The sequence below is a fragment of the Rattus rattus genome, chromosome 9, assembly GCF_011064425.1.
Source record: "Rattus rattus isolate New Zealand chromosome 9, Rrattus_CSIRO_v1, whole genome shotgun sequence".
Lineage (NCBI taxonomy): Eukaryota > Metazoa > Chordata > Mammalia > Rodentia > Muridae > Rattus > Rattus rattus.
In genome coordinates, this window is record NC_046162.1 from 68,565,657 (window position 1) to 68,701,996 (window position 136,340).

General features: G+C 49.5%; 9 protein-coding genes, 3 non-coding genes and 1 pseudogene across 20 annotated transcripts in view; 6 read left to right on the forward strand and 7 right to left on the reverse strand.

The window, feature by feature from the left end:
- Window positions 1-4,651, forward strand: part of Sumo2 (small ubiquitin like modifier 2) — a 12,543-nt gene extending 7,892 nt beyond the window's left edge. Inside the window, exon 4 of the mRNA XM_032912869.1 lies at window positions 3,988-4,651. Within this exon, the coding sequence (XP_032768760.1) occupies window positions 3,988-4,050 (63 nt within the window). The 3' untranslated portion in view covers window positions 4,051-4,651. The remainder of the gene's footprint in view (window positions 1-3,987) is intronic.
- Window positions 4,652-5,752: 1,101 nt separating this feature from the next.
- LOC116910685 lies at window positions 5,753-5,913 on the forward strand (annotated as a pseudogene).
- Window positions 5,914-13,585: 7,672 nt separating this feature from the next.
- Jpt1 (Jupiter microtubule associated homolog 1) lies at window positions 13,586-31,443 on the forward strand. Its single transcript, XM_032912798.1, has 5 exons — window positions 13,586-13,770; window positions 24,833-24,975; window positions 25,738-25,820; window positions 27,167-27,185; window positions 30,531-31,443. The coding sequence occupies exons 1-5, from the start codon at window positions 13,715-13,717 to the stop codon at window positions 30,677-30,679; spliced, it is 450 nt and encodes a 149-aa protein (XP_032768689.1). The 5' UTR covers window positions 13,586-13,714; the 3' UTR covers window positions 30,680-31,443.
- A 2,088-nt stretch (window positions 31,444-33,531) lies between these two features.
- Nt5c (5', 3'-nucleotidase, cytosolic) lies at window positions 33,532-35,546 on the forward strand. Its single transcript, XM_032913294.1, has 5 exons — window positions 33,532-34,003; window positions 34,557-34,657; window positions 34,731-34,791; window positions 34,973-35,087; window positions 35,197-35,546. The coding sequence occupies exons 1-5, from the start codon at window positions 33,683-33,685 to the stop codon at window positions 35,340-35,342; spliced, it is 744 nt and encodes a 247-aa protein (XP_032769185.1). The 5' UTR covers window positions 33,532-33,682; the 3' UTR covers window positions 35,343-35,546.
- Window positions 35,547-36,309: 763 nt separating this feature from the next.
- Window positions 36,310-49,890, reverse strand: Armc7 (armadillo repeat containing 7). Of its 4 annotated transcripts, none has more exons than XM_032913290.1 (3): window positions 49,515-49,890; window positions 49,280-49,423; window positions 36,310-37,268 (listed from the first exon to the last, which is right to left on the reverse strand). In XM_032913290.1, the coding sequence occupies exons 1-3, from the start codon at window positions 49,603-49,605 to the stop codon at window positions 36,907-36,909; spliced, it is 597 nt and encodes a 198-aa protein (XP_032769181.1). In that variant the 5' UTR covers window positions 49,606-49,890; the 3' UTR covers window positions 36,310-36,906. The 4 variants fall into 4 exon arrangements, with proteins under 4 accessions (XP_032769181.1, XP_032769184.1, XP_032769182.1 ...); XM_032913293.1 differs by having other exon boundaries at window positions 37,128-37,268; window positions 49,344-49,423; XM_032913291.1 differs by lacking the exon at window positions 36,310-37,268 and adding an exon at window positions 39,879-40,171.
- Window positions 49,891-52,788: 2,898 nt separating this feature from the next.
- Window positions 52,789-64,383, reverse strand: Slc16a5 (solute carrier family 16 member 5). 5 transcript variants are annotated; one of them, XM_032913692.1, is made up of 5 exons: window positions 64,000-64,091; window positions 63,712-63,906; window positions 61,303-61,446; window positions 55,095-55,904; window positions 52,789-53,389 (listed from the first exon to the last, which is right to left on the reverse strand). In XM_032913692.1, exons 3-5 carry the CDS (start codon window positions 61,397-61,399, stop codon window positions 53,139-53,141), a joined length of 1,158 nt encoding a protein of 385 aa, XP_032769583.1. In that variant the 5' UTR covers window positions 61,400-61,446; window positions 63,712-63,906; window positions 64,000-64,091; the 3' UTR covers window positions 52,789-53,138. The 5 variants fall into 5 exon arrangements, with proteins under 5 accessions (XP_032769583.1, XP_032769582.1, XP_032769581.1 ...); XM_032913691.1 differs by having other exon boundaries at window positions 63,712-63,901; window positions 64,000-64,088; XM_032913690.1 differs by lacking the exon at window positions 63,712-63,906 and having other exon boundaries at window positions 64,000-64,378.
- Window positions 64,384-80,805: 16,422 nt separating this feature from the next.
- LOC116910227 (E3 ubiquitin/ISG15 ligase TRIM25-like) lies at window positions 80,806-88,903 on the reverse strand. The gene is made up of 8 exons (XM_032914118.1): window positions 88,851-88,903; window positions 88,705-88,748; window positions 87,751-88,415; window positions 83,813-83,908; window positions 83,386-83,619; window positions 82,501-82,663; window positions 82,258-82,320; window positions 80,806-81,359 (listed from the first exon to the last, which is right to left on the reverse strand). Exons 1-8 carry the CDS (start codon window positions 88,901-88,903, stop codon window positions 80,806-80,808), a joined length of 1,872 nt encoding a protein of 623 aa, XP_032770009.1.
- A 14,216-nt stretch (window positions 88,904-103,119) lies between these two features.
- Kctd2 (potassium channel tetramerization domain containing 2) lies at window positions 103,120-114,638 on the reverse strand. Its single transcript, XM_032912275.1, has 6 exons — window positions 114,250-114,638; window positions 112,309-112,417; window positions 110,152-110,243; window positions 106,930-107,025; window positions 105,019-105,144; window positions 103,120-104,093 (listed from the first exon to the last, which is right to left on the reverse strand). Exons 1-6 carry the CDS (start codon window positions 114,586-114,588, stop codon window positions 104,064-104,066), a joined length of 792 nt encoding a protein of 263 aa, XP_032768166.1. The 5' UTR covers window positions 114,589-114,638; the 3' UTR covers window positions 103,120-104,063.
- A 1,890-nt stretch (window positions 114,639-116,528) lies between these two features.
- Atp5pd (ATP synthase peripheral stalk subunit d) lies at window positions 116,529-119,763 on the forward strand. Of its 2 annotated transcripts, XM_032912276.1 has the most exons (5): window positions 116,529-116,687; window positions 117,155-117,251; window positions 118,214-118,285; window positions 119,369-119,431; window positions 119,562-119,763. In XM_032912276.1, the coding sequence occupies exons 1-5, from the start codon at window positions 116,566-116,568 to the stop codon at window positions 119,691-119,693; spliced, it is 486 nt and encodes a 161-aa protein (XP_032768167.1). In that variant the 5' UTR covers window positions 116,529-116,565; the 3' UTR covers window positions 119,694-119,763. The 2 variants fall into 2 exon arrangements, with proteins under 2 accessions (XP_032768167.1, XP_032768168.1); XM_032912277.1 differs by lacking the exon at window positions 118,214-118,285 and having other exon boundaries at window positions 116,551-116,687; window positions 119,562-119,762.
- Window positions 119,764-121,589: 1,826 nt separating this feature from the next.
- On the reverse strand, window positions 121,590-121,662 carry Trnar-ucg. Its single transcript has one exon. It is a non-coding gene; the product is annotated as a tRNA-Arg (tRNA).
- Window positions 121,663-122,060: 398 nt separating this feature from the next.
- On the forward strand, window positions 122,061-122,133 carry Trnar-ccu. Its single transcript has one exon. It is a non-coding gene; the product is annotated as a tRNA-Arg (tRNA).
- Window positions 122,134-122,411: 278 nt separating this feature from the next.
- Window positions 122,412-122,484, reverse strand: Trnar-ccu. Its single transcript has one exon. It is a non-coding gene; the product is annotated as a tRNA-Arg (tRNA).
- A 1,989-nt stretch (window positions 122,485-124,473) lies between these two features.
- Window positions 124,474-130,630, reverse strand: Mrpl58 (mitochondrial ribosomal protein L58). The gene is made up of 6 exons (XM_032913387.1): window positions 130,403-130,630; window positions 128,398-128,434; window positions 125,864-125,923; window positions 125,257-125,339; window positions 125,000-125,169; window positions 124,474-124,760 (listed from the first exon to the last, which is right to left on the reverse strand). Exons 1-6 carry the CDS (start codon window positions 130,586-130,588, stop codon window positions 124,676-124,678), a joined length of 621 nt encoding a protein of 206 aa, XP_032769278.1. The 5' UTR covers window positions 130,589-130,630; the 3' UTR covers window positions 124,474-124,675.
- Between the last annotated feature and the right edge of the window lie 5,710 nt (window positions 130,631-136,340).

Consider the following 136,340-nt stretch of genomic DNA (forward strand, 5'->3'; position numbering starts at 1 on the left):
GCTCCAAAAAAAAAGAAGGAAAAAAAAAAGAAAGAAAGAAACGTTGATCTTTTGGGGCTTTTCACTTTTAATTTTTTTGTTTGGTTTTTGGGGTTCTGTAAAGGTGGTGCCTTGCCCTCCTGGAATTTACAGGAGCGAGCATACAACCAAGCTTCACCTTTCTTTTGAGACATAAATCTATGCCATCTCCTAAGCTGGTATTGAAGGACACTGAGCAGATCTCCAAGGATCACAAAGTGTGATCCAGTGCTTGATTTGAATTCCATCTTTAATTCTCCAATTAAAAGTTGGAGGGAGGGGTTGGGGATTTAGCTCAGTGGTAGAGCGCTTGCCTAGTAAGCGGAAGGCCCTGGGTTCGGTCCCCAGCTCTGAAAAAAAGAAAAAGTTGGAGGGAAGGGGGCTAGAGAGATGGCTCAGTGGTTAAGAGCACTGACTGCTCTTCCAGAGAACCTGAGTTCAATTCCCAGCAACCACGTGGTGGCTCACAACCATCTGTAATGGGATCTGATGCCTTTTCTGGTGAGTCTGAGGACAGCTACAGTGTATGCATACACATAAGAAAATAAATAAATCTTTTTTAAAAAAGTTGGAGGGGAGCTGGTCTGGAATAGCCAGAGCTAGACATAGCCCTGCTTCTCGCGCGCGCACGCGCGCGCGCACACACACACACACACACACACCAACTAGAGGGGAGCCGGCTAAAGCTGTGGCGCGCGCGCACACACACACACACACACACACACACACACACACACACACCAACTAGAGGGGAGCCGGCTAAAGCTGTGGCCCAGCAGTTGCTGATTTTGCACAGGAGACCGGGGATTGCTTTCCAGCACCTACAGGCTCACAATCTTTTGTATTTCCAGTATGTGTAATCTAATGCTCTCCTCTGTCTACAGCAGACACCAGGTTCACCTGTAGTACATATACACACATAGGCAAAACTCATGCATTCTTTTCTTTAAAAGGGAGGGGGGTTCAGAAAGATGGCTCAGAGGTTAAGCACAGTGTTTGCTCTTCCAGAGAACCTGGGTTCAATTCCCAGCACCCACATGGCAGCTTACAACTCTTAACTCTAGTTAGAGGGAATCCAACACATGTGCAAAAATAAATAAACTAAAACCATTGCACATAAAATAAAAATAAATCATTGGTAAATTAAAGATGGAGCGTTGGTACTAACTGCTCTTCCAGAGGTCCCTGGTTCCATTCCCATCAATCACAGGATGGCTCACAACCATCTGTAACGGGATCTGATGCCCTCTTCTGGCATGCACCATACATAGAACACTCACACGTAAATAAATTTTTAAAAAGGTAGGTAAATCATAGCAGTTAAGGGCCATGGCTGTTGTTCAAGAGGACCCAGGTTTCTTTCTCAGCACCCACAGGATGGCTCACATGCATCTGTACTTGAGTAGTGATGTGTATACATGCATGCTGACAAAAGGTTGATTCTTAGCTGGCCATGGTGGTATACACCTGTCCTAGCACTTTAGGAGTGGAGATAGGCAAATCTCAGTTTGAGACGAACCTGATAAACAGAGGGAGTTCCAGGATGGCCAGAGCCACACAGAAGAAGCCCTGTTTCAAATACCCCCTCCCCAAATTAGACACACAAAGCTTTTTTAAATGAAAGTAGTGGAGAGGGCTACATATGTTAGTTGTTGAGGTGTGGTTTTACAGGTAGACTTCCAAGACCCGCCATATCCAAGTTGTAGTCAGGAGAATGCTGAAGCAGCTCTCACCAGTGGCGGTCTCCAGTTAATGTGTTTTAACTGTAAGGAGATGCTGTTTGCTTGTAAATGAAGGCAAAACTCATCTATTACCCTGGAACTTTGTGAAATTTTCAAGTTGAATTTGAAATTCAAGGTAGGATTGTTTTCTTCTGCTGTCATCATAGTAAGATTTTAGAAACTTCTTTTACATTTTTTGTGTGTGTTCCCAGAATGCAAAGCTTTTGCAGGGCAGTGGTGGCTCACACCTTTAATCCCAGCACTTGTGAGGCAAAGGCAGGTCAACCTGAATTCAAGGAAAGCCAGAGCTACACAGAGAAACCCTGTTTCAAAAAAGTAAACAAACAGGGGCTGGAGAGATGGCTCAGCGGTTAAGAGCACCCGACTACTCTCCAGAGGTCCTGAGTTCAATTCCCAGCAACCACATGGTAGCTCACAACCATCTGTAATGGGATATGATGCCTGCTTCTGGTGTGTCTGAAGACAGCTACAGTGTACTTACATATAATAAATGAGTAAATCTTTAAAAAAAAAAAAAAAGTAAACAAAGAACCAAAAAACTTGTAGCCCTGTAGTGGTGGTCCATGCTTTCAATCCCAGGCTGGGGCAGAGGAGCTCTAAGTTCAAAGCCAGCCTGGTCTACCGAGCATTTGTGTTCCCAGAATGAGTTTGGGGGCTTACTCAACTCAGGTTCTCAGATTTAACAAGCACCTCTACTCACTCAGCCATCTTACCAGCCCATCATTTTGAGATAGGGTCTACTTGTATAGCTTGTCTTCCTCTCATTACATCCTCCAGTCTAAGCCTGCCCTCCTCCTCCAGCCTTCTGGGTATTCAGGTTACAGGTATACAACCTGGCTCCACTGGTACAGCCACAGCTGTGGTCAGTCAGTATCTTAGCAGCTGCTGTTTGGTTTGGTTTGGTTTTGTTTTCTTTTTTAAGAATGTTTAGCCAGGTATCGTGGAGATAATGAAGTTTCTTATAGACTATTAAATATAGTGCCTAAGTACCTTTTTTTTTTTTTTTTTTTTTAATTTTTTTTTTTTCTTTTTCTTTTTTTCAGAGCTGGGGACCAACCAGGGCCTTGTGCTTGCTGGCAAGCGCTCTACCACTGAGCTAAATCCCCAACCTAAGTACCCTTTTTATACGTGTCCAAAGGATGTGATTTTTATCTCTTTTATAAGTTTTAGGACATAACATTTTCCATGTACCCTCCCCCAAAACACCCCCCTAGAGCAGCTCATGTGGCCCAGACTGGTACAGACATGTCTTGTTGAGGATGATCTTAAGTTTTTTTGTTTTTTTGTTTGTTTTTTTTTTTTAAGCATGTGTGTGGCAGGGGGTTGTGGGGAGAAAGTCAGGATAATTTCAGGCTTCGATTCTCTTTACACTGTTCTGGAAAGTTAAACTCATAGTCAGGATAGGGTAGTTGGACTTGCAGGGCAAGCACTGCTGCCCACTGAGCCGCCTGGCTTGCCGTAAGACAATTCACTTTCTACAGCGTTGCCAGTGTGTTAAGGCCTTACTCTGGATGCAGAGGCAGCTGGATCGTGTGAGTTTGAGACCAGCCTGGTCTCTAAAGTGAGTTCCAAGACACATACAGATGCAAGAATACAATTTATTACTGTAGTTTGGGGCGTTTGCTCTTTGAGATGGTCTCACTGTATTCCTGGCTAGCTTGGAATGTTGACCAGGCTAGTCTCAATCCCAGAGATGAGCCACTATGCTTGGCTACTGCATAATTTCAAAATTTTGATTTTGGTCTAATACTTTTTTTTGAGGGTATTTAACATATATGTTATTTCCTGAGAATATTGTATGTGTTTATGACATTTAACTTATTAATCTTTAAAAGATTATTTTGAAGACTGGGTATCACATATGTTGTATTCTAGGCTGGTGTAGAGTCTAGAGTCTCAGTCCCCTGGAGTGCTGATACTACAAGTGTGTGTGGCCATGCGCAGTCATGATGATGACTGGCCTGGTCAAAACTCTGTTTCAGTTGCAGTACTTGGCAGACTGAAGGTTGGTTTGTAAGCCTTTGAGACCAGCCTGTGGCTGGCACTGCAGTCATTTCCCTTTCTTGACCTCCATGGTACTGGGGTTTGAGGCAGATGAGACTGATATCTATAATAACAGTGACACCTGGGTGGTGTGGGACATGTGCTTTCTGTAAATTTAATATGAAAACTAGACATTTGTAATTTGTCCTTAATGGTCTTAAATTTGTTTTCTTTTCTGTGCTAGTTGGAAATGGAGGATGAAGATACGATTGATGTGTTCCAGCAGCAGACAGGTGGTGTCTACTAAAAAGGGAACCTGCTACTTTACTCCAGAATTTTGTTATAGACCAAGAATACATTCTCAATTAGAAAGCCGCAATTTGGTCCCGCCACATCCTGACTACTGCAGTATAGTTTCTCTCCTCTTTCATTTCCCTGTCCCCATTTCATTATTGTACATAAGTAACTGGTGTGTGTGCACAAGCATATTGCTCTTTTTTTCTTTTCCTTTTTTAAACTAAATGGCCGATGTTCTGTTTTGGTTACATCAGATGGAGACAGTCTGGGGACAGTTCTGGTTCTGTGACAATATCCCCCTTCTCCACTAGTGGCATGCTCAGTCAGCTCCTATCTCTCTATCCAGTAAGTTATTTTGCTCTCATTGTTTTAACAAAAGAATCCCACAACACAAAATCCTCGCATACCTTGTTCGATTGGAGAATTTTAATGTTTTTCATTTATCATTGTAAAACCAAGGACAATTTTATAACTTTTTTGTACGTAGCTGTTACATGTAGGGCAATCTGTCTTTAAGTAGGGATAAATTACTCTTGAACAAAATGATCCTAGATAGTTTTCCCTTCAAGTCAAGCGTCTTGTTGTTTAAATAAACTTCTTGTTTAAAATGAGCTGTTCTCTTTATTCTGAAGAATATTAAATGGAAATGTTGTTTTAAGTTCAGGTGTATTGGCTCACACCGTTAATCCTAGCACTGGGAGGTAAAGGCAAAGTGGATCTTCTGAATTTGAGGCTAACCTGGTCTATGTAGCCAGTTTCACAATAGCCATAGCTAAAGAGACCCTGTCTGAGAAAAACTAAAGCAAAGTCGGGGGTAGGGTAGGGGGGTCACATGCCTTTAGTCCCAGCACTTGAAGCAGAGGCAGGCATGGAACCTGGTCTACATGGTGTGTTTCCAAAAGACTAGGGCAACGCATTGAGCTGTTAGCCCATTAAGATAAAGGATGGGGGGCTGGAGAGATGGCTCAGTGGGTAAGAGCACTGATGCTCTTCCAGAGGTCCCAAGTTCAAATCCCAGCAACCACCTGGTGGCTCTTAATAACCATCTGTAATGGGATCTGATGTCCTCTTCTAGAAGTGTGTCTGAAGACAGCTACAGTGTACACATATACATAAAATAAATCTTTAAAAAAAAAGATAAACGATAGGGGAGGCCTTGGACGGGTTTGGTTCCCAGCATGCATTAGGGGGCTCACAACTAATTCTGGTTTGGCAAATTAGACTGACACCCTTCTCTGGCCTCTGAAGGCCAAACAAGCATTGTACACAAAAAAAAAATCAGTGCACAAAACAGGGACTTAGATCTGAAGAAAAATTAAGATTTTTTTTTTTTTTTTAAGATTTTATGTATGTGAGTACACTGTAGCTGTTCTCAGACACACCAGAAGAGGGCATCAGATTTCATTCCAGATGGTTTTGAGCCACCATGTGTTTGCTGGGATTTGAACTCAGGACCTCTGGAAGGGCAGTCAGCGCTCTTAACCTCTGAGCCATCACTCCAGCCCCCCTTTTTTTTTTCCAGAGCTGGAGGACCAAACCCAGGGGCTTGAGCTTGCTAAGCAAGCGCTCTACCACTGAGCTAAATCCCCAACGCCCCCCCCCCTTTTTTTTTTTAAGTAAAGAGGATCTTGCAACTCACTATGTAGACCTGTAGACTAGGCTGGCTCAGAACTCCTGTCTCTTAAATGCTGAGATTAAAGTTATGTATCACACTGCACATTCATTGACCTGCTTTCCTTTGACTGTGTGAGCAGTGTTAATTCTTTTTTTTTTTTTTTTTGCAGTGTTAATTCTTATGTGCTATACTAATAGTTGAAGGTTCATTAGCAGAGTAACTGCATAGAGTAATTCTGCCAGTCCCCTTCAGACAAAAAAAAAAAAAAAAAAAAAGTATCACCACACCTGGTCTGGTTTTTAATTAAATACATTTTATTGTATGTGTACATTTATTGTGCGTGTGCTGCAGTGTACCTGTCAGGGCAACTGGCCAGAATTAGTTTTGAGTTAGTTTTCTTTCCTGTGTAGGTTCCTAGAATCAAACTCAAGGCCTTTGCAGCAAGTGTCCTTACCTGCTAAGCCATCTCACTGGGCCATTATTTTCATGAGAAAGTGTGGCCAGACATAGTTGAATGCACCTGTAGTCCTAGCACTCAAAGCAGGTGGATCTGATCTACATAGGATGCAAATTTTAGGACTGCCAGGATCATATCATACACCCTATGGGAGCAGGGAGTGGGCGGGAGGGCGTAGAGTTGGCCTTGACTCATGTTTGTAATGATTGAGTTCAGTCAGGATCGGGCCTGGGCTATATGGTGATAATCTTACCACCCTCTAAAAATGATCACTGGTGTAATTTTAAGTTTGAGGTGAGAATTAGGTCTGTAGTAGAATACTTAGAACAGGAGGGCCTGCCTAGGTTTGAGCCTCTGTGTTGACTAAACAATGGAAATTTAGACCCAAGAATTTATAGCATCCTGGTTGATGCTGTACCGGGCAGCCTGAGATACAGTAAAATCCTGTCTCATCTCAAACAGTCTCCTGTATTCCAGGCTGGCCTGTGTGTAATTTACTAGGTAGCCAATGATGACCACAGATGAAACTTTTGTTGTCTTCCTATAGAGCATCATGGATTAAACTATACTGTAGACCTAGTGGTACTGCTCTAAAGCAGCCTGGGTATTGAATCCAATACTTAATAAATGCCAGTGTAACTATCAACTGATCTACATTCCTAGCCTTTCTATCTGCTGTTCATGTATATTTCTTGGGAGGCCTGGATGGCCTGGATAATACTGTGTAGAGCAGCTGCCCTTGAACTAAGACTGCCTGATGTGTGACAAAACTTCTGGGGAGATAGGGAACCCACAATAGACCCAAGTATGGAAGTCACCAAAATCCAGTGTGGTGTGCCAAGTTGAGTTTTATGGAGTGAGTTTACAGGAATATGAATGAGGGGTTACTTACAGAAGTAGAAATGAGTTAAAGACAGTTGCATCACCAAAATCCATCACAGCTTACAAACCTGGGATAGTGGAGCAACATAGAACACAGCTTGCTGTTTCAGAATAGCCTTTCCAGGAACTTCAGTTGATCTACACCTCTTACAACTTAGCTGGGCTCTTTTCTGTTTCAGGTAGCTAGCCTTAGAGAGACTCTCAGCTTTTGTTGCTTACTTTGGTAGGGGGAGGGGCCTAGTGAATCTGGTCAGTTTCAGGGACTTCCTGAAACCATTTTGAGTTGCTCTAGTTTAAAGAGCTTTCCAGCTGAAGAAACTATTTGAATCTCAGGAAACTGCCTCAGCCTCCCATGGGTTGCGAGGTGTGAGCTGCTTTAACCCAACAGACTTCTAGTTGCACTACCAACAAGAATGAGAAATATGCTCTGGTGAGATAGGCTGCAAGAGAACTAAAGGGAATGCTAGTCAAGTTTGTTCTTTTTAGCTGGCAAGGTTGAAGTGAGGGTAGCTCCAATGATGTGCTCCTCAAACTTCCTGCTCATATTCAAAGGTGGCTCTGCAGTAAGATGGCTTGCGGAGCAACCATGAAACTGTGAATCTGGATCCACATAACAAGCTGAATGTCCCACACATGCCTATAACCCCAGCAATGTGATTGGGGTACGGGGTGGGGTAGGATCACTGGAGCTTGCTAGCTGCTGGCTTAGCCAGGAAAATGAGGACTTCATCACAGGAATAGACAGGTTGATGCCAAGGAGCATCCACAGGGCACTTTAGCTTTCTGACTATTGAGGCGGGGCTCGGAAGGTTGGTGTGCTATGTGTGGGAAGGGCGTGTGTTATGGTGAGACTGGTATTAAGAACTCCTTGGGTGGGACATAATTAGAACACAGTGGAACAGGTTGGAATTTAATCTGTTGTTTGGAATGTGGAGTGTTATTTCCCTGTAAGCAGTGACATGTGAGTACAAGACTGTTTTAGGATTTAGTATGCTCTTGGGGCCTTTATGGAACTTCAAAGTCCAAGAACTTTCATGTGCTTGTTTTTTTGTTTTGTTTGTCTTTATGGTTAATGTTTTATTTATTTTTATTTCTTTGGTTTTTGTAGGACTGGGTTTCTCTGGGTAGCCCTGGATATCCTGGAACTCACTCTGTAGACCAGGCTGGCTTGGAATTCAGTGCTGGGATTAAAGGTGTGGGTCACTGCCATCTGGTCTTGACTTGTTTTTTTTTTTTTTTGTTTTTTTGTTTTGTTTTGTTTTTGAGATGCCTCAGCGGTTAAGAGCACTGACTGCTTTCCCAGAGGTTCTGAGTTCAATTCTCACATCCATCTGTAATGGGATCTGATGCCCTCTTCTGGTGTGTCTGAAGACAGTGACGGTGTGTGTACTCATATTTTTTTTTTTGGTTCTTTTTTTTCGGAGCTGGGGATCGAACCCAGGGCCTTGCGCTTCCTAGGCAAGCGCTCTACCACTGAGCTAAATCCCCAACCAAAAATGAATCTTTAAAAAATGGGTTTGAGTAGGGGTTGGGGATTTAGCTCAGTGCTAGAGCGGTTGCCTAGCAAGAACAAGGCCCTGGGGTCGGTCGCCAGCGCCGGCCAAAAAAACAACCAAAAAAAAAAAAAAAAAAATGTGTTTGAGGGTTGGGGATTTAGCTCAGTGGTACAGCACTTGCCTAGGAAGCGCAAGGCCCTGGGTTTGGTCCCCAGCTCCGAAAAAAAGAACCAAAAAAAAAAAATGTGTTTGAGTGTGTGCATGTGTACATGTATGTACACCACGTGAATGGAGGCGCCTGTAGAAGACAGAAGCAGCCCTGGATCACCTAGAATTGTAGTTCCAGAAGATTGGGAGCCGCCATGTGGGTGCTGGGAGAACTGAGGTCCTCTGCAAGAAAATGTGTTCTTGACTGCTGAGCCCTCTCTCATCCCTATTTCACTTACTGCTCTTTTAGAGAACCTGGGTTTAGCTCCCAGCTCCTACAACCATCTGGACCTCCAGTTTTAGAGTATCAGTTCCCTCTTCTAACCTCTGGGCGCCAGGCAGGCATGCATTGCACAGATAAAAACACTTATACACATCAAAAGATACAGACAGATAGATATAGACAGGTAGATGGATGGATGGATGGATGGATGGATGGATGGATGGATGGATGGGATAGAGACAGACAGACAGATAGATGAATAAATAAGTCCCAGCTTGGGAAGCAGGAGACTCAGAAATCCAAGGTTGTCAGGCAGTGGTGGTGCACACTTTTAATCTCAGCACTTTGGAGGCAGAGGTAGTAGGCAGATCTGAATTTGAGGCCATCCCGGTCTACAGAATGAGTACCGGATAGCCTGGACTACACAGAGAAACCTGTCTGGTCTCATTAACTATAAAGTGAGCCAGTATTCCAAATTCTTCCATAGAAGTGCGACAAGATGGGAAGGAAAGGGTTGTTTGCTCTGTTTTTGATGGTGTTTAACTCCTGCCTCCACCTCCCAAGTTCTGGGACTACGTAGACTGTACCACCAGTGCCCTCTGCCCTGCAGCTTTCACAGTTGGGTTTTGCCACTGACTTATTTCAGAGGAAATAGCAGGGCAGTACCTAAAAGCATTGATCTCTGCTTTTGGTGAAGACACAGCCAAGAAAAGGACGGACAGATGGTTACTAAATTTGGCTTTAGCAGGGATGCGTGGGACGTGTTTGAGGAGGGGAGGTTAACAAGTGACACATTTAGATACCCTCAGTGTTGGATCAAGAAGTAAATCGTGCCAGAGCGGTCTGGAAAACTGCACGAGCCAGCCCGCTCTACCGACGGGCAACAGAGAGAAACCCTGTCTCAAAACAAACAAACAAAAAACAAAATAAAATAAAAGGAAAAAATATCCCTCATAGCTTCTGTCACCACACCCTGCTTATGATTCTTGGTTCTTTTTTTTTTTTTTTTTTCGGAGCTGGGGACCGAACCCAGGGCCCTGCTTATGATTCTTAAAATAGAGCCAGGCCTTTATGGTGCTGGAGAGGGAGATGCAGAGGTAGGATCTTCAAGTTCAAGGCCAGCCTGGTCCACATAGTAAGTTAGTTCCAGGATAGCCTAAGCTACATAGCGAGACCCATTCTTACAACACCAAAAAAAAAAAAAAGGATAATAATAATAAATAATAATAGTTCACTTTTAAAACCACTGCATTCTATAACCCATCAAGTTTCACACCACAACCAAGGAGTTAAGATGAAAATAAGCAGTTGCTGCGCTCTTCATGAGTTCTCTCTTCTGACTCAGCAACTGTTCAGTGTTCCCTACAGCCAAACTGCTTTTCCCAGTACTCAAGCTGTCATTTGTCATTTAGAAACTCAAGCTCACCAAGGTGCCCACTCTTCCCACAGTGGAACCCAGGACCCGAGGCACGGGCTCTCTCAGGTTTTGTGAACACCACATTTTTTTTTCCAACACATCACTTTTTGTTTTGTTTCGTTTCGTTTTTCAAGACTGTTTTTCTGTGTATCTCTGGCTACCCTGGAACTTGCTCCCTAGAGCAGGCTGCCCAGAGACCTGCCTGCCTCTGCCTCCAGAGTGCTGGGATGAAAGGTGCGGCATCACGCCCGGTTTACATTTACTTATTTTATCTGTGTGCGTGTGTGCATGTGTGGCTGTATGCATGAACCCACGTGTGGATGAAGGTTGGGGAACAATCTCAGGGAGTTGGTTCTCTCCAGCATTTGGTGCCTGAGGATTGACCTTGAGACTTCAGGCATGGTGGTGGTACCTCTGCCCACTGAGCCATCTTGCCTGGCTCTAAACAAATACTCCTCCTATTCCTTACAGCTCAAGAGGTAACTTCTCTTCATCGCTCAAAGGCTGTCTGGTTGACAGGGCAGTGTACCTCTTTAATCCCAACATCCATGCAGGAGACTGAGGCTGGGAAGAGTCCTGGCTAGACATGAAATATCCTTTTTGCTAGTGCAGTTGACACAGACATGGGTTGGTTGTACTTAGAGAAGCGAGTTCTGGTTGTCTGTGAAAGCCTGGAGGGAGATTAGTTAGGCAAGACCGCTGAAAACACTAACCAATTGCCCGAAGGGGACCACGGGAAGAGGAATGTTGTTGAGTTTTATGTTTTAGGGTACAGAGGACGGGAGACATCTACTTTCGGGGCTTAGGTTTGTCATGAGGAAAGGTCATCCTGCAGCTGCCTACATGCTTTTACCTAAGGCTTTGCCTATTAAGATCTTTGTACCATCCTGCAAGTCCTCCAAGTGTTGCCTGCATTTGTTGCAGGGATAAATTTACCCAGACAGGTGGAAGAGTCATGACTTAAGAGTTAGAAACAGCTGCCGCGTCTCTCTCTGAGAGATGAGGCCATTCCTTCACCAGGCATTAGCCAGCTTGAAAACAGCCTCCGAGGCCAAACCATCACTGCTCCTGTGCCTCCCATCGGAGCTTAGAGAGTAAGATTATAGTGTTTTTCCGTGTGTTTGTTTTTACGTTTTTTGAGGCAGACTAGGCTGGGCTCAAACTCACTGAGATCCTCCTACTTCTGCCTCCAGAGTGCTGAGATTAAAGGTGGGCTTTATCGCTGGCTAAAAGATGAACACTGAAGAGATTCCATTCTTTTCCAGGAATGTTGGCACAGGCCTTTAATTGGTAGGTAGAGGCAGGCAGATCTCTGAGTTTAAAGGCAGCCTGGTCTACAAAAGGAATTCTGGGACAGTCATGGCTATATAGATAACATTTATAACATTAAACCCCCTGATTTCAGCACTTTTCCTGTTACTGATTCTTTGTTCGGTGTCCCAAAGGGACTCATAGTAGGTCTCTCTCTCTTTTTTTTTTTTTTTTAAAGGCAGGTCGTAGGAGTGATTTCCAACTTTTTTTTTTTTTTTTTTTTTTTTTTTGGTTCTTTTTTTAGGAGCTGGGGACCCGAACCCAGGTTGTCCTGGGTTGGGGATTTAGCTCAGTGGTAAAACCCCAGCCCCTGATTTCCAACCTGCCAAGCACACAAGGCTCTGGGTTAGGTCCTCAGCTCCAGGAAAAAAAAAGAAGATAAAATGTGTATGCACATTATGCATGTTTTGCCTGAATGTGCTCATGAAACTAAGAAGCCTTGTGGCTGCTCAAAGCAACCAACGCTGTTAACCACTGAGCAAGTTTTCCAGTCAGCCCCCAGCCCCACGCCTTTTTTTTTTCTTTCTTTCTTTCTTTCTTTTTTTTTTTTTCGGAGCTGTGGACCAACCCAGGGCCTTTCGCTTCCTAGGCAAGCGCTCTCCCCCTGAGCTAAATCCCCAACCCCCCCTTTTTTTTTAACCTTTTTTAGTTTTATTTTTAGAGATGGGGTCTCTATGTAGCGCTGTGTGTCCTGGAACATTGTACATGAGGGTAGCCTTGAACTCAGAGAGATCTCCCTGCCTCTGCCTCCCTAGAGTTAGGATCAAAGGTGTAGGCGGACTACTGTGTACCATGTCCTCCCTCCCCGCCCCTTTTTTTTTTCTTTTTCTTTTCTTTCGGAGCTGGGGACCGAACCCAGGGTCTTGCGCTTGCTAGGCAAGCGCGCTACCACTGAGCCAAAACCCCCTCCCCCCCCTTTGTTTTTTGAGGCTAAGAAATCTCGCTTCTGCCTCCAGGGTGAAAAAAGATTCCCTCCCCACAGTGTTTCTCTGTGTAGCTCTTGCTGGCTGGAACTCGGAGATCTACCTGTCTCTGCCTCCTGAGTCCGTGTGGGGACTAAAGGGTTAAAGGCATGTGCCACGGGGCCTGGCAAAAGACTTCTTTATTCTGTGTATCTGTGTGCCTGTATGTAACTGTGTCCAGGTCAGATCCCCTGGAACTGGAGTTACCGTTTGGAGCTGCCCTGAGAGTGCCGGGTACTCTGCGGTACTAGCATATGCCCTGAACACTTCACCCCTCCCACTCCTTCCTTTTTGACACGGTCTCACTGTATAGACCAGGCTGGCTTCAAACTCAAAGTGATCCTCCTGTCTCAGTCTCCCGAGTGAAGGTATTACAGGGAAGTGCCAACACACCCCTTGAGGTAACTTATCTCAGTGCGCACACCTGGAGGTCAGAGGTTCAAGAGTTGGATCTCTTTATACTTTGTGGGTCCTAGAGATTGAACTCAGTGGTCATGCAGGGTGGCAAGGGCTTTCCTTCTGAGCCACCTCGACAGCCCTTCAAGTAACTTTTTTTAAAAAATTATTTATTTAATGTATATGAGTACACTGTCTCTGTCTTCAGACACACCAGAAGAGGGCATCGGACCCCATTCTTGTGGTTGTGAGCCACCATGTGGTTGCTGGGAATTGAACTCAGGACCTCTGGAACAGCAGTCAGTGCTCTTAACCAAGTCATCTCAAGTAACTTTTTAAAGTGACAGTGAACACTTGGAAGCACCACCAGATTGTCGAGGACGTGGAGGAGGGGAGACCATAGCGGCGGGTCACTGTACAGGAAGGGGGCGGGGCTTAGGCTGAGCCGTGACCTGCGCAGCCCGTCCTGACGCCGAACTATGATTAGCACTGTAGCTAACCAATAGAAACAAGAGAGCCTTTTAAATTGACCAATTGTGGCCTGTGGAGGGTGGGCCCTATCGGCCCTATAAATTAGGAATCCGGCGAGCCCCGCGGCGGCAGAAGCTCGTGGAGCCTGGCTGTTTTAGCTTGGGGTGTCATCTTCGCCGGTTGGTCCCAGTTCCCCCTCGGCGTTTTCAGGGCCAGCCTACCTCGCCCCTTTGCGCCATGACCACTACCACCACCTTCAAGGGTGTAGACCCTAACAGCAGGAACAGCTCCCGGTAAGGCGACGGGGTAGGGCTCGAGGATTCCATGGCTTGTGGGGGCCGCTGGGCGTTGGTGGTAACGGGCCGGGAGCACCGCGCTCACGCCCGGGGGAGGGTGGCAGAGTGAGGAGTGGGCGCCGCTTTGTGCCGCAGGACTGCCTTGGCTTGTGGCCCCGCCCCAATAGGCGACTCTATTCATTTTTCCCCGGGAGCGATGGCTGAGGGGCACCGTGGGTGGCGGCCCTTTGCCGTACAGCAGGTTGGAGTCGCTGAGAGTGTGCGGGAGGATCGTCTTTCAGCCACCCGCGGCGACACTGGTCGGATCAGGATGGTGGGCTTGGTCTCCCAGGCGCCCAAGGAACCTGCAGGGCCCTGGGTCTTGGGCCCATTGTCCCACAAGAGGGCCATGCGCTCCCGCTTCTGGCTCGGGCGTGTGCTAGCCCCGGCCTTGGGCTCTGCGAGCAAATCTGAGCCCTTGATCCGGCTGGTCTGCAGGCTCTTTTCCTCGTGGTGACTCGCCGGGTGTCCGGGTCTGCGCAGCAGGTGCACCTCTGGTAGGGCGGGGCTGGTCATCCCCTCTTTTCACTTCCAGCCTTGGATCAGCGTCCTCTTCTCAAAGTGCCTCCCTGCGCCTAACAAAGGAGAGATCGGGTCTCCTCCCCCTCCCCACGCCCACCTCCGAGTGCGCGGGGCCGCGAGCCTGCTCAAGTGGGTTTTCTGCGCTCAGATACTCGGACCTCAGTCCTTCCTTGCCACCTTCTTTACTTCTCCCGTTGACTTTGGCCGAATGAGTTCACCCCAGAGCAGGCTTCCCTTGGAGGAGGAGGTTATCTGTGCTTGGGCGGGGTTAGGGAGCCACCCATTGTCTCTCCAGCAGTATAGTATCCTTTCCTGGAAGCTGGGACCTTGCTTGCCACCCAGTAGACTGCATTTTGGGGAGGAGCTGTGTGTCTGGACTGGGACCCTGTTCCTACCCCTCACTTTACTTGGTGGATTTGTGTCGTGTGGAGGGAGTCCACCCACATCGTCTCAGCTAGTGGCACACGGTCCCCTAAGTTGGCTTTCAGGCACCTCTTGGATCTTCCTAAAGGTTTGGCTCCATGTTCTCTGGCTATCTATTTTCCATTGATGATGACCCACACTTGAGTGCGACCAAGCCTTGGGGTCCTGACCAAGTGGCACAAAAGGGAGCCATTTTGTGGGGCCCAGAAGACAGCGTGGAATAGCGGTGTCTCACTGCTTGACAACTTGCTGACAAAAAGCAGCCTTCTTGAGTAGTCTTCAGAGGAAGCACGGGGCAGGGGCGGGGCAGGGGCGGCGGGGCAGGGGCGGCAGGCCGCTTTCAGTTTCAGGAAGTAGTAAAAGAATCGGTGCGATGGAAGGGAACTAAAGGGGCAGGCGATCACAGGGCGGGGCCGAGCTGGAGAGTGGAGCTAGAAGAAGGGGGTCACTCCCTCTTGTTGTCATCCTTCACATGAGGTAATTTGTTACAAAAGACACGGACAGATTGAGCCCTGGGTTTTTGTTTTGTGCGACGAGGCCAACTTTTTTTCTGGTCTGACACTGGTTCCTGGTGTGATAATGTGAAATCTGGGTTTTCTCTTTTGGGAGTCAAGCTCAGCTCAAGGCTTTGTAGAGCATTTCAGAGCCCGGGCAGGGCCTTTACATGCATGTTTGACATGTGAGACAAATGCAGTGTTTGCAGCCACCTTTGCCATCATCGCTTGCTGTCCGTCCGTCCGTCCGTCCATCCGTCCGACTGGTGTTGGTGCTGAGGTTCTGCCCGATTCTCCTGTAATCTCCTCTTCACCCCTCAGTAATGTGCTGCTTGCTCTGCAGCCTCCGTGGTGAATGCCGTGCCAGAGTGATGAGAGTTGGGCCCGGAAGAAAGGAGATATTTTTTTAAATTGCTGTCTGTGCTATAACATTTTTTGGGTCTTAACTCGGCAACCTTGAAGCAGTTACTATCTATCTATGTGGCTCAGAAAGAAAGGGACCAAACCACAGCTGAAGTACTTTGTCTTGCAAGCAAATCCTTTGTTTGGGAACCGCTCTGTTTCAGATGGTCTCTATAACACTGACGTCATTGGGGAGGTAGTACCTGCTATCACAGGACCAGTAAAAGTTGGACTAGGCGGGTTTGGCAGATTTGTAAGCGATGTGGGTGCTAGTGTTCCCCAACCCTTGTTTTTTCATGGCCAAAACATATTTACAAGTCCACTAGGGTTCTGAAGAATTTCATGAGCTTTTAATTCCACTTAGCAATGAAAGCCTCCCTCCCTGGGGAATGAGGGTGGGGGGAGGCTTGTTGGGTTTGATTCTAATATTTCAAGTGTCTTCAGTCATTTAAGGTGAAAATTTTAAAACAATTCTACCCAGTGAGAACCTGTAGGGCCAGAGATGTGATGGCTTTCCATGGCCTGGGCTAGATCCTGAGTTCCGGCCCCAGCAGCTCCCTACTTCCCTTCCCCCCCCCCCGCCACCCCAGAATTTTAATTACCTGGGAACTTGGATGGGGGGTGTGGGCCTGTTATACCAGCACTAGGGAGGTGGAAGTGGGAGGGTGGCTTCATTCATGCTCCAGGCTGGCTATAGCTATGTAGTGATCTCCTTCAAAAAAAATTAATGTACGGTTATTCCCTTTATGAAGTATATACTTGAGCACTTATCCTGATTTATAGAATGGATTTATTCTGGGCGTGTTTAATATCTGAGACTTCGGTGCGTGTGTGCGTGTCTGTCGGTCTGTGTGTGTGTATGAGTGTGAGTGTGTGTGTGAGTGTGAGTGTGTGTAGGATCTCAACCATGTGGCTCTCCACTGGCCTGGACTTAGTATCCAGCCCCAGGTTAGCCTCCAGCTTGTGACCCCCTTCAGTCTCGCACATGCAGACATGGTTTTAGATCCTTACTGTTTTTGATTCAGCATCTCATGGTGTAGCCTCAGCTGCTGGCCTGGAACTCACTCAGTATGTAGACCAGGCTGACCTCAATCTCACTGAAATCTACTTGCCTCTGCCTCTGCTGTACTGGGATTTAAGGCGTGGCCACTATAGCCATCTGACAAACACACATTTGTTTACTGGCCCTGGACTGTCTTCTGTTTGCCTCTGCCTTCTCCCTAGACTATGACATTAGTGTCTCATTCAGTAAGGTGCAATGCTCAGGCCTGGAGACTATGGTGTGTATGCGTGTCTGAGTGTGGATATGTGTACACGAGTTGCAGATCCCTGAGAGGGCAGAGGCAACTGATCCTCTGGAAGTTATGAGCACATGATGTGGGTCCTAGGATCAGAACTCAGGTCCTCTGCAAGAGCAGCAAATGTTTCTTACTACTGAGTCCTCTTTTTCTCATTGTGTGTCCCTCACTTCTTTTTTTAAAAATTTCTTTTATATTCACTTTTTTGACTGTCCTAAGTTGTTTACTGGATAAGAATTTTACAAATATTACGTATATTACGGTAATGGTGAAGCTGAAGGTTGTTGCACCTTGGTGTGGTGGAACTTGTGGCCCTTTCCAAGGCCACGGCTCTTGTGGCCAGCAGATGTCAGCCCACGCATCTCCCTGTACTTGTGAACTGGTTTGGTGATCCAGTGGGTGTCAGGATTCCTTCTGATAGCTTTATGGAATGTATCAATGAGGATAACCTCAAAAAATTTATATGAGGAATCTTTACTAACCCAGTAGGAATTCAGGACTCTCAAAGCCCCACAATGGCCCCTAGATCTCTCCTCAGGCACAGACTGAAGACTTCGGGCAAATTTCAGCTACTTAACACCATGGTGGACAGGCTTGCCCTAAGTTGCACCCTTAGGAACTGGCTGTTTGTGACTACCACAGTGGACATGAGTCCTGATGGCTGCCGCCAGAGGAAAGGCTTATTTCATTTTTATTTTATGTGTATGTGTGTTTTGCCTGAAACTATATAGGGGTGCCTGGTCCTCACAGAGGCCAGAGGAGGGTGTCAAATCCCTTGGAAGTGGAGTTGTAGATTGTTAGGAGCCAGGATGTCAGTGCTGGGAATTGGATCTGAGTCCTGCAAGAGCAGCCGGTATCCTTAACCTCCAAGCCTTCAGCCTCTCGTAAAAGAGTGGTTTATTTTATTATCTTTGTTGGAGGGGTGCCCGCAGAGTCCAGAAGGGTTGGGTTCCTTGGAGAGGTACCGGTGGCTGTGAGCTGCCGGGCATGCGTGCAGGGAACGGAACAAGGTTCAGCTCCAGGAGCAGCGAGCTCTCCACACCTGAGCACTGCATGTTACTGAGAGGGACACTAATGTCACAGGCTAGGGAGAAGGCAGGCCAGGCCTGAAAACAAGAAAACCTAGAAGAAATTCCATGTGTTTGGCCCTGGAGACAAACATAATCGTTGTTCGATTGCCAGTTGATTGATTTGGAGCACTTGCTCCAAGCCTGCCAGGCTGGAGGACTTAGGCTGACCATCAGGCAGCTGCCTGGAGCCTCCAGACTCAGGCTCTGCTCTCCTGACAAGAAGTAGTGAACTACAGAGCAGAGCACGAGCCCAGAGCTCGGCCTCACCTGGCTTCATAGGCAGTAAACTCTGGGCAGTGTTTGCGCTGGGAAGTGGTTGTGGAAACCAAGATTCCATGACTGAGAAAGTCCTGACAGTAAAGTTGCGGTGTCCATAAGTCAGGTTTGTTGCAGACAGCCGCATTGGTCCTCTGCTGTGTGCTGCAGGGCAGTGGAGACGGAGATCCAGGAGTACTTGTGGCTTCCTCCCCAGCAGGAGCACTGACTAACCTGCCTGTGTCCTGGGCTTAGGGAGGAAGCAGGGCTAGGGTGTGGAGGTGGGGTTTAAGAGCAGCTGAAGATTAAAGGGCACTGAGGGGAAGGGTGGAGCTTTCGTGAGCCAGAGGAGCCAGGCCAGGAAGGGCTCCAAGTGGGGATGACTTGCAGTAGTGAAGGGTGGAGGAGGGGGGCTGGAAGGGTCTTGGTTTGAGAAGAGGCCATATTACTACACAGCTGGCCAGCAGAGGAGAGCAGGGCTCACTGCTTACTGCAGAGCCAGTGAGGAGGGGCAAAGTCCGAGTACTGAGGCCAGGATCCAGCCTGAGGGAGCTGAGGAGCCAGGATTTCTGTTAAGGGATCCAGTGTAGACAGGAGAGAAAGTGGTGTCGTGAAAAGCAACTCTGGGGCTGGAGAGAAGGCTCAGCGGTTAAGAGCACCGACTGCTCTTCCAGAGGTCCTGAGTTCAATTCCCAGCACCCACATGGTGGCTCACAACCATCTGTAATGGGATCCGATGTCCCCTTCTGGTGAGTCTGAGGACAACTACAGTGTGCTCAAAATAAATAAATCTTTCAAAAAAGAAAAAAGCAACTCTGGTCTCCCAGCTTGGTGGCACATGTCTGTAATGCCAGTCTGAGGAAGTGGAATGGCAGTCTCAGGCTGGCTGAGGCCGGACTGTGAGATCCTCCATAGAGAGAAGGGTACTTCAGAGTCTCACTTTGGTAGTCCAGCCTTTACTGTGCGGGCCAGCGATGCGACCAACTCAGTGACCTTGTCTGCCCCAAGCAGTCTCTCTCTTCTTAAAGGTTTATTCTTTACCTGTGAGTACAGCTGCCCTTGGAGGCCAGAAGCGGGCATTGAGTCCCCTGGAGCAGAAGTTGCTGTGAACTGCCTGACATGGCTGTTGGGAACTACACTCCGGTCTTCTGCCTCTCCACTGAGCCATCTCTGCTCCCTTCGCCTTTGTGTGCGCGTGCGCGCGCTCTGGCATGCGTATGGAGGTCAGAGGACAGCTTTCAGCAGTCTGTTCTTTCCATTCACTGTGGGCTGCTGGGATCTAACTCAAGTTGTCAGGCTTGGTAGCAAGCTCCTTTACCCATCTAACCAGTCCAGAAGCGGGCTTTAAAATAATTTTGGTTAATAGCAATACAGGAACATAGGATGTCATTCATCTGAAATCCAGTAGTGAGAGGGAACACCCGATAGCATCGTGGTGACATGTAGATGGTTTTTAATAACAGTTCATGTACATGATTGCTATGTTCCAGATGATACATATGCACGATGTTCCAATTAATAACAGTCTGATGGCACAGAAACTGCAGGCCCTCATTTTATAGAGGAGAAGCCTGAAGCATGGTGAGGTTAGGCAGCTCCCACTGTGTCCCCTTAGAAAGTCTGTGTGGAGCTGGTCATAGCGGCTCCCTCCTGTAATCCCAGAACTCAGGAGGCTGGAGAGGAGTTTTGTGCATTTGAGAAGTTTGTTCAAATTTATTCCTTTATTTATTTCTATACCGTTTTGCCTTATTAACATTTTTGTTCTAAGTTTCATTTATTTTCTAGTCTGAGAGGAAAAACTCAGCCATGTGATTTTCCTCTGATTGAAAACCACAGCAGACATCTGTCACTTCAGGTGTGGGGCCTGCTGGGTGGTCTCATCCAACTGAGTTGGGATACCTGGAGTATGGGCACTTACGCAGTCCTGGGACTCGAACCCAAGACCCCCCCCCCCCCGAGCTGGGGACCGAACCCAGGGCCTTGCGCTTCCTAGGCAAGTGCTCTACCACTGAGCTAAATCCCCAACCCCGAACCCAAGACTTCTGCTAGGCAAATGGTCTACCAACCGAGCTATACTGGTAATCACTTTCTTTTTTAAAAGTAGGATTTTGTTTCTAGCCTAGGGTAACCTTGAGTTCACTTTAGTCCAGGCTGGCTTCAAATTGACAGCAGTCCTTCTGTCTCAGCACCCACCTCCTGGGATTACAAGTATGAATTACAGCCCTGGCTTTTAGGTTACCGCCCCGCCCCACCCCTTCTTTCTGAGTGCTTCTGACCGGCTGGCTGCCTCCTGTAACCTGCCCTTGGGTTTAATTAATTTGCCATAAAATCAGGGGAACCTCCCACACTTATGGTTTGTCATGAGGGTATAATTAGCCATAGAGTATGAGAGGAAGGTGCAGGGCTGTAGTGGCCACCATAGGTGCATCTTCTTGAACCTCCAGTTTCAGCCACCCAGAAGCTCGTTCACTTGTCTTGTTTCTTGAGGCAGGGGCTCTCCATGTAGCCTTGGCTGTCCTGGAACTAACTGTAGACCAGGCTGGGCTAGGGCTCGGCTCTACCTGTCTCTCTGGTGCTGGGATTAAAGGCTTCCACCACTGTACCTCACTCTCTCGGGTTTTCACAGAGACCTCATTGCTCTGCACAGCTGTGTAATGTGCTTGCACAAAAGGTGTATCGCTTCTGACACAGAGCGCTTGGTATGAGAGGTGTGCGGCCTCGCGGCATCCTCACCTGTCTTCTTCCTCGTTGTCAGGGAGTCAAACGTAGGGCCTCACACAAGCTAGGCAAATGCTTTACCAGTGGTTGGTTGGTTTGTTCTTCTCACATGGTCTTACTATGCAGGCTAGGCTGGCCTCACAGAGCTCCCTGACCTCTGGAGTGCTGGGATCAAAGGCAGCATGCACCCCTATACAGAGCCACTCCGCCACTGTTGTCTTCTGGCTCCCAGGTTGTCTCTGTGGCCAGTGTTAAGGTGGATGGGATACCGTCTGGATTTTTAAAGTTAATTTAGGGGCTGGAGAGATGGCTCAGCCCTTAGGAGCTCTGGCTGCTTTTTCAGGACCCAGGTTTGATTCCAACATCCATATGGTGGCTCACAACTGTCTGAAACTCCAGTCCCAAGAGAGATCCATGACCTCTTTGACACACACATGGTGTACAGATACACATGCAGATTAACACACCCACACACACACACACACGGAACAAATAACTTACAAGTTTTGTTGTTTAGAAAAGAGCTGCGGTTAATTTTAGTCCATCACAGTGCCGGCACTGGGCATGGTAGTGACAGGTGGCCTGCCTTGTCAGTGTTCTGTGGCTTCCCATGGGGAGGGAGCTGTGTCCCAGGAACCACTAACACAACACAGGACACAGAACGCCACAGCTAATGAAATTGTATATGGTGTCCCAGGTAGCATCGACCAGGACCTGTGACTGTCCTGCCTTAGTCTCCCAGTACCTGAGGCTATAGGCTGCCCAGCTGTGGGGTTGAAACTCTGGTTTTCCCCTTGTGCTTCTTTTTAGCATCTTTAAGAGCATTTGTATCCCTGTGGTACTATCTTCTGTCCTATCCTCTCTGCCTACTCTCCAGCTCCTAGGCTGGTTTAGGAAGCCTTCCTCACTCTTGCTCCCCCCTCAAACCCCGCCGGGCCATGTAGATCAGGCTGCCTTCTTGTTTCCCTAGGCCTGGGATCACAGGTGTGCACAGCCACACCTAGCTTCCCTCTTCCTTCTCCTTGGGCCTCTTAAATGTTGGGATTACAGACATGAACCACTAAGCCAGATCTGGAACAGACAGACAACCGCAAGAACTGGTGAATACAGACTCTCACACATGGCTTATAGAATTGGACATGTTAATTAAGCCACAAGGCAAAGGTCAAAGGATTCTTGTCATAGCACATGTTTACCTGTCTGTTGACATTACAGCTAGAAATGAAAAAACTAGAAAGACTTTTGGAAACACTTTATTTTTGGTATTTTGAGGCAGTCTCAGTGTAGCCTTGACTGGAACTGAAGAAAGCCCCCTTCCTCAGTTTCCTGAGCACTGGGATCTACAGCGTGAGCTCCATACTTAATTGTGCCTTTTTAAAAAACATTTTTCAGGGGGTTGGGGATTTAGCTCAGTGGTAGAGCGCTTGCCTAGGAAGCGCAAGGCCCTGGGTTCGGTCCCCAGCTCCGAAAAAAAGAACCAAAAAAAAAATTTTTTTTTCAGATTTATTTTTATGTGCCTTGCCTGTATATGTGTGCACTACATGCATGCCTGTGCCTCTGGAGGTCAGAAAGCAGTCATCGGACCCTTTAGAACTAGAGTTAAGCCTGGCTATGAAGCCAGGCAGTGGTGGTCCACACCTTTAATCTCGGGTAGAAGCAGGGGCATCTGTGCGAGTTCAAGGCTACCTGATCTACAGACTTGAGTTCCAGGACGGTAGGGCTACGAGGAGAAACCCTGTCTCAGAAATCAAAAGAACAACAAAAAGAATGACCGTAGAGTCACCATGTGAGACCTGAACTGAGCGGGGCAGAGGTCCCTGCAGGAGCAGCAAGTTCACCGCTCAGCCATCTCCGGCCACCAGGTCAGAACAGTTATTTAGTGTGTGCGTGTTGTATATATTAGTGGGCTTCATTAGGACAGACTTTTTCATTTTGGTTTTTGGGACAGGGTCTCACGTAGCCAAGGCTGGTCTGAATTTGCCAAGGATGACCTTGAATTCCTTGACCCTCAGAAGTATATTGTGTGCTTCTAGTGTGTCTCCCTTTCTCCCCTCCTCCCTGTCTTCCTTCTGCTCTTAGGGTGGAATGTGGTTTTCTGTGTCTGCAGTCTAGGATCCATAACTGAGGACAAACACTGTCGTCTCCATGTATCTGTCTCACCTCACTTAGCGCGCCAATGTCCACTTAGCACTGCGTCCTCCAGCAAATCCCTCTCAGCCCTCTGTGTGGCTAAAGCTCCCTGGAGCTTGTTTTATTTTCAAGACAGGGATTCCCCTGCCCCTGCCTCCTCAGTGCTGAATTAAAAGTGTAGACTACAACCTCCTGGCATTTCCGTGTGGCTTGCTTTAAGGGGGCCTCCTGAACAGTGCTGAACTAAACATAGGTAGGTGCTTGCTGTGGGTGCTGATGGCTCTTTTCTGAGTCTCACTGTGTAGCCCTGGCTAGATTGCGACTCCATACACAGACCAGGCCTGAGGTGTACCTGCCTCTGTCTCCAGTGTTGGGTGGGATTAAGGCACATATGTGCTACCACACCTGGCTAAGGTTTCATTTTCAGTTAAGCCTATATCTGTGTGCTTGGCGTGAGAGTGCCGTGTGCAGAGCGAGAGCTACAGTGGCTGTGTGCCGCAGTACACAACCCCGTCACTCTAGCCCAGACACCAAGGTTCTGGTAATTTTAAATTGACTTTTGTAAAGGGTGAATGATAAAGATCTAGTTTACTTCTGAAGATGTGGATACTCAGGTTTTTCAGCGACATTTGTGGTTTTTTTTTTGTTTTTTGTGTTTTTTTTTTGTTCTTTTCGGAGCTGGGGACCGAACCCAGGGCCTTGCGCTTCCTAGGCAAGCGCTCTACCACTGAGCTAAATCCCCAACCCCTTGTGTTGATTTCTTAAAAAGATTGCATTTATCTTTATGTCTGTGTTTTGTGTGCACGTACATATGTGCAATGTGTACTTGCCTGGTGCCCACGGAGGCCAGGGGAGAGCAGTCGGTTCCTTGGAATTGGAGTTACAGATGCTGTGAGCTGCTGTATGGGCCCTGAGCCATAGCCTTGGAAACTAGATACATCCAGTCCTAGGCTAGGCTAGGCTGGTGTGGAACCCACAAAGATGCTCTGCCTCCCAAATGCTGGGATTAAAGGCCAGTCCAGAGAGTTCCACATATGTATACAAGTGCTTTGCCTGTGTATAAGTATGTGTACAGTGCCTGCCAGAAGAGAGGACCACCCCCTCCAGAACTGAAGTTACAGATGTGAACCACTGTGTACTTACGGGGTCTTCAGGCCTAAGTCTTAGGCCGTCTGCCCCCGTGGGCGTGTCTGTTTGCTCCGTGGGTGTGTCTGGCGTGTCTGTTTGCTGAGCATTGCTGCCCTCAGGCAGCTTTCGCATCTATATTCTTTTCCATTTAGTTAGAATAAAAATGGAATTCTGTTTTTGGGTGACGATCATGCTTAGTCCAGGGGGACTGCAGTCCTGCCTCAGTGTCCCAAATTCCGATTATAGGTGTAATAACAAGATGTTCTGAACTTCTTTGCGAAATCCAGAGACAAGGTTCCTTCGGTCACTTACTCTTGCTCAAAGGGACACACAGTCTGTTGCTTGTGGGGACACGCAGCTGATCAGCTTTTGGTGGTGGATGGCCTCAGTGCAGATGGATAAGGGACTGTTGGTGTCTTGACCCTCCGGCAGTGGGTCTCCACCTGACGGTTCAAGGCCTCCTTGTTAGCAGTAGTCTTGGAGGAGGGGAGAAGGACAGAGCAGTGATGGTATTTGGACAGATTTATCCAAGGAATGTTTTACTGTGATCTGAAGTTAATGTCTTACCATTTTTTTCTAGGGTTTTGCGGCCTCCAGGTGGTGGGTCCAATTTTTCATTAGGTTTTGATGAGCCAACAGAACAGCCTGTGAGGAAGAACAAGATGGCTTCTAACATCTTTGGAACACCTGAAGAAAACCCTCCATCTTGGGCCAAGTCAGCAGGTACTTCTTTGTGTTTTGGTTTCGAGACATGGCCTCTCTGGGTAGCCCTAGATCTCACCTTGTACACCAGACCAGCCTCAAACCCAGGCAGCCCAGCCTTTGCTCCCGGAGTGCTGAGGTTAAAGGTGTGTGCCACCACCCTGTCAGCGGGTACTGGTTTTACAAGGTCGTCCTTATTAAAGTCACCGATGCAACTGGATATAGTACTGATTAGCGAAGGCTGAACCCAAACAAGCAAGAAATACAGTACTGGCCGGGTGTGGTGGCCCAGCCTGTAATACAGTACTGGGTAGGCTCATGCGGGGTGGTTGGGAATTCCTGGGCTCTGGGGTCGGTCCCAGGACTCTTCAGTCTACACGAAGGCTGGAGTAAAATCAGAGGCAGGGTGGCCCTGTAGTAGCTTTCAGCCTGCCTTCGAGTGTCCTCTTTCAGTTTGTGATATGAAACAGTGCTGTTTCTTTGTATGGTTAATTTTACACGTTTTGCCTGCATGTATCTACCGTGTGGGTGCTAGGAATGGAGCCTGGGTCAGCCCATGGTCTGTTACTTTTATTTTTGTACATTTGTGTTTTGCATGCATGTCTGTATGAGAGAGGGTGTCAGATCCCCTGGAACAGGAGTTACAGACAGCTGGGAGCTGTCGTGTGGGTGCTGGGACCCAGGTCCTCCCTCTGGAAGAGCAGCCGAGAGCTGCTTAGCCACTGAGCCATCTGTCGAGCCCTTACTGTTGTTCATATTGGTTTTTAGGCGCCAAGTCTAGTGGTGGCAGGGAGGATTCGGAGTCGCCTGGAACACAGAGAAGTAACTCTTCTGAAGCAAGCTCTGGAGATTTCTTAGACCTCAAGGTCAGTGTGATAACAAGTCAGCCTCTCGGGTAGCCAAGGGCTCTGTGGTTAAATGCCCCCTTGTTTTTTAAATAATTTTTTTTCTGGTGTCTTTTTACTTGCTCAGTTCTCCTTACGAGAATGTGCTGAGCAGTCTTGGTGATGAAAATTAAAGTGTAAAGTCAGACAAAAAGCCAGACAGGTAGGCTGAAGGTGGGGCTCAGCTGATGTGGTGTGTTTTCCTAACTTGCCAGAAGACCTGGGTCTCCCCCAGCGCTGCTGCATGACACCAGTATGGTGGCTCCCACCTATAATCCCAGCACCTGGGAGCTGGTGGCAACAAGACCAGCTACACAGGGAGTTGATACATGAGACCCGCCTCAGGAGAAGCAAAAAGAGAAAGAAAAGAAAGGAAGAAAAAGAAAAAAGCCTTAGGGAGGCCAGAAAGTCAGACAAGTGAGTTAACCTGACCCAACTAGATGTCTCTGAGCCTTAGTCTAGCCTTAGACCCTTCAGCATTGAAGGCTTCTGAGCCCCTCACCTCTCTCGGAACCTCCTGTCTAGCTAGCATCTAGTGTCTGAATGTTTAAATTAAACTCCAGGAATTGTCAGCCCTTGGTGTCACAGTGGGATATGCCCGCAGACAGCCGCCACTGAGCCCCCTGGGCGTGTCTGGGACAGAGCTCACCTGGGAGGAGGTCTTCCTCAGAGGAGGTACCAACTTGTAGGAGTAGGGAGGCTATCAGCAGCCGTGGAATGGCCAGGCCCTGTGGAAGGAGGGAGAAAAGGGAAGCCGAGATTCACGCTTCCCTTTTTGAGAAGAGAGCCTCTGGTTCAGAGTGTTTGTGTCTGTCTGGGCTCCTCGCTTTGAGGCACGGCTGTTGTGCTGGACAGCTGTGCAGTGTGGTCCCAGGTGACACCGAGGACAGCTGTGTAGTGTGGTCCCAGGTGACACCGAGGACAGCTGTGCAGTGTGGTCCCAGGTGACACCGAGGACAGCTGTGCAGTGTGGTCCCAGGTGACACCGAGGACAGCTGTGCAGTGTGGTCCCAGGTGACACCGAGGACAGCTGTGCAGTGTGGTCCCAGGTGACACTGAGGTGGTTGTACACAAATAAAATTCCTTTTTTGTTGCTTAGTCAGGGTTTCTCTGTGTAGCTTTTACCCTGTGGCCCAGCCTGGCCTTGAACTCGGTCAGATTCCTTCCCTCTGCCTCCCGGGTGCTGGGATAAAGCCGTGCACCACCGCCGTCCAGCCCAAAATGGGCTTTCACAGTTAGTTTCAACTGGATTAGCTTCTCTTGAACTATGACTGTTTTATGTGTTCGGGAATTAAAACAGGAACTAATTCTGAATTTCTCTTTTCCAGGGAGAAAGTGATGTGCATGGTAAGTATATCTTAGTGCTGGTTGCTGTTTTTATAATGTTAGAAAGTCTGAGTGAACATTGAAATCATACCCTAGAAAGGAAAGCTGGAGTCAGTGTGGCCACATTTACTTATTTAAAAGTGTGTGTGTGTGTGTGTGTGTGTCTGTCTGTCTGTCTGTCTCCTCATTTGGGCCAAGTCAGCAGGTGCTTGTTTTGGTTTTGTGATTGTGTGTTTAAGAAGTTAGGTAGGGGGTTGGGGATTTAGCTCAGTGGTAGAGCGCTTGCCTAGGAAGCGCAAGGCTCTGGGTTCGTTCCCCAGCTCCGAAAAAAAGAACAAAAAAAAAAAAAGAAGTTAGGTAGTTCAAGCCTTTAATCTCCAGTACTCAGAACGAGGCAGCCAAGCCAGTCCACAGGTAACAAGGTTTAATCCGCTAGAAATGTACTAAAAAGGAAAATCAATACAAGAACCAAAGAACCCTTTTAAAAGGTGTGTATCCATCAGGCCAGTGTTTGGAATGCATACTGACATTTTCATGGGAGGCTCGGGCCTGGAGAGGTGGCTCAGGGTTACGAGCCCTGGCTACCCTTTCAGAGTACCCAGGTCTCAGCACCTACACGTGTCTTACAGTTATCTGGAATTCCAATTCCAGGGTTCAACACCCTCTGACGTCTGTGGTCATCATTCACTCTCAAGGCTTACAGACATAGATTCGGGCAAAATACTTATGAAAACATAAAAATTTAGGCTGGGCATGGTGGTGGTGCAAGGGAGGCAGAGGCAGGTGGATCTCAAGGCCAGCCTGCTCCACAGAGTGAGCTCCAGGACAGCTAAACGTACACAGAGAAACCCTGTCTTGAAAAACCAAGAAAGAGGGGTTGGGGATTTAGCTCAGTGGTAGAGCACTTGCCTAGGAAGCACAAGGCCCTGGGTTGGGTCCCCAGCTCCAAAAAAAAGAACCAAAAAAAAAAAAAAAGCTGAAAAAAACCAAGAAAGAAAAAGAAAAAAACAAACCAAGGATCAGAGGCAGAAAAGCCCATCCTGGCCAGCTGTGGTGGTGGATAGCCCTGCACTACACACAGCCTGTGGAATGCTGACACTAAGTCAAGAGCTACAGGGTGACTGCTGTAACTTTTAGACCATTTATCATAAAATAACTAACACATACTTGGATTAAAGGTCACTCCAGTTGGTTTTCAGTTAGGTTCGGGGTGATGCGTTCATGTCTCTGAAGTAAGATAGGCTTTGTTTTGTTTGATATGAGGCAAAGAGCCTTGACCTTTGGGAAATCTAATACAGTGGCTACAAGGAGGAACTTGGCCCTGCTCTTAGGGGAGGGTGGGCCTAGCAGCTCTGGAGGCCATGTTCCCAGCACAACTGAAGGTGGGGCAGAACGGTCAAGGCAAGTTCAAGGCCCAGTCTGGGATATAGGCTGCTGAAAGAGGTTGGCAGGGGAGGAGGCAGGTGGTGGCTGTGAGCTGGCTAATGAGCTGGGCGTGTTAGCTTAGGTCTTTAATCAATCAGCTATCTTTATTTAATTTTGTCTTTTAATGAATTAGTATGTATGTATTCCTTTTTGGTTTTTTTTTTTTTTTTTTTTTTCAGAGCTGGGGACCGCACCCAGGGCCTTGCCCTTGCTAGGCAAGTGCTCTACCACTGAGCTAAATCCCCAACCCTGTCTTTTAATTTTTAATACCAGCACTTGGGAGATAGGCAGCAGGATCTCTCCTAGTTCCAGGCTAGCCAGGGCTACATAGTCAAATGCTGTCTCCAAGAAAAAAGGAAAAGGGGAGGTGGGGGCTGAGTCTGGAGGCTCACTGTGCTGGCCTTAGCAAGTGAGTAGCCTGGGCCTTGCAAACCTAAACCCAGATGTATGTTTATGTTTGGAGAAAGGAAATTTAGGTGCAGTGGTCTCTGCCTGCAGACTAGGCAGAGGTAGTTCTCTTTCTCCTGTTTGGACTCTGGAGCTTCTTGCTATGAGGCACTCTTTTCAGGCACCAGTGTCTCCTGCAGTTATCTTGTTGATGGGCTGAGTAGCAAGTTAGTACGTACAATGTTTATTTTGATGTACAAGGCCCTGAGTTTGATTCCCTCCTCCGACTTGGTGTTTAGACTTTATTTCTGAGGCCAGCGTTCCGCCTCCCATGTCACACTTCTGTGTGCCAGCGTGGCGCATCACCTCCACGGTGACCTGACAGGTACCTGGCTCCTGTCACTGTCTGTTTAGTGTTTAGTCTGTAGAATTGCTTTTGGATTCTTTTTGCTTTTTGGCTTTATGGTGAGAAACTAAACAGGCCCGTTGACCCAAGGCAAGTGTAAATGGTGGGAGGGAATAGTCTATGAAGATAACTGCCATAAGTTGCTGGAAGATAATTTTATTTAATTTTCTTTTTGAGACAGAGTTTCTGTATGTAGCCTTGGCTCTCCTGGAACTCCGTATAGACCAGGTGGCTACAGAGATCCATCCCCCTCTGCCTCCTGGGATTAAAGACATATCATATAGTGAGTTCCAGGGCAGCCAGAGGTGCATAGTGAGACCCTGTGTCAAAAGCAACACATGAACTCTTAATTCAGGCACAGAGGCAGAAGCAGGCCACAGGACAGCCAGGGCTACACAATGAAAGCAGGCCTCAAAAACCACAAACAAACAAACAAACAAACACAGGTGCTGTACATCTGATGCTGATTTGGAGAATGGAATTGTAGCCAGGCACTAGGGATCTTTTCTCTCTCACTTCAGGGGAAAAGCTTCAGGCTGATTTTACATGTAGCTGAAGAGTTACGTCACTCCATGGAACTGAGTTCAAGGTTCATAGATGGAGTTGCCAATATGGTGCCTGCTCCTAAAACCCACCATCTCGGAGGCTTTGGGAAGGTCACAAGTTCAAAGCTCTTGGTGCTGGGCAAATGGCACACTGACTAAGAGAGGCTGCTGTGCCAGCCTGGATCTGAGCAGGACCACATCCTCCTATGACCCAGTACCATGGAAGGTGGACACAGGATCTGTGAAAGACCCATCCAAAAGCAATAAGGCCAAGAGCCTTGGTACAGACACCATCATGCTCTGGCCTCCACGTGCACAGAGGAGTGCAGACACAGTCTGTTCATATATTTTACTTATTGTTCGTTTTTAGAAAAAATGTCAGCCTGTAACCCTGGTTGGCTTCAAACATTCTATATAGCAAGGTATGACCTTGAACTCCTGATTCTCCTGCCTCTACCACATGGAATTATGGGCATGTATTACCACACCTGGCCTGTTTGTATACATTTGAAAACCATAGGTGCAACACACTGGCGGGTCCCATTTCTGGGTACAAACCTTTTTGTCTGCGTGTTTGAACCATTTGGAAACTTTGTCTTCTAGAAAATGTGGACACAGACTTCCAAGCCAGCCTGGCGCAGGTGGAAGAGAAGCCGGTGCCCGCTGCTCCTGTGCCCAGCCCCGTGGCTCCGGCCCCAGCGCCATCCAGGAGAAACCCCCCTGGCGGCAAGTCCAGCCTGGTCTTGGGTTAGCTTCTTCTGTTGGAACTCTGTCCTTCTGTCTGTTTGTTTCTTCCATGCTTGTGAACTGCACAACGTGAGCCTGACTGTACATCTTTCGGATTTGTTTCATTAAAAAAGAAGCACTTTATGTACTGCTGTCTTTTTTCCCCCTTTTCTCTCTTCCTCTCTTCTGTCTGTCTGACTCCTAGGTCTGTGGGCCGCGGCATGAGTGTGTTTTAGTAGTAGACCGGAGTAGTAGCCTGTTCTTAAGAACAGATGATCTGGTTCCTGATGTGTAGAGACTTGTGTACCAGGGATTTTGACGCTGTACTTGGCTTACTGTGGGGCAGACAGCAGCCACAGGCCCTGCCCTGCAGCCCCTGCTCCCAGCTGTCCCCAGGGCAGCGCTCTGCTCTCCTTGCTGTTGCCCCACCACACATCGGTGTCCTTTGCACAGTGCATGGTCCTGTGCCATATGGAATGATCAAAGTGGCCATACCTCACATCCCACTGCCTGCAAAGCAAAGGAAGCCAGTGGCCACTGTGACTGGCCGGCCGCGGGCAGAGCCACCAGTGCAGAGGATGGCTTCGGGTATACAAGCAAGCTGCCTGGAATTGAAAGGTGAAGCCACAAGGGAGGCCGTCCCCGAGTGGGGCTGTAGGGCCCACAGGGACTCCTAATGGAAGAACTCTGCCATGTGCATGACGCTGGTGCTTGACCATGAAGAAAGTCTCATCCCTGTACTTCTTAGTCCTGGACTGTTGCTTAAAGTAAACAATACCCAACTTTTGAAGCACTTGTGTTTTGTCTCTCTTTTTTTTTTTTCTTTTTTTAGGTATATAGGGTGTGTGTGTGTGGTGTGTGTGTGAGTGTGAGAGAGACACACACACACAGTGTCTGTGTAGCTGAAGCTGCCCTTAGATTCCTGACTCCACCTTCAAGTGCCATGTATGCAGTGCTAGGGATGGAACTGACCGACCGAGGGATTCTGAGCGTTTCCTGCAGGACAGTGGGTTGCATTCCAGTCCTGTCTTTCTGGCAATGTTTTGAATGTCCTTCCTGGACCTTTCCTTTCCTAGAAACTGCCACCTAACGACATTTGGTAATTTAATAAAGCATTCAAAGTTGAGCCAGTGTGGCTGGAGAGGTGGCTCAGTGGTTAAGAGCACCTGGGAATCTCTTCCAGAGAATCTGAGTTCAAGTCCCAGCACCCAGGTGGCTCACTTCTGCCTGCAGTCCAGCAGGAGGCCCAGATGGGATCCCCCTCCCTCTGCTACACCCTCCCCCACTTACATAGCAGATACTCATAAAGACACAATGACAATGTTAGCATTCCACAGGCTGTGTGTAGTACAGGGTTATCCACCACCATAGCTGGCCAGAGTGGGCTTTTCTACCTCTGATCCTTGTGTAGGGCCAGACCAACATTTAAGTCTGTCTTGGAGCCGGTCAGATGTAGGATGCCCTGACTTTGAACCCCTGCAGCCAGTCTTCTGTGTGTGGAGATCCTTTCTGTTCCCTTGTCACCTTCACTGTCATCCCATCCCATCTGCTCTCACCCCCAATGCCAAGGTAGGTTTCTACCTTGAGATCCACAATGGCTAATGTTCAACAATGCAGGCTGCAGAGGGAGGTTCTGCATAACTACACAGGCTGCCCCACAAACTGAGGTAGCAGCAATCTTTCTGAGCTGGATGGACAGAAAGGTTCAGATCAACTGTCACAATGTCATGTGGTTTCCAGATCTCGCTTTAAGACCTGGCTGTAGGTCCACTTGTGTTTCTGACAGGCTGGGTTCCCTTGCCTGTGTCATTTGAGCCTATTCCTTACTGGCAAAGCCAGACGTTGGAACTACTAGATGTATCTTTAAGAGTAGAGATTACAGGGCTGGAGAGATGGCTTAGCAGTTAAGACTGCTTACTGCAGGGCAGGAGCAATGGCTCGGAGGTTAGGAGCACTGACTGCTCTTCCAGAGGTCCTGAGTTTAATTTCCCTGCAACCACATGGTGACTCACAACCATCTGTAATGGGATCTGATGCCATCTTCTGGTGTAGCAGAAGAGATGGACACTGTAGTCCTATACATAACATATTTTTACAAAAGATAACTAGGTTCTAAAGCATTTTACATGTTTGATTGACAGCTGTAGCCTACAATCATTTCTGTGTATTGTAACAGGCTAGCCCCCTGAGTAAGGCCATGGCTTTTAAAGGCCTGAATTTCTACTGTGAATCTCACAGGAAGTAAACCTGTACCCATCTTTCTCAGCCTCTTCACAAGGGTGGGGCTCCCGAGAAGGGAGTTCCCTAGTTGGTGTTCTAAGTTGATAGTTGGCCTTGGCTTTATTACAGAGAGAAGCACTGGGTGGTAGGTGTTCTGGGGGAGTGGAGGTTCAGCCAACCTCAGCAGTATTGGAGCAGATTTTAGGGGACTGTCTGGAAACATTTGCAGGAGGGGGTTTAGCACCCCGAGTTAGAAAAGAATTTGTAAAGTCACACCTTCAAACCTCTTTAAACAGGGTAAGTGTGTTTGGAAGATTGCTTAAGAACATTTGCTGGGCCAGGCAGTAGCACACTTTTAATCCCAGCATTCAGGAAGCAAAGGCAGGTGGGGCTCTTGTGAGGCGAGGCATAAACTTTTTAAGATGTGGGGTGCCGTGGTGCATGCATTTAATCCCAACACTTAAGGTGGGGGCAGGAGCATCTTGAGTTAGTGACTAGCCAAGGTAGGTAGTGAATTTGAGGCAAACCGGAATGCGTGAAACACTGTTGCAAAAAAAAGGGGGGGGGAGGTGTCCAGGAGATATTGGGGGAAGTCTGGTAAACAGGATAAAAATTAAGGGGTCCTTCTCATCCTGTGAACTGGGACACTCATGATCCTGTCAGCTTCCAGCATGGACAGGCATGGGAGAGGCAGAGTGTGCATGCAGCGTGCGGAGCGGGTCCCCCATTGCAAAGTATTTAGGATCTTGGAGGTTATGGGAGAGGGATTCTGATGCTGCACAGGGAACTGTAGTCTCACAAGGGACGCAATGTCTTCCTGGGTACCTAGTTGGTCACTCATGCAAATAATCAGAGTCGGGCCCGCCCACACCCTTGTCCCGGAAGCTTGTTTCCGGGTCTGGCATCCTCAGTGCTTGCTGCGGTGCTCCTCGGAGACCCGGGGCGTGGTAATGGCGGTGAAGCGGCCGGTGCGCGTGCTGGTGGACATGGACGGCGTGCTAGCTGACTTCGAGTCCGGCCTTCTGCAGGGTTTCCGCCGCCGCTTCCCCGGGGAACCGCACGTGCCGCTGGAACAGCGCCGGGGCTTCCTCGCCAGCGAGCAGTACCGAGCCCTGCGGCCGGACCTGGAGGTAGGAGAGCCGACGGGGGACCTCTAGTTTTGAGTTCTCTTCTAGGCAGCTAAGCTGTGCGAATTCACAGTTCACCCCCGAACCAGAAAGCTTGACAGGATACTCACACAACGCGCGCGTACGAACACACACACACACACACACACACACACACACACACACACACACACACACACACACACACACACACACACGGTAAGCAGACGAGCGCAGGCGCGGACAGACACAGGAACTGAGATCTGCAGAATCAGCTAAGCTGTGTGAATTCACAGTTCACCCCTGAACCTGAAAGCTTGAAAGGGTACACACACACGCCCCGCCCCCCGCCCCCCCACACACACACACACACACAGACACAGACACAGACACACACACACACACACACACACACACACACACACACACACACACACACACACAGAGGTACATATGCGCGCGCATACACCCAAACACACAGGAACCTAGATCTCCTGCAGAATCTTTTGTGGGTCCTCTCTCTGGGGCTCCCCCTGCTGGAAAGCAGGAGCGGGACTAAGATCGATCTCTCTCTCAGGAAAAAGTGGCCAGTGTATATGAAGCTCCGGGCTTTTTCCTAAACTTGGAGCCCATCCCTGGAGCCTTGGATGCTTTGCGAGAGATGAACGCCATGCAAGAGTAAGGAGGGTGAGAAGGGGGTGGCGGGAACACGGCCAGTGCCCCAGGCCTAACTGCACCCCCTTCTCCGCAGCACCGAGGTCTTCATCTGCACCACCCCACTGCGGAAGTACGACCACTGTGTGGGCGAGAAGGTGCTGGCGCCTGCGCTGATTTGGCTTTCCAATTTTGATTTAAAAAATACGCTTCAGAAACTGGGGGCTGGGTGAAAGGGGTTCCGTGCTTTTGAGGGCTTATCCCACTTAGCCCCCATGCCTTACTGATCTTGCATTTGGGGATCTACTAACCTTTTTTTAATTTTTTCGATCTATACAGTACCGTTGGGTGGAGCAGAACCTGGGGCCACAGTTTGTGGAGCGGATTATCCTGACTAGGGACAAGACAGTGGTCATGGGAGACCTGCTCATTGATGACAAAGACAACATTCAAGGTTGGGCCTATTAACCTTGACCATCTGCAGGCGCCTGGCCTGCTGGGATTAAGGAGAGGAGTAAAAATAACCAGATTACAGACCGCACGCTCTGTCTTTACTGCCCCAGGCCTAGAGGAGACCCCAACCTGGGAGCACATCTTGTTCACCTGCTGCCACAATCAGCACCTGGCCCTGCCCCCCACTAGGAGACGGCTGCTTTCCTGGAGTGATGACTGGAGGGGCATCATAGACAGCAAGCGAGCCAGCCTGTGAAGGACCGCCAGCCTGTGAAGGACCGGGAGGTGGGTCAGCAGGACCCTGCCTGGACAGGTGACTTTAATCAGGGAGCCACGGTAACTGCCACTTGAACAAACTGCCTTCCGGCCTCTCCCATGAAATCTACACCCAGAAGGAACGAGGCTAGCACATAAATACAGTGAGAAAATCAGGTTTTTAATAAAAATAAACCAAACACAAGGCTTTGGTTTTTTGAAGATCCTTTTCCTAGGACAGGAGAGGGCTAGTGCCCAGGGGAGAGACAGCCACACTGATAGTTCCCTCCCTTATGTCATCTAGTGGCTGTAGGTACAGACACCCCCCCCATCTCCTCCCTCTGGCTTTTCCTTGCCCATCTGAGGGAGACTATGCTGAGTGACCAGGGCCCCCATTTTTCCTAAACCCCAACTTCTTGTCAGGCCTACTCTTTTCACTTTTCCCCCTAGTTTCAATTTTTTCCTCTCAGTGGCAGAGGAGGGCAGGATCACCAGTTACAGGATTGGCTGTCCTTTAGACAGTATTGGGACCTTTGTGACAGGAACTCAGTAGGTAGGCTGGACTCCGACTCATCGCTGTCCTCCCGCTTCTGTCTCTCAAGTGATCAGATTATAGGTTGGTTGAGCCACTGTGGTCCTCTGATATCTAGTATCGAGGTGTCTTCACTGAAGGTCTGCATCCAAGTCCTAGGGGTTGACAGCACCTACTGTAGGCTCAGGCTTCTGAGAGAATGGCAGAAAGCACGAAGGGTTCATGTCCAGGGCTCCCACCCAAGTGTCAGGAGATTTGTTTGACCCATAGGCAAAGGGGGCCAGAACAACACTTGAAGGGACAGGGATGCTACACTTAGCGCCTGGTACAGGGGAGCTGAAGTCACTGTGTGGCTGTCTACCCCCAGCATCCTCTGTGGGGCCTCTCCAGAGAGACAAGGCGTGCACTGTGCACTGCTTTATTCTGCTCTCACACCGCAGGGCCTCGCTCCTAGAGCCCAGTGGCCATTTAGTCAGCCATCATTAGCTGTGACACCCAAGGGGAGAAACTCCATCTCTGCATTGCTCACATGGTGTCTAACAGAGAGCAGACGGTTGTTTCGGGTCTGCAGAGTTATCCACGTCCACCGTGACCAGATACTCAGCCTCAACACTGGAGGAGTTGAGCCCACAGCACTTTCCCCAGCCAGTAGGGCGGCTGCATCTCTAGCCATGGGAATTACTCTGGACAGGCACGGCACTGGCCGCTCTCCCAGGTGCAGAGCTCTTTACACGCGGTATCAGCTGGGCACTGGGCACCAGAGGTGGTTTTCCCTCCGTAGTTTATCCAGTGCCAGTCCATGAAAGCCAGGCCAGCTCTGCTTTTCTCCTCTAAGCATCTCCCGTCTGGCTTTGTCACTCCTAGGCTTTTCCTAGATGTAAATGTCTGTCATGCCAAGACTCCACCGTGCATGCAGCCACACAGGCACCAACTTGGGCAGCATGGGCGCAGGTGCTATGAGCCGTCTGCTCCCTGAACCTATGCCTGGACTAGTCTCGGGCAGAAAGTGGCGGGATCTTGAGTTCTCCCTGGATCAGGGCTGCTGTGGGGCCTCAGTCTTGGGCAGTGGGATGCCCAGGGCAGAATGGGCCTGCTGGCTGCGGGCCTCAGCCACCTGGCTTGGGGAACAGAGGTCCTCTAGGAATATCTGGGCCAGGTTCCGGAGCCTGGTGTTGGTTGAGAGGGAAAAGCGTAGCATACACTGGACCACGGGCAGGGAGGTCAGCTCAGAATGGGAGCGGGTCCCGGGTGAGTTCAGGTACATGAGTGTGGTGACGGCAGATAACACCGTCTCCTCGTTAGGGCTGGACAGGCAGTTGATGATGAGTGGGAGGCCTCCTGCCTGCAGGATGTGCTCCTTGTTGGCCTTGTCCGGGCATAGGTTGCAGAGTCCCCCTGGAGAATGGAAAGAAGGGATTGGCTCCTGGCTTCCTCTCGACTCCTCCCCGCTTCTCCCTGGGTAGTGGGTCTTCAGGAAGCACTCAGGCCTGGGGAGAAGTTTGCCCATGGACAAGGACTGCAGGGTCACCAAGCCCCAGTCCTCTGCCAGGGCTTCAGATGTCCAGCCTGCCCCTGTGCGCATCCTTCAAGTGGAGCAGACGCACACATGCTGCGCTGTTAGAATTCCGAAGAGTAGGAGAGTCTCGGTGAGAGATCAGGGACTTTGAAAACTGTCAAGAGGTGGCTCGGAGGTTAAGAGCTTTGGCTGCTCTTCCAGAGGGCCTGAGTTCTGTTCCCAGCACCCACATGATGCCTCACAATTACCTGGGACCCCAGTTCCAGGGGCACCAATGCTCCCTTGTCTCTATAGGTATCAGGAATGCATGTAGCACAAGTCCATACATGCAGGCGAGAACACTGATCCAAGACCAAAGCCTGTGTCTCCACGGGGAGGGTGAGCAAGCCCCTCCCTCTATTCTCAAGTTAGATCCTCTCAACTCACTGACCTGTAGGCCTTTTCTAAGGGGAATGCTGCTTCACTCTAGCTCCTCGCTGCAGTAAGACTACTACTTCCTGTACGCACTGACTCGGCTCTAGGCCCCCGACTTAGCTGACAGCATCCGTGGGAGATGAAGAACAGGGGAAGGCCCAGGAGAAGGACAGAGAGTTTCTGAGACAGGAAGAATGGGCTGGGCACCAAGACCCAGCACCAGACCCACCAGAGTCCCCACCCAGCCACCTCCCCATGCCTCTCTGCTGTGAAGCTGAGGGCTGTGGAGCTGGGCAGTGGCCTTTGATCTTAGCACTCGGGAGGCACAGTCAGGCAGATCTCTGAGTTCAAGGTCAGCCTGGTCTACAGAGAGTTCCAGGGCTACACAGAGAAACCCTGTTTCAAAACAACAACAAAACCCATCAACCAACCAACCATCCACTCCCATTCCTCAAAAAGCGCTGTGAAGGAAACACCTAGGACTGAGGTTTACTCAGTGGAAGAACACTTGCCCAGCATGCGAGTCTCCCTGACTTCTAGGCCCAGAATCCTCCTTTCCTCCCTCCCTCCCCCAAAGGGATATTGAGAAATAAAGAAATCAGAAACTTCATGACATGCTAAATATAAGTAACAAACCCACTCAATAAGTAAATTACAGCAAGCCTACTGGATGAAAAAATGTCATAAATGAGGTCTCCAGACTAGGAAAATGGCTCAACAGGCAAGAGTACACACTGCCCTCGCAGAGGACTGAGTTTGTTCCCCCGGAACCCTCAGTGGGCAGCATGGATTCCAGCTTCAGGGGATCTTAAACCTACTTCTGGCCATGTGGACATCTGCATTCAAGTGCATGCATGCATGCTCACACACACACACACACACACACACACACACACACACACACACAAAATGAAAGGTGGTGTCTTCAAGAGAGTTGTGGGGACTTGCTCTGAGAAAGTTCTTGCCGAAGCCCAGGTCAGCCTGGGTTAGCATCCTGTCCAGCCACAGCCTCCTGAGTGTTGGCTTATGGGCTTGCACTAAAACACTAATGTGGGGGTTAGGGATTTAGCTCGGTGGTAGAGCGCTTGCCTAGCAAACGCAAGGCCCTGGGTTCAGTCCCCAGCTCCGAAAAAAAGAAAAAACAAACAAAAAAAACAAAACACCAATGTGAAAGCCTGGTTCCCCTGCTAGGCATGGCTACAAAGTACAGCCCTGTCTCGAAAAAAAAACAAGGGGGGGGGGGGCAGAGAGATGGCTCAGTGTCTAAGAAAACTCCTGGGCTGGAGAGATAGCTCAGCGGTTAAGAGCACCGACTGCTCTTCCAGAGGTCCTGAGTTCAATTCCCAGCAACCACATGGTGGCTCACAACCATCTGTAATGGGATCTGATGCCCTCTTCTGGTGTGTCTGAAGACAGCTACAGTGTACTTATATATAATAAATGAATAAATCTTTAAAAAAAAAAAAAAGAAAGAAAGAAAACTCCCTGCTCTTCTTCAGGACCCATACCAGGCTTACTACTCCAGCTCCAGGGAATCCAAAACCTGGCCTCCACGGGACCCCAGGGTATACACAGGGTACTCACACAGACCCCAGGGTATATACAGGGCACTCACACAGACCCCATGGTATACACAGGGTACTCACACAGACCCCAGGGTATATACAGGGCACTCACACAGACCCCATGGTATACACAGGGCACTCACACAGACCCCATGGTATACACAGGGCACTCACACAGACCCCAGGGTATACACAGGGCACTCACACAGACCCCAGGGTATACACAGGGCACTCACACAGACCCCAGGGTATACACAGGGCACTCACACAGACCCCAGGGTATACACAGGGCACTCACACAGACCCCATGGTATACACAGGGCACTCACACAGACCCCAGGGTATACACAGGGCACTCACACAGACCCCAGGGTATACACATGGCACTCACACAGACCCCAGTGTATACACACGGCAGTGTGTTCTGTGTTCTGTGACAGGAGCCTAGCAGAATCATCATCAAAGAGACCAGAGGCTTCTTCCAGCAATGGATGGGAGCAGAGGCCCACAGTCAGGCATTAGGTGCGCTCAGGGGCACGGCAGAACATGGCTCACAGAATCAACCGCCCAGGACTCTGAGGGCTCGCAGAGCAGGGAGCCTGTGGGGTCTGACCAGGTCCTTTGCAGATGTCATGCCTGAGTACCTTGGTGTTCTTGTGGAGTCCCGGCAATGGGAGCAGGTCTGTCCCTGTTGCTCCTGCCGGGTTGCCCTGTCCAGCCCTGATATGATGGTATGTGCGGTGTTTGGTTGACGTCCCTAGGGGGCCTGCTCTTTTCTGAGGGGAGGACCTGAGGGGGTGGATCTGGTAGAGAGGGGAGGTGGGGGGAGAGAGAGAAAGGAGGGGAGAGAGGGAAAAAGTGCAGTAGGGATGAGAACATATAAACAAAGAAATTTTTAAAATTAAAAGGTATTTTTAAAAGCTAGCTTTAGGATGGATCTGTGTAATCTCACTTAAATAAAGACCAAGGCCAGGTAAAAGCAATCCACAGTAAGAGCTGTGTTTGCCTGGGGCACATGGGAGAAACAAGACACTTCTTGACCAAGGAGCTGCTGGTACACGTAGGGGCACATACCTTAATGAATGTAAGGATTAATTAAACTGTCGCTTGTGTGCACTTTACTGCACATCCATCCATTTACGAGGCAGTTACAAAGGAGAGAAGGTGGACTGGGTGTGGCTGTGGCGGATGCTTGAGGGCTCGGGGCTCATCCCTAGCACCACCGAAGAGAAAGAAGAGCGAAGAGCATGTCCTCACTAGCTAAAGAATTTGCTTTGGACAGACAAGGATGGGGGGCGGGGCGGAGAGCTAGAGGCAAAGGCAGGGCTCTGCTGGACACCAGTAACCATAGAAACCCCTGAAAGGTGGAACCTGAGAAGAGAGCTGGACTCAGAGAAACTGGTGCCCTGGAGTCACAAAGCAGGAGCTGGTGCCAGAAAGGGGTTAAAAAGGTGGACAGGCAGTGCTGGTGCACGCCTTTCATCCCACTGGGAGACAGGCAGGCAGATTTCTGAGTTCAAGGCCAGCCTGGTCTACATAGTGAGTCTCAGGACAGGCGGGGCTACATAGAGAGACAAAAAAATTAAAACAAAAATATAAACACACTAGTGTAATTGCAGGTGAAGGTACCTGGGCATGCCTGGTGACCACAGTCCAGCCTCAGGAACCCACGTAAGGGTGGGAGGAGAGCACTGACCCCACACACATGCAATGGCGTGTATATATACCCCTCCCACATCGTAGTAATAATGTAATACACTTTATAAAAATGCACTAATCTGCCCTTGCATTTTACTTCAGTGCCCTGAAAGTGCTGTCACCAGCTGTAAGAGGAAAATACACATGCGTGCATTTGTACGTGTGTGTGTGTGTGTGTGTGTGTGTGTGTGTGACATCTGTGAAACACATAAGCACGGAAACAGGCTGCTATAGCTGACAGCAGTATAGCAGTATACAGGGACAGTGAGGCTTCTTGTCAACTCTTTCTTTCTGATAGTTAGGGTCTTCTATGTAGTCCAGGCTAGTTGGCCAGGCTGGCAGGATATATTGCATGCCAAGGACATACCCCAAAATATGTAAATACATTAAAAAATTCTAAACGAGGGTATGATGGCTCACACTTACAAGTCCAGCCAGCACTTGGGAGGCTGAGGCACAATGTTTGCTCCAAGTTCAAGGCCAGCCTGGACTACATAGTAAGTTGCAAACTATCCTGGGTTATTGAATCTGACCATGCCTCAAACAATCATACAAACACACCCTTAATCCCAGCACGTGGAGGAAGAGCCACACAGATATCTGTGAGTTTGAGGCTAGCCCTATCTACATAGTGAATTCTACACCAGCCATGACTACATTGAGGCATTATCTAAAAACAAACAAGAAAAAAGAAAAGAAAAAGCAATGTGCTTTTATTCATGTATGTGTGTATGTATCCCACATGACGAGGCCTTCCTGGGTAGCCCTGGAGGGCCTGGAATTCCCCACATAGCCTAGGCTGATCTTGAACTTCTGGAGATCCGTGTTCCTATCTCCCAGCACTGGGATTACATCATGTACCACCATGTGGGGATCACTCTTTAGATTCTGTAAATTCTGTACCATACTGGTCAGCTGAGTGCCACATAATTAAAATACATGCAACTGTTATGTCAAACTCTAAGAGACCCTCCCTCTGCCTAGGACTCCCAAGTAGCTGGGACTGTGCACATATGACACTATACTTTACTGGAAAATAAAAGGACAGGGCTGGAGAGGTGACTCAGAGGTCAAGAGCACTGGCTGATCTTTAAGGGGATCGGGTTCAGTTCAGCACCTACACGGCAGTTCACACTGTCTACAATTCCAGCTCCAGGAGATCCAACACCCTCACACAGACACACATGCAGGCAAAACACCAATGCACCTAAAAATAATAAGAAATAAATAAGAAAAGAAAAACAACTCTTTAAAATGTCTAAGACATTAATTACCACGAACATACACTGTTGCCTTCCAAAGAGGCAGTGGAGGACTTAGCCATTGAGCACTGCCACCACCTGGTGGCAGTCATATGTATTGCAAGATGTAGGACGTCAATTTAATCCGACTTTTCAGAGGAATGAATTCTGCTTTAGCAACGAAACTGACAAGTACCCTGTGGCATCCTAAGACTCAGTTTTCAGAGAAGCAAAATCTTCCTGTCAATTCTCTGCATCTCCATGCTGTCCCAGGACAGCTGCACAGGATGTTTTTAACTGCAGCTTCTGCTCCATTCTTTCACGCACTCTCGAGTGTTACTGAGATCCTGGCTTTAGAGCTGGTTCCTCTTAATCCATCCACGGCTCAGACAAAGTCGCAACCATGGGCAGCTTTCCTACAACTAAGTGGCTGCTAGTTCCTCTGTGATTAAATGTGACCCTGAGCTCTGGGCATCACCAGGGGCAGCAGGCAACTCCTAACTGTGGCAGGGACAAACAAGGGAGAATGAGGCCTTGGAGCTGAGCTTGGTCTGGGTGTCTGCTGGGTGTCCTGCTGGGTGTCTGCTGGGTGTCTGCTGGGTGTCTGCTGGCTGTCCGCTGGGTGTCTGCTGGGTGTCCTGGGCATAGAACTTGAGCCTGGAGCCTAGGGTAGCACCTGGCTCTGGTTATTTCAATATGGGAGTCAAGTTTGCTGAGGAGAGGCATGCTGGTGTGCAAGGAGGGCTCCGTCCCATTTGCTTTGCAGGGGAGAATGCCACCCCCCTCCCTCCCCCAAACAACAGCCAGACCAGCCTATGCTGGCCAGGGACGACTGTGACTCTCAGGCTATTACCATAGCTGGGGAATAACTACAGCCACACAGAGGCTCCAGCAGACCTGAGGCCCCCAGCCTCAGAGAGGCAGAGGCATGCATGTATCAGGATGACTTGGGGGAGTTACTTCTCTCCTTCTACAGTGGGGTCCTGGGGACTAGGGTGTTATCAGGCTAGGCAGCAAATGCCTCTCCCCGCTGAGCAACCTCACTAGCCCCTTTCACTTAGTTTTTTTGTTTGTTTGTTTGTTTTTTCTTTTCTTTTTTTTCGGAGCTGGGGACCGAGCCCAGGGCCTTGCGCTTGCTAGGCAAGCGCTCTACCACTGAGCTAAACCCCCAACCCTTTACTTAGTTTTTAAACATAGCCCTTAAACTTCGCTAGATCTTTGAACACGGTTGTGAGATCCTTTGAGCAGCCACATAATCACCTCCCCTGCACCCACGTCTTGGGTGAGCTCCTAAGCATCCTCTCTCCGAATGACCATACTCAGACCTACACCATGGAAGATCTCGTTTCTACTAACTTGCTAACTTTTAACTCTGACCCATCTTGAAATTCTTTGTAAGGACACAGATTTATCTGGGTGGGGGTTCCTCAGGCCACCAGCCAGAGTCCACAGGATCCCACTAGATCTCCTAGCTGCTAACAAGCACATCCATCTCCAGGGGGAGAGGTGACAACACCCACACACTGACCAGCACCCTCACTGCATGGCAGTGTCACAGGCGCTAATAGCCATGGCCTGGAATAGTCAGGCAGTCAACCAGCATGCTCACACCAGGCCTTTTACTGTCGGGCTACGGATCCACATTCTACTGTACCCCATTACACGGGGTACTTTTCTAGAGGGCAAGGATCCCTGAACAGAAGGGTGGTTCCCCGATGGGATATTGTCCCATCCTACCTGGAAGAGGTTACCTGTAAAGCGATCTGGATTCAAGTCCCTGGGTGGAGGCCTAGAGGATCCTGTAGTTGCACGCAATGACCCTACAAGGCCAGTTACTTCATTCCCTCTGTAAGTAGCTACTTACAGTTTCCCTCTGACAGGTGACTGAAGGGAAATTACACCCAGACGGTAACCGAACCTAGGCGTGTCTGATCCCCAACCCAGGCCATGAATATCCAGCCCATGTGCTACTTGCTAACAGACCGACATTGGTTTGGGTTCTGGGAGACATGGCCAATGACAGTCTGACCCAGCTCATCTCTTGCCTGGTTGTTGCAGAACCAGCCTTTCATAAGGCCTCTGCCATTTTCCGCCCTAGGCCAAAGCATCTGAGGCATCTTGAACTGCAGAGATGGGCGTAGCCGGGCTTAGAACTCCACCCTAAGTGCTCCCCGGGTGCAGACCAGAAGCTCCGGGGGACAGACGGACGGACAGTGCTTTCAGCAGCCGAGCAGGGGCTCGGCAGGGCCCCCTCTTAGTGCCAGAGGCAGTCCAAGGGTGGGAATGACAACAGTCACCGAATCTGTGTCTGGGTCCCACTGGGACTCTCCTTTTCCGTTGTATATGATAAAGACAAGAGCAATCAGATCAACACAGCGCCCCAGACATTCAAGGATGAGAGCTGGAGCCGCACTTGAGACTGGAGCCTTAGACCGTGTGAAGACAGAAAGGACAGGGGCAATAACACAGTGCTGATACCGACAGATCCCGAGGGGCGGGGCAGGCATCACTCAGGGAAACTGCCCAGAGAGCAGAGCCTTCCCGTGGGGCCTCCGGGCTGGCAGAGGAGCCAGCAGGGCAGATGCTGTCTGGAGCAGGAGGGGCATCTCTGTGCCTGGGCAAATTTCTCCAGAGTTGGCAGGCTGTCTACCCTGGAGGAGCTCCATGACCCAGGCAGAAGGACGGCCACTCATTCAGAGGGCAACAACAGTGGGGCACACTTGGTTTTTTAAGATAGGATTTAGCCTGGGCTGTCCTGGAACTCACTCTGTAGACCAGGTTGGCCTTGAACTCACAAAAATCCGACTGCTTCTGTTTCCCAAGTGCTATGATTAAAGGTATGCGCCACAACCACCTGGCTATTTTATTTGTTTGTTTAATGCATAGAGTGCACTGTAGCTGTCCTCAGACACACCAGAAGAGGGCATCGGATCCCATTACAGATGGTTGTGAGCCACCATGTGGTTGCTGGGAATTGAACTCAGGACCTCTGGAAGAGCAATCAATACTCTTAACCACTGAGCCATTTCTCCAGCCCCTTACTTTTATTTATTTATTTATCTTTTTTTTGGTTCTTTTTTTCGGAGCTGGGGACCGAACCCAGGGCCTTGCGTTTCCTAGGCAAGCGCTCTACCACTAAGCTAAATCCCCAACCCCTACTTTTTATTTTTTTAAGAAGTACTCACTATGTAGATCCTAGCTAGCTTGGAACATACAGAGATCCCTCTGGCTCTGCATCCTGAGTGCTGGGACCAATGGTGTGCTCTTGTAGAGGGCTTTACGTCAGGGTCCTGCAAACTGAGGCTTGCCTCAAACTCACTGTGTAACGGAGGCTGACCTTGAACTCCTTTTTTTTTTTTTTAATTTTATTTATTTGTATATGAGTACACTGTGGCTGTCCTCAGATGCACCAGAAGAGGACAAATCACATTACAGATGGTTGTGAGCCACCCCACCCCCGGGCACAGAATGTCTCAAACATAAGGATTAAAAGAGACTTGAGGGGAGGGAGAGAAGGCTCACTGGGGAAGGACACTTGCTGCTAAGTCTGACAACCTGGGCGTCATTCGTTGATCCCCCATGGTGGAAGGAGAGAATTGACCCTTACATGTTGTCCCTGAACCTCCATGTACCTATCATGACACACACATAAACACAGACGCATACTAAATACATGTAAAACAGTTTTAAGAGATTTAAGATAATCTATGTGACAACCTCTGTCCCAAGAGAATACCATGGAAGGGGAGCGGGGCAACTTCATATTGGAGACACCGGACAAACAATTTCAGCTGGGTCATGAAGGTGAATCAAGAGGCCTACATCACACTGGCACTAAAAGATCCTAACAAGAGTTCCAGGCCGTCCAGAGCTATAGTGAGACCCTGTGTCTGAAACAAAAACACCCAAATAAGGCCTGACGATTAAGCCATGTATGTCATGTGGGATCTTGGGCCAAAAAAAGCGTATTAGGAAAAAACAAATGAATGTCCTGTGAATGACACAAAGAGCGGCTAATGAAGATGTATCAATGCAGGCTCACTAATTACAGCAAATGGACAGGATAGTTGCAAGGAATTAAGGTGGGGAAAAGTGGGTGTGACTGTGGGAACTCTGTCTTTGGAATTTTTTCTTTCTTTCTTCTCTGCTGAGAAAGAGTCTCTGGTGGCTCAGGCGTGGACTTGCCTTGAGGCTGAAGGAGCCCTTGAGCTCCTGCCTGGCCCTACCTCTCTCGGGCAGGTCCTTGTGGGACGGTGGGCCATGAGAGGGAGCCTGGTAAGACTAAGCTAAGGCTAGAAGCCCCAGAGACCCGGAAGGGACAATAGGAGCTTTGCCTGCTCCCAGGACCAAGCCCACATTAACACTGTGCCCCTCTCTTCCACACCCCCTCCCCACATAGTGGTTTGTGGCCATCAGTCAAGTAGGGGCAACACCCCCAAGCTCTCCCACATGTAGATGAGGCATCCCTAACCTCTCAGAACCAGCCAATAGGAAGCACCTACTGTTAGTGCCCAACCCACCCCAAAACTGTATGCAAAGACCCAATCCAGACGGAATAAAGATGCGTGAGATCACTCTGTCGTCTGAGAGTGTCTGTCGTAAGAGCTGTAACACCACCGCCAGGGAAGGGAACTGCTCTCCTAAAATGCCGCCGCCGGAAGCCCCCCTTTCACCGCTTGCTGGCTAATCAGCCTTCAGTGCTTCTGCTCAGCCCTCTCGGCTCAGTGCTGCCAGTGTGGCATCTCAAAGCAGCAGCAGCTGCTCCCGAGGTGACGGCGCCAATCCCTACTCCCTGCTCCCACCCTTTCCTCCTCGCTTGAACTCTCCCACCTGGCGTGGCCAGAGATTTCCACGGAAAGCCTTGGGTACACAGGCCCACAGGTCCTGGACTGGATCCTAGTTATACAAACCAATGTCCTTTTGGGCCTACAAGATGTCTCAGTGGGCAAAGACACCTACCATCATGACCTGAATTCCATCCTTAGGAGTCACGTGGTAGAGGAATTTACTCTGCAAATTATCCTCTGGAAGCCAGGGATGGTGGTACAACCTTTAATCCCAGCCCCCACGGGGCAGACAAGTTTCAGACCAGCCAGGGCTACATTGTGAGACCTCAGATGCCCTGTCCTTCCCCATAAATAACAGAGAATGTTCTTTAGAGTGTTGTCAGAAAAGCATTTGCATGACTAAATACTAAATGATATGAATGGCATTCGATTCTCTTATGGTGCTGAGGACTGACCCGCAGAGCCTTAGGCACGGGGTACACACACCATGACACAGGTAGGGACTCCATCACGTTCCAGCCCTGAAGTTATTCTTACAGACGGTTTCTTTCCCAGTGTTCCTTTCACATTCTATGGGGAGAGGTTACTGTTTAAAGGTATGTGCTGAAAGAATTTGGTTGTCCTTAAATTCTAAACTTTTCCCTATGGCTTAGATCCAAAGCCCTTGTGCCAACCCTCGTGATTTCCTGCTGTTCCACCTGCCTCTTCACTTAAAACATTCCTAGCACATCAGCCTTCCTTCTAACAGCTTCCTGCTTTGTCCACACCACATATTCAAGATGGCCGAATCGGAAGTTGTGCCAACTCTCCTGGCTCTCCATCTGAGTTTGCTGCTTATTTCTGCTTTGCTTGTTTTTTTTTTTTTTTTTTTTAATTTTTTTAAATTAATTTTTATTTATATGAGTACAGTGTAGCTGTTTTTTTGAGATGCACCAGAAGAGGGCACCAGATCCCATTACAGACGGTTGTGAGCCACCATGTGGTTGCCGGGATTTGAACTCAGGACCTCTGGAAGAGCAGTCAGTGCTCTTAACCCCTGAGCCATCTCTCCAACCCCCTGACTTGTTTATTCTCCACCTAGCTCCCTTTCTAGAATACGATCCCCAACCTGTTCACCGTCTCCCCCAAAACCCGGGCCAGTACTTTCCTTATAGAGTACCCAATAATAACTATCATGGGGCGGAAGAGATGGCTCAGCAGGTAAAAGAGCTTGCCACACAAGCCTGACGACCTGAGTTCGACGCCAGGGACGTACAGAAGAAAACCAGAAGCAGCGGTGAGCATCTCTTAGGAGAGATGGGAGGTTGGATCAGCTGGAAGCTCATGGGCCAGCTATGGAATGCACAGTCCTACTCTGAAGACCCAGGAGATCCTGCCTTAGCAACCGGAAGGGGAGAACACTACTACTACTACTACTACTACTACTACTACTACTACTACTACTACTACCACCACCTTATTTTTTAGAGAAAACATCTTACTACGGAGCCCTAGATGGCCTAGAACTCAATACTTACTCCAGGCCAGTCTGGAACTCTGAAAGATCCACCTACCTCTGTCTTTGGAATGCGGTGATGAAAGGCGTGTGCCACTGTCTGTGCTCAGTGAGAACTGGCTTTTGAAAAACACTACGTGCATACAGCGAGAGGGCCACATGCATACCCGCACTCATTCACACATACGTGCAAACACACATGTACACAGCAAATTTAAAAGAACCTATCTTGAATAATCCAAACAGCCTTACAATAATCCAGTTGCAGGAGTCCTAAGCTACAAATTCCAAGTCACCTTTGCTTCTCTTGACAGTAACCGATACAAGAGCAAGCTCGGCACTTCTTAAGAGTTTTCAACCCATTCCCTTACTTCTTATCTCTAAGACAAAGGAAAGACACAAAGAGCTAGCAGTGACTTCCAGACTTGGAGCAAGCTGTGACGGGGAAAATGTGTAGAGGAGGAGGTGGCCCACACATGGAAGGTCTGCCTTGGCAGATGAGATTCCCCTCCCAAAGACTGGTTTGTTTAGTGAAAGTGTCTTACTCTGTATCCCAGGCTGGCCCCCAAGTAGAAGCAATCCTCCTGCTTCAGCCTCCCATAATGCTGGTTTTACGGTGAGTGGCATCACTGACTCAAGTCGCTCTAATCCCTATCTTGCGGGGCGGGGAGGAGGGAGCCTAACTCTTACCAATAGCAAACTTGATGAGGGTTTCATTCTCTTCGGACAGCGAATCGAGGAATAAGTCCAGGACTTGCAGTTGCCGTAGGTACTGATAGTTGCCCGGGTCATAAGCGAAGTTGGCAAGGTTGGCGAGGACTTGCTCCTTGGCGTCTGCAATGGGAAGCGGCACTGGGGTCCGGCCTGTGCGGCGGCTGCTGTCAGAGCCCTGCGGGGTCCCTTGTGCCCACCCCACACCTCTCACCTTGGCTCTCGGTCTCCTGGAACTCTGTGACCAGCGCCTGCAGGTAGCCTAGCCGCCCGACGTGGGGGTCTATCTTGGGTTTCTGTGCCATGGCTGGGGCGGCGGAATTGGGAGGTCGGATCGGAAGGAAGAGGCCACAAGGCTGAAACCCTCGCCTGGATCCTGACCTGTCCCGGCGGCGACAGAGCGGCAGCAAACCCAGTCTAGTCCTGAGATCCGAGTCTGCAGTGACTGACAGTTGGGGATGCACTGTGGGGATGGCCAGGAGTCTCAGGATCCTGTCAGAGCCGGGTTTGAAAGCCGAAATCCAACCCGGGTGACAAACCGTGGCGTTTAGGAACCGAAGGCACACCCCTCACCGCGCTCTCCACACCGCTTCCGGGTTCAGGGCGGAAGTCATTCTAGCCCCGCCCCAGGAAACGGAGTCGGCGTAGTTACTGAGCGCCTCCTGGGCTTCCCGCCCGATTTCTTTGTTTCTTTTTAAAAGATTTATTTATTATATATAAGTACACTGTAGCTCTCTTCAGACACACCAGAGGAGGACATCAGATCCCATTACAGATGGTTGGGAGCCACCATGTGGTTGCTGGGAATTGAACTCAGGACCTCTGAAAGAGCTGTCAGTGCTCTTAACCGCTGAGCGGTCTCTCCAGCCCTCCCGCCGGATTTCTAGAGCTGGAGGCTTTAGGTGTCAGCTGCGCAGCCGCCGTGGGGATGCATGAAGGAGGGAGGAAGGCAGAGAGGAGGGAGAGAGGAGAAAAGGAAGGAGGAGGGAAAGAGGAGAAAAGGAAGGAGGAGGGAAAGAGAAGAAAGGGGGGAGGGAAAGATGGATGGAGTGACAGCCTGGCGGACGGATTTTAAAGTTATCTAGACATGGTGGTAGTTTAATCCCAGAACTCGGAGTTTAAGAACAACCTAGTCTACAAGGCAAGCCAGGGCTACATAGCAAAACCCTGCCAATCAAACAGAACACCCATCAAACCCAAAACAAAATCTTAGGGTTACAAGGAGCATCAGGGAGGGAGGCAGCTTTGCCATGCCGTCATGGAGATGTAGGCAGTGAGGGTTTTTAGGGCAAGGATCAAGGGTCGTGTACTTAGCTCTGTTTGCTATCAGGGGCCTGAATCACAGCAGAATGGTTTATGTATTTCACCTTTCCCTGCCCCCCACCTCTGAGGTTCAGGTCCCGGTGATCAATCCATGCCCAGGATCAACCCAGACCAAGAGTTTTCACCTTAGTCTGCGCTCTTGAGTACTGAGGTTGCTCCGTGAGAGCTCTGTGCCCTTTAGGTTTTAGAAGAAGTCTGTCTAGCCTGACTTTTTTTTTTTTTTTTTTTTTTTTTTTGGAGCTGGGGACCCGAACCCAGGGCCTTGTGCTTGCTAGGCAAGTGCTCTACCGCTGAGCTAAATCCCCAACCCCCCTAGCCTGACTTCTTACATCTCAGCTCAAGATGGCCAAGCATCTGACTGGTCAGAGCATCAAAGACCTGGGGATCAGGAACCTTCGAGATTCCAGAACAAACACTTTGCTGATTCCCCTCATAACCTTCCAGGGGTGATCCAAAGCAGTTCCTGGCCACAAAAGAGTAGAGCTTGCTTCCATGGTATCTCCTAGTCCCTGGCATCAGAGAGCTGGGGTTACAGCACTCCTGGGGCTAGGTGGGGCTGGTGATTGAACTGAAGGCTTGCTGTACAGGACTAAGCTACACTCTGACCCTCATTTCTTCTTTGCTTGTTGTCCATAGTCTAATGCCATTATTACCAACGGGCAAGTGTGGTGAAAATTCTCTAGCTGGAGGTTCACAGATTCTATTTTTCCTGGAGCGTTTCCCGGAAGTGGGCCTGTTAGCCAGCTCCAATTCTGTTTTCCATTGGAATGAGAAATAGGTCCTGGCATTTGCCGCTCAGGGTAGAAACCATGCCTGGTGGTTAAGCTCAGTACTGAGTTGGGATCAGAAAAGCAATGATAAACATTAGACATGACATAGAGGCAGGCTTTTCAGTTGGAAGATGATGTCTCTTAGAGGCCAAAAACATTTTTTTAAATTACATTTATTTGTGTGTGTGTGTGTGTGTGTGTGTGTGTGTGTGTGTGTACATGCCATAGAACAACTTGTAGTGGGGCCTCTCCTTTCACCATGTGGGCCCCAGGAATCAAACTCAAGTTGTCCGCATGTCAGTAAGCACCATTACCTACACAGCCATCCCCCACCCAGGGTCTAGACACAGTGAACAAAGCGATTCAGCAAGTGCGCCGCTGCAGTACTGCCCTAGACCATGAGGGGGCGCTCGTGACAGCACCTTAGAGGAGACAAAATAATCCTTAAAATGCTTACTCATGCCAGATGGACTTGTGAAGGAGGAAGGCTGGCGTCAGTCATGAAAATAAAATCGGTTTTCCCTGATAAGGCTTTCTTGCTGGAGCCTGGTTGAGCCTGAACCAACAAACAAGCCCAAGAAGTTCCTGCCAGGCCGGGGGAAGAGAGGAAATTTACTCAGGCCTGTTTTCCTGCTTTACTAATCCAGAGTTCATGACCCGCGGCAGGGAATGTTTTTGTATCTAATTCAAACAGACTGTTTTCCCCTTTCCTGGAGTACCCAGCTGGGACAACCCTGGGCTGATGACAGCCAGCCTTAAGTGATGGCCTCAGACACCAGCACCAGAAGTGTGTTTGTGGACACAGGTCTAGGCCGTGGGCAGAGGCTAGCAAACAGCTGCTGCTTTAGCCAGTTACTGCCTCAGGGTTGATACTTCCAACACATCCTGGAGAAAGTGGCGCCTCAGAGGCCACCGGCACAGCACAGACTACCATTTGCACACATAGGCCCGGTTTTTATAACGTTCCTTAAGTTTCCTAGCCGGCCTTCTTGTCTCCTTGTTAGTGAAGGATCTGCCGTCCCCTACAGAGTCTGGTAAAAGAGGAGATTCTGCCTCAGGCTCTGCTCAACGGCTGAAGACTCTTTAGGCTTTATAATTTCTGAGACCCAAGCAGGAGGGCTCCTTCCAGGACAGCAGAGAAGTAAGTTTCTTCCTTGCTCTCTGCAGAGGTGTCAGGACCAGTTTTCCCCACAAACAGCCAATTGGTCCTAATCTTGTACCGAGGCCAACTTCTCTTCCTGGCTTTTCATTTCTGCCTCTGCTATGGTGCCAGTTAGCACGAGACTCAGCTTCTTTTTTTTTTTTTTTTCTTTTTTTCGGAGCTGGGGACCGAACCCAGGGCCTTGCGCTTGCTAGGCAAGTGCTCTACCGCTGAGCTAAATCCCCAACCCCGAGACTCAGCTTCTTGAAGCAGCACTCTTAATCTTCCTGACCTGAGGGGGTCAGGGTTGGTTATTTGGGAAAAGAGGAGTAGTAAGTTCTTGGAGGACAGGCAAGTTCTTCAAAATTGTCTGAGGCCTGAAAGGCAAAGAGAGCTGACGTGGGAAGGCTGGATGAGAAGCCCCAGAGTGTTGGGTTGTAGAAACAACTGGGAAGAGCCAGCCCAGGGTAGCTAGCTAGCCATGACTGCTTCAAGCAGGACTCAGACCAGGAAGGCCCTCTTCTGCACTCTACTTCCTGGAAGGAAGGTTCCCCCCCCCACTGACTTCAGAGCTCAGAGGCAGGTCATAGGTGATCCCTGGAGTTCAGACACTGGTCACATAGATGTTTTCAGGGTATGGTTGCTTCCTGGCACTGTCCTTGTCTTTTGAGGTAAGACTGTGCTTTGAGGTAATCTCTGAGGTAGCATCCTCCATCTTGGCTTGCCTGTCTTGCTTCAGCTTCTTCTTCTCTGCGACGTAGAAGCCCACACCCATGAAAAGGGAGGCTGAGATGAGGAGGCCGCTCGACATATAGAAAACATAGTTGAAGTTGTTGGTCGTGTCCAGCAGCAATCCTGGGGGACAGAGAACAAGTTAATCCACCATGCAAGTTCTAAAGGCTCCTCCCACTAGCCTGTGCACTCGAGGAGGGCAGAGACTTTAGTTTTGTCTCCTCCGCTCAATAGGAAATCGTGGCTGGCACCCTGGAGATAGACAACAGACAATAAGACAGCCTGGTCTACACAGAGATACCCTGTCTTGAGAAACCAAACCAAATCAATCCAAACAAACAAACAAACAAAAACAAAAACCCTCACAGAGCCAAGCTTCAGGGTCTGACCACAGTGACCACCACCATCCTTCCTTGATGACTATCTCCCTAGCCAAACTCCTCCCACCCACTCTGAAGGTCCCTCTCTCCGCTGTGCAGTAGCCTTCTGCTACAGGTCTTGTCTTACAAATTCTGCTTGTTTCCTTCCTAGCACCAATCACCTCATTCATCCCCCCACCCCACGAAGGTGAGCCCCAACAGGGTGGTTTTGATGGCGTGCTCTCAGTGACTGGTCTGGGTGGACGTTGTGGCGCATGTGCTCTCTTCTGCATTTTATAGTTGGCATCCTGGCTCAGAGAAGAACAGTGATGTCCCTGGGACTCACAGGCGAGAACTAGGAGAGCCAGGATGTTAATCCCAGTGAACACAGGTGAAGCTCTTATCACCATCTCTTTGCTTGAGATCCTTACAACAAGGTCCCTTACCACTCACTGTGCTTCACTGACAGGAGCAGAGGTCCACAGACAGGGAGGTGACAGATTCATGTAGTCTGGAGTGCAAACCCTTCCTCTCTCTCCTTCCTCTCCACCCCCCTAAAAAATCTTTTTTAAAAGTGTATGAGCATTGAGGTTGGGGATTTAGCTCAGTGGTAGAGCGCTTGCCGAGGAAGCGCAAGGCCCTGGGTTCGGTCCCCAGCTCCGAAAAAAAGAACCAAAAAAAAAAAAAAAAGTGTATGAGCATTTTATTTTCATGTATATAATGTGCTGCATGTATGCAGTACCCACGGAGACCTGAGGTTGGCGCTGGTCCCTCTAATGCTGGAGTTATAGATGGTTGTGAGCCACTCTGTGTGTGCTAGGAACTGAACTCAGGTCCTCTGTAAGAGCCAAAGTGCTATTAACCTCTGAGCCACCTCTCCAGTCCCTCCCTCCCTCCCTTAAAACAAGACTGATTTCTTTGATGTATAAGACTGTTTGCCTGCATGTATGTAAGGGCGGGTGCTATACTTCAGGGAGCTGGAGTTATGAACAGTTGTGATCCACCATGTGGGTGCTGGGGATGAAGCTGGGTCCTCTGTAAGGTCAGCAAGTGTTCTTTGCTCTCTCTGTGTGTCTCTTTCTCTCTGATGGTAAGACTGAGACAGGGTTTCATATAGCCCAGGTTGGCTTCCAACTTGCTTTGTAGCTAAAGGTCTTTCTGCCTCCATTTTTTTTTTTTTTTTTTTTTTTTTTTTTTTTGGAGCTGGGGACCAACCCAGGGCCTTGCAAGGCAAGCGCTACCACTGAGCTAAATCCCCAACCCCTCTGCCTCCATTTTCTAACAGGCGTGTACCACCATGCCTGGCCACGCCTATATTTTTATACCTCGAGGACCAGGCAAATAACACACTGTAGCTGCTGGGGGAAGGGAAGGATCACAGATTCCAAGTCCCTTGTGACAATGGTACTGGGCTCAGATCTGTCCAGAAGGGGGAGCCTGCCTGGCTGCCTTCCTTCCCAGGCGCTCACCAGCCAATGGTGGAGAGATGAGAGAACTCATGCCACACAGGATGGTGAAGAGGCCCAGGGCGCTGGGGAACCGATCCATCGGGACAATGTCCATTAGAACCTGGAAGACGAGGATTCCGGTTCCACACATGGACAGGCTGTACACCAGGCAATAGCCCAGGAGCACCCGGAAGTCGGCTGACACTGTGCATATGAGGTTGGTGAGCCCATTGATGAGGATCGCCACGGCAAACAGGTACTTCCGGTAGGCAGCCAAGCTCTTCCTGCCCGCCAGCATCCCTGCCACTGGCCGCAGGAAGATGTTGCAGAAGCCGACAATGGACATGAGCATGGCTGCCCAATATTCTTCCATCCCATGATGCATAGCGTAGGGCACCAGGAAGATATGTGGCAGTGAAAAACCCAGGGTCATCCATGTTGCACCCGTGACATATATGCAGAAGACCATATTGTGACGAAGGATGTCGAAGGCCAGGTAGTATTGGATAGTCGAGACACATGTCGCCAGGCAGCTGCGTGTAGGTGTCTTGGGAGGTAGAAGGAGATCTTCTTTGGGCTCAGGGTCCTCATTGGTGGCAACGGGCCTCAGCATGGCTCCACATACACAACAGTGGAGAAAGATGCCACCGAAGATGAGGAAGGCGCCCCTCCAGCTCAGGGTTTCCAGAAGATATCGGGCCAGCAGTGGCCAGAGGGTGACGCCCATGGAGATTCCTATGGAGGCCAGTGCATTGGCTAGCGGCCGCTGGCGGACAAAATATAAGCCCACTACTGTGATGCTTGACTGGAAGCTGAAACACATGCCCAGGCCTGCAGTGCGAGAGGGGACATCAGCTCAGGGACTTTGTAGGACTTTTCCACCTCCACATGGAGTAGGGATCTTGGTTCATGTTCCATTGTCTGTCTCCTTTGGCCCTAGGACAGACACACTTCCAAGTTTTCATGATGGAAGGTACCTGACAACCTCCCTATAAGCATCTCACCCAGCTCTTCCTCCCAGCCCTCCTCTGCAAGCACTAGTGACCTTAATCTTCCTCCCTCCCTCCCTCCTCTCCCTCTTCCTTCCCTTCTCTTTCCTTCCTTTCCTTCCTTCCTTCCTTCCTTCCTTCCTTCCTTCCTTCCTTCCTCTCTCTTCTCTGCCTCTCTCTCTGCCCCTCTCTCTCTCTCTCTCTCTCTCTCTCTCTCTCTCTCTCTCTCTCTCTCTCTCTCTCTCCAGGTATTATTGTGCTGAATGACTTTATTCCCAGAACTCAGGAGGCGGAGGCCTATAATTCCAGGCCAGCCTGACCTTCCTAGTGAGTCCCAGGCCAGCCAGGGCTGCATAGTGAGAGCTTGCCTCAGAAAAATATTCAGTTACTCATTTTATGTGTATGAGCGTCTGCCTGCATGTGTGTATGTGCACCCTGTTCATGCCTGGTACCCATGGAGGTCAGAAGAGGACATAGGATCTTCTGGAACTGGAGTTGAAGGGAGTTGTGAGCCACCATGTGAGTCCCAGGAACTGAACCCAGGGTCCTCTTGCATGAGCAATAAGTGCTCTTAACTGCTGAGACACCTCTCCAGACTCTAGATTTATTTTTATTTTAATTGTGTGTGTGTGTGTGTGTGTGTGTGTGTGTAGCTATGCACGTATGTATGTGTAGCTATGCACGTATGTATGTGTGTGTATACTCATTTGTGTATGTGCATGTGTGTGCTTGTATATCTGAGTTCAGTGCCTTCAGAGGTCGCTGAGCCGGATTGACCCGTGATTGTGAACCACTGAACATGGCTTCTGAGAACCGAACTCAGGTCGTCTGCAAGAGCAGTACACACTCTCAGACACAGAGCCATTTTGCCCTTCACATTGAGATTTTAAACACCGTCCTTTGATGGATGCCTCTCAAAGACTTCCTGTCACATTTGGAAAACATCATAAGTGTCTTCTATGTCCCAGAAGGCTGTGTGGTTTGGCTATGCCCTGGAATCTGCCAATCACCGGGGTCAAACTCTGTCAACTCCATCTCCAGACAGCAAGCTGCCTTTATACTTCGTGACCCTTGCCAGGGCTATGTCTTCTGTCTGGAATATACTCTACTTAGCTCGAACGCTGCCTCCCCGGAGGGGTCTCCCTGCTTCTTTGCCTCCTGGGCCCCACAGTGGTCAGTGCTGGAGAACTAACTTGAAACAAAAAGTCCTATGTCCCAATCCCCGCCCACCCCCACCCCTGTGTGTGTGTGTGTGTGTGTGTGTGTGTGCACACGCGTGCGTGCTCACGCTATGCTACTACAGCATGTTCAGTCACTCATGGACCCTCTAGGTGGCCATTTAGGCTTTCTTCCTCTCTCCTAACTCCTCACTCAGCTGTCCATCAGGACATTGGCCTTTTCACCCATGCCTCAGGGGTCGACTTTCTATTCCTGGCCTTCAGTCTGTCTCCTCAAACCTCCCTCTGCAGTTTCTCCACCTTGTATCATTTCTTCCCCGTCTTTACAGGGCTGTTCTTTGTGATGGCAAATGAACCCAGAAGGCTATTCAGGCACAGCATGTGAGTCTGAGTCGGAGGCCAGCCTGGTCTACATAACCAGTTCCAAACCAGCAGGGAGGGGTACCATGTCCAAAAGGGGGAGGGTTGTCTCAAAAACACAATCATAAGCAAAACAGCAAAAATTCCCAAGAATGCAAACAAACAAATAAAAAACATTCTCTTAACACTGCAGTTTCTGCACTAGTCCATTGTGCTGCTGCTTTTGCACAGGTGCTGTGGGTGCATGGGGTAGAATACAGGGTGAGACCTGTGTAAGGCTCTGGCTTATAAATCCTAGCACCAGGAAGGGAAGGAACCGCATGTGGTATACTTCTGTAATCCCAGAATTCAGGAAGCTGAGGCAGGGGGCTTGCTATGAGTTCAAGGCCAGGCTGAAGGACACAAGTGAGACCCTGTTTAAACCCTTCCAACGGAAAGAATGAACAAAGTAGGGAAAGGAGATGGAAAAGGGAGGGGGGGAGAAAGGAGGGGATGGAGGGAGGAGGGGAGGATGGAGGGAGGAGGAGGATGGAGGGAGGATGGAAGGGAGGAGGAAGGAGAGGAGGATGAAAGAGAGGAGGGAGAGGAGGATGGAGGGAGGATGGAAGGGAGGAGGGAGGGGAGGATGGAGGGAGGATGGAAGGGAGGGAGGGGGAGGAGGATGGAGAGGGAGGAGGAGGAGGGGAAGATGGAGGGGGAGGGAGGGGAGAGGGAGGATGGAAGGAGGGGAGGGGAGGGGAGATGGAGGAGGATGGAGGGAGGGAGGGATGGAAGGGAGGAGGGAGGGGAGGATGGAAGGGAGGAGGGAGAGGAGGATGGAATGGAGGGGGAGGGAGAGGGAGGATGGAGGAGGATGGAAGGGAGGAGGGGGGGGAGGATGGAAGGGGAGGATGGAGAGGAGGATGGATGGGGAGGATGGAAGGGAGGAGGGGAGGGAGGGGAGGAGGGAGGGAGGATGGAAGGGAGGAGGGAGAGGAGGATGGAGGGAGGATGGAAGGGAGGAGGGAGGGAGGATGGAGGAGGATGGAAGGAGGAGGAGGGAGGGGATGGAGGGGGAGGATGGAAGGGGAGGAGGATGGAGGGGAGGATGGAGGGAGGAGGGGGGAAGGGGAGGAGAGGGGAGGGAGGATGGAGGGAGGATGGAGGGAGGATGGAAGGAGGATGGAGGAAGGAGAGGAGGAAGAGAAGAGGGAAGGGAAGATGGACAGGAGGATGACAGAGGCAGAGAGGGAGGTTAGTGGAGGAAGGGAGGCAGAGGGACAGAAGGGAATGCTGGGTCCCAGCTTGCTTCCTTGTACACGGCTCCTCTAGGCAGTAATGGGGATCAGAAAAGGCTGGGCAAGTGCTATTCACGGAGCACATTCTCCATCCCCTCTGTTCTCTGCTGAAATGAACTTGTTCCTTCCATACCTTGACCTGTACCTCCTCCCCAGCCTCCTCCTCATCCAGGCCTCAGTGCAGAAGGACAAGCATGGCCCTGGGCTCCTCCCAGCGCTCAGCACACTCCATCCCTCCCTTTCCCGAAGACTCTTCTGACCATCAGCTTCTGGGTCTCTTCTTTCTGGCCGGCCTTTGCCCAGGCTCAACTCTCCTCACCTGTCCCCAAATCCCGAGAGGTGGCAGGGGCTCTTCATCTCAAGCTTCTGTTCCCATTTGTTTTGTTTGTCTCCTAAGTCCTGAGCTATCTGCCTCCCCCCTCCCTCCCTGGGACCTCAGCCCGTCTAAGCCTGAGGTCCACATCTCCTCCAAACCGAGTCCTCCTGTCTTCCCATCACAGTGATGGCGACTCCATCCTCCAAGTGGTTTTGTGGGCATCGTGACTTGGAGAGCCCCAGTTGTCTTAACCCTTCATTCTGAGCCCTGCTTCCTCTACACTTCTCTCATCACACCATGTTCAAACTAGGAACCCCTGGGACCCAGGTGTTCTTCCTGCTCCTGGCCATTCACCCCAGAGTCACCAGGGCCAGAGCAATACTTTAGCCTCTGAGATAGTGTCACTCATCCCTCTGACTGAACTCAAGTGGCTTCTCATCTCAGCATAAAGCCATTTATAAACTGAGCCCCCAGTGGGCCTCCGCCCAACATCTCGGCCCCTTGATCCTACATCTCTAGCCTATGACCATTTTCTGTTCTGTGTGTGCGTGTGCGTGTGCGTGTGCGTGTGCGTGTGTGTGTGTGTGTGTGTGTGTTTGTGTGCAGGTGCACTGTGCCTCCCTGTCAAGTGTTATCCCTGGTGTCATGCACCTTATTTTGAGACGGTCTCACTGGCCTGGAACACACCAAGTAGGCTGGACTGGTCAGCCAGGAAGCCCCAGGAATCTGCCTGTCTCCACCTCTCCAGCATTGGCATCAGAAGACGGCCACAGTGCTTGGCTTCTTTAGGTGAGTTCTGGAGGCTTGAACTCAGGTCCTTGTACCCACAAGGTAAGTACCAACTGCCCTGTACCTCAGAGATCTGTATGCTTGCTGTTCCCTCTACCTGGACCTCTCTTCCTCAGAGAGCCTCAGTCTCTCCGTGCCATTGTTTTGTTTGCGGTGGTTTTAATAAGTGTCCCGGAAAAGCTCACATAGTACTTGGGTGTGGTGACAAATGTCTTTAATCCCAGCACACGGCAAGCAGAGGCAAGTGGATCTCTGAGTTGAGGCCAGCCTATTCTATAGGGCTACAAAGAGAAACCCTGTCTTGAAAACCCAAAAACCCAAACAAACAAACAAACAAAAGAGCCCGCCCAACCAACCAACCAAATGAAAACTCAACAATTCTCATAGCAAAGTCTTGGTCCCTAGCACAGGGCTATTGGCAGAGGGAAAACTTTAAGACACGGGGCTTTGGGACTGGAGAGAGAACTCAGTGGTTAAGAACACTGGCTGCGGGCTGGAGAGATGGCTCAGCGGTTTAGAGCACTGACTGCTCTTCCATAGGTCCTGAGTTCAAATCCTAGCAACCACATGGTGGCTCACAACCATGTGTAATGAGATCTAATGCCCTCTTCTGGTGTGTCTGAAGACAGCTACAGTGTACTTATATATAATAAATAAATAAATCTTTAAAAAAAAAAAAAAAAAGAATACTGGCTGCTCTTCCAGAGGCCTCGAGCTCAAGCCCCAGCATCCACGTGGTGGTTCACAACTCTAACTTCAGTTCCAGGGGGTCTAATGCTCTATTTTGGCCTCCTAGGGTACCAGACATGAGTGTGATACATGCATACTGGAACACATAAAATGAAAGTAAATAAGTGTATTTTTTTTAATTGAACAAAAGAGAGAGTTGGGGCTTAACGGGAGATCTTTGGGGTAGTGGTGTCTGTCCTCAATGTCTTTCAAGGGCTACTGGGACCCTCCGTTTTTACTCTCTCTTGCTCCCTGACCATGCAGTGAACAGGCCTTTTTCATTAGCTTGTTCGTTGGAGACAGGGTTTTATTCTACAGCTCCAGTTAGTTTGGAACTCATGTGGTCCAGTCTAGCCTCCAACAACAAGGATCCTCAAGACCTTAAGTAGCTCAGACAGCGTTCTTCAAGACTCCTCTCACACTGGTGACATTCTCTCAGGCTGGGACACTGTCACACTCCCAGTCCTGACCCCTCATATACTCTCGAGTATCTAAACATTCTTATGTATCTGCCCCTGACCCCCATCTGACTTCTCCTCTAGACCGTAAGCAGTCCCACCTACGCAGGGCTTTCGAGAGGGCGATGGTTACCTGTGATAAGTCCTGCCGTAAGGAAGAGGTGGATGAGCGAGTCTGAGAAGGTGCTGGCTACCATGCCCAAGCTGGCCAGCACCCCCCCCAGCATCATGGTCACTCGACAGCCGAAACGTTTGATCAGGACGCTGCACAGAGGTCCTGCAGGCAAGAAAGGTTACAGTGGGTGAGGAGGTGTGGAGTCAGGACACAGAAGGGCTGAGAGAAGGGTGCTATAGGAACTAGCCAGGGGGATTAAGAGATGACTAAAATCTGCTAACGTGGCTTCTGGTCGCCACCTTGCCACAGTCTGGCCCTGTGGTCCCAGCAAAGCTTGACGCTCATTTCTGCTTCGGTTTTCTCCGCTACAGAAGGAGTGGTCAGACCGGCTGTTGTGTGACATCTGGAGGGCACAGCAAACCCTTCACTAACCTAAGTTGAGAACCATGGCAGTTTGGGATCATGATCTACGTGAACATCACACCCTTGCTTCTTGTGGTTTGCTCCAGAAAGAACCTCCTAGAACAACATGCCCCTCCAGTCCCCCCGCCCTTCCACCTGCCCCACAATCTTCCAACCTCATACATTCAACCTGGGTCCTGGACCACTCTGCACCCCTTGCTCTGACCTTTGGAGAGTCTGAGAGATACAGAGGGGAGAAGAATGAAAGAAAAAGAAGGAAAGAAGGAAGGGAAGGGGTTGGGGATTTAGCTCAGTGGTAGAGCACTTGCCTAGCAAGCGCAAGGCCCTGGGTTCGGTTCCCGGCTCTGAAAAAAAGAAAAGAAAAAAAAAAGGAAGGGAAGAAGGAAGGAAGGAAGGAAGGAAGGAAGGAAGGAAGGAAGGAAGGAAGGAAGGAAGGAGTCACTAAAGCAATCCAACTCCTGAATCCATACTTAAACATTTGGCTCCATGTAGAGAAGAGCCTCTCTCACCCCACATTCTGGCAAGTAGAAACCAGTCAGACTGGCCAGCTGCCCCCAGATATCTCACAGGGTCACATTCATGAGCATCCTGTCCCCAAGAAACACACACAATAAGTACCCTCCCCACCCCTGTAACTTTGCCAGAGGGCAGAGAAAGTTGTGTGCACGTGTTTCTTTGACGGGAGGAAGCGTGGCATGAGCCTCGAGGAGTGAGCCGGCATTGATCTGAGAACAACAAAGGGAGAGGGATTAACTGACTCTCACACGCTGTCTGTCATGCCCTGTCTGTCATGCCAACGCTGCCGCGGCCGCCGCAGAGCAGCCTGCTCCTGCTACTGCAGAGTGAAAGGAGGCTTTGGTTGGGTGTGACTGCTGGCACATAGGTCTTCCCCACCTCTGAGACTTCACCTGCCTCAGGAAGGTGACCTTGGGAAGAGCTCTGAGTCACAGGGAGGGAGTGGAGTTGGGGCGGGGATTTTGAGCCACCTGTGCCCTCTGCCTTCAGTCCCCTCCCCAATCTCTGCAGGCCCAGCTCTTGGAGCTCGCTGGCCTCCACTCTCTAACACTCTGGGTGAGCAATGGGCTCAAAATGTTCCTGAAGCTACAACAGGGTAATGAGCACAAAGCTGGCTGGTAAGTTGGGGTTTCTCCAGGATGTCTAGTCTCCAGTTTCTCACCGAGGTCCTTCTTGGCCTGCAAGATCCTTCTGAGATTCCCATTGTACTCTCCAGCCCTGGAGGGCGAGAGGCCACACGTTCTGGGTCAGGCTTGGCTTTTCCTTCTCACCCAAAGTCCACACTTCTGGTGGTCAATTCCGGGGTCACCGTGGAGGCTGACAATCCTCCTCCCACCCAGTTTCCTTTTCCCCTGGCATGAGAGAAGTATCTGGAATAACCATCAGGTGCTGCTATTAGATGGAGGGACTAGCACAAAGGTAGCTAGCTGCAGAGCTGGGCTCAGCCAAGCCAAAGAAACACGTGTGTGGGGGTGGGGTGGAGGGAGACAGGCCTACGGATAGTTGGCCCTGGTTCTCATGGACCCAGTCCCCACTTGTGGTCTCTGTCTACCGAGTCATCTCCCAGGAGCTGAGGAAAGGTCACTTAACTCAGGGCATAGACCTGGAACTCTGATCATTGGGGTTGCTGGTGCCAAGTTGGACAGCGAGGAGAAGGCAGGATGAGGGTCTGCCTTCTCTCTGAGCTCCAGACTCATGGAGGACTCTCAGTGGGAGATGGGGCTTTTCCTGTGTCCCTTTTTCTGACTTGTCCTTTCCGAGTCTGAAGCCACAGTGAGGATCTCTAATGTACCAATGATTGACATCCCCATGTATTTCCTAGCCCCTCCTAGTTTCAAGACCCCTGAGGTCACTGCCACCAGATCACGCTGGAGCTGGACAGGGCACTGGCTGTTATCTCCTTACTATAGGATAGAAAGTTCTGGGAGGTGGCCCAGCCTGTGTCTGCTGATCCCACTTCCTGCCGTCACTCAGGGTATTATTGAATACCTTTGCTCCAGATCGGTCACCAAGAGGACTCTGCAATCATGGATTGGCTCTGTGCCTCAGGTGGCCCTCCCTCTCCCATCCCTAATGCAGCCACCCTTTCTCCAGACAGGGCTCAGTGTAGCCAGGATTCTAGCCAGGAGGGTCAGACCCTGCTCAGATCAAGTAATCTCAGGACATCCAGGTGAAGCCTCTGGCCTCAGAGAGAGGAACGTGGTAAGTCAGGAAGATCGTGCCCCTCCCCAGCTCCCAACAATCCCTTCTTCCCTCCCCACTCTTCAAGATACTCACCCCCACAATGGAGCATGGCCCCCATGATGGAGGGAAACCATGAGGTCTCACTGTTGCTGGCCTGGAAGTCACGCTGCAGATCAGTGAAGAAGACGCCGATGCAGGAAGGGAAGCCTACAGTGAGGGCCTGGGTCACCAAGGAGGCTAACAGGACTACCCAAGCCCATCTGCCGTCTGCTTGCTCCAGGGCCCGGGGCATTCTCAGCTCCTGGTATTGCCTCAGCCTTACTGCTACTTTGTGACCGCAGGCTGGAAGGAAAGCGAGTGCAGCTGTGGTTGGCAGGCTGCCAGCCCTCCTCCAGCCCACCTGCCGCTCTGCCTGGGTGATTGAAACTGCTTCTTCCTTATGCCCTGGCCCTAAGTATCAAGGAGGGGCACCGCCCCCTGGGAGGTGACAAGAAGCCTTCACAGTGGCCTTGGCGTTTCTTTCCCCCCACTTTGCAGGGACAGCCCGGCTGTAGGTGGCAGGGGTGGGGCGGGCAGTGACCAATGGGTACAGGTAGGGCAGCGGAATTCTCTCTAGTGATTACATCATCTGACAAAGCACCTTCTAAACCACTTGATAACTGTTTCAGAAGGATCGGATCATGGGGCCAGTAAAGTCCTGGTGTCTCCCAAAGTGGAAAGGGACCTGTCTGGAGACTTCTATGGCTGAGCCGACTGCATACTAGCACGAACTTTCCTGACCCCCTAGAACAACCTAACTAAGCTCGCCACCAGCCAGCCAGCTGGTGCACAGGGCACAGGCAACAGCTCAGCAAGGACAGCCAACCTGCAGACTCCCAAAGAGAGCCCTTTGAAACCACCTTACAACACTCCTTTTACAAGGTGTTAAAGATCAAGAGTCGAGCTCTACGGCTACGCTGACTCCTGTTGCCTGTGGCAAAGGACTTTTTCCGAGCACCCCCACTCCTTTACTCAGGTACGGGGACAGGCATGAATATGTAAACAGTCCCACACTGGCATACAGACTCATTCCAAGATACACACAGACATACACCACACACACACACACACACACACACACACACACACACACACACACACACACAAAATCTACTGCCACCCCAATCATACAAACTTTATACAGATACAGCCAGACTTATCTCAATTCGATATTACCACCCAGGCCCTGTTCCCAGCCCCAATGCAAAAGCCTCAGCAATTTTAAGCCCCCTCACCACCCCCAGCCAAGTGACATTCCTTTTCTGACTCTCCTGTTCCCAGGTCTCCCCAGTCCCTTCAAACTCTGGGTGGTGGGCAGGCTGTGGGCGGAAAGAAACTTTGTCTAGGTTTAAGCAGCAGACGGCATCAGCCACTGTTCCCACAAGACCCTTTCCTTTTTATTTTTGGAATCTGGGACCTTCGGAAGCCCTCAGAAATAGGAAACTGTCTCTCTCCTTCTCTCTCTTATGGAATTCTGTTCACTCCCGTTCACCTCCCACCCCAGCCACCCGTACCACCGGGGTGCCAGCCGGCCGAGGAAGGGTTTTAAAATAGCTCTCTCCACAGAGAAGCAGACCATGCCCAGCTCTGAACTCTGTATTTTGCATAGCACCAAAATATGGAATAAAAATGCTAAGATGGGGGTCTGGAGATGAGATGTAGTTCAGGGGTGCAGCAGGTGCCTAGCAGCGTGAGGCTTGGCACAGTCACCAGCACCCTGCATGAGTTTTAAATTTGATAAACCAGGATGACTCAGCACCCTGGTCAGAGCGGAGTGTCTTGTGTGCCCTTGTTTTTGGTCTCCTACTAAAATTTATTTTTATTTTATGGGTGTGGGGTTTTTGCCTACAGGGATGTCTACACGTACCACTTGCCTGCCGGCTGCCCTGGAAGGCTGGAAGATGGCGTCTGAACCCCTGGAAATAGAGTTCCCGTAGGTTGTGTGGTACTGTGTGAATGCTGGAAAACTGAACCTGGCTTCTCTAAAAGAGAAGCTAGAAGGGGTTGGGGATTTGGCTCAGTGGTAGAGCGCTTGCCTAGCAAGCGTAAGGCCCTGGGTTCGATCCCCAGCTCCGGAAAAAAAAAAAAAAGACCCATGAGAAGCTAGCTCATAACTGCTGCGACATCTCTACAAGCTTCTGTCTTTTCTTTTTTTTCCTTCTTTTTATTTTGAGACAGAAAATGAAACTATATATCCTTCATTGGTCTGGAACTTGCTTTGAAGACCAAGAGGACCTCAAACTCTGGGAGATCCATTTGCCTCTATGTGGCAAGTGCTAGGGTTGAAGGTGTGCATTACCATATCTGGCTTTGTTATTTGTTTGTTTGTTTATGTTGTGGAAGAAGACCTTACTCTGTATCTCAGGATAACCCAGAATTCACTGTGTAGTCCATGTTGGCCTTGAACTATCGTAGTTCTACCTTGGTGCCCCTCATGCTGAGCTCCCCAGCTCAGACCTCTTGCTAACACACGTGAACACCTTCATCACTGCCCTGTACCACTGTAAGGCACAGGGTCATAAGTGACTTCTCACAACAAATGACCTTCTGGGAGTCCTGGGCACACCGGTATAACTGCCTCATCAAAGACCCCTAAAGAGAGTGACAGCCTGAAAGTGTGACATGAAGACCAGCTCCCTGCTTTGTGTCTCACCCTCTGAGGGGCATCTCACAGCCTCTGCCCAAGAGATTGCCAGATGAACAACTCTGACTGTCGGTGACTAAGCTCAGCCTGTCACCTGTCATTTGACAACCATGCATTACCGTGTCCGTGTCCATGGTGTCTGTGTGTGTGTGTGTGTGTGTGTGTGTGTGTGTGTGGTGTGAGAGAGAGAGAGAGAGAGAGAGAGAGAGAGAGAGAGAGAGAGGCTCTGCCTTTCTGTCTCCTGTTGGTTGCTGATTCAATACCTGGTTGCCCTCAGAATTTTGCCCTGCTGAACTGGCCGTGTGCTGTGACTCATTAAATGTCACAGCCTGCTTTCTCTTCAATACCCTCCGTGACCTCTGTGTTCTATGAAGTGCTGTTCAACTTGAGTCTTTTTTTTTAAAGATTTATTTGCATTCTTTTTAAGTGTGTGAGTGAAGGTGCCCATAAAGGCCAGAGGCACTGGGTTCCCTGGAGCCTGAGCTAAAGACTAGTGTGAGCTGTGTGATGTGGGCGCTGTCAGCTGATTCCAGGTTAAGTGCTCTTAACTGCTGAGTCATTCTTCCAAACCCTAACTTGTTAGGTCTTTTTGGTTTTGTTTTTTTTTTTTTTTTTTTTTTTTTTTTTTTTGAGCTGGGGACTGAACCAGGGCCTTGTGCTTGCTAGGCAAGCGCTCTACCACTAGAGCTAAACCCCCAACCCCTGGTTTTGTTTTCCAGACAGGGTTTCTCTGTGCAGCCCTTGTTGTCCTGGAACTTGATTTGTAGACCAGGCTGGCCCCAAACTCAGAAATCTGCCTGCCTCTGCCTCCTAAGTGCTGGGATTAAAGGTGTGTGCCACCACCACTCTGCCCAACTTGAGTCTTTTTAAAGAAGGTGTGTGTGAGAGAGAGAGAGAGAGAGAGAGAGAGAGAGAGAGAGAGAGAGAGAGAGAGAGAGAGAGCTGTCTTCAGACACACCAGAAGAGGGCACCAGATCCCATTACAGGTGGTTGTGAGCCACCATGTGGTTGCTGGGAATTGAACTCATGACCTCTGGAAGAGCAGTCAGTGCTCTTAACCACTGAGCCATCTCTCCAGCCCCTCAGTTATACTTTTTAATAGCGGTCCTGGGCTGGTTGACCGGCTCAGTAGGACAAAATGCTTGCTTCGCAAACCTGAACGTGTGAATTCGATCCCCAGAGCCTCTGATAGAAGGTGAGAATTGACTCTTGAAAATTTGTTTGACTACCACTCTCCTGCCAGGCAAACACACAAATAAATCAATGTAACTGAAACACAGAAGCAGACAGCACACGTCTGTAACCCCAGCACTCAAGCTGGGGCCAGATGTGAGCCAGAGACGGGAGAATTACCCAGAAGCAGAAGCTTGGAGACCGGTGGCCTGGAGCATGTGAAGAAGCAGAAGAAACGACAAGAGAGATCCTGTCTCAAAAACAAAACAGAGGGCAAGGTCTGACTCCTACAAGTTGTCCTACAACGCCCAGTTGAGCGCTGCAGCATGTGTGTGGGTCCCCACGCCAGTACCAAAGTGGGAGTGTGATGAGCTTACGGTGGGTGTGGTCTAGACTCCAGGTGACACCAGGGGTAGTTAGTGACACTGGTGCTGCTGGTGAATCTGTTGATAGTATCATCCTTCTGACAATGTGGAAAGACACAAACACATTGGTCCATGTCAACGGCACAGCGGCTCATGATTGGCCCAAACTGGATCTACACTGAGTTATCTTCCAGGATCCAAACCTCCTCCTTCCACAGAGGACCCCAGAGGCTCCGCCAAGACAGGTATCCCATCCATCACTGCCTCAGGACGTGCGTGAGTGTGTGAAGCTCTGTGCAGGATGAAGGCGTCTCTTGCTTCCTTCCCCTACCCCTGCTTTGTGATATTTAGCACGAACCTTGTCCCTGGTCCATCCTCCTCTTGGCCTTCTAGAGGCCCCAGAGATGGGAGAAACTTAGTTGGTCACTGCCTCAGGAGACTAATTCTGGCCTCTCTCAGTTCAGTTCTTACAGCCAATAGAAAAGCCATGGGTGTTTCTGGATCTCGTCTGCCCTGTGGTCAGGTTCCTAGATCTTTCCCCAAAGCCAACCCCTCCTCCCCAAACCATCCAGATTTCAAGCCTTCAGATCTGCTCTTTCCCCAGTATTACCGCCCTTGCTCATATCCTCCCTCTTTCCTCAGTTCCCTCTCCTCACTGACTCGTTCCAGTCCCTTCTTGTTCTTCTTTGACCAGGCCTCTAGGTGGAGAAATCAATTTCAGTGTCCTTCTCATGCCTTGACAGCCTTATTGGGGACTTTGCACAGGTGCCTGTGACCCTTGCTCTATTCTCTGCCTCCCTCAGATCTGTCAGTCCTGGCCATCTCTTTCTCTAGGACTTAGGTCATCATCACTGTGCCAGGGATCAATAACCTCCAGGTCTGTGAGAGCCAGGATCTCTGCTCTGTACACAGGGATCTTTGTGTGTGAGCTCTGAGACCCCAGTGTCCTCTGAAACCACTACCGCTCTCTGCAAATTCTCCATTCCATAGAAGAGCCATCTCACCCTTATTCTCTCAGAACTCCAGGGCACACATGTGCATTTGTATGGAGCGGATTTGTCAGCTCCCTCTCTGCTCTGTCTCATCCACTTTCCGGACCTTGGGTGCACTAGTCCTGTAGTTCGTAGCCGAAGAGAAGACTCACTGGGTTCTCTTTTTCTTTCTTTTTTTTAAAAATATTTTTATTTTATGTTCATTGGTGTTTTGCCTGCATGTATGTCTGCATGAGATGAGATGCAGAGTCCTCCTGCCTCTGCACTGGTATTCACAGTGATGCCAGATGCTGCTTTGTGAAATGGGGTGCCCCAGGGCAAGACCCAGGGTCAAGCCACTGTTCCACACGATATGGCCATCACAGCAGACATGTGTCTACACACACCCGACTTTATGACTGGCTCCCTTTCCGTCCTATCCTGTTGTGTCAGGGGCATGGGGTTTCTACTGCATATTCTTGTCTGGTCAGAATTTCCGCTGGGTACAGCTCTGTAATCCCAGGCAGACCCAGTCTTCCTATTTATCTCCAGAGATCAGGGACTTGCTTTAGAGAATGCTGTCCTCAAAGTGCCACAGTCCTCAAGCACCCCAGGCTTTGGAAGCCAGACCTAGGAGAAGGTTTTTCCTGACTCTTTGTCCCCATTGAGGTCTCCACAGTCAAGAAGGGACCCTGTAGACCCATCGGCAGGGACTCTGCAACTGTACTATCAGGGATAGCCACTTTCTATACTGTAGGAGGGACACTTTGGAGGCAGAGGCTCTGGCCTATCTACTCATCCCCTCCTATACCCTAAGGAGACTAGAGGCTGCTCCACTTCCTGTAAGCCTATTGCCCACTGCCCCACCCTCCTGCAACAGGGACACCGAGTTACTGAGGGTCCGGCAAGGATACACCTGAACCCTTTGATGGGTGAGGCAGGGGCAGGTGGAGAATCGTGTTTGGGAGGGACGGGCTACAAGTTATAGTGGGTGGAACTTACCTTCCGATCACCCCAGGAAGTTCAGATGGGAGGCAACTAGCCAGGGACTCTGGTAACTGTGACTGTCCCGTGTTCAGATTCAAGCACATTTGCATATCACTGCAATTTGCATACTCCAGAGGCACCCCTCTGGCTTCTGTATGTCTGTCTCTCTCTTCTGGCTTCGGGGCCCAAGGAGTAAGAGTGAGAAAGCCCTGAAGAGATAGCTCTCTGGGCTGCTAAGATGACTCCAAGGAAAAAAATGTGCTGGGGGTCCTGCTGACCTAACTTCCGTTCTCAGGTCTGGCATGAGAGACCTGAGACCAAAGAGGTCTAAGAAGAGAGAACCAGTTCCCAGAAAATTGTTCTCTAACTCCAACACAGGCTGCTCTTCCAGAGAACTCCAATTCGGTTCCCAGCATTGACATTGGGCTGCTCAGAACCATTAGTCGCACCAGCTCCAGGACAACCCACACCCTCTTCTGGCTTCCTCGGGCGTGCGGGTGCACACACATACATATAACCCTCTTTCTGGCTGGAGAGATGGCTCAGTGGTTAGGGCACCGACTGCTCTTCCAGAGGTCCTGGGTTCAATTCCCAGCAACCACACACACACCATCTGTAAAAAAAAGTGAAAATACAGTGCTTATATATAATAAATGAATAAATCTTTAAAAAAAAACCCTTAATAAAAAGAGTTATTTATTTTATGAGTACACAGTAGCTGTCTTCAGACACACCAGAAGAGGGGGCATCAGATCCCATTACAGGTGGTTGTGAGCCACCATGTGGTTGCTGGGATTTAAACTCAGGACCTCTGGAAGAGCAGTCAGTGCTCTTAACCTCTGGGCCATCTCTCCAGCCCCAAAGTAAGTCTTAGAAAGAAAGAAAGAAAGAAAGAAAGGGAGAAAGGAAGAAAGAAAGAAAGAGAAAGAGGAGTTGGGGAAAAGTTCCGTCCTCAGCTCCGAAAAAGAAAGAAAGAAACAAAGAAAGAAACAAAGAAAGAAATAAAGAAAGAAAAGAAAAGGAAAGAAAAAAACCACAAAACAAGAAGCGTGATTCCTGAGGAGCACCCAAAGTTGACCTCTGACCTCCACATGTGGGATACGTATCTACATTACACCTGTGCCCACAAACATGCACACAGACATGAATTAGTCAAGTAAACAAAACTCACAAACTCTGGATGACTGGGAGTCACTGTCCTTATGCAGATTGCGGACTCCTTACTTAGAGGTCACCGCTGGGCTCACGCTTGCTTTATTCTTTGGCTAACAGTCCCCAAGCTACTGTTGGTACCCCATCTTTAACTGTGAGCGCTCTCGGCTTACCCTGAGCAATACACATAAGGAGAGCTAGCTTACTCTGCAGTTCCTCAGATACAGGATTAGGAGAAAGAGATGGGGGGGGACCCATAAGATTTGCCCGATATCCCTATTAGTCCCGAAGAAGAGATATCGGAGGTTGGAGCCTGCAATTACAGGAAAATTACAGCTTTCTCGGGATTCCCAGGTCCACTAGGGAGCCCCACCCTAAACTGACCTTCTCTCAATCAGGATCTCCCTATTCTGAACTAACATGCCTCTTCAGGTCGTGACTCCCACTGGGCTGGGGCATCATCGCCCTAAGAGTGGTTTCTTCCTACCTGTGGGATGATGTCCTCCATGATCTCTCTCTACCTAGCTAGCCTTCAGGTGTCAGCTTCAAGGCCTCTTCCTCTAAACCGAGGCACCCTTCTGTCCTGTGCTGCGTTTTGCTCACTAAACTCCATGAGAGTTAGCAGTTTCCCGGGGACTTAGCAAGTCCTGGGTTCCGGGGTAATAAAAACTGACAGGACTAAGGACCAGAAACTGAGCTCAGTGCACCCTGGCTCATGGGTAGGGTAGAAAATGGAGTTCGTCTCTTCAGGTCCTGTTGGATTCCTGGGTCCCAGACTCCTTTGGAAATGTACTTGAAAACTGCCAGTGGGCTGCCTGCAGAGTTGGCCCAGCTCTTGGCCCATGACTCTGATATTCCGGGTGCATCCCAAGTGCCATCCATTGAGACATCAGAAACACAGCATTTCTGGGCTTCGGTGCGGCTGGTGCAGGGGTGTCTCTTTATGTGTATGCTTCTCCCTTCTGTGCCTGTCCCAGGTAACGATTCTTTGTCCTTTCCCTGAGAGTTAATGAGGCCCTTCCTCTCAGACTTCTGTCTGCATGGCAGTCACTTTAACTTTTAAAAATTACATTTGGGGGCTGGAGAGATGGCTCAGTGGTTAAGAGCACTGACTGCTCTTCCGGAGGTCCTGAGTTCAAATCCCAGCAACCACAGGGTGGCTCACAATCATCTGTAATGGGATCTGATGCCCTCTGCCCTCTCCTGGTGTGTCTGAAGACAGCTACAGTGCACCCATATGCATAAAAAATAAATAAATAAATCTTTAAAAAATTACATTTATTGGGAGAGTATTTGCTGCTCTTACAGAGGACATGAGTTTGGTTCGGAGCAACTCCTTGGTGGCTCACAACCACGTGTATATTCCAGTTCCTGGGGATCTGACGCCCTCTTCTGGCCTCCACAGGCATTGCACTTATATAACGTGCGTCCACGCGTATATACAAAAACTTGGAACCCGTGGGAGGAATCAATGAGGAGAAAGAAAGCAAAATAAAAAGTGGAAGAAGGTGCCCCTTGGAACCAACCTTTAATAGAGAAAGGGAAAAAAATCCATGGTTCACCACGTGGGCGGAGACCTCAGCTAATGGCAGGGAACACTCGACAGCAAGCTGCTGGGATTGGGGAAGGTATGTGACCAGGGAAGATCTTAGAGGCTGAAACGTGAGGTTGTGGAATAAGGGGTTGGGGGACTCAGCCTGAGTGCGCAGAAGCAAAGAAACTGGGGAATAGAACACCCATCCTTTCTTGAGACAGAGGGTGTAGAAGCTCAGGCACTGTGAAGAAATTCTCTGATGGACTGGCTCAGGTGAAGTAGGCTATTGAAAGCTGAGGTCTCCATGAGTGGCGGGGACTGGAAGACAATAGCAGAACAACAGGCAGCGCGTGATGCTCTGTTCACTGGGCCATGCTGTGTTCACATGACGGTTAAGAAAAAAGTTAATTGGGGTCGTTCAGGGCCAGCAGAGAGGGCTCAGCGGTTAGGAGCACTGGCTGTTCTTTCAGAGGACTTGGGCTCAAGTTCCCAGCACCCACGTGGTGATTCACAACCGTTACTCTAGTTCTATGTGATCCAGCGCCCTCTTCTGGCCTTCACAGTTACTGCACCGTGTGGTACACCACACACACATGCAGGCAAAACACGCACATTAAATCATTAAATCTAAAAATATTTTTAAAGTTAGTTTAGCAGGGGGATAAACTATCCTTGGTTGTCAACTTGAGTACATCTTTTTTTTAAAAAAAGATTTATATACTATGTATACTATGCGTTTTTTATATACTATTTATATACTATGTATACAGCATATTGCCTGCATGTATGCCTGCAGGCCAGAAGAGGGCACCAGATCCCATTACAGATGGTTGGGAGCCACCGTGTGGTTGCTGGGAACTGAACTCAGGACCTCTGGAAGAGCAGTCAGTGCTCTTAACCACTGAGCCATCTCTCCAACTCCAATTTGGCTACATCTTAAATGAACTAAAATCCAAAAAAAAAAAAAAAAAAAGGAATGTCACACCCGTGGAGGTTTTTAGATTAATTTGAAGTAGGAAGATCCACTTTTAATCTGGATCTTGTGGTGGAAAGATACGCCTTCAATCTGGGCCATGCCCTTTTCTGAAAGCCTAGAACATTGGACATGGATGAAAGGAGCTTTTGCTCTTTGCCTGCTTGCCCTTGTCTTGCTAGCAGGTCCACTCACCCCTTCATTGGCGTTAGAGCAGCGGTTCTCAACCTGTGGGTCTCCATCGGGGTGTGTGTGTGTCAAATATCAGATATTCTGCCTATCAGATATTTACATTAAATTCATAATGGTAGCAAAATTAGTTATGAAGCACCAATGAACCAAGTTACGGTCGGAGGTCACCACAGCCTGAGAAACCGTATTAAAGGTTCACGGCATTAGGAAGCTTGAGAACCACGGCCTTAGAACCTATGTCTTCGGGATTCCAGTGTATACTGAGGACCATCTGAGACAGCCAGCCTCGTGGACTGAATGACTACTGGTTTCTTGGACTTTCTGTTCACAGCCAGCCATTGTGGTTGTCTGTGTTAGGGTTTGTGTTGCTGCGACAAGACACCATGACTAAAATGCAAATTGAGAAGGAAAGAAAGAGTTTATTTGGCTTACACGTCCACATTGCCGTTCATCACTGAGGAAAGTCAGGACAGGAACTCACACAGGTCAGGGACCTGGAGGCAGGAGCCTATGCAGAGGCCACAGAGGGCGCTGCTCACTGGTTCACTCCCATGGTTTACTCATAACTTCCTTATAGAACCCAGGAACACCAGGCATGGCCCCACACACAGTGGCCTGGGCTCTCCCTCCTCAATCACTAATTAAGACAATACTTTTCGGCTGGATCTTATGGAGGCATTTTCTCAATTAAGATTCCCCCCCCTTTCAGATACCTGTAGTTTGGGTTTCGTTGTAATAAGACAAGGCAGCATAGTTGTGTTAGCTGGTCTGAAGCCTGTAAGTCATTCTGTAACTCCCCCTTTTTATATATTTAAGTGAAATTCATTTTGCAAGTTCTGTTACCCTGGAGAACACTGACTAAAACAAGCAGGGACCTCTGGGTAGGGATGGGGGCTTTGCTGAGCTCTCTGTGAAACATTCTCTTCCTAAGAGAAGCTCTGGAATATCGGAATGACATAGGCTAGCATGCCCATTAGGTTGCAAAGTGTGGCAGGACTGGGACAGACTTCCTAGAGCCAAAACTGACCCCCAGACCTGTGCTTGTGAGTCTTAGGAAGGTGTCAAAGCCAGAGCAACTGAACACCACCAGTGTGAACAAAGACACACAGGACACCAGGGTGCAGGTGAAAAAGGACCAAGCCTGTCCTCGGAGTAAGCAGTCACCGTGTACAGTTCACAGTATGCTGTGTACGCTTCTTCCCAGAGAGAAAATTCTTAGGGGCCGGAGAATGGTTTTCCAGCCCAGGGCTCCTGTCGACAACCAGGTGTAGCTAATGGAGAGGCAAGGGTCACAGCCCCAGCACAGAGCCTGTCACACCTGGGAAGCTAGCTCCAGCAGCAGGTGCAGAGCAAGGGCACACAAATATTTTCCATTCCTGCCACTCTGGCAAGGACAAGCCTCCCCCCTCCCCCAGCCTTCTGGGGTCAGGAGGTACAGCGTTGTGCCACGAGTGCCCACAGGTGGTGGCTAGGGATGGCTGGGTGACTTGTAGAGGACTAGAAGGTCTAGTCTCCTATCCTCCTATATCCAATGTTGCTGGTTTGATGGGACAATTGATACAAATGATGGGATCTTTCTGCTGTATTATTGCTAACATTTTCCTTTTCTTTTCTTTTCTTTTTTTTTGGTTCTTTTTTTTCGGAGCTGGGGACCGAACCCAGGGCCTTGCGCTTCCTAGGCAAGCGCTCTACCACTGAGCTAAATCCCCAACCCCCCTCCTCATTTTTTTTTTTAAAACAAGGTCTAATTCTGTAGGTCTGCCTGGCCTGGAACTCACCATGTAGATGGGGCTAACCTCGAACTCAGAAATCCATCTGCCTCTTTTTCTCAAAAGCCTGCATCAAGGGTGTATGCCACCACACCCAGATAAATGTTCCCGCCTGCCTTCCTTCCTTCCTTCCTTTTTTTGTTTTTTTAAAGATTTATTTATTTATTACATATAAGTACATTGTAGCTGTACTTATACAGAGGTCATCAGATCCCATTACAGATGGTTGTGAGCCACCATGTGGTTGCTGGGATTTGAACTCAGGACCTCTGGAAGAGCAGTCAGTGCTCTTAACCACTGAGCCATCTCTCCAGCCCTTGTTTTTGTTTTTTGAGACAGGGTTTCCCTGTGTAGCCCTATCTGTTCTGAAACTCACTCTGTAGACCAGGCTGACCTCAAACCCAGAGATCTGCCTGCCTCTGCCTCCGGACTGCTAGGATTAAAGGCGGGTGCCACCATCGGCTGGCAAGCGTTACTTTCTTAAAATGTCATATGCTTCTACAAGCCAGACCTGAGTTACCCATCGGGATTGTCGGTCAGGAAAGTGCTTGAGGCCCCACAAACCACACTACTACCAAAGCCAGACCCAGATGTTTCAATCCCATTGCCGAAGACACCACATGTTTTGATTCAGGTTATCAAGAAATCACGCTGCCACGGAGCTAATTGGGAGTAGAAGCTGCCTGCCCCATGCCCCCACCCCGCTCAAGCTGTATCAGTGCCTGACCCATTCCATTGAACCAGGGCAGAAAATGAACCCACTGGGCCACCTAAGGGTCATGGGCCCAGAAGCCACCTAGGGCATATGGATGTGTGTGAATCTCTGGAACAAACTGAGCAGTAATCTAATGTCTGTGACACCTCCAGCTGTCTGGCTTGCTGTGGGAGACAGAAGCATCACGGGCCTCATCCTCCAAGCAGGAAGAGTCCCGTAGCCACAAATGAAGTCACGTGAAGTCTTCAGTCACATGAAGAGGTGACTTTTTAGAAACTCCTGGCAGGAAGCCAGAAGCCCTTTAACTGGTGGCCTTGTGCTCCTGGCAGGTTATTACTGAGCCACTAAACAGGCGTCCTGTAACACTTTGTTCGGAGTTATGGTTACAGCACAGCTGGCGTGCCGTCCGGCTCTCAGCCTGGCTTCTACGAACTGAAGAAAGGTCCCTCTGTAACCTCCAGACCTGCGACACCTCCGAATGGGGTGAGGTGACGAGTCCTGCCTGGGGCTCAAAACTTGAGAAGTCAGCTGAGTGGGGTGGCATACACCTTTAACCCATGTACTGGAAAGGCGGAAGTAGGAAGATCTCTGAGTTCAAAACCAGCCTGGTCTCCATAGCCAACTTCAGGTTAGCCTGGGCTACACAGTGAGACCCCCATCTCAAAACAAAGACAAAAAATCTTAAGAAAAGGCGAAAGGGGGTTGGGGATTTAGCTCAGTGGTAGAGCGCTTGCCTAGGAAGCCCAAGGCCCTGGGTTCAGTCCCCAGCTCCGAAAAAAAGAACCAAAAAAAAAAAAAAGAAAAGAAAAGGCGAAAGGGGCTGGAGAGATGGCTCAGTGGTTAAGAGCACTGACTGCTCTTCCAGAGCTCCTGAGTTCAAATCCCAGCAACCGCATGGTGGCTCACAACCATCTGTAATGGGATCCGATGCCCTTTTCTGGTGCGTCTCAGGACATCTACAGTGTACTCACATATAATAAAAATAAATCTTTTTTTAAAGGCAAAAAGCTCAAGTATTCAGGTAAAAGTTTAACAAAATATCTTTAGAGACTATATCCAATGAACTATGACCCATGGTGTAATTTACCTAGTTCTGGGAATACAATTTTCTCGGCCTCAGGGCTGGGATTAGAGTAAGAGGGAGACAGGGATGGAAACATTGTGGTGGGTTTGCTCTTTAGTTACTGTTTTGATAGTCTGACTGTGCTGGGGTTGGCATCAGTGTTGGTGAGTGTTACCATAAAGCATGATGCAGCTTGGTGACTGAGTCAATGTGTCTCCTGGTTAGCGTGCCTTACTCAAAGGGAGTTTCCCCACTTCCTGACCTCAGAAGCCCCGTGAGTCTAGATTCCTCAGCAGACATATATGCTGTCCCAATGTCTGCTGTTTTGTAGATGCGGAGAAGGACTGAGAAGGATATCTCCCACACCACCTGCTGATGGGCACGGCCCGAAGCTTCTTCAGGCTCAGGGAAGGTGGGAATGCACATGTCTCAGGTTGTCAGGTTTGACTGGCCAGTGTCTTACCAGTGAAGCCATCTCTCTGGGCCCAGGCTTTATTTTTTTTTTTTCTTAGTTATATTTTTAGCGTTTGGTGTTTCCAGACAGGGTTTCTCTGTATAGCTCTAACTATCCTGGAACTCACTCTGTAGACTAGGCTGGCCTCAAACCCATAGACCCGCTGGCCTCTGCTTCCCCAGTGCTGAGATTTAAAGTGTACACCACCCAGCCTAGCTTTGTTTTTTTAATGTTACAAGTTTGGCTAGAGTCAAGAAGGGTCAAAAGATGCTAGTGGCAGCTCCCATAGGTGGAAAAGGGGAGAGAATTGGAACCAGAAGGCCAGAGTCTGGAACCTTTCATCCCTCCCTCCATCAGAGGAGGGGGCTATTTGGGATGCCCTGGGAGAGGTCCTTCCTAGCATTATAAGTCTCTGCTGCGCTTTTCCTGAGGGAAATCTGGGAGAGGGCTTTCCAGAGTGAGTTCCCACGCGGGCCCCTCACCTGGAGTGAGAACAGGCTTGGAGGGGGGACATGATCATCCTAGAGCACTTGCTGACGTCATCACTTCAGGTCCTTTTCTATGACACATGGTTAAATTGACTCTCATATTTGTACTTACCTACCGGATATAGGACAGTAATTCCTGCTCTGTGATTTCTTTTTTCTGTGCTCGGGACCTTGAGAGGGCTAGGAAAATGCCCCACGGCTGAGCCCCACCCCAATCCCGGCACCTGTATGACACTCTCTGAGCAAACAGCAGAATTCCAAGGTCCAATATTATCCCTAACCCCTGTGACCCTTTCTCCTGTGAAGTGGGTGCTGAGCAGTGGCCAACGTTTTTCTGGCCAACCTGTGACACTCCTCAAGAGATCCCAAATAAGGAGCGACTGTTTAAGAAAGCAACACCCTTGTGTGGGTGTCCACCGCAGGACACCATGGCTTGTCACACACTATCCTGTATGTCCTGGGGAGCCAGCAGGGTTGGCAAAGCAGTTGGTCAGCTCCCTAGAGGGGAAGACTTTGTTAGCTTACTGTCTGTGTGGGTTGAAGTAACCGCCTTTGCTGTCCCTGCCCTCAGCACAGCTGTGACGCTCTAATCCTCCCACACTTTCTTCTTCATTTCTTTTCGTTCCTTGAACTTGCTGTGTCATTGAGGATGACTGAATTTTCCACCGTCTAGAGCCCAGGGACTACAGCATGTGATACCAAGCAAGACCTGTCCCCTCCCCCTTTCTGGACTTATGTAGCCCAGACTTGCCTCTAGAACTTGCAGCCATTCTCCTGCCTCAGCCTCCTGGATGATAGAACTGCAGGGATGATCCTCTACTCCCACCTGGCTCCCTTCCTGTCCCAGAAGAATGAGTCGGGTGTGGGGGGGGGGCATGATCTAGGTCTCAGGAATGAGAAAAGGCTCTCCCCTCAAAGTAGGGAAAGTTTCGGGGTTGGGGATTTAGCTCAGTGGTAGAGCGCTTGCTTATGGAGCACAAGGCCCTGGGTTCGGTCCCCAGCTCTGAAAAAAGAAAAAAAAAAAAAAAAAAAAAAAAAAGTAGGGAAAGTGTCCTAGCCTTGTCCCCTACAGGAGGAGCAGCCCATGAGAAATAAATGAAGAGCTGTCGGGGTTGGGGATTTAGCTCAGTGGTAGAGCACTTGCCTAGCAAGCGCAAGGCCCTGGGTTCGGTCCTCAGGTCTGGAAAAAAAAACAAAACTGAAGAGCTGTCAGAGGACCCTAGGAAGAAGGGTCACCATTTGGTCACAGCCAGGGTTCACTTCAGGAGATCTTCAAAGTACATCATTGCTCTCCCCACCCGGAAAGGAGTGCCCTCAAGGAGAAAACAGGGTTACTAATTTCTCCAGGAACCAGCAGGGCAGGGGTTGAATTCCCAAGTGCCCTCGTGGTGGGGTACCTCCTAGTCCGGCTGCCAGCTGCCTTGCCCTAGGGGCTTTCTCTCTTGTGACCTTTATCAGTTCGTGGATCATTAACTTGGTTGGGGCCCTGCTTTAAACCCACAGGAACTGTGGCCGGCTGAGTCTGGAAATTCAAATACTTTCCCACTGGACAGACAGGCTTGGGGGTGGGCAGGGTTTCAATCCAACGGTCAGGGTCCCTACCAGAGGCCTGGGCCTGGCCATGGATCAAATGGACAAAGCTGATTTCCAGGACCCACACTGGGCAATTATAAAGACCTGGGTGTCCCAGCCACATCTGCTCCCATGAGTGCAGTAGGCAGAAAATCACTCAAATAAACCATACAGACGAGGATAGGGGGTGTAGGTTACCCATCCGCTATCCATAGCCTTCTACAACTGTAAAACATTGAGGTCGACACTTTACTGAGGTCAGCTGTTCTGTCCATCACCTCTTACTAACCTTGACCTCAGCCCATCAGTCTTGGATCTAAGGCAGCGCTGGGTTCCTCCGCCCCAAATTTCCAGTCCCCAGGTCCCTAGTCGGCCAACCCTCCTGTCTCTATCCTGTGCTATGTCATAGTATGGCAACCTGGAGAGAGAAGTCGGCTTGACTCGAGCCTCTGGAGAGAGTAGGAAGCGTCAGGGATGGGTCTGAGAGTAAAGTTTGTGGATGGGGTGGGGGAAGAGGTGGTGAATATTTAAAGCAAGATGTTGGCCTCTGGAAGACACAGGCTTATCCCATGCCCAGGAGACCTCCAGTGTGGTTCAGAGCCCTTCCAGTGTCATGGAGAAGGTCACGATCAGGAATTTCTAGGCAGGTGCCTAGATGAATTCAGACATAGGGCTGGGAAGCAGGTGGGCCACCCACTTTCATCCTCGGCGCAGGGGACCGCGTAGGAAGCCACCCTCTCCGCACTCCTGCCTAGCAGTACGTAGAGTCTAACTTTATTAGCAGCCAGCCTGGGCCGGCGGGCGCTGCCTATGCCTCGGGGTACTGCTTGAGTGTGAGCGAGGCTCCGCTGCTGACCATGACCGCGGGGTACAGAGGTTCGAGGAAGGAGGTGAGGAAGCGGTAGAGCAGGCTCACGTCGCCCGCCACGCCATAGAAGGACAGGCAGCCGGCCCTGAAGTCCAGCGCCACGCCGAGCGTGTGGTGGTAGGAGCCGTGCAGCACCGTCTGCGTGTTGTTATGCCACACGGAGAACTTGAGAGAGTCCCACTCCAGACACCACGAATAGGGGTTGCGGCCCAGCAGGTAGACGATGTTGCGACGGTGGCGACCGCTCATTGAAGGGTTGCGACGGTAGGTGACTCCCAGGCACATCCACGAGTCGGACACCTCGGTCTCCCAGTAGTGACAGCCTTCCGACAGGCCTGGGCAGCACAGAACCTGGGGCCACTGCTTGAAGCCCGGTAAAGGGCTGGTGGTCGAGGGCTCCAGAAGGATGCCCAAGTTCAAAACCGAGTGCGTTTCCTTGAACAAGAACAGCTCTTCGCTGGCCATGGAGGAGTCAAAGTTCAGGTTGCAGTAATCTGGGGTTGGGGATGGAGGCGTAAGGGAGCCAGCGTCACTGCTCCCAGAGCAGGACGCTGGCTAAGGGCAGATTTATTTTTGCAAAGATGTTTGCAAAGATTTCACCCCAGGTTCTTAGAAGAGGCACCCTCTCTGTGTACTGGTTTGTTTTCACTGACTACTTTTGTTGAGCCCAGGATAGCCCAGGCTGACCTTGAATTTATGGCAGCCATTCCATCTCAGCCAGATTACCACACCTGACTTTATCGACTTCTTAAAATAGCCCAGCCCTGGTAGGGCCGCATGGGACAGCCTGAAGTAAGTCCCTGTATGATGTTAGACTTTTCTGGAGGGGCTGGGGAGCAGGGGTCCCCCTCCTCCTTCCCACCAGATCCTAACATAATCACCTTTCTTATTTGTTCAAGACAACTGGAATGAGACTTGGGGAGAGTGAGGGGTTCCTGGCTGAGGTGAACCAGAGATCAAAAATGTTCCATATCTGACCCTCAATATCTCAGAAGCCTTGGGATTTGGACCTGGAGCCAAGGCCAGGGAGAGGGACATCAAATAAACAGAAGCTTGGAGTCTGAGGAATAAATAAAACCTACTCTGGTTGATTCGGCTAACCCTCAGGAAGTTGGCAGCCATCCAGATAAGGGCAGACACTGTGACACCCAGGGTCCAGAGGGCCACAGAAGAACCACCTCTGAAGTAGGAAGGGACGGGGGCTCTCCCTCTTCCTAACAGGGCCTGGGACCCAGGCTAAGTCTCTCTGAGGGCCCCAGTCTGCAGTGAAAGACCAGGAAAGGAAACAGGAAGTGCCCTGGGGACCTGAATGCAGGTGAGGCAGGAAGTCTAGACACCTAGGAGTTCTCCCTCCTCTCCTTCCCCAGGCTGGCCTCTGGATTGAGAACTCACTCTGGAGTAGCGTCTTTCTGTCCACAGTTGCCGGCAGCACCTCATAGGAGTTCATCCTGATGCCTGGGGGAGATGGACAAGCTTTGCTGAGGACTGTCTTACAGCCCAGCCTCCTTCCAGACAGAGGCTTGGCCCATCCCGGAGCCCATGTGATCTGGGAAGGCAGGCAGGGCACCACAACCACCGGAGGTGAGGAGGTGCCCCTCCCAAGTTACAAGACCCCAGACCCCCTCAGAGACCGACCCTTCAAGAGCAGCTGGTTGATGAAGTTAAGACCTATGTCCATCAGCCTGATGCGGAGCTGGGCCAGGGTTTCTGGCAGCTGAAGGAAGCTCTGTGTCTCCTCACAGTTGGTGCCTAGTAAGGGTTCCACGCAGGCAGGGAAGTGCTTCAGTGTGGGGAACTCCTGCTAGGCAGAGATGGGCAGCTAGTACCCCATTAGCCAGGGCTCAGGCACCTGCCAGGGGCACCCACCTCCATGGGCCAGGGGAAGGAAAAGTCCCATTTTCCAATGTTTGGATAGCTTAGGTTAGGCTTTCAGTGGTAGGTAGTCTGGTTGCTGTAGAAAACAGGAGGGTTTGAGCGGAGCGTTTAGTCGCTCGGAAAGATCATTGCTAAGTTCATCCTGTTGCCCAGAGAGGGACGAGGTAAGCAAAGATCTTTGAAATCTGTCCAGTGGTATGAGAACCATCAAAAGGAGGTCAGTGGTAGGAGGTCCCAAACGTAAGGGTTGGCGCCTGGGCATAGAGAAAGTCACTGCCACTTTCTGGTCAGCCACTGTGCCTAGCACTTCCCCATCTCAACCTTGGCTTCCCACCCCCACCCTTCGGTGGCACCAGGAGCACGGCTGAAGAGGGATATGGCATTTGATAGAGGCGGACTTTGCCTCACTCCTGCCTGTGGTTTGCGGGGAGATTGAATTCCGAACTCAGAACCCTGGGGCACTGCCCCATCCTTTCCTGAGGAAAATGAAGGGATATAGCTGATCTCCGCAGGCAGTGCGGTAAAAGCAGAGGGTGCTGGTGGGAGTTTAAGAGGCTGCCCTGGGGCTCTCAGTCAGACAGGGCCTGGAACATCTCTTTCTCTTTAGAGAAACAGGGCTTGGTCTGGGGAAGGGGGATGTCTTGCCTGTAGAAACTGCTCATCGCTCTTGTTGGCCAGCAGGCCGTGGAGCCAGACGCTGTCCCCCTCCAACTTCAGGAGCCGGCTGTGGCTTTGCTGCATGGAGTTACCCAGCATTCCCAGGGCAACTGTCTCCTCATTCTCCACAAAATCCAAGACCTTCATCTGCAGCTGTTTAACCTCATGGAGGATCTCTGAGAAGCAGGTGTTCACCTCTTCTCGCATCGTCTGAATCAGTTTCTGAGGTAGACGTGAAGGAAGGTACCCCTGAACCCCACTCCTGTACCCCACTGTGCTTAGACACCTCAAGCATCCTGTCTCTGTCCACTCTTCTCCCTCCCCATAATCCCCTGTACTTCTAGGAGGTCCTAGGGGCCCCGGGGAAGATGCTGGGGTAGCCTGGGTTGGGGTGGTGTTAGCTCGCTCGCCTTACCGAGAGGAAACTCACTCGTCCCTGGTGTTTCTGGCTGTCCGAGGCAATGATTAGCATTTGATTCTCCACATTGGCCTGAATCTTCCGAACTTCTACCTGGAAGGGGAGGGGCAGAATCTAAGCGCCCTAATTCAGAGACTGGGGCTTGGAGAGACCTGACTGCCAACTAGGAGAGATGCATTCACAGACCTTCGTGAACCCAAGGCCACAGTAGACGAGCAGGCATGTTTTTTTTTTTCCTTTTTGAGACAGTACTTGTAGACCAGGCTGGCCTCTAACTCAGAGATCTGCCTGCCTCTGCCTCCTGAGTGCTGGGTTTAAAGGCGTGTGCCTTAAGGCCTGGTTGGTTTTTGTTTTTATCATTGCCTGAGATTGTGGCTCCTCCTTCCCGGGGATCAGTTTCTTTGTTCTTCATAGTGATGACCACAGGGTTTTAGGACACAGGAGCTGGGAAGGGATCCATGGTTTGAGCTAGGTAGGAAGTGGTGGTACAGTTGCGCTTTTTCTAAGCTCCTTGTCTTGCGGGACCGATCGGATCAGTATGTTAGGATAGCAAGGTTATCGAATGTGCTTGGTGAAACATAAGGAGCTTACCCGGTCGGTCGTGGCACATGCCTCTATCCCAGCACTCAGGAGGCAGAGGCAAGTAGATCTCTGTGAGTTCGAGGCCAGCCTGGTCTACAGGGTGAGTTTCTACACGGAAAATCCCCGTCTCAAAAACCAAAACAAAACCAATATATTCGAGGATCTCACTTCTGAAAGCAATACAAATATATTAAAATTTGAAAGTAGAAGGGACAACCAGGTACTGGGGACGTGTAGGTAGGATCCAGAAGCTCAAGGTCATCCTTGATTTCATGGGGAGTTCAAGACCAGACTGGTCTACTGGGGACCTTGCCTGGGGTGGAGGCAGGACTCAGGAGAGGAAGTTAGCCAACTTAGGCTGCAGTGTGTGTGTGTGTGTGTGTGTGTGTGTGTGTGTGTGTGTGTGTTGTGTACATACATACACTGTTTCATATGTGTGTCATGTGTGTCTACATGTATGTGGGGGTACATGTGTGTGACTGCATGTATATGTTAAAGCCAGAGGACAGTAGCTGTTTTCCTCAGTCACTTGCTGTCATGTTTTCTTTTTGGAAAAAAAAAAAAAAAAAAAAAAGCCAGGCGTGTGGGACCTTTGATCTCAGTATGGGACGCAGAGACGAACTTCTGTGTTCTGTGTCCAGCCTGGTCTATAGAGGGAGTGCCAGGACAGCCAAGGCTACAAAGAGAGCCAGGGCTATGCAGAGAAACCTTGTCTTGAAAATGTGTGTGTGTGTGGGGGGTTGGGGATTTAGCTCAGTGGTAGAGCGCTTGCCTAGCAAGCGCAAGGCCCTGGGTTCGGTCCCCAGCTCCGAAAAAAAAAAAAAAAAAGAAAAAAAAAAAAAAAAAAAAAAAATGTGTGTGTGTGTGTGTGTGTATATATATATATGTATATTATATATAAAAACTTTATGTGTATGTGTTTTGCCTGTATGTATAGATGCCCCACGTGAGCACCCAGTTTGGATATCCTGGACTGGAGTTACAGAAGGTTGCGGGGCTAGGAACTGAATCCAGGTCCTCTGCGGGCACAGCGTTCTTAACTGCTGAGCCATCTCTCCAGCTCTCCCTTCCTTACTTTCTGAGTCAGGCTCTTTCACTGAACCCAGAGCTCAACGTTTCAGCTAGACCAGCGGGGCAGCGAGCCCGAGAGATCCCCTCGGCTGTGCCTCTGCAGTGCCAGGTTAATTCCAGTGTGCACCACCGTGCCTGGCTTTTTTCTTTTTTCTTTTTTTTAACTTGGGGGGTGGAACTCAGGTTCTCATGTCATAAAAGCAAACACTTTACTTATTGGGTTATCTCCCCAACCTTTTTATTTTTTGTGGGAGGAGGAGTGGCAGTTTATTTTATGTAGCCCAGGCTGACCTTGAACTTGGGGTCCTCTTGCCTAAGCTGTTTGCTGCTAATGCTTCAGGCATGAGCCACTATGCCCAGTTTTGGTTTTGTTCTGTTTTATTGTCTTTGTTTTTTTATGTGCATGGGTATCTTTGCCTAGAGGTAAGGTCTGCGTGCCCTGTGCATGCCGGTGGAGGCCAAAAAGAGTACTGAATCCCCTGAGGCTAGAGTTCTGAATTACCATGTGGGTGTTGAGAATTGAACCCAGGTCTCTTTTTTTTTTTTTTTTTTTTTCGGAGCTGGGGATTGAACCCAGGGCCTTGCGCTTGCTAGGCAAGCGCTCTACCACTGAGCTAAATCCCCAACCCCTTGAAAATCCCCAACCCCTCCCCAGCCCTGAACCCAGGTCTCTTAACCACCGAGCCTTTCTCCAGGCCCTTGTCCTGTTTCTGAAATGACTTTCCGGTATGTAGCCTCATGGCTTGAAACTAGCTATGTAGACCAGGCTAACCTTGAACCCAAAGCCATCTTCCTGCTTCAGCCTCCCAAAGGTTGGAAACAGATTCACTACAGGGGCATGTGCATTGTGTTTAAGTCTCGGTAGCCTGGAAGTGCTTTTTAAAAATGCTTCTTTTTGTTTTCATAATAACCTGTTCCTATACAGCCTGTTAAGGCTAATTTCTCAAAAGCCTGTTGTAGAGCACCCACCACCGCCTTCCTCTGAGGACGGTCACACAAGTACATGGCTTCCTGGGAGTGACGCTTAAAGAAAGGTTGTGGGGACCTCCGTTCCTGTGGCAAACTAGTGTTTTATGGGAATGGATGTTTTGCTTGCTCCCATGGAACTGGAGTTACAGTTGTGAGCTACCATGTGGGTGGTGGGAGTCGAACCCAGGCCTTCCAGAAACAGCAGCCAGTGCTCCTAGCCTGCTGAGCTGTCTCTCCAGCTGCTGTCTCTAGTGGCTTCTTGGGAGGAATAAGGCGCAGGCGCATCTTGCACAGGTGTTTTCTGGGTGCATCGCTAAGGGAGACTTGTAAACAACCTTTCCTACCCCATAACCAAGTGTCATTCACTGCCGATAGAGACTTCTGACGAGCCTTCCTCACTAACCAACCATTGCCTTCTCATGCCATAACATAGCCTATCATGTTAGCAGTTGCCTACCCTTCAAAAATTATTATTATTGTAGGGGCACGTGTGAGTACCAAGGCTCACATATGGGTGGCAATAGACAACTTTAAAGGTTTTATTTAGTTATTATGTATGTATTTACATTGTCGCTGTCATCAGCCACACCAGAAGAGGGCATCAGATCCCATTGCAGATGGTTGTGAGCCACCATGTGGGTGCTGGGATTTGAACTCAGGACCTCTGGAAGGGCAGTCAATGTTCTTAACTACTGAGCCATCTCTCCAGCCCCAGTCAATAGATAACTTTAAGAAGTTGGTTCTCTCTCTCTCTCTCTCTCTCTCTCTCTCTCTCTCTCTCTCTCTATCTATATATATATATATGCATGTATATATATATGTATATATATAATTTTTTTTTTTTCTTTTTTTTTTTTTTTTCGGAGCTGGGGACCCCGAACCCAGGCCTTGCGCTCCCTAGGCAAGCGCTCTACCACTGAGCTAAATCCCAACCCCTATATAATTTATTTTGAGACAGTCTCACATGCAGCACTGACTATCCTGAAACTCACTGTATAGATCAGGTGTTCAAACTCCGCTTCTCACATGCTGGGCTTAAAGGTGCACCTTACCACTCCCCACTCTCCTTCCACTTTAATGTAGATACTTGAAGGGTGAAACTTAGGGTAGCAAGAACTTTTACTCTACCCATCTCATCGGCCCTGCCTAAGTGTCTTTTCAGACAGGTTCCCCTCTTAGACTCCTGCCTTCGTATCTCAAGTATTTGGTGCTGTAAAGCCCGGCTTGAACTGTGTTAATTTTCCCCCACAGAAATGGGACAGATCCTCAGAGCCTGGAGCGCGCCCTTTCTGTCTTTCCTCAGCCCTCCTCACCTCCTTGCGGGCCCGTTCATCCTCCAGCGGGGTTGTGTCGTGGTTCTGGTGCTCCTCCAGGAGGCAGGCCCCGCACACGCAGCTGCCCTCGGTGCGGCAGTACATCTGCCGGAGCTTGCGATGCTTACGGCACAAGCGGTTCTTGAGGTCCCACACCGGGTCCAACAGCTGGTGTTCCTGGAACAACGGGTCCTCAAAATGGCTGTGCAGATGCTTCTCGCACAAGGAAGCCATGCACTGCAGGCACGACTTGGCTGCCTTCATCTTCTGCGGAGAGCAAAAGTCACAGGGCACATCTGTGGGGCCGGCCAGGCTCCACAAGGGCCCTGAGGTTTGGCTCTTGGCCAGGGTGAAACACGCCACCATCTCTCCGAGAATGACGTTCTTGCAGAGGCGGGGCCTGCTCGGAAAGGCCTCTCTGCACTGGGGGCAATAGTAAGTCTCTCCAGTGTCAGCCTGGTGGTCCCAGAAACTCTGAAGGCAAGTCATGCAGAAGTTGTGGCCGCAGGCGGTGGTGACTGGGTTGCGGAACACCTCCAGGCAAATGGGACAGAGGACTTGGTCTTCCAACAAGTGTTGACTGCTGCTGCTGCTCATCAGGAGCTGGAGTGAGGTTCTGGAGGACTGGGTAGAGAGCTCTGAGGGGGATTTGTCCTGGGTTGGTCCTGAGAAGACAGAGAAAACCCAGGCATGGCAGAGGGCCAGGGCATGACCTCCTACACCAGGGGCATGGTCTTCATGTCATAGGCTCCTTTTACATCATTCTTTTGGAAGCAGCTGTCTCACCATTGGGCACCAGGGCTGTGTCATCAGCCAACCCCTGTGGGGGTGGGCACTGAGAATCATAGTTCCTGGTCCCAGCCTGGGTTGTGGGGAGGATGGTGAAAGGCAGAAGGACAAGACGGTATGGGAGGGGCCACTCCCTTTGGCACCTAGGAGGGAGCCTGAACTTACGTGAGATCTTCTGCATGTCGATGACAGCCAGATACTTCGCTGTCCTGGGCCAAGAAGGAAAAGACCCATGGAGGCTCAAGTACCAGGACCTACCGCAGCCTCCCTCAGCAGCTGCTGGGGGTATCCCCCATCCTTTTGTACCCTACCTGTGGACTGGTGACCGCCGTCTTCTCACCGTTCTCTGTGGCTGCTGTTTCATGGTCTCCCTGTCTGGATGCCCTTTCCTTAAGAATGACCCAAGTTTCGCTGATGTCATAATTCAGGTGCATCCCGCCTATGATGTCATCAGGACACAGGTGGGCAGACCATGGGGCAGACCACAGTGCTATGAGGTGCCAGTGCACTGTGCTGCTCTGTGCATGGGTCCTCACCTCCAGCGTCTCCATCTCTCCAGGCGGAGTGAGTAGCTGCAAGCACCCAGGGCCTCTTCCAATGGATGTTCATATTTCTGACCAAAGAGGAAAAATGGCCAATGAGCAGCAGGAGGATCTGGGCTAACATATGATCCAACCGTCATCCTGGTATTCCTACTCCTCTATTCCTTGTCTTCAAAGTTTTATTTTTTTTCTTTTTTTCGGAGCTGGGGACCGAACCCAGGGCCTTGCGCTTGCTAAGCAAGCACTCTACCACTGAGCCAAATCCCCAACCCAGTTTTATTTATTTTTATGTATGCAAGTTCTGCTTGCCTGTTAGTGTCTGTGCATGCAATTCCTGAAGAGGCCAGAAGATGGCGTCAGATGCCCTGGAGCTGGAGTTAACAGATGATTCTGAGGTGCTGTGTGAGTGTTAGAACCTGAACCCAGGTCCTTTGCAAAAGCACAGAGTGCTCTTAATTGTGGATCCATCTCTCCAGCATCTCTTCCTCCCCATCGTCTCCATGCAGGTATTCAAACCCCAGGGCCTTACACACAGGAGGTAAACCCTGTACCACTGAGTTACATCCCCAGGGTAGCCCTGAGCATGATCTTTCCGGAGATTCTGTCTGTTGCTTTCACTTCGTTTTGAACCCTTAGAAAGAGAAGCCAGGGATTGGGAAGCTGAAGAGAGCCACCATTGCTCTGATTTAGTGGCTTGCATCTTATTTCCCTGACCTCCTGAACCCCACAGGAAAAACCTAAAGTTTCAGACTGTCAAGTCGATGTGCTTCAAAAAACTACCCGACTCCTCTCGTTGATCAGTAGTGGGGAACAGAAGGCAGCCCTTCCTCATCGTGGGGATCCAGAGGGGGCATTTCGTCATCTTTTACTAATCACAGTGTCTGCTGCGAGTTCTTTGTGGAAATCTTGTGTGAGGGTGTAAGACTCTCAGAGAGAATCTTTCCTCAGGAGGGAGATCCTCTAGCCCAATGACCAGTCCGAGTCCACAGGCTGTAATCTGTAAGAGGATTTTTATTGATCAAGATACACAGGTATCTGTGGGCGTCCCAGTCAATTCGGAAGACTGGCGCGCCTAGCAGAACCAGGGACGGGTTTTTATAGGGTATTGGGGAGCAGAAGCAGGCTTAAAGAAGCAGATGCATGGTTGGTGGATTCAAGTGAGGCGCGGATGTATGGTTACACCCAATTGGCTATTTAAATGAGGTTGTCACACAGCAAGAGAATACGTGCAGGTTGGGGCGTCCGGAATGTCAGGGGCTAGGGGCTTATCTCTTGTTAGGTGGCCCATTAAGCAATATCAATAATTTAGACGGGTTTCTGTATTTTGTTTTCTTTCATGGTCTGTTTCGTCTAAATGATGGGTCAGCTTGTCCCACAAAGCTTGGACACATCTGAACTTTCCCAGGCTTATTTTAGTTCTGAGTCTGTGTATCTAAAAACTTACTTTTTACTTCTATAGTTGAGGGCCTTGGGCTTGTACAATTCCCTTTCTGGGAGGGAGTCTTTCATTCCCCCATTTTCTTTTTGTCCTTGAGTGGAATCTTCCACTCAACTTGGTTAAGGTACCTCTGTCTTTTTGTTGTTTCACCATCTGATACTGTTGTCTCAGCACAAAAGTTTGAATGACTGAAAGTCTGTATCTCTTACTATTCCTGTCTGATCTGTATAGAAACAACATTTTTCTTTTAGTGTAGCACACAGACTCCTTTCTTTAAGGAATATCAGGTCTAATCTTCTCTTATTTTGAAGGACTACCTCTGAGAGGGAGGTTAGGTATTCTTGGAGGTCAGCTAAAAAGTCTTTTTTACTCTTTTTATATCTGAGTCAATGGCAGTTCTGAATTCTCTATAAGCCTTGCATTGTAGGGCAACAGCAGATGTCCTTGTGCTGCCCTTGTAGCACCTAGATAGCCTTAAATAATTCTCAACTCTCTTTTGTGTCTTATTAAGTCTTTAGCATCAGGATTCTAATCTGGACACTATCTAAACCTATATACCAAGGTCTTTTAGAACTTCTAAACTTATATAGGTTGTGATCCCTGAGGCACAGTCCCAAGAAGTGTTAGGAGTATTAACAAATGTAATGTTACATCATTTGCAATAAAAATCAAGCCTATCCTTACACCTATTCCGAGGGAACCCAGGGCAAACATGAAATTCTTGTTTCTAAAACACACTCCTCAAGTGAGCATTATAGCAACCTCCCAGTCACGTCTCTGATGTATCTACTTATCTGATGTGTAAGTCTAGGGAGCTTTTTGAAGATCTGAGTGTCCCTCTAGGTCCCAGCTCTCAGCCCCAACAGCTAGTACTCGGCTGGTGAGGGCTGAGACTTGATGGTTGTCAGGGTGGCCAGCAGCACCAGGTACGGTTCTTTCTAGCAAGGCTCGAGTGTCTGGGCTCAGTGTAGCTGTAGTCTCCGACCTGGAACTGATGACTGATGAGATGTCTCAGGGGTCTCCGGGGCATAGGCTGCTGTCAGCTGTGAGCAGATTTTTTTCTGTATCACCTGTAGGTCTTTTAGCCTGGCATACAAATCATTATTACTATGACATGTTGGTTCAGTAATATCATCTAATACAGTCAGAGGAGCTGAGGCCCCATATAAGATCTCAAAGGGGGTAAAGCTGAATCTGGAAGGGGTATTTCTTGCTCTGAAGAGAGCAAGAGGGAAGGAGTGTCACCCAGTCTGTGCCAGTCTCCATGGTCAATTTGAACAGGGTCTCTTTTAGAGTCTTATTTATTTATTTTACCTGTCTTGAACTTTGAGGTCTGTAAATATAATGTAATTTTTAATCGACCTCTAAATACTTGGCCACACCCTGGCTTACCTTGGCAACGAAAGTAGGGCCATTGTCTGACCAGATTACCTTGGGCACTCCAGACTTGTGGAAGATTTCTTCTAGTATCTTCTTGATGACTATTGAGGCCGTCTCTTGCTTGGTGGGGAAAGCTTCTATCTATTCCTGAAAAGATATCTATAAACACTAGGAGACATTTGAAATCATATTTTCCTGGTTTTATCTCTGTGAAGTCCACTTCTCAGTAGTATCCAGGCCGTTCCCCACGGAGTCTCCTACCACAGTCAACTTTCCTGAAAACAGTTACCTTTTGGCATGGTATACATCAGCGCACTATCTGTTCCACGAGATACTTGAGACCTGTGACATAATATTTAGTTTTTGAAAACGTCTGGATGAGTTTGCTTACCCCTAAGTGAGTCCATTGATGCATTTGTTTTACCATGGCCTCTGCCTGTAAAAATTGTAGCAGGATCTTCTTTCTCGTTGAGGTGTACCAGAGTCTCTTCCTCGGCCTGGCTGGGTCATGGAGGGCCCTTAACAGAGCCAGAATCTCTTTTTTCTTGCCCTCAGATGTCAGCAGGCCCCTCTGCTGATGGGCTGTAGCCAAGGCATACCTGCTGTCCACATAAATGTTAAGTCTCTTACTCAGCTCAAGGGCTTTGGTGAGGGGAGCGAGCTCTACCCCCTGAGTAGTGGTGCCTTCTGGTAGGGCCTGAGCCCAAATGACTCTGTTTTTATCTACCACTGTTGTCCCAGCCCATCTTTTTCTATAGATGGAAGCTGCTCTCATCTAGGAACCAGGTGGCATCTACCACCTCTGGTGGCTGGTCAGTCCGATCTTTATGCCACTCCTGTGCTTTAGTGAGCTCCTGCTGACAGTCATGAAGGGGGGTGTCTAGGTCGGGGTCCTAGGGTTGCAGGGTTTAGACTTGTAGGGGCAGTCTGAAGTCACAAGGAACAAGTGGGATACCCGGCCCACGCCAAGGTCCACAGTTCTTCGGGTAGTCCATGAGTATTATTTGTTGTCGGTAGTCCCCTGTACTCAAGGTCTTTTGCTGGACACTAGCCCATTTGGGCTTAGGAGCACAGAGTGTTGGGCCCCCGTATTCACAAAACAACTGGGCGGGCTTCCCTTCTATCTTTGCGCATAGCCAGCACTCTAGGACCAAGAGGCTTGCCTTCCGGGCTGCTGGAGAGGCCCCTCTTGTTCTTCCTGGGGCAGTCCCTGACCCAGTGTCCTTTTTCCTTGCGATAGGCACACTGATCTTTAGCTAGGAATTCTCTTCTGTTGCCAGGTACTGTCTTCCTAGGTTCCCTAACTACTGTGGCCAGTATATATTCCTCTCCTGTCTTTTATCCCTCTTTAGCTCTCTAGCTTCTTCTTCTTTTTTGTCTCTTTTTTTCCTTAGCTTCCTGTTCTTTTTATCTTCTTTCTTCTTTCTCTTTTTCAGTCGCTCTCATATCTTCTGCATCTTCCTCAGATATTAGATGCTGTCCACTTATGTAATTACACTTCAACTTTACTTTCTCTGTAACTTATACTAACTCTCAGCAACTTAGCTTAACCTTTTAAATTTTTGTAACTTTCTCTCTTTATCTTTTTTTATCTTAGCCAGATTGGTGGGGCATTTTCTAGCCCCTCGGAGACCCACCCTTGGAGCCTGGCAGCAGACCCGGAGCACTCCCTATCTTCAGGGGTATTTAAGTCAACAGTCAGGAGTGAGGGTCCATCCATGTCTGGAACATTCTTTCTGACCTCTAGTAGGATTCTGTCTTTCCTCAGTGGTAAAGTGTAACAGTTACTAACAAGCATCTCAAATGGGATGGTGAGAAAACAAGAGAATCTTGAGAATAGAGGTCCACTGAAGAGGACAAATAGCATTTAGTCACACAGCTAAACCAGGAGGACTTTTTGGGACAAAAAGGCCATTGTACAAATAAGCACAAGCTTTGCGTCTGTGAAACAGAAAGGCGAGCAGAGAGGCAGCTGATCTGTTACCGACTGTCTCTCTGGACTTAGATTTTACTTAAGGTGTACCTCCCTTCAGTGCCAGCTCAGTGGCTCTGCCTCTCAAGAGACCCAGCCTCTGAAGGACACTAGGCTTCCAGTAAGAGCTAATAACAAAAGGATGGAGAGATGGTTAGGACCTGGGTGCTAGATGCCAAGTGGCTGACAAAAGAATTGTAACCAGTTCACCTGGGACTTTTAGGACCTCAGTAGCAGCCCTTTACCAAACTGTCTCACTGGGTTAAATGCCCATGGAAAAGAAAACATTAATACTGACCTTGGCCACAGCCAAAGCCTGAATTCTAAATTTTGACTGGCAAAACAAAGTTCTTCACAGTTTGTTGTAGATTCTTTTTGAAACTATTTTAGGGGCTTCCCTGCCCCCCAACCTGGGGCATTTTGACCACAGGGGCAGGAACTGGCTGCTGAGGGGATAGGATCAAAGGCACTCTCCATGTCAATGATTTAACAGGGAAGGTGACTTAATGTTGGAGATCAACTCCTCTCTTGGAATAGGGCCAGCAGATAAGGCAGGCTCCCTTAAAGAACTTCTCTTAATGAACACTCTCCTCCTGTGAGCAAGTGTTGAAGGTCTGGCCACTGAAGGCAGCAACTGGAATTATTATTATTATTATTATTATTTTTTAGGGCCAAAAGTCTCATAAAACAACCACTAGCTCCACGCTATCTTTTTGTTGTCAAAGCGTCAACCCCGGCTGGCCTCATCACCTTGAAACTCCTCTTACACTGACTTGGCCTGAGCTGCGCCACTGCCCACTCACAGCCTGCAGCTTGCTAGCAGGCCTGTATGCTCACCACCCTCAGCCCCTATATTTTTCTACTCTGTGTTGTCCCTTCCTTAGAAGCTGTGAACGTTTAAGCAACAGGGAGAAATTTTCTTCCGGATCTAAGGTAAAGTTTTCAGGCTCTTGTTAATGCCTGCTTCAGACAGGGTCACTCACTAACCTGGAGTTCTTCATACACAACTGTTAATAGCAGCTATACTGGACAAGGGGAGCAAAGGGAGGGGCATCTCTCCTTGGGGAGGAGGCTCAAGAGAGAAAGATAAAACTCCCCAGCAGAAAACAATTTTTCTCAAGCAAATTATTTCTAAGTTAAGCACCAAGAGGACCAAGTACAACTCCTTGACAAACAAAGCAAACAGTTTCATGATTTTAAACACAGTCGTCAGTCCAAGATTTTAAACACAGTCGTCAGTCCAAATTCGAACACGAAACAAAAGTCAAAAGGACACTACCACAGAAAACAAACCAGACAAACAAGACCAAGACAAAGCATCCTATAACCAATTTCCACAGATGTTCAAAGAAAATTAGGACACAAAGAAGACAAACAATTCCAACAGTCAAACAAGCAACAGACAGACGCACTGCGCGGCTTTGGTGTCAAACTGAAACCAAAAATTCAGTGGATCCGGCTCTCTCCTCTCTCCTCCAACCCAAAACCATGTATCCTTCCGATACAGGCTGAGCCCCTAAAAACCGGGCTCCAAACACCCTTGGAACGTCTTCCAGGGCTGCGGGAGAGAAGTCCGAGCTCGTCAGCTCCTTCTCTGGCCCGCCCAAATACAAACGGTCTAGATCCAAGCCAAGTAACTAAGCATTTACAGAACAAGTCACAAAGCAAGACAAGACAGGACAAGACAAACACTGGCCAGCTTACCTCCCGGTGGATGGTCGGCAGTCTCTAGGCAGAGGATCTCTGATCCCGGACGAGCCCTCATATGTAAGACTCTCAGAGAGAATCTTTCCTCAGGAGGGAGATCCTCTAGCCCAATGACCAGTCCGAGTCCACAGGCTGTAATCTGTAAGAGGATTTTTATTGATCAAGATACACAGGTATCTGTGGGCGTCCCAGTCAATTCAGAAGACTGGCACGCATAGCAGAACCAGGGACGGGTTTTTATAGGGTATTGGGGAGCAGAAGCAGGCAAAAAGCAGATGAAGCTCAGATGCAAGGCCCTGGTTGGGTGGATTCATGGTTGGTGGATTCAAGTGCGCGCAGATGTATGGTTACACCCAATTGGCTATTCAAATGAGGTTGTCACACAGCAAGAGAATACGTGCAGGTTGGGGCGTCCGGAATGTCAGGGGCTAGGGGCTTATCTCTTGTTAGGTGGCCCATAAAGCAATATCAATAATTTAGACGGGTTTCTGTATTTTGTTTTCTTTCATGGTCTGTTTCGTCTAAATGATGGGTCAGCTTGTCCCACAAAGCTTGGACATATCTGAACTTTCCCAGGCTTATTTTAGTTCTGAGTCTGTGTATCTAAAAACTTACTTTTTACTTCTATAGTTGAGGGCCTTGGGCTTGTACAATTCCCTTTCTGGGAGGGAGTCTTTCAAGGGCAATGGAGTTCCTTTTCTTTGAGGCTCTGGGCATCCAACCCAGGGCCTACTGTACACTAGAATCCAGCTTTTCACACTCTGGCTCTTGAAGAGTTTCTGGGCTCCTACTGACCAAAAATTAATCCAAAGTCGAATGCAGAGTTTTCCCAGGGCGCATTGCGTGGTCCGCACACACCACGTGCAGTTTGCCTGACGCATGGGGCCACACCAGAGAACCACAAACACTGCCTCACATGCCTCGGCTCCGGCTGAAGACTGCTGTATGTTGTGAACTGCGGTGTTTTGACTGTACATATGACGTTGTTGTGCTCTTATGGGAACGTAATGGTTTAATTACAAAAACACAAACTTTTACCACTGCATTCCTCAGCGTGCATCAAATCAGGATTCCACTAGAGCGTGGCCTTGAGGTCTGAAGCCGTGATCTTGTGTGTGCTGGGCAAGCCCTGGTCAGCTGAGATATCTCCTCAGTGGGTTACTTAAGTTGCCCAGACTTGAATTTGTTGCATATCTAAAGATGGCTTTAATCCATGATCCTTCTACCTTAGCTTCCCAAATAGATGGGATTATAGTACACTAGTCTTGGCCCCAGCTCCCCCAATCCTCTTACCCCATAGTTTGTCTCACTGTGCTATCTGTCTTAATTCGGCATGGACAAACTTGGCAGCTTTAGGGTTTTTTTTTTTAAAGATTTATTCATTTATTATATATAAGTACACTGTAGCTGTCTTCAGACACACCAGAAGAGAGCATCAGATCCCATTACAGATGGTTGTGAGTCACCATGTGGTTTCTGGGAATTGAACTCAGGACCTCTGGAAGAGCAGTCGGGTGCTCTTAACCGCTGAGCCATTTCTCCAGCCCTAGGGTGTTTTTTTGTTTGTTTTTGTTGTTTCCCAAGGGGATTAAAAAATTAAAGTGCTTTGATTTTCATGTGTATAAATGTTTTACCTGCATGTATATATGTGTGGTGTGTAGTGTGTGGTGTGTAGTGTGTTGTGTGGTGTGTGTGTGTGTTTTGCCTAGGGGGAGCAGAAGGTATCAGATCCCCTGGGACTGGAGTTAAAGCCAAGTGTGAGCTGCCTTGTCTGCGGGGCTGGGAATCGAACCTGAGTCCCCTGAAAGAGCAGCAAGTGCCCGTAGCTGCTGAGCCATCTCTCTAGCCCCAGCTTTGGGCTTTTGTTGTTCTTTTTGCCTTTTAAAACTCTGCAAGAGGTGGCTGAAGACAGAAGGATCTCAAGTTCCAAGTGAAATTCTGCCAAAGGGGAAAGATCAGCACTCGCTACAGATTTCTTAAGTTTTGCTTTTTAGGTGAATTGGGTGTTTCGTCGGCATGGACGCCTGCGTGCCACATGCCTGTAGAGACCAGAAGTGGATGTCAGAGTCCACGGAACTAGAATTACAGGTGGTTGTGAGCACCACGTGGGTGCTGGAAGTCAAGCAGAGACCTCTGGAGGAGCAGCCAATGCTCTTAGACCCCTTTTAAAAAGCAAAGGCAACAAACAAAAATCAAGGGCTGGAGCCATGAGTCAGCAGTTAGGGCTGGAGCCATGACTCAGCAGTTAGGGCTGGAGACATGAGTCAGCAGTTAGGGCTGGAGACATGAGTCAGCAGTTAGGGCTGGAGACATGAGTCAACAGTTAGGGCTGGAGCCATGACTCAGCAGTTAGGGCTGGAGCCATGACTCAGCAGTTAAGAGCATTAGCTGCTCTTCCAGAGGACCCGGGTTGATTCTCTGTACCCTCACAGCTGAATGGAACTCCAATTCCAGAGGATTTGATTCTTTCCCTGGCACCAGGCATGCTCAGGGTGCACAGATTACAGGGGTAAAACTCCCTTTCACATAAAATTACATGTATATCAGTTTCTAAGATGTTGAGGCTGGAGATTTGGAGGGCATGTTGCTCTTGCAGAGGACCTAGGACTGGTTCCTGGCCCCCAAATCAAGCCACTCACTACTGTCACTCCAATTGCAGGGATTCAGTGACCCTCTGACATCCTCATACACGGACACGCACACACACACACACACACACACACACACACACACACACACACACACACACACACAGCATGGAGCCTTTAATCCCAGTACTCAGGAGGCAGATCCTGGACAGCCTGGGCTACATAAACCCTCAAAATAATTTAAAAGATTGAAGGGGCTGGAAATGTATTACAAGTACTTAGTGTGTGTGAGGGACTAGGTTTCCCATCACCGCAGAAAAAGAAGGGGAAAAAAAAATCCATGTTAAGGTTTTCAGGAAGCGTCTCTCATACACTGCTATATTGTTCCTATTGCTAGGCTGTAGGAGGCCCCCATGGCTGGCTGTGTCTAGGTCACGGTCATTGTGTATGGAGCAGAATGCAGGGGAGAAATGGAGAGGCCCATTTGAATCTGAGGACCTGGATTTAATCCTGACACCCACATTAGGCTGCTCACAGCTACCTGCAACTCCAGTCCCAGGGGATTCCAATACCCTCTTCAGTCACTGTGGGCACAAAGCACGCACGGGGTGCACAGATATTGTATATGCATACAAGCCCACACATACAAAGTTAAAAACAAAACAAAAAATACTCTAGCCAAAGGTCAGGGGAACTGGGAGTCCGAGGCACCTTGGTCCAATTAGAGACCAGTAGAAGCCCAAGCCTCCCTCCAGAAGAGGCCTCACATCCTATTCTGCCTCCCTCTGCCTCAGCTATGCTCCCCGATGATCTCAACCCACAGTAGGGCTTTTACCAGTGCCTCTTACCCGGCACACGTGGGCCTCTCCAGCATCTCTCTCTACAGGGCTAAGCAAAGCTGTGTTAGAATCTGCGGACACCGCTAGAAACCGGGGCTCCAAAATACGGGGTGTGCAGCCGAGTTTCTTTCTCTCGGACTGAGAGGCTTTGCAGTTCTTTGCGAGACCAAGTGCCAACGTACACGGCCCCTCCCTCCAACAGCCGCTATTTTCAGAATGAAAGCTGGTCGCTGGTCCTTGATTATCAGCACCTCAGCACCGAAGCACTGCCAGTTTAAGTCCCCCACACTGAGAGCCTCAAAGCGCTGCACCGGCAGATGGTTTGCCCTTCCCGCTGGGAGCCGGTCGTGGTCTCAGCACAGTGGATGCGCTGAGCAGTTTATCGTTTGTTTTCCGTTCCCGACCACTTCTTCTCCTGTTGCTGCTTCCTCCTTTTTCTTATAGGTTTCTGTCCTCTCAGAATTTCATCCTGGGGAACCACACACTCATCTCCCTCCACAGCGCCAGTCTGTGTGGTAGGGCTGGTGCCCGGGTTGAGGATTTCAAGCCCTCCCTGCGTGAGAGGCTGATAGTGAACTTCGGCCAGACCCAGAGCGCCTGGTGCGCCCCATATCGCTGTGCAGAGATAGGAAAATTGTACCCACCGTTCCAGGGCCCTTAAATAACCGACTCAGTAAAGTTTATAAACCACCACTCTGCTAACCTCCATGGAAGGTTTGGTTGCGTGACCAGGAATTTGGTGACTGGATATTGAAACAACAGCCCTCCTGCCCCCCGCAGTGACCGTAACACCCCCCACCCCGACCCCGATTCCTGCTGGACTGCCATAGGCAGATGCTGTGTTTGAGGCAGAGCAACAAAGAGGAGAGATCGCTTCTTTGATGGAACCACCATATATAACCTTGGTATGGCTATGGTGAATGCTGAGAGAGAAGTTGTGGCCTTTGCCTTTTATGAAGTTAGCAGAACTACTGTCTCAGCTAAATAGCAACCCAAACGATGCCTTAAGAAAGTTCTGTTTGGGGACTGGAGAGGCGGCTCACTGGCTAAGAGCACTGACTGCTCTTCCAGAGGTCCCGAGTTCAATGAGATCTGGTGCCCTCTTATGGTGTGTCTGAAGAGAGCAACAGAGTACTCAAAAATCTTAGGAAAGAAGGGAGGGAGGGAGGGAGGGAGGAAGGAAGGAAGGAAGGAAGCTCTGTTGGGGGGCTGGTGAGACAGGGAAGGGGTGGGAAGGGTAGGATGGTGTATCAGGGACAGGGCCTTGCAGCCAAGCCTGATGACCTGAGTTTGATCCCTGGAACCTTCATCTTAGAAGGAGAGACCTGACTCTGCAGTCCTGTGACCTCACATGGGTCTCGTGGTCTGAACGCTCTCCCCTAAACAACACTGTCAAATAAAGAAGTAACAATCTTATAATCTCCAAAGATATTTTTTAAGAACGATCAAAGGTAGTTTATTTGTTTGGATTTTTTTTTAGTGACATAGGTCCATGTAGCCAAGGCTGGCCTCGAATCTTCTATGTAGGGGAGACTAGCCTTGGGGTAGGGATTACAGTCATGTGCCCCACTTAGACCTGCTAAAGGACCAGGGTTATAAGGACCGTGGGTAAAGGTGGGGCGTGCAGACCTGGATCCCACAGATGGCTCATGTGTGTCAGAGCACATGCACTTGCACACCCATAAAATACATAAAATGTCAATGAAAAAGGAGAGTTAGAATGAATTTGATGTGAGAATATTGACTGGAGTTTGGCTTAGAGTTCTCTGTAGGGCTGGATGGCCTGGTGGTTAGAGCACTGGATGCTTTTCCATAGGACCCAGGTTTAATTTCTAGCTCCTTTATGGTAGCTCACAACTGCCTGTAACCCCAGCTCCAGGGAATCTGATGCTCTCTTCTCATCTCTGTGAATACCAGGCACGTGGCCGGGAGATATACACGTAGTTAAAACGCTCGTAAATAAAAACGAAATACTTTTAAAAGCACCCAAATGTTTAGACAACAGGGGAAATTTGAGTAAGAAATGGCTATTTAGGTGATATTGTGGGTTTGTTTCTTGAGACGGGGTTTGAGGTGGCCCAGGCTGGCCTCTGACTGGCTGTGTAACTGAGAATGTTCGGGAGCCAGCAAAGCTCCTGCCTCCATTTCCCAGGTGCTGGCATGACAGGCTTGTGCTACTGTGCCCAGTTTGGTGCTGGTCACTCCTCCTCAGGAACACCTCCCTTGTTCCTCCAGCTCGGTCCTCAGCACTCATGGGAGCTGTTCAATTCCAGCGATGAAAGGGAGGAGGGAGAGGGAGAACCTGCCTCCACTGGTTCTAACAGTTCCCTAAGGTGCGCTCCGGAGCAGGAGAAGCCTGGTTACTGAAAGCAACCAGGTCATTGTGAGGTGGCCACGGGAGTTAGCAAAAGCACACAGGGCTGATGGTGCTTGTTTCTTATCTCTATTGACAGAAAGTCACGCCGTTTCAGACTTTGTTCAGGCACTGAGCAGTCAGTCACGAAGGGCATGGGAGAGTGACTGGCATGGCCCCAGGGGCATGGATGAAGGTGGTGTCCCTTTGGCCTTCCTCCCTTAGCATCTCTTATCACTCCCTCACCTTGCTGACAGCCAAGAAATTAACTGAGATGGAGTCACCTGAGAGGAAGCTGGGCCCACTAAGGAGAAGACCAGCTGGAAAGGAGCTGGGACAAAGAAAAATGCAGGACACTCCCATTTGACTGTCCTGATCCTGAGAACAGAGGGTGTCATGTAAGTCCTGGGACATCCTCTGCAGTGATCAGCCACTCTCAAGCAAGATTTTCAGAAACAGGGTGGTTCAAGGAAAGCTGTGAGTCCCCTCTGTTGCCTGGAACATGGGACTGTTAAAACCACGCTAGGCAAAGCTAAGGAGGCATTTACACTGCCTCCAGGACAAGAGGGACACTCATGCCTGTCGCTGCGTCTAGGCTTGAAGCTCCGTAGTGTTCTTTGTACAGAACCAGCTGGGGCTTTCTGGACTGTTCAGTGAGATCACTTACCAGGTACAGGGCTAATGTCCTAACGTCTCACCCGGACCCCCTAATCCTCCACACTCCTTGTTGAACATGGAGCTAGAGGCACTGGGTCTGTCCAGACTGGGTGTGGCCCCAGAAAAGCAAAGGGATAAGGGGGATGGGATCTCAGGGCGAGTGAACATAAGGCTTCAAATGAATTCACCGCCAACCTGACATCCCTTGTGGGTGGGGCCAAAGTTCCCTTTTCTAAGCTCTATGTGGACAGAGCCGTCCCCCACCGCCTTCAGTTTTCCTTGAACATCCCCACCATTGCTTTTGTTCCTAAGGGGATGACAGAACAGACGCCCCGGCCCTTTGGAGGGAGGCTGTCCAATATGGTGTAACTGTCACACAGTGATACAGCCCACTGGACAAAACTAGTTGACACGTGCCGTGGGCCTGAACAGGTGCACTTCTACGCTGAGCTCCGGGTGCAGAGAAGAGATGACTCTCGGACAACAGGGAACCAGCTGGGCACGGTCAGCCATGAGAGGAGACAGCTGACAGGCAGTGCTGCCTCTCCAGGAGTCAGCATGGCGGAGCCCCTGGATAGCAGCTGAGCTACAGAATGTGCAGATTTCCTTTTCCTCCCTTTTGACACAGGGACTCTATGTAGACCAGGCTGTCCATGAACTCACAGAGATCTGCCCGCCTGCTTCGCAGGTACTCAGATGAAAGGCAGTCACCCCCACACCCAGTGAATGCAGACATCTTGGTGTTGAAGGAACCATGAGTGCTCGGCCTGGGTTTTGTATCACATGCCAGTTTAAAGTTGTCTAGGATAAACAGACAAGACCCTGGTCCCTCTCTTCCATAGGAGAGGAGGACGTGTGGTTGTGAGTTCTGGGTACCCTTCACACAAGCACGGACCCCTGCCTGCCAGCATCTCCTGCCCAGGAGATGCAGGAAGTCCACAGACTACCACCATGAGTGTGAACACACACTCTCACTCTCTCTCTCTCTCTCTCTCTCTCTCTCTCTCTCACACACACACACACACACACACACACACACACACACACACACACAGACAGAGCTGGGGACCATGATGGCCACAGAAATAAAGGAGAGACACAGTATCACCTAGCAGTCAGTGCAGTTCAAGAGACAATCACAAAAACACCACCACTTTGAGCTATGACAACATGAGACATTTGGCAGCGTCCATAGAAATAGCCTTCCTCACCCCAAGCCATCACAGAGGGTCCACAAAGTCCTTTCTCTTTGGTCCAGTCCAAGAAGCTGGGGGAGGAAGACGGGGTCGACCAGGTAAGAAAAGGCTGCAGAAGCAATCACACCAACTGCTTGGTGCTGCTGTCCATCTAGCACGGCTGAGGACGCCGCAGCCTCAAACCTCCTGGGTGAGGGTGGGCTATGAGGGGCCCGGCTGTGAGAGACACCGGGTGATGCCACTCAAGGGAATGGGAACAGCAACTCCCACGCTCCAACCACAGCCAGGACACCTTATCCTCCTGCCTCTGAGGCCCTGGTCATGGGATTGTGGTCCTTTGGCCGCTTTATTCTGTACCAAACCCTCGGTCCAACATACTAACACGGGATCCCTGTCAACCTCAAAGAAGCCTAGTCAGGGAAGAACGGTCCATGCAGCTGCTGATGTCCATCATGGCACCGGCAGGCTGAGACCAGGGCACGGCTCCGGACAGCCTTTTTCCTCTGCTCCGGCTTTTAGCATCTAGACTGTTCCAGGGAGCTAGACCTTCCTCCCTTTCCCCCAGCTCCCCACAATGCTCCAGCCAGGGACCCGACCCAGAGGCTGTTGTGAGGTCTGCTCTAGCACTGGCTAGGAAACAGGAGCAGGTTTCTGAAAAGGGGCCATGAGGCCAGAGGCGCACTGTCTTCGTCCAGGCGGGGGCAACTCCAGTGTGGCCGGACGCCGCTTCTCGGGGCCAGGCGCAGCTGTGCTTTGCAGTGGCTCAGTTACTGTACAGGTGCAGGGCCGCCGTCGCAGCTGCTTGGCCGATTGCTCTCGTCCTTCAGGGATCCAAAACTTCTGATTCTCTGTTTACATTCGAGAGCCTCTCTCCTGAAGAATCTGAAAGTAGATGGGGGAAGACAGAGTCAGTTAAATAATTGCTGAGGAAGCCAAGGGCCCATGGGTTAGGATTGGGGTGCAGCTCAGACCCCTGGGCAAGGCTGGGACTACAGCTCCAGCATGGCTGCAGAGATTTAAGTCATGGCTCAGCTGATGACAGGAACGGTTTAAAAATGATTTAAAACTCCCGTAGTTGCTTCCTCTGGCCCCAGCGGACAGCACACAACTTGCTGTGGGCCCATGTACGTAGCAAGTCAGGCTTGGAGCCTCCACCTCGTCGGTACCTGAGTGCAGTGGGTTCTCTTGCCAAATACAGATGGCCCAGAGGGCTCTGTGCTGTTGGCCCAAAGTTTTCCAAGTTAAAGAAAGCGGCTCACAGTCAGCTCACACTCAGGCTCTTCACGAGTGTGCGTGTGTGTCTGTAGGGCACTGTGTGGGAAGAGACGAGAGGAATGGACCATCAAGGAGCAAGGCAGCCATGCCTCGCCATCCTGACAGGATACAGACCTGCCCTTGCCCAGGCTCGGCTCCCAGCAGTTTTACGAGTCCTGTGGAACTGACTGCTTCTGTGCGTGGCCGTGTGTGTGTGTGTGTGTGTGTGTGTGTGTGTGTGTGTGTGTGTGTGTGTGTGCACGCACTCGCGGCTGGAGTGTAAATTGTGCCTCTTCCTGTATCACTCTTCACCTCATCTTGCTTCCCTTTGACACAAGGTCTCTCACTGAAGGAGGAGCTCACCAGTTTGGCTATGCCCGCCATCTCCCCAGACCCAACAAGTCCTGAGTTAAATCCAGCATCTATGAGAGTATGATGAGAGGAAGCTCGTAGCTGCAGGAGGAGTGGAAGAAACCCAGTAGCAGCTTGGCAGAGCTGGAGAGAGGCAGGGCACAGAGGAGGTAGAGGACAGCCTGGGGAAGCAGAATCCTACCTTGGCCTTTTCGCTTGGCTCTATGACGATGCCATTGGTAGAATTATTTAGTTCTCTGGAGACAACACAGAGGAATTCTGCCTGGTCTTCGTTTCCATAGTTATAGGAGGAGCCAATGCTGATTAACTGATGGAACACAAAGATGGCGACAGTGCTGCAACCGTACAGACAGGACCTAAAACACTCACGGTACCAAGCCCGGCGTGCTCGTGCACACCTTTCCTCCCAGCGCCTGGGATGCAGAGCTAAGCAGATCTCTGAGGTGAGGTTACCCTGATTGATCTGTACAGTTGCAGGGAAGTCAGGGTTATTTAGGGAGAACCTGTCTCCAAAAAACAAAAAAACAAAAAACAAAAAACAAACAAACAAAAAAAAACTACTACCTCTCCCCCAAACCAACTAACCAAAACCAAACCAAACCAAACCAAACCAAACCAAACCCACTTCCGTGCCACAGAACCCTCCCCTCCCCTACGCCCCTAACTGGACTTTGTAACTTTATCTTTCAAAGAATAAGCATTCTCTGAGGCAACCATGGTCCGGGGGATTAAATGGATCCCAATTCTGGGGAAGAATCCAATCATGGAGAAGAAAGGTCTGAGACCCACCCTCTTCCCCTCACCCAAGCACCCAACACCATCCCAAAGGCATGGAGAGACTGGAACAGAGGCTTGCAAGTACCAAGCGAACACTCTGTAGCCACCGAAATCCACAAGCCCTGGTATTCTCAACCCTCTTGGAGAAACAAATCCAGCATTTAACTCAAAATTGGAAGTCTGCACATAGAGAAGCTTGGCAGACAGCAAATGCAGCCGCATAAGCACCCAAAGCCTCAGGCTGGGGCACTCCTGTTGCAAGACTGGAACTCTCCCCTCCCGTTCCCCTTCCTCATCTACACCTTGGAGGCATAAGACTAGACTTCATTCTCCCTTAGGACATTAGCAAAACCCATTCCAGGACCAGAGGCTCAGTTCTGCCTGCTGCACTGGGATAACCTAAGAGTGACATTGAAACTAGCTATCACCGTCACAGAGAAAAGTCACCTAAATATTTTTACTTTTTTTTACATATAATTTATAAAAACAACATCTGTTAGATTATGCATCAGGAAAAACAGCCATGACTCTAACTGTCGTGCAGCATTGGTCGACAGCTGACTGGGAATGGGGGACCCATGTGATGGGACTGACCCTGAGGGGAGACAGAGGGATCTCTCCCTCTAACTCTAAAGTAACAGCAGTTAGACAAGCTGGGCTTCTGTTCTCTAAGTGAGCTTCTGGTGACAGTTCAGCTGGCTCTGCGGTTCCACATGAACAGTCACCTCTAGACAAAACCATTCCTTTCATTCAAACTCCCCTTCTGCGGAGCTGAAGCAACAGATGGACAGGCTGCCATCTAACGGGAGAGAGTGGTAAAACCAAGATTCTCAGGGGCTTTATTTTCAAAAACCCCAATTCTAAGCACAAAGCCCTTGGCAGGAAGGGAAAGAGAATGCTGGGAAATGCCCCGGCACACTTGTATGCCTGATCCGCTCCCAGCACCCGCAGATGGTACAGCAGAATTATAAAGCCTCTGCTGAAGCCGGCCTTCCTCAGGACTAACAGAACAGTGTCAGCAGAGCACTTCCTGACAGGAATCTCTCGGAGGCAAAGAAAGGCAAAAGGAGGTGTTCCAGAGTCTTTGATGACCATAGGCACTGTCAAATTCAAATACTGGGTGTGAATCCAAAAGACACGGTCCTCTTCCGAACCCTTCACAGCATCACATGCCACCAAGCAAGGGATACACACCAAGGAGCTCTTTCCTAATTTTGCAATGAAAATGGGGTCACCCCCCTCCCCGGGCTACTGACTGGCTGGTTGTGGCTCCCTGGGATGAGGCGGTGGAGTTCCTTCTCTTTTAGCAATATACCTGTTCAAATTTCCAGCCATCAGACATGGTGGAGACCATCTGAGTGAGCTCTTCCTCTTGACACTGGAGGACCCGGTACACGTGCTTCACGGGGCCCTGTGACAACAGGCAGACTAGGTCAGCAGCATGTGGACCCCGGCAGGACCCCACCACCCACAGCTGCCTAGGGGTAGGTTCTCAGACCACCCCTACCTCACTCTCCACATCACTATGGGCTCTAGGAGAGTTCATCAGCTGCAAGAACAGAAAGAGGCCAAGGCACGAACCAGTGTGTGCAATAAACCTGGACTCCAGAGGGACAGATCATGTGACAACAGCAAAGTCACTTTTTACACATGATTTAGATGCTAAAATGCACAATGTAATTTTGGTGCTCCAGACTGAATATAAGTGGCTATGGAAATTACCTTTTGGAAAAACTTTTTATTTATGTGTATGTATGCATGTGGCATGTTTGTGGGTGTCCATGGAGGCCAAAGGAAGTTGTGGGACCTGACCCCCCATCCCTCCCCTGGAGCTGAAGTTACAGGTGGCTGTGAACCACTCAACACGAGTCCTTAGCCAGTCCAGAGGCACTCTTGCCCCTGAGGCAGCTGCCCAGCCTCACTGTGCAGTCCTAGCTGTCCTGGAATTCATCGTGTAGCAGAGATTGGCCTTGAACTCAAGATTTATCTTCCTCTGTCTCCCAAGTGCTGGGACAGCGGCTGTACCATCATGCCTGGCAAGTGTGTCCAAAATGTCCTGGAATTCACTCTATGTCCCAACCTGGTCTCACACTCCTGTTCTGCCCCGCTTCCATTTCCTATGTGTGGGGACTACGTACGGCATACCACCTGCCAGTGGGAACTGCATATTAATGTATTCTCACGTCAAGAAGAAAACACACGGTATAGACACTCATTAGTTTCCCTTTGCTGACGCTGCCAATGTTCAGCAGGACATCCCTGTCACAGAGGTATGGGACAACAAGAAAGAACATTCACTTTTCCAGAAGTCTGCATTCCTGCCGAGCTTCCTGAGTGACTGCGGTGGGTGTGCTGCACATCTGTAATCCGAGCACTCACAAGGCTGAAGCAGGGCATGGGGAGTCCAGGCCAGCTGGGGCTGGACAGAGGCTGCAAGCCCAAACACTAGGAAACAGAACCGTGCCAGGGTCCTTCCGGCCTGGGGATGCGGCTCAGCGGTGGAGTCACTGTCTAGCACTGTGAGGCCCTGGGTTCCAGCCAGACAAAGGCAAAACCATAAACCAAAGGGCAATGACTACTAATGCAGCTCTAGACAGAAAATGCCCTTCCTTGTAAACAAAGACAAATCCACTGACCATTCCTTTGGTTCTATCCATGTATTTGCCTATAAAATTTGGAAACAATCAGGTTTTCATGATTTTTTTTTTTTTTCCGGAGCTGGGGACAGAACCTAGGGCCTTGTGCTTGCTAGGCAAGCGCTCTACCACTGAGCTAAATCCCCAACCCCAGAAACAATCAGGTTTATATTACAAAATTCAGGGCATCCCAAAAAAATCTGTGATCTTGGCCAAAATAGGCAAAGTCCCTAGGATCTAAGCTGCTGTGGTTCCTTTTTTTTCTCTTCTAGAGTCAACCTATCTATGCTCCAAAAAAAACCAAGATTAACTAACAGACAGATAGACAGACAAACAAATATATACGAACAGGAAAGTATTTAGAAACCTGTCAAACATCAAAAGAGCTAAGAGACCACGACAAACACGGGCTTAGGGCCTCCAGAACGCCTGTGACATATGACTGGCAGTGCATAAGTTCAAAGAGGTAACATCTAGGATTGGGGATTTAGCTCAGTGGTAGAGCACTCGCTTAGCAAGCACAAGGCCCTGGGTTCGGTCCTCAGCTCCAAAAAAAAAAAAAAAAAGAGGTAACATCTAGAAATCTACACAGCCAACTGTATCTTAGAAGACGTTGACAAGGGAAGAGCACACCTTTCAATATTAATATCATCCCATCTCTCAGAGCGCTCTTCATGAAAAGGACAGATGGAAGATCAATCAAAATAAAAGGTCCGACCGACATTCCTGGAACAAGACAGCTTCCAACTGGGTATCGGTGCTCAAGCCTCAGAGCCTGCAGGACTAATCAGTTAATTGCTGCCATCAAACAGAAATCCTAGGATGCTCTCAAGGGATCAAGCCAAGAATGCAGAACACTCAGGCTCCATGATTTGGGCGGCTTCAGATTACACAATTCGAGGTACCATCCAAACTTCTACTAAGAACTCTTTTAATTTAGACTGTGGGAAACTGGGGATAAAGCTAGACTTCTGAAACCTCTGTTTCCTAAATACCTACCAGGTAAAGATGCCATGGGGATGTGAGAGGGCCAGGAGTAGAGAACACAGGGCCCTGTTTCCTATTTACCAAGTATAAATCTACTGTGGACATCAACAAGAAGCCTTCTAACACGGGCAGAGAAGTCTCCAATACTCACAAATGCCTAAGGGGAGTGGAGTGGCTAGGCAGCTGACTGCCTTTTCTTTAATGGAAAGACCCACCACTGTGTCACCAGACAGGTGGCTACAGCCTGTCCTACACAAAGAAAAAGTCTCTTCTTTCTTGCTAGACTCCAAAGTTCTTGAGCAAAGACCCTCTTCTGTTACAAAATCACAAGGGCTACAACACCACACACTGTAGGGCTCAGTACTGATGAATGACACAGGAAGAAGCTGAGTTTGCCCTACTGTCTGCCCTCCCCTTAAAGGAGGCATTTTGTTATCACATCTACTAAGTTAATACAAAAATCCAAAGTTGGGATAGACAGAACGAGGCTGTATGTCATTTTCTCCACAGCACCACGCAGAGGCTTCTGAGCGGCTGGCAGGCTGGAGAGCAGGTGTGAGTGAGACTGTGGGCTTTACACTGAGGGGGCCAGATGCTCCATCAGTAAGAACAAGCTTTCTGCGCCTGGCAATCCCAGCACTAGGGAAGCTGAGGCAGGAGAGTGCAAGACCTGGCTGGGCTGCAAGCGGAGGACAAATGTTGGCCTTAAAGTGGCCTGGGATCTGTCCACAGTTGGACAGTAACACTACCCTGCAGGGCTGGGGCTGCTCTGTTTCCTCTGCTACTCCTCAGTTCCCACACTGAAGCAGTCTAGCCCTCCAGCCCTGAGGAGAAGGCATCCTTTTTACATTGCAGACAGACAGACAGATAGCAGCCTGGACAGGTCTTGTCCTCGGCAGTTCCAGATGCCTTACTTGTGAAGTTCTGTTCTCGTTGTCCCGTATCCTTTCCTTAACCAGCCGCACGAGAGACGCGATATTGTAAAACTCTGCTTCTTCCAGCACACCTAGAAGACGGACCAGGCTGTGGTCAGAGGTGTGAGCCCCCAGGGAAACAGCAAGGCAAGGCTTGCCTTCCAAGCACTGCATTTTCCAAACATAAGTCTCATTTCCCCTTCAGTCTAGGAAACTTAAGAAAACTGGCTCAGTTCTTCAGGGCTTGCCCATAACCGTCTCATACGTTTACGCTACACAGGGTGTTCACCCTCCAGTCTCACCCCTCGGCTGGCTTCCTGCTAGACCTGCTCATTAGCTGTCCATGTGTCACCTAGTTCCTGGAACCTGCCACACTGGACAATTCCCAACCCTGCAGTATTTTCCCTAAAAAAGGGCAGGTTTTACATGTATAGGTACATGTATATAAACTTAAGAATTTAATAGGAGAATTATTTCTGTCGGAGTTGGACAGCAGCAGAATACTTACCTAGCAAGGTTTGATCCCCAACTAACAACAAAAGTGTGTGTGTGGGAGCAATCAGTGACTCCTCTCATGGTAAACAAAGTTAAAGGTTTTAGATAGAATAATTATGGGATGTCTGCTTTTGCGCTAGGAAAAAATGCTCCAATGAACATGAGTACGATTTTGAATCTGAGAAGAGGATGTAGATAAACAATCAATATCAAATTTCCCGAGCTGTTAGGAGGATTACGCCAAGGTCCTGTTTTTAGAGTAACAGAGAATTATTAAGGAATAAAAGCTGCAATTTAGCCTCAAACGGTTCAGAAATAAAACCTCTCAGAAGAATGAGGGAGGAGAGGTAGTGGGTGGAGATGCCTGGAAGGAGACAAAGTTCAATGATTATTTATTCTTGTCAGTTGTGGTGCTTTTAGTGCCTTTAATGCTAGCAGCAGCAGTGAGTCTGTGAGTTCAAGATCAGCCAGGCCCATACTGAGACTCGATCTCAGAAAAACAAACAAAACTGTGTATGTCTGCTCGTCAGTGCAGGGGAAAGGAGACGAACCTGGAGTTGGGAACAATTTGCTGTGGTCGACCCTTTCCTTCTACCGCGTAAGCTCCAGGGAGAGAACTTGGGTTGTCAGGCTTGGCGGGGAGAGCTCTGGCCCGGTGAGCCACCTCACTGGCTCAACAAAGTTTCTTTTTATATTAAAGACATGAAGAGACTGTAAGAGGCTGGTGGTTAAGATAACAAGAGCATGGGATTTATTTCCTATTACTTATGTATGCATCTGAAATGATTTCTTTTTCACACAGGGTCTCTCAGTGTGTCCTGTGTGTGTCCAGGCTGTCCTGGAACTCACTATAGCCTTGAACTCAGAGATCCACTTGCCTCTGCCTCCCCAGTGCTGGGATTACAGACATGGGCCACCACTACACTGTGTGATTTGTTTTGAATGGGCGAGGATACACAGCTCCTCTTTCTTGACTAAGTGGAGCTGCTTTCAAGCCACTTCTCTAAGGAGGATTGCCAGGACAAGCTGTTCTATCCAGTGGTGAGGGTTCTAGATCAGGGGCCCTGCATTTATGAAAGGACCCCGGATTTGCACTGGATGCCTCCAGAGACCAGGCCGGCCTTTTACACGGAGGGCTAGACCCACTTACCATCCCAATGCCCTACAAAGTAGACTGACAAGGAGCCAGAGACGCGCCTGCCACTGAGTTGGAGAGTGAATCAGGTCAGCTGCACGGCTTCACAGAGAAGCATGAGACTTAGGAAACGAGGCCAGGCGTTTATTAATATTATATTCACAAGTCCAAAGGAAATTGGAAAGATGAGAATGCCTGCCTGACAGAGATGTGGTGCCTCAGGCTACAGGCGCTCACTGCCAGCGAATAAAACACGTGTGAAAGAGGTCGGTGGCAGCCCTGCGGGTTTAAAAGCCTAAAGCTCGGATCTGCAAATCGGAGAAACCTGGCCCAGCACCGCGCCGTGCCACCGCTGACACCGCCAGCACCGCCGGCACCGCCCTGGGCAGCTCCCTTCCAGGCTCTCACAAACCCAGGTTCACTGACTCTTACGCCTGCGCTGGCGCAGTGAGGATCCCAAACAAAAACCGGAGGCTTCGAAACAGCTTTAGTCGACGGCAAGTTTGAAGCCAGCCGGGTGTCCTTACCTTCTTCTGCCAACTCCTTGGTAATGATGAGTTTTCCATGGCGGAGGTAGTTTAGGATAGGACCAAAGTAGGTAGGGTCTCTGTCAATCAGATACGCTCCAGTCTCATCCTGCCAATGGAGCACAGACAAGCACTATGAAACTTTCAGCAACATTTTCTAAGTAGCATTTCCCTAATCCGCCCGGGCACTCAGGCGACAGTCACTCTGTCAGTTAAAAAACATTATTTATTTATTTATTTTTTACTGGTTTTGCTACAGTTTGCTTTTTAAAAAAAAAAAAAAAAGATTTATTTTTTTTTCCTTTTCTTTTTTTTTGGAGCTGGGGACCGAACCCAGGGCCTTGCGCTTGCTAGGCAAGCGCTCTACCACTGAGCTAAATCCCCAACCCCTTAAAGATTTATTTAATGTATATGAGTGCACTGTAGCTGTCTTCAGACAACACCTGAAGAGGACGTCAGATCCCATTACAGATGGTTGTGAGCCACCATGTGGTTGCTGGGAATTGAACCCAGGACCTCCGGAAAAGCAGTCAGCGCTTTAAACCATTGAGCCATCTCTCCAGCCCAGTTTGCTTATTTTAAGCTATTGGCCAGAGGCTGGCTTTAAGATCATTTCAGGTCAGATGTCTTAGACGCACAGTCATCCCCACTGCCAGGCCTTTATTTACTGGGTAGACCCACAATCTTTTCACATTCTTCTGTAGGATACCAGCTACGGGGGATGTGGGAAATTCCATAGCTGTGTTAAACATTCTGACTTCTTCATTGCCCCTGGACTACATTCCTAATTCTGAGAAAACCTCCATTCTACTGGCAGCTCTCGTGAGCCCAAGGCCAACATCAGTGGGAGTGCAAACTGCCAGCTGCACTCTCACACACCCTAGCTCTGTGCCCAGAGGAAGCGTGGTACTGCCAGGGCTTGGCTCAGAGCAACTTTAATCTTACTCATCGTTACAGTGAAAGAAACACGAAACTGGCTTGTGTGGCCATAAGAAAGACTTGGGGTATATAAAAATAGTTCCCTATAAACAGGAGTTCTGGAATCTCTTTAGTTAGGAGGGTTGGTGAGGTTCCCATCAATTTGGTATCAGAGGACAGATGACACTGAATGTTTATGCAAGTCTGCTAACCTCGGGAGTGCTTTATGGCATGGAAAGCGGTGTAAGCCACTGCAAAGGATGCGTTTGAGAGTCAGAGGTGAACTTGCAAAAGTTACAGTTCAAGCTGGAAATAAACGACGTCTTGCCACTGCTCAACCCTGTGTTTGACTCTACACTCGCTGGGTCCTAACCGATCCGCTTATCTTTCCAAGGAATGCATTTACTTCCAAACATGTACCGAAACGGTGATTGTTACCGCACACAAGGTCTGGGACCCGGACTTTATCACCACCACAGGATGTATCACCACCACAAGCACTTCCCGCACCCTTTAGTAGTGGACGCTATCATTAAACCCCAAGTTTAATTCCACTTTGCACAGGGATGGAACGGGACCTGAGTCCTCGGAAAGTGACAAAGATGTGGTCATTCACCCTGACCCAGTTCTGAATGCCTCTAGCACCAGCAGCGGGGGGCCTTACGGGACCCAAAGAAAAACTCATGCAGATTTGAGAAAGGGGGGATCCTCAGGAGGGGCAGAGAATGTGAGAGAATGTACGAAGGGGGCTCCCGTGGGTGCAGGTAGACAACTCCAGGAAGGAGCAGCTGAGAAAACGGTGGGGTGCAAAGGGAAGCTGGAGTGTGTCTGATGATGGGCGGGGAGAACGGGGATGGGAGTTCATTCTGTGGTGGTCGGTGCTAACCCGGGGGCGGGGGGAGGGGAGAATGGACTAAAGTCCGGGTTTGCAGGACCCGCCGGAGGGAAACGAGTCCCAGAAATCGGAACACCAGCCTAGAATGGGTCCCAATGCCCGGGGGCGCGCCCGAGGGCGGGGCGCACCTTGTCCGAGTCCAGCTCCGGGTCCTCCTGGCAGCACAGGCGGCAGAGGAAGGACTTGGGCTCCCGGCCTAGGGTCTGTCTGGTGGTCACGAAGTAGGTACCGCCCACGTTGAGACGGACCCAGCGGGCTGCCCCGCCGCCCCCCGTCCGCTCCGGAGGTCCGGGGCCCGGCTCCAGTGTCTGCGCGACGGCAGCAGGCTGACGGCCGTGTCCCCGGGGTGTGGGGCCGGCAGGGCGTGGGCTGGGAGGTCCCCGGCCCGAGCCGACCCCATCGCCCACCACACTCCCGCCACCCCCTCCCAGCCCCGCCATTGCCGGGTCCAGCTGCAGCTCCGCCATCTTGGGCCGCCGCTGCCCGCGCGCCGCCGGGCCGGCCCATTCCTCGGCAGGGAGAGCCGGGCCAGCCCATCGGCGGGGGTGGGGCAGGGGGTAAGGGACGGGAGCGCCCCCAACTAGCAGAGACCCTGACGGCGCAGCGCCCGCCTTTTAGGGCGGGACTTCCTGAACGCCACCCCATGCTCATTGGGTGATATCTGAAATAAGACCCGCCTATTGCGCTTTTGGATTGGCCAAAGAGAGAACTTCCGGTAACACACTTCCGTTCCTTGCTGCTGGAGACAGCGCTCCGCCAGGGGTCGGTGAAGGTGAGTGTTGTTAGAAGTATTGCGTTTGATCTCCACGAACTCTTTTGTATTATATTCCAGACCTAGCTCCGACGCTTGTTCCAGCCCCGCGGAGGACGTCGGGCCTTCGAGCTGCCCCTCTGGCAGAGGGACCGAGGTCACTGCTTTGCCCTGCTCGCCTCTCCTCCGGGCGAGCCTGGGGCCTGGCAATGACTTACTTGGCCAATCACCTCTGATTTAGATGTTGCCACATTGTCTCACACTGGGTGGCGATCTCAGGAGTGGAGTTTAGGGGTTGGGGAAACATGACTTAGCCATGGTGGTAGCTTTCAGAGAGGACAAGACACCCAGTAGGCTTCAACGCTACGTCCTCTTCTCCCAATGGAGGACTCTAGGATTCCTCGTGAGATTTACCGATTGATCGAATAACTATTGGTTATTCCCTATGCTCATGACCTGTTTTCCATAAGAGCAGGCTGAGAAACCACCAGCGGTGGAGGTTAACCAGATAACAAAAAGTCTGTGACTGCTGCTTTATCCCGTGCTTAAAGTCCACTTCGTTCTCTGGCATCCTTAGTTCACCTGGCAACTGTTTTAGCCTCTGTCCTCCAAGAGAGGTAACTGCACTGAGGAGGCAAGGAAGGAAGAAAGGAAAGGAGGAGGGAGGGAGACCAGCATTTGACAACTTTGATCTTTTTTTTTTTTAAGATTTATTTATTTTAGTTACATGAGTACACTGTAGCTGTCTTCAGACACATCAGAAGAGGGCATCGGATCCAATTACAGATGGTTGTGAGCCACCCTGTGGTTGCTGGGAATTGAACTCAGGACCTCTGGAAGAGCAGTCAGTGCTCTTAACCGCTGAGCCATCTCTCCAGCCCAGGAAGGTATCTCCCACTCAGAGCTTGTGCATAGTTATTTTCTGTATCTTGTTTTGGTCTAAAGACAGCTGCAATCACTGTCTTTCCAAGTATCATTTGTGTAAAAATGCCTCTGAAAGTGCAAGGTGTGTGTGCTGTGGGAGGTATGACACGGGTACGAGTGTAGAGCAGGGGTTGAGAGCCCGTGAAGTCTCTATAAAGCAGGGCAGATTGGTACCTACAGTTTCACTTAGGATTCTTAACAGCTCTTTGCCTCAATTTGCACATGCAGAAATTTTGTCTGTGTATTTTGAAGCCTTGCCAGATTGGCTGTGTCAAATTTCTGTATGGTGGAGAGTCTGTGGCTAAAACACAGTCATTTATTTAACTTTTGTGCAGCTTATGACTTCCTTTAGCAATGTTTGCAAAGACAGGTATAGAACAAAAAGTAGAAAATGGGTTGGGATAGAGCAAGGACAGCCTAGCAGGAGAAAGTACATTTATATTCTGTGTGGCATAGCTTTATTTACTGATGTATTGAGGCAAGCTCTCATATATCTCACGTGGCCTTGACCTTTAGATTCTCTGCCTCTACTTCTGTTTCTGGTGCGGGAGAGGGAGCCCAGGCCTTCGTCCATGCCAGGCAAGCATTCTAACAACTAGTTGCATCCTTTTCTGGTTTAAATCCTAGTTCTTTTATCTGTTGCATCGACCCATCAAATGCTCCCACTGATCCGTTTCTTAACAACTTGTATTTCTGTGGCATGGTCTCCTTCAGGGGTTCTCTCCAGAGGCACTGTTTATCTGACCTGTTTTGTTTTCTAGTATCCAAGATGGCTGGGCGCAAACTTGTTCTAAAAGTCATCGATTGGGTATCTTTTGTGGAGATCATGCCCCAAAACCAGAAGGCAATTGGAAACGCTCTGAAGTCCTGGAATGAGACCTTCCACACCAGGTCAGTATGTGTGAGAAGGAGCCCCTCCTCCCCCATCCTTGTCACTGATCCTAGAAGCAGTGCTTTGACATTGGTCACATCTGCGTAGTATTTAGTACGTATATGAGTTCATATCTGCTGCCATGTGTGCTGTAGCATTAGAAGAAAACTTGTGGGGTTGGCTTTCTGCCTTCCACTGTATGAGTCCTGGGTATTGAACACAGGTCCTCAGGTTTAGCAGCAAGCACCTGTACCCACTTAGCCATCTTGCCAGCCCTAGCTACTCTTTTCTAATAGACTGACAGGAGTAAAGAAACAGACGTGTTTTGCAAATGAAAGCATTTTTGGCATTTTTGTGGTGGCCCTTCTGAGAAAGGTGGGCTTGACACTCCAGTGTGTAAGGACTGGGGAGATGGCTGTGTGAATAGTGTTTGTTGCTGATTCCAGTCCAGGAATACAAGTCCTGACTGACTTTTCCACATGAGCAGGTTGGCTAGTCTGTCTGAGAAACCACCAGCGATTGACTGGGCTTACTACAAGGCCAATGTGGACAAGGCTGGCTTGGTGGATGATTTTAAAAACAAGGTGAGTCTTCAGATAACTAACAAAAGCTCTATCTTGTAAGGGGCTGGGGGGAGGGGAGTGGGGATGGGCAAAGGTCCTGGGGTGGATTTAGTGAGCACCTGTAGAGAATGAGGGTTCAGTCACTCAGCAGTCAGGCAGCCTTCCTTCCAGGAGCTGAAGGGCTGCCAGGGCTAGCTCTCCTCCCGAGTTTGCCCTCACTTCTTCCCTGCCTCCTTTTTGTAAACTAACACTCTCTTCTTTCACCCCCCTGGCCCTTGTCCAACCTCTTCTATAAAAAGGTGAATTTCATGTCTGTGGGTGTACTTCCTGCACATATTTCTATGCACAACTTGCATGGCTGGTGGCAGGAGCTCAGTGAGCATACCAGATGCCCCAGGGCTAGAGTTACAGGCTGTTGGGAGTGGCCCTGTGGGTGCTGGGAATTCAACCTGGGTCCTCAGCAAGAGCAGCCAGTGCATGAAATTGCAGAGCCATCTTTCCAGCCCTGTCAGTAACTTGTGTTCTTTCAGTACCTGCGCATTAAGTACAAAAGTACAATGTCTCAGTATTGAGTTCATTTGCTCATTTGAAGATGCTTCTAGAAGACTTGCTCTGTGTGGCTTAGCATACAATGCCAGGGCTGTAATACTAAATAGTTTTCTTAATGATCATCTTTACTTCATAATCAAATACGATTCCTGCCCATCAGCCCTGCAGGGTTCTGTGTGAAAAAGAATTAGACTGCAAGATGCTAAGTGGCTCTTACCAAGTGTAGCAGCCCATTTGAGGTGGGGAAACAAAGCAGTGCTTGTTATGATAAGGAAATGTGGGGGATCCTGGGCTGATGAGGGATGGGCTGAGGAGGCCTCCAGATCTTCCCACCTCACCACCAGAGCTCAGAGGAGGAAGTGAGCGCATGTAAGAACCAGAGAGAGGCTTTAGGCTCTTGGGCTACAAGAGTGAAGTCTCTGTCCTGTTTATAGTATAACGCTCTGAAGATCCCTGTGCCTGAGGATAAATACACAGCCCTAGTGGACGCCGAGGAGAAGGAGGATGTGAGTAGTGGGCAGGGGGTCGGGGTGTGTGTGTGATTATGGGCAGGCATTTTGTTGTTTTGTTTAGTTTTTTGGGTTTTTTTTCCCCTCCAAAATTTTCTTGGTTTTTGTTCCTTTTATTGTAAGGTCTCACTGTGTAACCTTGGTTGACCTCAAACTCATGGTGATCCTCCTGCTTCAGCCTCCCAAGGTTGGGGATTATAAGCAAGTACCACTATGGTCAGATCCTGAAGTTTTCTTAATTCTTAGTAGCAAGGGTGGATAGTGAATTAAATTAAAGATTAAAGTGTGGGAATCAAGAGGACTAGGGTGCTAATAAATGCAGCAACATAAATGACTCTAAAAATAATACCGACTAAAGAAGGCAGCAAGCCCAGGCCTGGTGGTGTGCACTTTAACGTCCTATCTCTGAGTTAGAGGGCAGCCAGGGCTACATAGTGAGGTCTTGTCCTTATGAATCTCTAGGAAACTTGGGTAATCTTGAGTGACAGAGGCCTGAGGGGTTGCTTGGAGAGAGGTGAGGGTGACCTGGTAAATATGTCACGGTTCTTGAATATGGTGACAGTGTGGCCAGTGAATGCATAATTTAAATGAAAGCTCTGTAAGTATGTCTGTCTCAGTGTTGCCTTAGATCCAACAGGTCTGTTAAGAACCTAACCACTCGGGTTGGGGATTTAGCTCAGTGGTAGCAAGGCCCTGGGTTGGTTCCCAGCTCCGTAAAAAAAAAAAAAAAAAAAAAAAAAAAAAAAAAGAACCTAACCACTCAACACTCAGATACTTATTTATCTGAAAATACCTCATGCCAGTATTGGAACCTGGAGAGGGCGCACGTGCGTGCGTGTATGTGCGCTTGTGTAGGCACATGACTTATCTCGACGATTTAGTGATCCATCCTAAGCTGCTTTCCTGCCTGACTGCTCTGTGGATGTTGAAAGGTGTCGCTTGTCTTCAACAAAAGCATTCAGGACTGGGTCAATCATGCACTTCTGTAGATGGTGTCAGGAAAGGCGCAGACCTGAGCTGCCCAGGCTCAGGGGTCAGCACACAGTTTGGCTTCAGGACAATTTCTTCTTTCTCTTCTAGGTGAAGAACTGTGCCCAGTTCGTGACTGGATCTCAGGCTAGGGTCCGGGAGTATGAGAAGCAGGTGAGGATGAGCCGTGGCCTCTCTCTGTGACTTTTCTGTCACCGCATAGCAGTGACCTTCCTTGGATTCTTGTTTTGATCTCAGTGGCCTTGCCCATTTCCTGTAGCTAACAGGTTTCTGTTCTTTGTAGCTGGAGAAAATAAAGAACATGACTCCCTTTGACCAGATGACGATTGATGACTTGAATGAGATCTTCCCTGAAACCAAGCTGGACAAGAGGAAGTACCCATACTGGCCCCACCAGCCCATCGAGAACCTGTGAAGCAGCCCAGGAGGGAGCCCTGGCTGACTTGAAATAAAACATTTACATAGTCTTGCTATGGTCTTTAAGTAGATAAACAGTTCTGTTTTTTTTTTTTTTTTTCCGGAGCTGGGGACCGAACCCAGGGCCTTGCGCTTGTTAGGCAAGTGCTCTACCACTGAGCTAAATCCCCAACCCCTAGATAAACAGTTCTAAGGTGGCCGAACCAGAAGAAGCATGTGAACCAGACAGTAGGAAACCAGTTACTGTGGCCTGTGGGCTGCTGGACCTCGAACAGCACAGCCTATGACCATACCGTTGGGGGACAGTTTTTGCAGATTGACCTCTGCTTGCTCATGTGTGTCCTGGTCCCTACATCACACACACAAACAGAAATAAGCAGTTACGGTGGTGGGGAGAGACAGCCCTGACTCACCACCTGTGGCCAGCACGTAATTGCTGAGGCTTGGGATTCTACTGTTGTCATAGGCATCAGGATTGCGATGTCTAGCAGCCTAGGAAGCTTTTAAATATCTAGTCACCCATCTGCTGTAGCTTAAATCCTGCAGGGAGAGTGGGAGTAGGGGAGGGTTGGTGTACCCAGGCCAGAAGGAGCAGCAGGGGCTGGCTGAGCATCGGATCCCTAGCCCCACTCTAGGGTAAGGGCTGGGAGAAGAAACCAGAGCTCATCAGTGGGGTGCCAGTGCCATAACCTAGGGGTAACTTAGTGTGGCACTCTGCGGCTGTGGACATTGAAGGCATAGCTACACACGCATCTGTGAGCTCCAGGGGACAGACCTCTCTGCTACCTTCTGGTGGGGAAATCCACCTTAGGAAACATTGTATTGTTTTGTCAGTGTTAAAACTCTAGGAACTATTGCTGTCCAAGAAAGGAGACGACAGAAGAGCCAAGTGTTAGGGTGGACTCTAATCCCAGCACTAGGGAAGCACAGGCAGGTGGATTTCTATGAACTTGAGGCCAGCTGTTTGTGCAAACAAATCTTTTTGCTAAAGGAACTCAAACTGAACAGGAAAGCGAGGACATTGATACTATATGTATCTTTGTGAAGGGAACAACTGTTAGTTAAAAGAACAGACCTTTGCCAACCTCTGGAAACCATGCTTTTGCTCCCACCCCTGGTGACACCCTCCCACCTTGGCATTGCAAGGCTCACTGTGGCCTATCCCCCTAACCTTTTCTCCACCCCTCCCCTCCATCACAGTAAGGGCTGTGAGGACTTTAAGTTTTGTTTTGTTTTTTTTTAATTTATTAGTATATTGTTGCTCTCAGATCTCAGATGGTTGTGAGCCACCGTGTGGTTGCTGGGATTTGAACTCAGGACCTCTGGAAGAGCAATCAGTGCTCTTAACCGCTGAGCCATCTCTCCAGCCCCAGAGCTACTTTCTAATCCTCTGGGTGGCATTCAAGGGTGTGTTCTCTTGCTGGAACACCACAGCAGCAGGAAAGGATGAAGTCGGGCATTTTCCCTGGTGGATTGTTTCATTCAAGGGATAAATAGAAACAGTTAGACATACATAAATATATGGTTTGAGCCCGCACACCAGACATGGTGACACATGCCTACAATCCCAGCACTCGGGAAGCTAAGGTGACCATGGATATCACTGCAGTATATCTGAGAGAAACAACAGGAAACACCGATGGGACTCTGAACCTGAAATCCCTTTCCAGCGCCTTACACGTTAGGACACGAACTTCTGGGGTGCAGTACACTATAATTCACCTCTTAAAAAGGTAGTTATCGCTGACACAAGCGACGGTCTTTAAAGCCAAATCGAAGGGTTTATGAACAGTCTCCAAGGGTCTTTTTTTGCTATTTAAGACTTACAGGCAATTTAAGATTAATTGAAAGTTAAGATACACTTGAAAGGAGATCCATCGGGATGAAAACATTTCGACCACGAAGGGACTCGAACCCTCAATCTTCTGATCCGAAGTCAGACGCCTTATCCATTAGGCCACGCGGTCTACCTGCGGTAGGTCCTTCACCGGAATGTATTATTTGATGAAGTGCAGGAGCTGCTCCGACGACGGACAATGGGTGGCGTCTGCAGTTTCCAAGCGGCGGCGCTTGGGAGCCAGGCAGCGCGGCTGCGTGGCTGGCGGAAAGCTCATCCGACTTCGGCCAGTTTAAATCCTCTTTGGTCAGCCCCTCTGCCCGCGGGCTGGAGTGCGACCCTCCTCCGTCTCGCAGCACTCCTCGACGCCATGCGTCATCGTCCGGTTTTTCTTCGGATAAGCGAGATATCCGTTATCAGGTTCCCAGGTCAGAGCGGGGCCGACCGCTCAGTCACTGTTCCGGGATAGGTATAGTCACGTCATCGCGTCGCGCTATCACGGACCACGTGGACACGGCTTTTTATCGCGCCCCAGTGGCCTAATGGATAAGGCACTGGCCTCCTAAGCCAGGGATTGTGGGTTCGAGTCCCACCTGGGGTGGTGCTCTCTTAATTTTGGAGACAGTCGCGCACGCACTTCCTCCCGCTAGTTCAGGCTTTGTTTGGCTCTCCCGAGATGCCTGTTTGTGACCAGTCATTTAGCTCCATCTGTGAGCGGCGCACGCCACAAGGTTCCGCTGACTGCGAGTGGCTTTGGACCCTAGTTCTTCAAGGCCCTCCGCATCTCAAGCTTGCGCGTTTCATAGTCTTGAAGGTTAGTGTGGCCTCCATTCGTCTAAAGTGAGATTTTAAAAAGAAAGAAAAAAAAGCAGACTCTTCTACCCCAGGTGGGACTCGAACCCACAATCCCTGGCTTAGGAGGCCAGTGCCTTATCCATTAGGCCACTGGGGCCCACGGCACGTGGCTCTCGTCTTTTCCATTCTAATGGACTCAACTATACCTCCGAATGCTCCAATTTAAAGGCGTATTTTGTTTGCTGCTCCGAAGAAGCTGGGACCTGAACTAAAATGCCGGAGGAGTACAGCAGACAGCGGGCACAGGGTAGAGCCTAGGGAGGGCTGGGGGTCGCTGCTCCTCCGGAAGCAGAATGCGTGAAAGTTTCCGGGGCGTCAATTTTCTACCCCTTACCCCGTTCCCCAGGCCCAATTTGTCCCTTCGTACACCTCTAAAGAACTGACAGTGAAACAAGAAAGGACGACAAATATTAATCATAATATCGACAGTATTGAAACATACACACCGGAGAATCTTCCCGATCCTTCCAGCAACGATAGAAACATTTAGACAGTATCTATGGAGGGCGGGTGTCAAAGGGGAAGAGAGGGAAAACCAGACAAGAGCCGGCTAGCTTAGTACTGTAATGTTAAAACGCACTTAAAATAAAACACAAAAAAAACCTAAGGGAATGGAAGCGCTGAGCAGTCTGGGAGGTATAGCTTAGCAATGGCTTCATGGTAGGTGTAGAGGTTTCTGGGAAAAGGCTGAGGCTTGAAAGGAGGTATGTATGGTTTTTAACTATGTAACTGAGCACATATCTGTGTGGAATAATTGGTCCCTGCAGTTAACCCTAACAATTCCCTGCTCTGTTTCTCAATGCCGACTTCACTAAATGCTGCATCAGCAGGTGGGGGAGCACAACATGCTTGGAGCTAAAGCTAAGGTTTGAAAGCATTTGGCGCAATGTGGAGATTGGACAGTTGTAGGAAGCTGTGATGGAGGAGCTGTTGAGATCCTGGGGAACTGCTAACAAGATTAATAGTGGAATTGGTATAAACCCCCACCCAAGCCCAGTGGCAGCTCATAGCAACTTGGAGGTACTAAATTTTAGGCATGGATTCTCTTGCATGGCAGAACCCTGGAGCACACTAAAATGACACACAAACCAAATATATCGGATTTCCATGCAACCCAACACAATGTTTTCCTCTTTAAAGATGCCTCCTGCCTGACACAAATGATGCTCTATTTTCAAGCTAATATGGAATCCAAATTCTGGTTTGTCTCTGGGAAATTTGACCAGGGCAAAGCTTATCTAATTAGAAAAATATTAAGTTATATTTGTGTGTGCACATGAATGTCTCACAGAGCTTGTGGAGGTCAGAAACCACCTCTCATCAGTCAGTTCTCTCCCACCATGTAGGAACCAAGGATCAAACTCACAGCAGTCTGGGCAGCCAGGTCTTTTCTCTGGCCTTCATTTTTGGTTTTAAAAGTAAATACATTTAGGGGTTGTTGGAGGTATTAAAAAACGTGATATGGCTCAGCAGTTAAAGGTACGTGTGGCCAAGCCTGATTGGCCCTTGGAATCTACGTGGCAGAGGAAGAGAACTGACTCCCATAAGTTGTTCTCTGACCACCAGACATGCATACCTCACCTGGTAATAAATAAAACTAGAGAGTGAAATGGCTTGGCAGGTGACGGCATTTGTGCTTAAGCCTGAGACTTGAGTTCCATCCCCAGGTGGAAGAGGTGACTGCTAGATGCTCTCTAACCTGTGTGTGTGCATGTGCACACAATATCCACCCACTGTATACCTAAGGAAATAACCCCCAAACTTCTGGCCTAGGGATGTAGCTCAATGGATTATGAGGCTCTTGAGTGCCTACTTGCCTGGTACACCTCTCGAGTCTCCTGCACAATCTGTCATTAGGCGTCCCTGGCTTCCTTGTTACCTCCCACCGCCCAGCTTTCTCCCAGCCTAGTGTTCAGTTTGTCTTTCTGAAGGTCCGGCTCAAATGCCTGCTCTCCTATCTTGGCCCTCCTAGCTGTGTGTTTCTTGTGAACTGACCCACAATCCTCTGTTGCTGGGTGTGCTCAACTGTGAGGTGGGTTAGACTGAAAGGTGAGAGCCCTGTGCAGAGCTCTCACTGAGAAAAGCCTCCTGTGCTTAGAAGTTTATTGTCACAGTAACTCATGAGGTGGATAACAGAGGGAGGGAGCTGCCCTGGATGACCTGCAGCTTTCCCTCCAAAGGAACCTTCTGACACCGCTCCAAAGAATCAAGGAAAGGCTCCCGTGGTGTGTCTGCTCTCTGCTGAGCTGCACCAACACTCTGGTCTTTGTCAGCAGGGTGGGGTGACTTCAGTCCATAGTCATCCTCCTGCTTGTCTTTATGGTCGAGTTTATTCTTTTCTGTCGTAGCCTTTCCCGATTCATCTTCTCAATCCTGAAAACAAAGGACAGCAATGAGGCCCAGATGTGCAATCAGTGCTTTTCAAAGCTGGAAACCGAGGGGAGCAGAGAAGTCTGGTCAGTAGGAGCCAGATGTGTACCCTGGCCCAGGTCACACCTTGCTCCTCTTAGCAGTTTCCCCACTACCCCTGCTGGAAGCTCCTGGACTCCCAGCCCTCTCACCTGCCCAGCCCTGGTCCCTACGACCCGCTTGCTGCCAGGGTGTTTCTGTACCTGAGTCTCTGAAGCTGAGCATCTTCTTTGGATGGCTCCTTGGGCACCTGGCTGGCCTTGGCAATCATGTCTCGAATTTTCTGTAGGCATTCTGCCAGATTGCGGAACTGGTATCGGCTGCTCTCGGAGGTAAGTACCAGCTCTCCTGCCTTGTTGATCTTATTTTTATGCTGCCAAGGAGGAAAATGAGGGACACCCGAAAGGCCCACAAGCCTATGCCCACCTCAGGGACCCATAGGGACAGAAGGGGCAAGTACCGTGAGGGCAATCTTCTGGCGTACGGGCTCCGCAATCCAGTCTGCACTGGCCAAGTGAAACCTTACTTCAGCCTTGGAATTCACTGTGTATGGGGAGGGAGGAGCATTGATCCTTAGATTCTTAGGAAACCACAGTACCTAGGCCTCGGGAATAGTCCTGAAGCCAAGGGCAGCTGACTACCTAGCCAGGAACATTCTAGTTTATGTCAAAACTGGCCATGGAACAAGCCTGCAGGGCTAATGAGGCTCTTTGGTATAAAACTTCTATTATGTAAATACTTCTAGTATGCAAATCCCCAGGCTCCTCAGAAAAGTTTTACTGAACTCTGGAAAGAGCAGGGGATTGGTTTCTCAGGAGCAAAAGAAACCTACTCTCCATGGACCAAGCAGGCTGCCCTCCCATGCTGTGAATTCTTTGTTTACCCTCCGAAGCCGAGCCTAGTCTCAGCAATCCACAGCTGAGAAGCAGACAATCGGGCACATTCAGAAGAACAGAAAGAATTATTATAAGCTGGAGGTGTGCGAGCTGAGCAGAAAAACCCCTTTATTCCACAGGAATGTGAAGGCAGAGTTGCTGAGTTCCCTTACAGCGATAAGGTGCCAGTACCTTTGTTAACGTTCTGCCCTCCAGGACCGCTGCTCCGACAGTAAGATATGCTCAAGCGATCTGTGAAATGAAAGAATACACACACAAGGATTCGCCATAGCCGAACATGGAGTCAGTCAATGTAGACCGCTAGTCAACATGACTATTACCCCTCTCCCTCTCCTGGACAGTATTCACAGAGGTCAAAACTAAAATCAGAACAACTGATTGTCCCAAGGCCTCACAGAGTGGGAGAAGTACAATTATGACCCAAGTCTAGCACACTCTAACAAATCCTTCTGCTCTGTTTTTTTTTTGTTTTTTTTTTTTTTCTTTTTTTTTTTTCGGAGCTGGGGACCGAACCCAGGTCCTTGTGCTTTCTAGGCAAGCGCTCTACCACTGAGCTAAATCCCCAACCCTGCTCTGTTTGTTTTAAAGTGAAGACTCTTGCTAAGGGCCAGACTTAGTTTCACACAGTCCAATGCATGGTGGATATGGAGTCAGATGGGCTAGAAGCTGAAGAGGACAAGCCGAGGTGGAAGTGTATGTAGCTCTCTTCAGACACACCAGAAGAACCCATTACAGATGGTTGTGAGCCACCATGTGGTTGCTGGGAATTGAACTCAGGACCCATGGAAGAGCAGACAGTGCTTTTTTTTTTTTTTTTTTGGTTCTTTTTTTGGAGCTGGGGACCGAACCCAGGGCCTTGCGCTTCCTAGGCAAGCGCTCTACCACTGAGCTAAATCCCCAACCCCAGACAGTGCTCTTAACCACCGAGCCACCTCTCTTGCTCCGTTGTTTGGGTTTTTTGATATAGGATTTCTCTATGTGGCCTTGGCTGTCTTGGAGCTCACTTTGTAGACCAGGCTAGGCTCAAACTCAGAGATCCACCTGCCTCTGACCCCCCAAGTGCTGGGACTAAAGGCCTGTGCCACCAGTGCCTGTCTTGTTTATTTTTAAACGGAGAGATGAGGTTTTTTCCTCCCATTTCTGTAGCTCATGCAAAGGCCTTGAAAGTGTCTGGGCAGGGAAGACACAGAAGCAGGGGACTTCGAGAAGACCAGCCTACAAAGAACCACAGTTTGGGTGTTGGACTGTGGCACCTCAATGGCAGGAGGTGGCACCTTGAGACCACCTCCCAGATCTCCCTCCTTTGGAAAAGCTAGTTGAATCTTGTTCTGACTAGATGACACAGGTTCCTGGCACTGCACTGTGGAGCCTAGCAACCCTGCATCTAACACGTGTGGGCCGTGCTGGCTGCAGCTGAGTCTGCTGAGGCCGAACACTGCGATCCTCCAGCACAGGAGGGGCAACTGCTGTTCACTGAGCAGAATGCCTGCTTTCAGAGACTGTGATGAGGCTTCCCTAGGCCTCCAGTTCTGTGGAGAGGCTTCCTGCCTCTCCCTCCAAAGGCACAGACAGCGGCAGGGTATGGTCTGCCTCCATGCAATGGTGTGCTGAAGTCTCTGTTTCGGTGTCACCACAAACAAGGACCATGGGGTGATGATGCACCTCTGCCTCTCCATTTAACGGCCCAGAAGAACTGTATGCCTTTTGATTTTAAAGAGATCCAATGCTGGGTGAGATGGCCAACAGAGGTAGGAGGATTTTATGAGATAGCCTGGGCTATATAGTGAATTCCAAGTTAGCCTGGGTTACGTAGTGAGAACATGTCTCAAAAAGAACCCAGGCTGTTGGTGGAACTCAATGCTTTCTAGCACATCTGTGAAATCTTGTCTCTGTTTGGCAAGTACAGAATTTGTAGTTTGTTTGTCCAAAGACAGGGTCTCATATCACTCCTGCTGTTCTTGAACTTGCTATTGAGCCAAGGCTGGTTTTGAACTCCCGATCCTCCTGCCTTCATCTTTCAAGTGATGGAATTTACAGGCATGTACCACCACACCAAGCTTTGACGGAGAATTCTAAAATTATTCAGCGGGGGAGCTCTGACGTCTGTCCCCCAGCTACCTAGTTTCCCTTTCTCCCTTTTTAAATGGGATTTCAAACCAAAGCTCAGCTGGCATGGGACCCACCATGCAGCGCGGCCTCAGGTTCACAGCCATCCTCCCCACCCTGTCTCCTGAGTGTGCGGAGTTTTGGCTGTGCTGACCATGTGCACCTAAGTCTTTCTTTTGTTCTCTGAAGACTTCACTCTAACGTTTTGTTGTTTTTAGACCTCACTGTTCAAGGTTTTGTATGCCTTTTTGGATACATATCTAGATGCGCACAGGACTATGTAAATAGAGATACAGACTCAGTACGAGAAACACACAGGGAGGCTTGTCCACTCTCTTGTACCTTCCCTCTTCCTACACCACCCAACCACGTACCGTGAAGACAGTTCAGAATCAATCACACCCTATGTGTGGGCGCCGTTTATTTGCTATCTAAGCTATGATGTAAAGACTCTCCTTTCACGGGTGTGGAGAGATCTAGAAGGGACACGTAAGAAATCTGGTAGTTGACTCTGTGTGTGTGTGTGGTGCTTGGCAAGTTAACTACCACTGAGTTAGACACCTATCCTACAATGTCTGACTTTCAATAAAATTACTTACCTAGAGGGATGTCACTGCTGGCTTGTGCTGCATGCTCCTGTAATGTGATATACACACTGTCAAAGAATGAAGTCACTTGAATTATAATGTAAAGCTACATGTCAAATGTTATATATTTTGGGCTGAAGAGATGGCTCAGTGGGTAAAGCACTTCCTAAAAGTCAAGCCCAACAGGCTGAGTTCACCTGTGGGTTCCCTGGGATCCACATGGTGGAAAGGAAGAACCAACTCCTGTGAGTTATCCTCTGACTACACCCACACACGCACGCACGCATGCACTCACCCATTCATACACTCACACCCTTATACACATACTCGTACACTAAATCCGACGAGCACTTCTAAGAAGCACTGCATTACTGTTTTCAGGCTTCCAAATCGTGCTGTCAAACCTGCCCCGACTCAGGTGCTACCTCTGAGGACTCCTCCAGGAAGCCGGAGCTCATGCCCTCAGCTACTGCTGGGTGCTGTCAGTGGGCTGCCTCAGGGGAAAGGGACAGAGGAGACCAGACAGAGAACACATACATGAGGGATACTAAACACCAATACTCTCTGCCACCCTGGCACAACAATCCTAGTGGGTCTCCCTGTTGCTTCTGGTGCCCACAGGAAGCTGGCAGCACGGGCAGTCTGCCTTGAACAGGTCCTGGTTTACCTGGAGGGCTGGTGTCGGACTGAGCTACTCACAGAAGGCCTCCTCCTCACCAAGGCTCTCACTGAGCAGCACCACTCTCCAAGCTTAAATCCTCAGAGTCCAACAAATACCACCCCAGGAGCTCTTCAGACCTCCAAGCCAAAGAGTGTTCATCTGCATCTCTGGATGCCTTCATCGCTTCATCTCCAGAACTGGCGGTGGGGGTGGAATTCTCACTCTGCTCATGTCGCTCTCTCTAAACTACACCTGTTTGCTAAGTCACCCTCCTCAGGGTTTCCTCTTGCTTCCTCATGCCTCTTCCTAATGTTCCTTTACCAGCACCTTATGATGGCTAAAACTCTGTCCCACTTCTTCCAGGCATTCCCAGATTACTCTACTTAAAACTTCAACTCTAAGCTGGGTTAGTTAGTGTATGCCTGTAATCTCAATGCTTGAGAGGCAGGACGATCACTGCAAACCAGAGATCAGCCAGGGCTTTTAAAGGACCTTTCTCACAACAAACAAATAGGCCAGTATAGTGACACATGCTGGTAATCTTTACATTGGGAGACGACAGCCCAAAGGATCAGTTCTTAACCACCCATAGCTATGTAGCAAGTTCGAGGCTAGCCTAGGTTACATGAGATCCTTTGTCAAAACATACAAACCTACAAGTGTATCTCTAATTTCACCTCTTCCTTCTGGGTCTTACTATCTCTAAAGTATCATATATGGTGTTACTTGGGTTTATTTATTTATTTTTGTCTGTAGCCGTCCAATATATAAGCTCCACAGCCTTAGGATTTCTGTCTTACTACTCTCTGCCCCAAATTAGCACTGTGCTAACAACATGCTCTCAAAAGAAGTCTGCTGAATGAGGTATGAGTGAATGAATGAAAATACCTGATGCTCTTTCACTCCTATAGGTGCAGCTCAATAGATGACCTCTTTCCTGCTCAGGCCCCATGCAGTATGACTACACGCAGCTGGCTAAACACGGATCCTTAAGGACCAAACAAGCTTTGTCTCAGGCTACCTAACGTTACTAGGGGCAAAAGACGGGATAACGTTCCAACTTGCAGACCTCAGCTTTTACTGTCCAATTTCAAGGTTCATAATGCCCACCTTCCCATTGAATGTGAGCCTGAGGACCGGGAAGCAAACGTGGAAAAACTGGTGATCTTGAAAGATACGTACGTGGTGGGTTCTCTCCCGCGGCCTGCACTATCCGAGCCACTAGAGCTGCTATCTCACCCCACAGTCCCAGCCCCCCGGTTGCTAGGACAACCAAAACGTTCCAAGCCGCCGGCTTCCACGCGTCACCTAGGAGCAAGAGGAACCGCCCTTTCCGTCCCGCCTTTCTCGGCTCACCGGGACCTTCCAGGCGGTATCCACGCCCTTGGATTCGGGGTACAGCTTGTCCAGGCTGTAGATGCTCTTGAACTCGGTGCCGTTCACCTGTCTTTGCAGAGTCCGGCGAGCACAGCGCGCGGGCGGCGGGAGCAACAAGGTTCCAGCTCGGCTCAGGCTCCAGCGTAGGCCCCAGGCGGCCGCCATGTTCACCTCCCAGGACCGCTTCCGGTGCGCACTCTCCCTGCGGTCCGCCAGCCTTCGCTGAGCTCGCGATTTGAGTTCCTCCTGGTTTCTCTCACTCCCGGCTGGCCACTTTGGTCGTGATGGTGGTGGAGGTGGTGGGCACCCAGCTGGCATCTGGTAGAGGTTAACCGGCCAATAGAGACCACCTACGGGAGAGTCTTCTTTGAAAAGGATTCCTGTATGGGTCTGGGTGAGTGCTGCTCACCTGCAGTCGCAGCACAGCAAGGCTAAGGGAGATGCAAGCCTAAACTAATTACATAGGGAGCCCCTGTCATTAAAAATAAAAAATACAAGGCCCGGCGTGGTGGTGCACGTCTTTAATCCCACACTTGGGAGGCAGACGCAGGCAGATCGAGGCCAGCCTGATCTACAGTGAAAGGACAGCCAAGGCTATTTCACAGAGAAACCCTGTGTTGGAAAAACATTAAAAAATTGTGTGTATGCATAAATACATAAACAAAAAAAATGGTTCCTGCATCTAAGAAACACACTTTTCTCTTTTCGAGTCTGTTCTCCTCACCTGGACCCTTCAACGACCTAACTAGACACAGCAAAAAGATCCTACCTGCTTAGCTTGGATTATCCCCGCCTTCTCCTATCCATTTCTCTGTGTGGGAGCCACATCCCTAGCTTGCTTTGGATGGGTGGATAGACAGACAGACAAATAGACAATCAGCCAATCTTTGTGTGTATGGTTTTGAGTTTAATGGTTTTTCTGTTTTGTTTTTGTTTTTGTTTTTGTTTTTTGTTTTTGTGGTATTTATGTAGGCAGGTTCTCAGTTATGTAACCCTAGCTGTCCTGGAACTCACTATGTAGAGCAGGTTGCCCGACTCTCTCTCCAGATCATTGGTATTAAAGGTTTACCCAACCAGGTTTGTCTTTTGCTTGTGTTTTGAGACGGCTTCCTATTTAGCCCAGGCTAGCCTTGAACTCTTGACCCTCCTGCGTCCACCTCACAGGTGTTCAGATTAGCGCCACCACGAAAGGCCCCGTCTTATGTTCTAACATATTGCCTGTCTCCTAGCTAGAATGTAAGGTCTCTGCTGTATCCCAGACATGCAGAGTGTGTCACATCACAGACATACACAAATGTGGATCAAGTGAATTCCACGGTAGTTCACTTTTTTTGGTTGTTTTTTGACTTGGTTTTTCATTTTTTTTCATGGCAGGGTATCCTGTGTAGCCTTGACTGTCCTAAAACTCACTCTTTAGACCAGGCTGGCTTTGAAGTCTCAGAGATACACCAACTCTGCTCCTGAGTGCTGGGATCAAAGACAAGTGCCAGGGGTTGGGGATTTAGCTCAGTGGTAGAGTGCTTGCCTAGCAAGCGCAAGGCCCTGGGTTCGGTCCCCAGCTCCGAAAAAAAAGAAAAGAAAAAAGACAAGTGCCACCAGCAGCCATTCACTTTTGTAAGCTGAGTTTCTGTCAAATGAAATCGACTCCAGGTTTTTGTTTTTATCCACCAAACAGCCTTGTAAGCCATCCCAGCTATGTGAGAGTTGTGATGGATGGCTTTGCTTATACCCAACCAGGGATGGGAGGCAGATCATTGCGGGCAAGTGGTTCTAAACGCAGGCCTCTTCCCTCCCTCAAGCTTTAAGGAGCAGCACAGCGGATTCTTCTAGCCACTAAAGACAAACTGGAGGAGTGGATTACAGAATTCAGAAGACTGCAGGCTAAGCAGAGCCATTCCATAGTGGTGTTAAGGCAAGAAATTCTAATGCTAAGGCTATAAGTAAGACAAGCGATGTTTGAAGGTGACTAATCCTTGGCTAAGTTCCTTGATTGAGGTTGTGTGTAGATGAAAATATTAAAATAGATGTCAACAAATGTTAGTAATGAAGAGCTTGGGTTTTTTTGTTTTGTTTTGTTTTGGTTTTTTGGTTTTTTTGTTTGTCTTTTTTTTTTTTTTTTTTGAGGAAGTATCATCACCTAGAAAAATACACCCCCGGGACAATTTAAGTATTCCCTAGGGACACTGGCTTGCCGGAAACAGGAGACAGTCATTGAAGCAAGCCTTTACAGTCTCCGCATTAGTGGAGAGATAAACCAGCCCCCAGGCACTCTGTGAACTTGAAGGATTGGCAACTGACATCTTCCTTTGGGGATCTGGGTTGGGAAGGAGTCTCCTGGGTCCTTCCCTGACTGACTCAGTCCCAGAACCTCAGAGGGAGCGGAGACGTTTCCATAGTGACGGGAATATGCTGCTCAGGGGAGCAAGCCCAGGCCTCCACTCAGGATTATGAATAATAAAATCAGAGCAGTCCCATGGCTCCTTGGCTCTGAGGTGGGCTCCAACCTGTGCCTGACCCACAGCCGTAGGAAAAGGAAGCTGCACGTTTTCATGGCTCCAAATAGACACAGCCTGTCCAGGCCATCTGGTGGCCTGAATTCTGCAAGAGGTGGGAGTAGAGGGGAGAATGAGGCAGAGCTGCTCTTCTCACTGGCTGCTGCTGGGAACCATTTAGCGTTGGAAGGGGGAGGAAAAACAGGCCCTGGAGGTGACACTGTTCCCCTGGATAGTTGAGCACTAAAGGGTGTGGCAGAGCATGCTTGTAATGGGCGGGCGAGGCAAGAGGACTACTGCGAGTATGAAGTCAGCTTGCACTCCACAGCGAGTCTCATGCCAGCCTAGGTTACATAAGACCTCGTGTTAAACAATAACAATGAAAAGGCTGGCACTGATGGTCGAGAACAGTGTCCCCTCTTCCTCTCATTGCCCCCCCCCCAAAGGTTGGATGGCCCAAGATAGTGTTTCAGGAAGGGGCCATTCACTCAAGGGGAAAGGAAAGAAAGGATTATAAATCAACAGGCCAGTCCTGCAAGCGGCGGCATCCGTAGACCCAGCCCTGATCTACAGCTTGTGACTTGGCACATGACTGTCATACAACGCGATCCACAGGATTTTCCTTCGGAGTGCCCTAAGTCATCCATTAAATCTCTCTATGACGATGTGGGCATAAGGGATGCTCAGTGAAGTGTGGGGTTCTTGGGCCTCGGTTGAAATACTTCTAATACACTCTGTATGTGTGTGTGTGTGTGTGTGTGTGTGTGTGTGTGTGTGTGTTGCTGAGGATGGACCACGAGGGCTTGCACATGTTAGAGAAACACTTGGCTATCCGCTACAGCCCCCAGCCTGAGATGGAATATTTCCGGGTGACCTTGAATGACTCACTTAACCTCCAAGCTTCAGAATGCTCTTCTGTTAATGAGAGCTTTTGTGTTTGACTCATGAAGTTCCGGGTGGATTCAACAGACTGGAACCACTTGCCACAGAGCCAGCAAGTCAACACACACAAAAGCCAGCCACTTCTCAGAGACGCTGCACACAGGCCCCCTTGAAGAAGATCTGATAGCTTTTCTCTGCAGCCCTAGGGTGGAAGACTCCATTCCGACAAGCTCTCTGGATTCGTTTTCTTCTCCGGAGGGATGAGCAGCATAGCACATGCGCACATAGAACATGCTCCATGGCTTGAATGAATGGGCAAAGCTTCCTTGGAGACTGCTTCCTTCTCTACCTCAAGTTCCTGCTTGGTCTCCTAGAAACAGCCTGTGTGTGTGTGTGTGTGTGTGTGTGTGTGTGTCTATGTGTGTCTGTGTGTGTATGCATGTGTATCTATGTCATATGTGTCTACTTGTATATGTGTCTATGGGTGTGTTGTCTGTGTGTATCTATGTGTATATCTGTGTATCTCTCTGTGTCTATGTTTTTATACTGTCTGTGTCTATCTGTGTATGTGTGTATGTATGTCTATGTGGTGTGTCTCTATGTGTGTCTTTGTTGTGTGTCTATGTGTGTCTGTGTGTGTATATATGTGCATGTGTCTGTGTGTATGCGTCTATGTGTGCGTCTATGTGGTGTGTCTGTGTGTGTCTATGTGTGTATGTGTGTGTCTATGTGTGTATGTGTGTGTATATATGTGCATGTGTGTCTTTGTGTGTCTGTGTGTTGTCCTCTGACCTTCTCACGAATGCCTCACATGAAACCACTCAGGCTGTTAATTGATGTAATCACCCATTGTCGGCCCAGCTCCATCCTCAGCATACTGTACCCTCTTCCCTTCCAGAGGGTTCCATGGAGGCTAAGTGGAGTCTTGGTGATGACAGGCCTCCAAGGTGACGAGTTCACAGTGCTGTGGACTGTCCACTCCACACCAATGGGAGGAGACAGGTCCCTGGGAAGTATCCCGTGCATGCAATGTAAGTTTTGAGAACACCAGGAGGTAAACGGCCCTCTCGTTCTTCCTATTACTATCTTATGGTCTCAGTGGGCTGCTGGGGGCTGGTCTGACTTCTCTTCCTTTGTGGCCCCCAGTCTCTTTCCCTCTGCCTATCACTTACTCAATCTTGATGCCGCAACCCAGGAAAACCTTTAAGAAGCCCAGGGTCAGAAAGATGGCTCAGCTTGCCGGTGACCTCAGTTGGTTCCTTGGAACCCACACGGTGGAAAGACAGTCAATTCCTGAAGGCTGTCCCACGGCCTCTATATCTAAGCCATGGTATGGGGAGCCCCTCACATTAATACTAAATAAGAATAAAGAATGGTGGCTTGAGGCCGAAAAGATGGCTTAGCAGTTAAGGGCACAGGGTGCGCTTCTGACAGAATGGGGTTCGATTCCCAGAATCCCCCTGGGGGCTTAAAACCATCTATAACTCTGGTCCCCATGGATCTGATGCCTTCTTCTGGCCTTCTCAGGCATTAAGCATCCACACGACACATAGACATACACAAAGGAAAAGAACCCATACATGTTTAAAAAAAAACAAACAGGCACCAACCAGGGCCTTTCTCCATAATAGCACCAAAGGAAGGAAGAAATCTCCCCTGCCCCCTGCCCCTGCCACAGCCTCCCAAGCTAAAGCCAGAGCAAAGGTTCTGAACTCTAAGAAGTTCTTGTTGAATGGCTGCCACAGCCTCATGCTGACCCATCCATCACCCATCTTCCAGTAACCCAGTCATCCTGGGTGAATGAAGGTCCTCTGGAGGAACCAGGCTGGTGATGGACCATCATCAGCCTCCCTGACTATGGAGTCAGTCACAGAGAAGACAGAAATGCCATGTTGGTGGTCCGCATGGAAGTCAGGGTGAAGCGCCAGCTTGAACAGACAGGGAAGAAGCTGGGCGTGGTTGGTGCTGACTGAGGTAACGCCTTCCGGCTGGATTGAAAGAGAGCATGTGTTCAGCTGGCTTCTCGTCATGGGACTTTGAATGTTGCCAACAAAAGTGGGATGACCCAGACTAAGCCCCGCTGGCTAGTTCTAAACATGTATTTATTTCACAATAAAAAAAAAAAATCGCAGGCGAAAACTGTCTAAATAGGTTTGTTTGAGGTTGAAAAGAAGGATACTGAAAAGCGAAGGCAGAGCCAAGTGTGGTAAACTGCACGCCTAAACTCTCAGCACTGTGGAGGCTCAGGAATCCCGACTGCAAGGCCAGCAGCGGGGCTAAATATCGAGGTCCAGCGCACTTAGTTACATAATAAATCCTGCCCCCCTGGAATCTTCAAGGCAAGATTTCTCTATGGAGCAGTGCTGGCTGTCCTGGAACTCACTTCACAGGCCAGGCTGGCCTCGAACTCACAGAGATCTGCCTGCCTCTGCCTCCTGATTAAAGGCATATGCCACCTTGCCTGGCAGAAATTATTTCTCAATAACAATAAAGGAACACGGACAAGAGTCAGCACAGGCATTTCCGGTTCCGTGTGATGATGC

What these genes read in the sequence shown, in the direction of transcription:
- Jpt1 (XM_032912798.1), top strand. Translation starts at nt 13,715, where the DNA reads ATGACCACTACCACCACCTTCAAGGGTGTAGACCCTAACAGCAGGAAC. An exon ending in AACAGCAGGAACAGCTCCCG is followed by an intron (nt 13,771 to 24,832) that starts GTAAGGCGACGG and finishes ATTTTTTTCTAG; the next exon opens with GGTTTTGCGGCCTCCAGGTG. An exon ending in ATCTTGGGCCAAGTCAGCAG is followed by an intron (nt 24,976 to 25,737) that starts GTACTTCTTTGT and finishes CCAAGTCTAGTG; the next exon opens with GTGGCAGGGAGGATTCGGAG.
- Nt5c (XM_032913294.1), top strand. Translation starts at nt 33,683, where the DNA reads ATGTCTTCCTGGGTACCTAGTTGGTCACTCATGCAAATAATCAGAGTC. An exon ending in CCCTGCGGCCGGACCTGGAG is followed by an intron (nt 34,004 to 34,556) that starts GTAGGAGAGCCG and finishes TCTCTCTCTCAG; the next exon opens with GAAAAAGTGGCCAGTGTATA. An exon ending in GAGATGAACGCCATGCAAGA is followed by an intron (nt 34,658 to 34,730) that starts GTAAGGAGGGTG and finishes CCTTCTCCGCAG; the next exon opens with CACCGAGGTCTTCATCTGCA.
- Armc7 (XM_032913290.1), bottom strand. Translation starts at nt 49,605, where the DNA reads ATGGCACAGAAACCCAAGATAGACCCCCACGTCGGGCGGCTAGGCTAC. An exon ending in CCAGGAGACCGAGAGCCAAG is followed by an intron (nt 49,424 to 49,514) that starts GTGAGAGGTGTG and finishes TTCCCATTGCAG; the next exon opens with ACGCCAAGGAGCAAGTCCTC. An exon ending in CCTCATCAAGTTTGCTATTG is followed by an intron (nt 37,269 to 49,279) that starts GTAAGAGTTAGG and finishes TCCATTCTCCAG; the next exon opens with GGGGACTCTGCAACCTATGC.
- Slc16a5 (XM_032913690.1), bottom strand. Translation starts at nt 64,198, where the DNA reads ATGCCCCGGGCCCTGGAGCAAGCAGACGGCAGATGGGCTTGGGTAGTC. An exon ending in GGCCATGCTCCATTGTGGGG is followed by an intron (nt 61,447 to 63,999) that starts GTGAGTATCTTG and finishes TCTTGCCTGCAG; the next exon opens with GACCTCTGTGCAGCGTCCTG. An exon ending in TACGGCAGGACTTATCACAG is followed by an intron (nt 55,905 to 61,302) that starts GTAACCATCGCC and finishes CTCGCACTGCAG; the next exon opens with GCCTGGGCATGTGTTTCAGC.
- LOC116910227 (XM_032914118.1), bottom strand. Translation starts at nt 88,903, where the DNA reads ATGAAACAGCAGCCACAGAGAACGGTGAGAAGACGGCGGTCACCAGTC. An exon ending in CGACATGCAGAAGATCTCAC is followed by an intron (nt 88,416 to 88,704) that starts GTAAGTTCAGGC and finishes CTGTCTTCTCAG; the next exon opens with GACCAACCCAGGACAAATCC. An exon ending in GCGATGAGCAGTTTCTACAG is followed by an intron (nt 82,664 to 83,385) that starts GCAAGACATCCC and finishes TCTGCCTAGCAG; the next exon opens with GAGTTCCCCACACTGAAGCA.
- Kctd2 (XM_032912275.1), bottom strand. Translation starts at nt 114,588, where the DNA reads ATGGCGGAGCTGCAGCTGGACCCGGCAATGGCGGGGCTGGGAGGGGGT. An exon ending in CGGAGCTGGACTCGGACAAG is followed by an intron (nt 112,418 to 114,249) that starts GTGCGCCCCGCC and finishes CTCCATTGGCAG; the next exon opens with GATGAGACTGGAGCGTATCT. An exon ending in AGCCAAGCGAAAAGGCCAAG is followed by an intron (nt 104,094 to 105,018) that starts GTAGGATTCTGC and finishes ATCTACTTTCAG; the next exon opens with ATTCTTCAGGAGAGAGGCTC.
- Atp5pd (XM_032912276.1), top strand. Translation starts at nt 116,566, where the DNA reads ATGGCTGGGCGCAAACTTGTTCTAAAAGTCATCGATTGGGTATCTTTT. An exon ending in ACGCCGAGGAGAAGGAGGAT is followed by an intron (nt 118,286 to 119,368) that starts GTGAGTAGTGGG and finishes TTTCTCTTCTAG; the next exon opens with GTGAAGAACTGTGCCCAGTT. An exon ending in TCCGGGAGTATGAGAAGCAG is followed by an intron (nt 119,432 to 119,561) that starts GTGAGGATGAGC and finishes TGTTCTTTGTAG; the next exon opens with CTGGAGAAAATAAAGAACAT.
- Mrpl58 (XM_032913387.1), bottom strand. Translation starts at nt 130,588, where the DNA reads ATGGCGGCCGCCTGGGGCCTACGCTGGAGCCTGAGCCGAGCTGGAACC. An exon ending in CAGCAGTGACATCCCTCTAG is followed by an intron (nt 125,924 to 128,397) that starts GTAAGTAATTTT and finishes TTCATTTCACAG; the next exon opens with ATCGCTTGAGCATATCTTAC. An exon ending in GCTCAGCTTCAGAGACTCAG is followed by an intron (nt 124,761 to 124,999) that starts GTACAGAAACAC and finishes CTTTGTTTTCAG; the next exon opens with GATTGAGAAGATGAATCGGG.